The sequence below is a fragment of the Colossoma macropomum genome, unplaced genomic scaffold (genome assembly GCF_904425465.1).
Source record: "Colossoma macropomum unplaced genomic scaffold, Colossoma_macropomum, whole genome shotgun sequence".
Classification (NCBI taxonomy): domain Eukaryota; kingdom Metazoa; phylum Chordata; class Actinopteri; order Characiformes; family Serrasalmidae; genus Colossoma; species Colossoma macropomum.
Genome location: NW_023494796.1, coordinates 19,998,777 through 20,116,668, shown reverse-complemented (window position 1 = coordinate 20,116,668; position 117,892 = coordinate 19,998,777). Strand labels below are relative to the sequence as shown.

Genomic DNA, 117,892 nt, shown 5'->3' with positions numbered 1-117,892 from the left:
ATACAATGTCAGTTCGGTGTTTGCAAACCTCTGACTAATAGTGTAATTAGTGGGTGAAGAGCAAAATCAAGTTTTTTTTTATGTTACAGAAATATAGTATATTGTATAATGAGCAAAATTATAAGATTGAACAAGGTTTTAGGGTGAGCAGCTACTTCAATGCTAAATACTCATAGAACCATGCAATATTTTTATCAGATGCTTAATACAGTATAAAAGCATTTTGCACAGCCCTGCATACATTTAAAGCTGCCTCCATGCACTGATTAGAAATCACAGCATTCTCAGCAAAACTAGTCATCAAAGACTCTCTGCTGCAGTCTTGTGGCCATTTGAGTTTACTGCTACAAAAGATCATGAAGAAACTGCTTGAGCTGTCAATGTGTGAATCTCAAAGGACCTGACTGATCTGCTGCGTCTGAGAGTCAGATGTTTAAAGGCTTCTACTCCTCTGGCTTCTCCTCTTCCTCTGGTTTCTTTTCCTCTTCTGGTTTTTCCTCCCCCTCTGGCGTCTCCTCTTCCTCTGGTTTCTTCTCCTCTTCTGGTTTCTCCTCCTCCTCTGGCTTCTCCTCTTCATCTTTCTTCTCATCTTTGGCCTCTTCCTCCTTCTTTTCCTGCTCTGGTCCTGCCTTCTCCTCCTTCTGCTCCTCCTCCTCATCCTCTTCTACCTCCTCACCAGCATAGCGTTCTATTTGAGCGAGGCGCTGTTTGAGGTCTTTCTCGGTTTTGTCATAGTCCTCATGCAGCTTCTTCAGTTTGGTCTGCATCAGCATCATGGTGGAATAAATGCGGTTCACTCTGTCCTCCAGGTCCTTCTGGTCTGGCTTTAGGTTGGCTGGGTCCAGGTCTAGCAAACCGTCCTTCATGAGGATCTGCCTGCCCTTGTCCTCCAGCATGGTTTTGGCTTCCGGGTACTCGGTCAGAGCCTCCATTAGGTCATCCTTCGTCAAGCAGAAGAGGTCTGAGTATCCGATGCTGCGGATGTTGGCCGTCCTGCGGTTTCCGGCTTTGCTGCCCTTGATGTTCAGGATGCTGATCTCACCAAAGTAGCTACCATCTCCCAGGACGCAAAACTGTGTAACTCCATCGTCAGCTACCACAGCCAACTTTCCTTCCTTGATGATGTACATCTCCCGACCAATGTCACCCTTACGGCAAATGTAGTCACCGGGACTGAAGACTTGAGGGCGCAACAAGAGCACCAACTGAATCAGCAAGCCAGCCTCACAGTCTGCAAAGATCCTCACCTTCTTCAAAGTGTCCAGATGCACATTCATGCCGATTTCTGCCCGCAGCTTGTCTGGAAGGTACCGCAGCACCTCCCTCTCATCCTGCGCCTTCTTGTTGGTCCACAGGTAGTCAAACCACTTGATGACACGCTTCTCCAAGTCCTTGCTGACATGGCGCACTTGCATGTACTGCTTGATGTTGTCGATGCGGGCCTGGAACTGGGCTTGCGCTGCATTCATGTTGGAGATCATGGTGGCGATGTTACCCACGATGGTAGCGAAGATCAGCACGCCCACCAGGAAGTCGACCACATGAAAGAAAAACTCAGAGTCCAGCTCAGGGGAGGGTGTCTCACCAATGGTAGTGAGAGTGAGAGTGGACCAATAGAGGCTGAAGGAGTACTTCCGCAAGAGATCTCCAAACTCAGGCTCATCGAGTGAAGGGTACACCCAGGGATCCGATCCAAAACCGATGGATTTCGAAAAAGAGAAGTAGAGGCATGCATTCCAGTGAATGATGATGATGATGTACATGACCAGTGTGCAGATACGGAAGATGTTGGGATAGTTGGTCATGGTCTGTGAGCAGTCAAAAAACTCAAACATGCGGTTGAGGCGAAGCAGCTTGTTGATGCGGATCTCAGGGTAGTCCAGCCCCAGGGCAAAGTACAACACGTCGGTGGGTATCATGGAGATGACGTCAATTCGAAACTGAAAGCTGTCCGTGTAGTGCTTGAGTAGAAGCTTCTCGTCCTTGACGAGCAAGCCCTGCTCCAGGTACCCTGTTTTAAAAGATAGCAAAAATAGAAATCTGTTGCAGGGAAAACCACTAACAAATCAGTCCTACTTCTGTCCATTAAGGAGGTGTTTGGCCTTCTAGCGTAAAGCAGAAGCCATTTAGAACTCCATCCCAACATCTCGGTGCTGTCTCGCCTTTAGTCATACAATCTCTTCTTATACTAAAACCATATGTTGGAGATATGGTCTGAACTCATACAGTAATTACTATGAAAGTAATATATCAGTTATGTAGCTATGAAAGTTTAAGGCCTAGGCTTTAAGCCTAACAACAAAAGTATGGAGAAATTTAAATTTGTTGTTTCTCACTCGTAGCTCATTGCAAAAGACTGAGAAATGCAGTTCAACATTTTTAAACCATACCACATTTGTGTTTGTAAGTAGGAGATTTTTTATTATGATTTTTGTTCAGTGTGCAGCCTCGTTTTGCAGTACGAGAATCCACATAATTCATTTTTTCACAGTTTTTTTAAATCTTCTGACATTTAAACAAAAGGAAAGTGCAAACTCACGTGTAATTCATTATATAACTATGTAATTATTATAAAGTATAGCACAATGACAGTAGTAATTCTAACATTAGTCCTTACCTGTTCTTGTCCTGAAGGCCATGTCAGCCACGTAAAGCAAATCGCAGAGGTAGTCAAGGATGAACCATGTTATCAGATAGTTATGCTGCAGTTCTTCAAAACAGGCTCTGCATGAAAAAGATTGATTATTGACAGATTTTTATTCCATATTGCTCCATATTAAACAGTAATTGAAGGAGAATTCAAAATTTCTGCATAATTAAATGACTAAGATATAACAATTCAGAGTGGTGGATCTGAAATGGTGCATTGTAGAAAAACTTATATATGATATTGATAATGGTAAAATAGTGGTAAATCTGAAAAAGTAGGTTTTCTTAAGGGACTATTTTCCCTTACAATGACTTGCATGTACCTCTCTGCAATGAGTGGATTAAAGAATTATGTTTGAGGCCGAAATCGTACCTGATGATCATAAACCAATGTCTCACACATCAAGCACTGTACTCATAATGGTTTCATGTGATAACTTTCTGTGAGAGAACTTTCAGATGCATTAAACTCTTCAGACTTCTGCTTCGTACCACCACCACTGTGAACAACTCTGACTTTCTGTAGAATGGAGCATTTCATAAAAAACCAGTCTGAATTTTCTTTACATCTTAATGATTGTAATCCGTGAATTTGGTGGAGCTTTGCTGTCTATTAAGGTGCATGGTTGTGCCAAATGTAATCATTGTGAAACATATTCTGTGGAACCACAATAGCCAATGATGATACAGCATTTTTCCCTGATTCTGTGTCATTCTGTTAGAACCCATGAAAATCCTACCTTGCAATGATCATCGTCCAATTGTACATGACAGGAAGAGTGATGAGAAGCAGCCACTGGTAATAAAGGTTGCTATCTGGGTTAATCACGAACACCTCTTTTGGCCTTGAGTAAAAAAAAAACGAACTGGAGGTAATGATGCTTCATTCAGATGTGAGAAAACCATTAATTGAAATCTGCATGGCTAGAACCTACCCCTCCTTTTTGTCCTTATCCTTCTCTTTTTCTTTCTCCTTTTGCTTTTCCTTCTCTTTCTCTTTCTCCTTTTCCTTCTCCTTCTCCTCCTTTTCCTTTTCTTTCTCCTTCTCCTTTTCATTCTCCTGTTCCTTCTCCTCCTTTTTCTTCTTCTCTTTCTTTTCCCTTTTTCTGATGGACAGCAAAAAGAAGTCATTAAAAATGAACGCAATCTGGCCAAATGTCAGGTAAATATGCAGTAAACATAATTCTCACTCTTTCTTTTCCCTTTTCTCCGTTTTCGCTTTTTTCTTCTCCTCCTCCCTGAAAAGTACAAGACATCATACTAAAGTAAATGACATCATATGCAGTGCACAGTAGACGCATGTACAGCAGTCATAGTCATGACTATTGATAATCTGTATAGTTCTTCCAAAGTGCAATGTAAAGTATGTCTGCTTACTCTTCATTGTTGTTGCTGTTGTTTACATTGAAGAGGCGTCTCGGACTTGGAGGAGGACGAGGGCTCCCGCTGTCTTCCCCTGAGTCTTCTTCCAAGACTGGATCCATTCGTGGAGGCACGGTAAGAGTCGCCGAACCAGTAACAATCCTCATGATTCTTTAGCTCCTTATTCTGTGTGTAAAAACTTAATAACTTCTAATCAACTTGCTTTGTGAAACAAACACTGAAGATAAGACAGACAGACAATTAGTTAAGCTTACTAAATTTTCCAAATGTGTCCTCTTGGCACAGTACTCTTCAAATCTTCACCCAGCTGATATTCCGAAGAAGCATCAGATTCATTGTAGTCCACACTGATTGAAGACAGTCCTGGGGGAAAGGAGTATTAAGGTGTTGGAGAAAGCCGACAATCTTAACTTTCCCTCGTGGCGTTGCTCGGTTCCAGTGCTTCAGGTCGCTGACCCTGAAAAGGATTGGGTGGCTAATAAGAGGATGAAATGGCAGTGGCAAAGTCAGACATCCCTTCTCGAACTCTGCTAAACATTAGCATATGCTCTTCACTAATGAATGTAAACAGATTATTTGAGTTTGAGAAAAGCCTAAATTTCATCAATTTACTGATTCCTTGGCAATTTTGTATCATATATTCATTTCTATATCCAATTTATCGATTAATCAACTCTGTTTAGAGCATAGGTGTCCCAAAATCTCAACATTTTAGTGCTAACTGTCTAGCAGCATTAGTTTCCCTAACTGTCTTTTTCACGGTCTGCCAGTAGTGCGTTATTAAATGTGTTCTCTTTCTACGTCTGAATCAGGGAGAGTAGCGGATTTACTCCTAGCAGAGAGACACTTGTCGAGTCAGCATTCTGGCCTAGATCTCTCTGATCCTATTATAGCGAGCCGTCTCACTTGCTAGCCACACATCTATCTATTCTACAGCTTCACTGAAAGTCAGTTAGAAGGTTAATGTAGATGTGAGGCCTGCACTGTTGTGGTGATTCTGTTCTAATTGGAAGGTCTTTGTGGACATTATGTCTTGCTTCTTTTTTATGCTAGAAAATGCTGCACAAATTGCAAAAATACCATCTTGGCAATGAACACATATTTAATACCTCTAAAAGCAACCTCACAGAAACTTCTTACATGAAATGGTTATAGATACGCTGCCTGATGCTTTGTTTTATGGATCAGAGTCAGTATGTTTCTCTACAATGAACCATTTCACATTAAACTACTCTGAATGGCTTGGTTGACCTCTTAACAACTGCACTATGCAGTAATTTTGAACATTTGTCTGAATTGCTCTTTCAGTTTTGGCTGTACATTTAATATTCTCCTTTTATGAGATTAATGAAGACTATTAAAAAATTATGCAACCTACCTCTAACTATTACACCATGTTTTAAATGAAATTACTGGTAGGTATTTGGCTTGAAGGACATAAAATGTGGCCGTGCAGTAAGATCAGTTCATTTCATTGAATAACTTTATACAAGAACTTACATTTCAATACATCATTTCCTGCACTGGTTATAATTAAAGAGGCCACAAATTGCAAGATAAAGATGGACATTTTTATTCAAAGAAAAAGGACAAAAATACAGAGAAAGGACTGAACTATCACACATGAGGCTACCACACAATCACAAACCTTCAGTTCTCACAATGAGGTTCACACAAAGCAGCCTCCAGCCAAAAAATAGATTTTCTTTACCTCCCTATACCAGCATACTCTTGTTCTAGCCAGTCACATGGCATCGTTCCATAAACTAACCCCACCCTTGTGCCAAAATGCTGCAGTGATCAGTTGGATGCGCAGGGGCATTGCCTCCTAATGAAAATGAGTGTCCGGCCCCACAACTGTGGTGTCAATCTCCACAGCCACTGGTGCCCCCTGGGGGACCAGAGCGGGATCAACAGCAGCAGCTGCTTCGGCAGCAGCATTAAGGATGTCTGTGGCAGGGACGGTTGCAGCAATAGGAACCTCAATGCCAACCTCAACCTCCACTGGGGTGTCAACTACGATGGGGTCAACAGCAGTAGCAGCAGGGGCTAGGTCCGTGACTGGGGCCTCAGAGACGGGTTCGGCTTCGGCTTCTGCTGCCTCAGCACCTTCGGCTTCTTCTGCACCCTCGGCTTCATCTGAGTTCAGCGGGGCTGCGGGGGCTGCAGGTACAGCTGGGTAGCCATAGGGTGGGTAGAATGCACCAACATGTTGGGGCTGGATACATAACAAGAAACAAAAAATATTGACTGAATGGAATAATTGTTCCTGAAGACAACATGCAGAGAGAGATGAGTGACACTTTATTTGAGGGCTGCCTTCATAGGGACTTTATAAGAAATGCATAAGCATTTTATAGCATATATTTGAGCATCAAAATATTTCTTAGCATTGATTGTCTCCATTACTTGGGAATGATGCTTCATATCAAGGTTGTAAGTGCAACAAGTGTCCATCACTTTCATTTAAAAGCCGATGTCACTTACATAATAAACCTTATGTGATCTTGCAAATACTGACATAAACTGTTCATAGATACTCAAGTGATGTTTTTTAAATGCATTACTCGGTGCTTATGCATGTGTTATGAAGTCCCAATGCAGGTAACCTTCAAATAATCCCTATCGTGGTCTTGGAGGTCTGTTCTTCTGTATGATTCATCTCCAAATTTCACACCTCCAGTCCAGCTGAGTTACTGAAGAGAATCATGAATGGGATCAGATGTGGTAGATATGGGTCGAAGCTAAGCTCTGCGGGAAGGTAGATCTCCAGGATTAGAGCTGATGACCACTGGTCTAGTTGAATAGCTCACCTGTGCTTCTTCATCCGAGTCATCTTCTCTAGGGGGCAACGCACGGTAGTTGACCAAGTATCCCTGAAAGGAATCCATATAAGGATTAGTATTAATTACAGTATTGAATGAGAGTGAAGAACAACTTCAACGACTCAGAGAAGTGTCCTAACTCAGGACAGCGCTAAAAGGGGAATTCCACAGATTTTTTTAAGATGTCTGCATGAATAAATGGTTAAGATGTAAACAGTCCTCAAGAGTGCTTTAATGCAAAATGCTTCACTCTAAAGAAACTTAGTAAGGTGATAGGAGGCACTTCTGAAGAGATAAGCTCCCTCACAGAAAGCTGTCACAGGAAATGGTTATGAATACACTTTATGATACCATTTTTTGATGAGGTCTTGGCTTAAAATGCATTGTTAATAATCCTTTCATGGCAGGGAGTTACATTAAGGACGTTTTAGGGCAAAATCGTCCCCAAAGAAAACTTTCAGATCTATCCCTATTTTATCATAATCAGCATTACATATGAAAACTCAGAAGACTCGTATAGATTTACTGGTTGTTTTGGGTAGTAAATAAAATGGCTATATTTGTGTTGTAGACATTGTGACCCCTGGACCCCATCACCACCACTGTAAAGAAATCTGAGTTTTCTCTTCTTAGTTTCTCTACAATGAACCATTTCACATCAAACCACTCTGAATGGCTTTGTTCAAATATCAATGATTTGATTATGCAGAAATATGCAAATGTTTAGGCACCCCTGACCAAAGTACCTGTTTTGTTTATTTGTTTTAACTTAAAATAAGGAAAAACATCCTCTACATGGAACATATTTCTGCAATTTTGATGCACAATTTCCATTTATTTAGCAGATGTAGCATATTGTAAAGAAGTATGTGCAAAATTTGTTAAACATGTATGAGATGAGGCTTCCCATAGTGTGGCCCACAGGTCACAGTTTGACTTGGCCTGCCAGAAATTTACCCTAAGTACACTGTTAGAAATAAAGGTGCTGTGCAGGTACATTTTTCGTTCATCAAGTTACAAACAATGTAAATGTACCCTCAAATGTACTACAGCGGTTAAAGGTCTAATTGTGTACCTTAAATAAGTTTTTTCCAGGTAAAAATACGTATTTGTGTCTTTTCATAACCTAAAGTTTTACAACAGAACAATAAAATAAAAAGCCTGGAGATGAGACAGGGTGTGTGGAGTCAGTACAACTTAGAAAATATAATTTCACTGGATTATAGCACAATTATGTTCCCTGACTAAAAGTACTGAGATGTACCTTTGAGGTTATCACCCCAGTGACAAGAGGGGTACTGCCCCAGGGACAGTTTACTACCTTTATTTCTGAAAGTGCAGAGCCTCTCAACGTAGGACGGCAAACATATTTTTAGAATATATCGATTCTGTCAGAACAGAAGCTTGTATCCCCAAAATGGTGACTTTATTAACTTTTAATGAAAGTTAATGTAACAGGATTTTATTCATTTTGATTGGTCTGTTCATCATGACATTTTAACACAAAGTAAAGGGTAACTAGAGTTTTCAAATTATGCAAAAAGTAAAAACAGCAAAAGTAGAGATACAAGGTTATAGAACAATGATAATTAACTTAAGTTCTATAAGTTTTATAATTATTGCATTTTTGTAACAAATTATAGTGCAATATTACAATATCTCAATTGTAAGCCTGCCCACCTTCTTAATTTTGCATATTGCTTTGTCTTTTTGGCCTTCAGCCCACCATAAACACTGCATGTAATTTGACCAGGCCTAAACTTTTGAATAGAGTGTATCTATAAACCTCATTCTGTGTCATTGTGAACTGTAAGTTCATTATAATCATTGTTTTTTTCTTCTTTTCTTACAAATTACTTGTGTTGATTCATAAAAAACACAGTACATCTTGCTGATTAGCTACAGGAACTCACCGGCTGTGGTGCTTGAGCAGGCTGAGCTTGTACCTGGAAGAAGAAAGAGATTTTTCACTTTTTCATCATTCATCTCACAATGCAAGCATCCCCTATAAGAAATATGTTAAAAGTGTAGTGTGTTTGTGTTAGGAATGAATTTCTCTGTGACTTTGAGCTCACCGGCTGTCAGACATCAAACAGCCATGATGGCATCTTTGATCTCTTTGGATCCCTGTTTTTTGTTTGTTTTTTTTTAAGATTATTTTGGATGGGCTGCACATTTTCTTTTCATGGTAGACCCATTCAACAATAATGTCTACCTTGGGTAGATCAATGCTGGTCAGGTTACATTTGTCATTCATCTCTACAACATAAAACAGTGTATTTTATCAATGCAATGGAGCATTACACCTTGCTTTGGAATCACTTTACACCTTAATAGTTGAACTATGCAAAAAAAAAAAAGAATTCTCCTGTAAAACAATATGCTAAACTAAGTGTGTGGGTGTAAACTACTCTGAAGAAGTTTGGGCACCTGAAGTGGAGCAGAAGCTGCAATGCCCTGTGAATAAAAGGAAAGAAAAAAAACGTCAATGTGTTGGTGAGATTGCTTTGGGATTTGGTGGACTACAATCAATAATCAAGCCATTCTATCAGCACTGACCTGATGCTGCAGGTGGCCGTACAGTCGGTAGAGTTCCATCAGCTGCAGGGCTGTGTGAGCGTGGGCCGCTATCTGCTGCTGCACCAGTGTAACCCAAGACATGAGTCATTTCCACAAAGCAATTTTAATGCTAATATACAGAATATGTCTAAATTTGACAGCTGAATGGCTTACAGACTTACCTCTTGGCTGCCACTTTCAGGTGCCTATAAAACAGAAAGCAGTGTAATTACAATGTGTGGATAAGGCTGTCAAGATGAATAGCAAGGGCAAGACGTATATGCTTGTTGAAAAAAAGGACCATTTTGATGATTTTGTTAGCATGAAAAGTCCTTAGGTGCAGTTTCAACAGAGTTTTGTAAAGTTGGAGAATTACTCACTGGGGCGGCTACTGTGTAGCCCACAAAACACATCAACAACACCAGAGCTTTCATCTTGTTCCTTGAAAAAGAGACAGAAATACATGGTCACCCTAGTTCTTTGAGGTTTTTTCGTAACATTTTGCTGTATGGCAGTGATCAAAAGGCTACACAACCTCTAAATAAGCTCATCATGACTATTGACTTAAACATACATAAGTGCAAACTTATTCCAGTAGGCATATTCTGTCATAGACTTTGATGTGAAGTTGACATAATACCTACACTTATATGTGGACAACCCCCCCCCCCAAATTACTGAGTTCTGGTGTTTCAGCTACACCCACTGCTAACAAGTGTACTAAATCCAGCACTTAGCCATGCAATCTCCATAAACAAACAGAGCTCAGAGACTTTAAATGTGGCACTGCCATAGGATGCCACCTTTACCACAAGTCCTGAAATTTCTGCCCCGTTAGATCTGCCTTGGTCAATCACAAGCGCTATTATTGTAAAATGGAAGCATCTAGGAGCAACAACAGCTCAGCCATGAAGACATCTGCTTATTCTTTGCTGCGTCTCTCACTACAGAGTTGTAAACTGCCTTTGGAAGCAACATCAGCTCAAGAACTGTGTGTCAGGAGCTTCTTGAGATGGGTTTCCATAGCCTAGCAGGTACAGGTAAAACTATAGGCTTATAAGATCACTATGCACAATGCCAAGCGTCAGCTGGAGTGGTGTAAAACACGCCACCACTGGACTCTGAAGCAGAGGAAAGATGTTCTCTGGACAGATGAAATACGCCTCACTACCTGTCAGCAAGACTTCACAAGGGTCCATTTACTGATACTAGTCACCTCAACTTCTAAACTTCTAAAGTTTAGCTTAGTAGATCAGAAAAAAACAAATTATACGAACATGTACTTACTTTTTCTTGCAAAGTGAATGTGTAGAGTCTCTTGGAGAAGTAGAGTGATTACTCAGCACAGATGCAATATATAGTCTAGAACTTCTGGAACGAGCCAATCGCATGATGGTGTTCTTCAAAAAGGAGTCAGAATTGATAATGGCTCATCATGTATAATTATACACTTTAAAATTGTGTGTGGTGTGCAGTTCTTAAAAAAGACGAGGGTAAAAAGAAAGGCAATCACCAACCACTTGAGATGATTCTGCAGACTGTGGTGGGGGGGATGTTGTCTGTGTCTGACAGTTCTGTTGGAAAAACATAGTCTGTTTGCTCAAAGGTGGTTTTGGGGGCTGCGTTTTATATATCAAGGGGAAAGTACATGTGCCAAGTGAAAACTGTTTGATAAAGCAAAGCCTTTAATAGAGGCATCAGCGTTCGAATCTCATGAGCCAGTTAATTAGTGACTTGACAGAGTTTTGACCTGCAGTTTTGTCTGGAGATAAGCAGAATGATAAATCTTCTCTGATCGTCCCATTGTTGTGACTACACTGACAGGCTGAATGGTTTTGATTCTTGTCTTGTGCCCCCCCCCTCCACTCATGTTTGGGTTGAGGTCTGTTGGGGATTGATAAGTCTGAAGCTTCAGGCCCTATCTCATATTTGAAATACAGTCATGACAGACGAATAAATTATATTTTGTATTCAAAAGTGTGTCATTATTAATGGTCGAACTGTAATTATCTGTTTATAGTCATTTTAAATCATAGAATTACTATGAATAGCTATATGATCAGATTGTGAAGAATTCTAGACATTCATATTATTTTATCCTTATATTTAAATTAGTTCTTAATATTATCTACAGGCCAGTTCATCAGCAAACATTTCTTAATTTAAAAAAAAAAAAACTTTGTACAAACTGTTTGGAAGCTATAAAATACAAGCATGAAATTAATTCTATTCTATATTTATATATTTATTCATCTGCAGCAAAATTAGGTACATATTATTGAATTCCAACCTTTTAAATGGTGGTTTAGGTGTTCGACATCTCTACTTTGCTATATAAGTAGAAACTGCTAATAATTGCCAATAACTCACTATAAATGATTAACTACATATAAGTTGCCCAGAGGCTTTTTGTGGAGAGATGCCATCCCAGAACCCCTTTTGGTTCCTGAAAGAACCTTTTAATACAACCATTTTGGTAAATAAGAGTCTGAACCTTTTTAAAATGTAAATAATCTCCAAGTAATATAAAGGTTCTATAGCAATTAGAGGTTTTTCTTGGAACTCTGTCATGAGCGAGATCCCCGCTAATGCCACAGTCATCCATGGCTGGGAGTCCAAGAAAGCATAACTGGCTTCACATTCTCTGGTGGTTCTCCCCCTAAGTACAGCTTTTTTTTTAGTTGAAGCCCGATGTTAAATATAGAGTTTAACTAATTACACCACTTGGTCCAGAACCCAGAAGAGGCTGGGCCAACAAATTGTTGAAGCTGAGAGGACTTAAACGTGTGAGCTTGGGACAATAGTAAACTTAATTTTGATCAAATAGGCCAAGCAATCAGCGCCTAAGCAGTACACTGCAGAACACACGTGTCAAGCTCCGGCCCTAATAGGCCAAAACACTGCAAACTTCATCACACTGCCTCATTAAACACACCTTATTCAGCTCATCAGCTAATTAGTAAGGCTTTCATGAACTGAATTCAGAGTGTTAGATGAGGGTAAATGCTAACCTCCGCAGCACTTTGGCATGTCAAAAGGTCCCCTGTTTGACATGCCTATCTTAGAAGGAAATTCAGTTTTTACTGTTTTATCACTGTTCTGTAAAATAGTTGTTTTAAATAGAAGGATGGAGGAAATATAACTTTTTTCTCAGTGATTTTAGTTCAGTCTGAACCCATGCAGAACTTTTTTTCCGGAGTGTGTGCTACCACATCTGTAAAGATTTTGCTGCCTTTTACTTTCTATAGAACAAATCACAGAAAAAAAAAAACACAGATTATATAATCTTGTTCAGTTTTCCATGTGAGTAAATGTTGCATTATACGCTGTGGTGCTGTGGAAAAATGTTTTCACAGTTTTTCGTAAGGAGCATGGAGGCACTCAGGAAGCACTGTGCTGCTGTCGGAAACAACCTCAAAATGATAACTTTACAGAGAAGAAAAAAAACGTATGTTACTTGTATTTTAAGTAAATGTAACCAGAGACTTTTCCAATTAATTGGGCCATTTCATTTGGTCCATTCATCATGAAATGTACATACAATGTAAAAGGCAACAGGTACTTTCAAATTATGTCAAAAGCTGAAAAGTGACAAAAATGAAGATACGAGCTTTTGCTCCCAAAAGCAGCGATTTACTTGTATTCTGTGGCCCAAATCAAGCTGATATGTAGTCCCACAACTACGACTAGTACACGACCCTCAACATTAAAACACGTAAAATGACAGTTTGAGTTTATGCCGCAATGATGACAGTTGGCTGTGAATTCCCAACCTAATGACAATACTAATGACACATTGAAATTACATTTAAAGTAAATGGTTTTCCCTCTTGTGAGCAGCCAAACGTATTGCAATCACATAGCCACTCCCATCTCCATAATTTATGCCAAGATTTCTTATATCACGTTGGTCATAAACATTACATACGTTCTGTGGTAAAATTACATCACCCCAGCACCACATGTGAAGCTAATCCTGTCCAAATAGCAGTCGTTCCATTTTTTTTTTAAAGATTTTTAAGACTTTCAAGTTAGGAGATACAACAACTCCATACAACAGTGACAGTGTGAGTTCAAATGTATTAACTATAACAGACAGATTTTAGCTCTTTGCAGCGTCAGTAAGTCTTTTTACAGCACTAGTATGACTTTTTGTACCGCTGTATGTGCTTCAGCCTACAATTCACTGAACAGTATGTGTATATAGAACCGTTTAAAGTTAACTGATTTAATTAATGTTGTCAGTGCTGCTGCTGACAGATGATATAATGAAGCTCATGCATCATTGACACTAAACACGTCATTAGCTCTAAAACCAATAGTTCACGATGCACTTTCTAATATATTGTAATTCAGTGTAATTAGGCTTGACGCTAATTAGGCCTGGTGACGATAATAGTCAGTTGAAGGGCGGTGAGAAACAAAATCCTGTTTTATGGCTTCCTCTGTCTGAAAGCTCATTAAATCTTCTGTCTACTGGCCATACAATTCCAAGCGAATGCATATAAGCCTTGTTATGCTTTGAACACAGTGCAAACCAAAGAGCTCAAATCCAATTTCTGTGACCACTGAAAGGCAGGCATTTCATTCATATTCATATTATAATAGTCTGTAGCATATCAAAGGTTCGTCAATTTGTGTCAGGTTTGACTTATATTGAGCAGCGTGTGGTTTTTGAAAGTTATTTCCCCATCTGCAGAACCCTTTGACACTGAAATATCAATGTGTTACTCTACACTACTTATAATTAAAGAGTAATTCACTGAATTTTCAAAAATTCTGCACAATCCAATTTTTTACATGTAAACAAAGTCATTCAGAGTGGCTCAGGATGAAATGCTCAATGCTAGAGAAAGTTACTGATAACCATAGCTGTGATAAGAACTAGACATCTGAAGCATTTAATGTCTAAATGCTACTTCACAGAAAACTATAATTTTGGCTTAAAGCGCAGATCACGCAGGGTGGAGAAGTACATGCATTTTCAAGAAATTACTCTGCAAAAACAGCTTGTTTTTCAGATTTACCACTATTTTATCATAATTAACATTACATATCAAAATGCAGAAGACATGTATAGGTTCACTTGTCACTTTGAATAGTAAATAAAATGGTTATATTAGCATTATAGACATTGTGACGCCTGGTTCCCATCACTGAATTTCCAAAATGTATTTCCAAAATGGAAAAATGTTCTTAACTTTTAATGGACGTTAATGTTACAAGATTTTATTTGAAGTAATTTTAGACTATTTAGACTATTACTACAGACTATCCATGGTAATCATACTGTGGATGTCTCGTACAGTGTATAGAGATTGAAACCAGGGGTAGGCCTGTTTCAGCCTTGGCCTACCCAGACTAATCACAGGCCTACACAGTCAAATGGGAAAGGAATATTTATTAAGCTGAATTGAGCTGAATAATTCCATTTAATTTGTTTTCTGTGAGTGATGTTAATGTAGTGTGGCCAGTGAAATCATTATGTTCTCTGCCAAGCTCAACTTTCCTTTCTTCAATCCTGTAATCCCGGCTCATTAACCATTACTATCTGCAGTTGTCTTCAGTTCAACCCTTCAGTTCGTTATCAGCATGCCAGGGTTTGAATTTGAAAGTTAAAAGGTTAAAAGACATTTTAAAAGTGAGATTTGTCATAACACAATATGTTTTTTTCTAATTGTTTAAATTCAAAAATAAATTTAAAACCCATCATCCTCATCAGTTTTTTGTGAATTTGGCGCTTACAATGCTCTTTTACTAAAAAGGCTGAAATGAGTCATGTATAATGTCCAAACAAATGTCTAACGTTAGTTCATTGCATCGAGTCATCACAGGCAGGACATAAATGACCCATAAACATTTTTGATGCCCTCTGTAACCTATACAGGTGCTAGTGTGTAACTGCTGCACTATTTAAGGTGGAACAGAAAATCAATAAACGTAACATGAGAGATTGGCATATCAATTTCAGTCAGTGTGAATCTGGAACTAGCTGACACAACAGGCAGAGCTCTGGTTTTTCTTTTTAAACAATATGGCCAGTGCCAAACCGTTCTACCGCAGCTGGGCTTGGCTGGCCCTGTAGGAAAGCCTCTGGCCTGACTCTGGCTGGACAGCTGTGTTCTTGCACCCACATTCAGAGCCAGTACCACATACTGAAAACAGTAACATCACCATACCCACAGAGCGAAGAAAGTGTGTGAAAGAAATGCAACTTAGAATAACTCTGTTCAATTAAAAAAAACCCTGGTAAGATTGCTGTTAGTGCAGTTCATTAGAACAAGCGAGACTGGTGCCGTTCAATCTCTGGTGCGCATAAAATAAGTGGGCAAAGTGTCCCTGAGCAGTTAGGTTCAAAACAAATTCTGGTGTGCTTCGTTTGAAGTATGATTGCAATACAGACCGTCATCTCCGCTCTGCAGCACCTCTTTTGTGAGATGAGTTTCTGATGCAATTTTTATCTGTGCATGCATTTTTTATAATCTGTTCATAAGCTTTGACTTGCTAATTACAGGATGCATAATTAGAGTTTTAAAACAAGGCTGAGGCATGTTTGAAGTCATTATAAAATACTCAGTATACACATTCAACCACAAATTATATTGTTTATTAAGGCACCAAGTTTTCTCCGTTTTGTAAAAGCGATAAGCCACTTGAGGCTGTTACAGGCATTTCTCTCTGTTTTTCATCATGCAAAGCCGTAGTAATGCAGGCATTCTTGTGGCTCAGTGCTCTAACATCACAAGACAGATAAAACAACACACTGCTACGCTGCCATAGGAGCACGGGAGGCATGGCTATTCAATGAGGTCCTCAGGAAGCTTCGCACTGTGCGTAGAAGAGACATTTATTGTTGATAAGTTGTTGTTGACAGCTTAACATGTGCAGCGGTTTTGGTTGTGCTATTCTGTGTTGGGCTTAGGGTGTGTTGGGTTGGTGTCTACCATGGGTTACAGTTGTGACCTGCTCGCTATCGCAGATGCTTGGTTAGCCCAGTGGCGGTTCTTGCAGCTTCTATTCAGTAAAATAGCATTCACGTTTCCTTCGTCTTCTTCTTTGCTGACACTACAATATAATAAAAGACAATTCATTAAAGAGGTGTTTAATGCATTTTGGAATGAAAGCTTTCAAGTGTAAACTGGCATTGTGCACCTATATGGTATGTGTTTCTGATAAAGTGGTCAATGAGTGCAGCTAGGCACATGAAAAATGAAAATTTGCAGTGTTTCTGGCTCAGTTATGGCCGAGTCTGTACATGTCAGGCACCTTTGGGTCAGTGTATTTGGCCAGATTCATTCAAAGAGACAGAGCTGACATGGGCTGCCAGTGTTGGACCAGTTGTGGCACATTTAGCTGGCAGGAACTGGGCCAGAACTAGGCCAGCATTTCATGGCTAGTTTGGAGAAGATAAGAATGAAAAAGCTACTCAAGGAGGATGAGGACATATCTGAGCACATGGGCAGTGATAAGAGCTGACCTTAGTTTGTAGCATATTGACTGTCATAATTATGTCACATTTTAGACAAAAGCTTTCACCAGTTTTTGTTGTATCACTAACCAGTTACCACGGTGTATCAGTTTAGCAGGTAAATGATAAATAAGAGTAAGAAATAAAGAAGATGAAATTCACTGATTTTATAAAAGGTTATTTTGCACAAAGACAATGTTGTATGTATAGCACAAGTGACGTTTGTTAGATAACCCTCAGAGGGCGAGGGGCCAAGTAAACACAAATGTCGACTTTAGTAGCAGAACCTGCCCAGAAATCAATGTTAACTGATGCATATGCCTTTACAGTACCAAATAAGTTCTAGGTACAAATCTTATCTACTCCAAAGAAGCAAGATTAAGTATCCAAGACTCAGCCTTGACCAGGCTTTTCTTTCTCTCTGCAGCTAATTCTTGTGGGAAGACAGAAAAACACAGCTCCTCTGTGTGTGAAAATGTGTCTTTACTTGCACTTTACACATGTACACAGACTTCAAAGCAAGAGTAACATCAAGAGTACTTTCCTCTCTTTGCTCAACATAAGGGCCCCACCATGTTACCCCAGCCACACCTCGGACCAGATCTGCAAGCAGAACTGAATAAGACTGGATGATGCTTGATTCAAATGATTCTTCTTTTGGGATCTTGAGCAGAATCATCATTACTGTCCAGTGGGGACAGCTGGCGGTGGGGGTCAGGTCAATTTATTACTGGGATTAAGTCTACATAAACATTATTATAACCAAGGTTCTTAGGTATAACATGATTTGATAAGCTAAGCAGAAGTTAACTGTCTTCAGTTTGTTTTAGTTGTCTGTCTGTTTTAATGTTTGCCAGCCAGCTAAGCTTCTATTTGGTGATGTCTTCTTATACAGGGGCAGTTCGATGACCTTATTTCCATCCAGCTCAGCCATGTCAGTGTTTTTCTCTCTCCTCCTCTGAGAAAATTACAGGCTGAATTACCTACTGCTTTTTACTGAACGCAACAGTGGTCTGATAATTTTAGTCCTGTCTGGATACACATCTCTGTGATTTTCCAGGCAGATGTTGCGCTGTGTTGAAAAAAAGGTTTTGAGCACTGCCACTCACCGTATTTAGTCTCCTAGCACACATATGCGTATTAAATAATTCTCAATTTGCAAAAAGATCGCTGCTTTACAAGAGTCTCCCAACAATTTACAGAAAGTCAGCGTCTCTGCTCTAGTCCAATGTTTGTTCTTCGAATGGATGGACTTTGTATATAGCCTATCAATCACATGTTTATTCTAAACTATTAATCCAAATGATTTGTGTCAATATTTTACTGCAAGTCCAATTAAACAGGACATTGTACTCTCTGGATTATCAAACATGCAGTTGGGAAGTGTTTTCAAACACTAACAATATCCACACAATGCTCAAAAACGCACACTGTGTAATTATTAATCGCAATAACGATAAATATTGTAGTATATACTGTTCTTAGGTAAGAACAGAAGCTACACACACTCAAGAGCACAAAGGTACAAACAGCTTTGTGCTTTAAGAACATGCCATGAATCTGATGTAGACTTTTCTTAGGTCCTTTCTCAAGAACAAATTTAAGAAGAAACTTAGGAAGATATTGAAAAATTAGGCCCCATTTTTTTTTCTCGTTCTTTGCTGGGTGCTTAATTTGGGAGCTTTAGTCTTACCCAAGTATAATGAACTGTAAGCTCATTGCCATTTTATTGAGTGGTATTAAAGAAATGTTGGCAGTTAAATACTTAAAGTTCATTTCAACTCACTTAAGTTCACTTGTGGTGATCAGGGAGGTGAAGTTGCTCTTTGTTGCAGAGCTAGTGGCATTAATGAGGAGCTGTCGAGATATGGATGAGAAGCTGCTAAGAGACTACTGGGAAATGTGTCTTTACAGATCTGTTTAGCAAAGGCAGATGATGAAGAATGTGATGACTAGATTCGATGCGTATACCATTTAAAAGTATAAAAGGCTTCTTTGCAGCATTGCTGTAGAAGCACCAAGGAATCTTTATCTGTGCACTTCTATTCTTTATTTCGCTGGAACTTCAACCGCGTACCTAGTGCTTTAACATCCTGACACAGATATCATGTAGCTTGTGTATTTAGAGGCTAGCTATGAAATTTACTCTGCATGCCTTCTACTGTAAGTCATTACAGTAGTTGAAAAAGGCATATCACTGCTGTTGGAACTAAACCTCGTATCTCGAAAATAACGACTTTACAGGAGAAGGAAAAGACATACTTTACTTTTAATGTTAGATAATGGAACCAGACTTTTTTCCAAGTCAATTTGGGCCATTTCTGTTGGTCCGTTCATCATGAAATTTACACACAATGTAAAGGCCAATGGGTACTTTCAGATTATGACAAAAACTCAAAATCACCAAAAATGGAGATACAACGTTTTGCTCTGACAGCAGTGATATTTAGGTTGTTTTGTAGCTTAGTGTGCAAATACTCACTGCTTCTTGACTATTATGTTACAGTACTGAACAAAAGTGAGAGACCACCCTTCATTTATTTTAATGCCAGGCCACTGAGTACAAATTACTCATTTTTCAGGAGATAATTCTGAGAAGATTAGATTATAATAATCCGAGAACCCACAATAATCCGTAAGAGTTCCAAAAATTCTTAAAAAACAGAGAGAAAATAGGATTCCTAAGAACCTTGCAAGAAGTAAGAGACCAGGTTGGGTTGGGATTATGTGGATTGTGAATATCCTTCTGTGTAAAAATAGCCCTGCAGATATAAAAAGTACGTCTTACAAAAATAATCTTTTTTTTTTTTCTCATGATGAAAAATGAAATTAAACCTCTCCCATGGCCAATTTGACTGGAAATTAAATAGATGACTTTTGTAAAGTACTGTAGACTCATATAAGATAGTAAGTGATGTAAGAAACTGCAATTAGATACTTTCTTTTCCATAATCAGTAGCTGCTCAGCTTTGCTTTGATCCAAACCCATCTATTTGCCAGAAATGTACTGCTGTGGTCTAACAGCTGTAATCTCAACAATAAAATCTTCCACTGAAACCGTTTCATTGCACGCTGCGGTAATTATAAGTGACAGACAAAACCAACAAAGTAAGCATCTAGTAAAATTTATTTTAGTCAAACATTATTCACATAGAACTTCTGTCGAGCAATGCCATTCATATTCAGTATTCATATTCAACAATAACGGACGCTTAATTCACTTTACATATGCCTCTCTTTGAGCAGAATATGAGAGTGTGGCCAATTTGAGTTCCATTCAGGCCCTTACAAACACAGGCTGCTCTACAGAACTAATATTATTTGAACAGCCTCCTTCATTCAAGGCAGCTCACTAAGTCTAACTGTCATTAGTTATTAAGGAAAACAGCTCCATGTACTGGTTGTGTGAGAGGAACTTGACATCAGGGACTTTGGGACCTTCAGGGTGAAGAGAGGAACATTTCTGCCCAAAAAAAAACAAAACAAACATTTATTATTAGTTATTGTTAGGTTTTGTGAAATATTGGAGCTTCATATTTACTCTTTGCAACCCAACCATTCACCAATACGGACAGTGCTCCTCAGAAAACAGAAGCTCACCTTCAGTCTTTATGGGTGGGTGGGGGTCTGAGTGGAGAGAAGAAGAGTTATAGATGCTGTATTTGGATGACATGCATTTCAAAATACATTATAAAAGGGCCCAACTTGTGTCAAAGTAGTTATCAGGTATAAACAAGTATGTGGACCAGCAAAAAGTTTGTTAATTAATAAAACAATTCTCCCTCCAAAAGTGGAGACTTGTGGTTATTGACAATAACATTTTATAATACATTTTATTAAGCTGTTTTGCATTTGATTGTAAAACAAAATGATATGAACATTCCTAATGATCAATCTGCAATCTCCAAAGTACATAACCTAGTCTTACGAATCAAAATACAAAGAAATTTGTAGCCAAAATATCAAAACCTTTGTATAATATAAAAAAAAAAAACTTACGAAATATGATTTCTATGTCCAATCAAAATAGCAGCCCACTTCTTTCAGAGACACATATACATACCTGGCCTGTCTGAGCTGGCTGGTCGTTCAGAACATCGGCCTCACTGGGCTGTGGAGCAGCCTAGCATGGAGGAATTTGTGAACGAGAGAGAGAGAGAGAGAGAGAGAGAGAGAGAGAGAAAGTGAGAGAGACATCTACTGAATCCATTTCTTATGTTGCAAAACATATAATCTTCTCTTAATATTTAAATATGGTGTTCTCACTCTAGGGGGCTGCTGCTGGCCAGTCTGCTGTGGGTTGTCGAAGGTGACGAGCTGTGGAGTGAATTTCGAAATGTCAGAAATTCAACAGCCAGATTAAAGGCTTAAAACCAGTCAAAGGCAAGATAAGATCAAGTGACTTACACCGGGGAGTGGAGGCAGCACGGGAATGTTTCCCATCCCCTGGAAACAGAAAATCACGCAGTGAAGTTATTCTTGCAGAACTTTGCTCTATATGTGTGTGTATATATATATATATATATATATATATATATATATATATATATATGTATGTGTGTGTGTGTGTGTGTGTGTGTGTGTGTGTGTCTGACTAGCTGGGTCAAATAAAGCCAACTAACAAACCATAAAAGTAGAGAAAAGTGTTACCTGTTGTGTGAAGTCATAGGGGTAGTACTTGAAAAAATAAAGAAAATAAACAGTTAGAGAGGCATTTACTGTATGCCAGTTTTAGAAAGTCGTGACAAGCTCTCATCCCTCTAATTAACTATAATAAGACACTAGCCTGAGACATATTGAAGTTTCTCTGGCTGTAATTCATGGTATACAATTAAAATATCCTCTGTCACTGCTGACTTATGGTGCAGTAAAACAGCAGTGACGTTCAAAGCAGTAATAACATCCATGGGAGTTCCTTCTGCTATGTTACCTAGCCGCTAGCCATTAAAGGGTTCATATCATGGAAATCTGAATCGTCCTCCAAAAGGTTTCAAAATGTACCGTTCATGACCTCAGTCCATATGGTAGATATATGGAAACAATTTGAATTAGCTGTTTTTGTGATGTCACAGAAGCCAGGACATTTACATATATCTGCATATTCACCCTACAGCTATTTAGCTCCACACATTCACTCAGAGGTGCCTCAGCCCTGACTGCTTTTTGATAGGCAATCAGAACAGAGCTCATGTACATATATCAGTCTTAAAGATACAGTAATGAAAACAGCCTGATTAATTCTAAGAGATAAAGAGAGGTCATGTAAAAATAAGCTATGGCTGTTTTTGTTAAATAAAATCCAAACTTAATGTCATAAGCAGACCCCAAAAAAAAAAAGTTCAACAATGTAGGATATGGGCCCGTAAGTGGCTTTTTCCAGTACAGCAAAAATATACATAGTTGAGTTTAAAATCTAAAATAGTTCTAACCTCAAATAACTACATTCATTCTTAGCACTGTCACCATAGCAGGCCATACAGAGAACGTGGATATATGTTTTTACTTACAACTTCCACGCTCTGTGCACCTGGAGCCTTGGGGAGAGAGTATTTGATATAGCCCTGGGATGGGAAAGACTACAAATGGGAAAAAAATAACCAGTCAATCACTGATGGTCCATTTACATGAACTCAATGATAGATGAAACCAAGTAAGGTGAGGTAAAATGAAGGTTTTTTTTTTATAATTTTGTCACTGTTAAAACAAAATTTTATACTACAGAAATGTTGACATGTTAATATAAGAAAGAACATGTTCTTAACTATAATGTATATTAGTAAGAATAATAGGATTTTCATTTTTGGACAAACTCCATTGATCTGTTTTATCATTAAATGTAAAGAGCAGCTACCACTTTCAAATAGTGTTTGAAAAAACAAAGGAATGGTGCTAAAAAGAGACTTGCTCTCACTGGTGCCCTCAAGGTGGCAGACTAGAGTTCAATTCCCTGCCTGGGCTAGTACACCACACTATACCCATAAGAGTCCTTGGGCTAGACTCCTAACACTAGATTCATCTGTAATGTGACTCTAGATAAGAGCATCTGTCAAATGCATAAATGTAAATGCAACATATAGACAGCAAACTCACTGCTCCAGCTCCAGCACCCCCTGCGGTGTGTGGGAACTGTGGAGGAAACACCTGAAAATGCATACAGAAAATCATACAGGAAAATGAGTCTCAAGGGAGAAAACAAAATGTGATTGACACAATGGTTAATGATAAAAAATAGGACGTACAATCTCCATACTGATGGGTGCGTTGTAAGCAGGCTGAAAGTTTGGTGGCACAGGAGGGAAGAAGTCATTAGTGGCTTTCGAATCAAACTGAACAGTTTTGTACAGATACACATTTTTTCCACATATTTTTACATATTTTTCACACCCAAAAGAACTAAAGGAATGGTTTGACTTACCTAAACTAAAACTAAAAATGTTGATATAAAAGAAATGTTGTGGTAACAACTATAAAAGCAGTATACATGTCTAAAGACTACTTATTTTCTGAATGCACTCTACTGTTTGGACTGCAGTATGTATGTTTTACCTGTGCGGAGGGGCCTGCTGGCTTTCCATAATGTGGCAAATAGTTGAAGAATGGTGACATCTGCAAATACATTATTTATGTCAAAAAAAGCAACCACTTAAACTATAACTTTCATTCCTTCCATAGACTTCCACTCCTTACTCTCATAACTACATGCCTTACACCAAAGTATGGCCAGTTTCCTTTGGCCTGTTAAAAGGTTACTTTAACCCCACTCCATATTTGTACACTATATAAATTCTGGTTTTTCCTTTTAACTTGTGTCTTAAGTAATTTAGTAACAAAATCTGAGGTAATGTTAGAAAATACATTTGTAAAATGTCGCAATTTTTTCAATTTTAGGCCTACTTACCTTCTTTACTGGTATACTGTTTTGCCTTTTTTGGGCTTCTAGTAACCAAAAGCATTGCACTTTGGCCCCCAAGACGGAAGGTTTGCACAGCTATGCCTTACATATTAGTTTTCCTAGTTACTAGATTAACCTTAAACTTAACACCTGAATAATAAGACTTGAATTTTAGGAATTAAACTCTGTCTTATTTGACATCCCACCAGTTATACATTCAAGAATTTGAAAGAATAAAATGGAATCAGAGCTTTCTGTGTGCTCCTGCAGTATTCCTATGCAGTTTCTAAATAGAACTCTATGAACTTTCTATATCTAAAACTAAATAAATGCGACAACAGCACTGAGAAATCACATTACTAAAGGATATGAATAGCTTAAAAAGCAGAAATAGAAGCTTTTTGGCCTCCATGTTAAATGGTTAAAGCTATCAATAGTCACAAAAGCATTTTTACACAAATGGCTTAACTATCTAAAAGCTTGAAGTAGATGGATTTATGTACCGGTGCGGCGGACACCACTGTGACGAAAGAAAGGCAGAGAATGGAGCCCAACATGGTTGTAGAAGTCAACTGCCAACTGCAGAGAAGAGAACTGATCCTGCAAAAATGAATGGGACTCAGTCAACCAGTCAAGATACATCTTATCATGCATGTGTTATTGCAGAAGTTAATGCAGAAGTTGTCGACAGTCTTCACTGTGTTGCTCACCTTAGATTCAGCTGGAGGCGAAGGCCGTTGCTGGGTGGATGAGCGGCGGTGGGTGAAAGGCAGTGAGAGTGGCCGCGTTTTTATTCTGTCTCGGCCTGAGCTGTTAGCCAATGCCCTCCTACGTTCAGACATGGTGATGACCTCACGCACAGGTGAGCATGGTAATTTAGCAAATGACCTGTAGCCAGACACAGTGTGTGTAATATCAGGGCAGTTATGATTATGATGATAATACAGCAGGGAACTGCAGACATGGCTGTATCCTGTCAATGTCGAGAGCACATTCAGACCACATTCTGCAACATCTCTACAGCTTGACTTGTATTTCTTTTAAAATTAGTAAATTATAGTAAGTTATAGCAAAATGGGGAGATTATATTAGAGGAAGACAGACAGACAGATAGATAGACAGAAAGATAGATAGAGGTATAATAATTCAAAAAAGTTAGAATTCTGTTCGATTTGATGCAATGGTGTCTTCATTTCAAACATTTTTTGAAACAGGCAAAATACGTTGTTTTTAGTCTATCAGAGTATTCAACAATATAAAAGTACAATATCCAAAACAAAAGCTGTTATAATGCAGATCATATGCTTTATCCACAAGTTAACATATTAGCCCCGAACTAACATGCTGGTCATAATAGAATGCTGTATACCAGTAAAGTATACCAGTAAAGAAGGTAAGTAGGCCTAAAATTGAGAAATATGATACAATTCAGGACAATATGATATGGGATATACTGCTATACAACTCGATACGCTGCAATTCAATAAGATTCTCAGCAATACATATATGTAGTATTGTTGCATCCCTGATAGACAGTCAGGTAGACTGTAAAAAGTGAAAGGGTGGAAGTTGATTTCAGATGTATGTAAATTACTTGTAAACAAGCTTGTTTGCCGTATCATTTTTACTTTGCTTTGCTCCAAGTAAAGTATTAATTTGACTTTAATAAAAGTAGTTCAAAAGACTGTTAACACAGTTTTTTTTAGGCTGACTAAACATTTTTACAGTGTAGTAGATGGCATGAAGCTTGGAAACAAACAGGGATGGATGGCCAGGCCTCTGGTGCCACTGCCCAGCGGCCTCTGACAACCAGGGGCTTCTGACTTGCAGTGGCCTTGTGTAGCCCTTAAATATGTACACATGTCTAAATAAATCCAAGTAATGAGAAAAGGTTATCTTTTTCAGGGTTTATTGTTATTCTTATTGTTATTACTATTATTATTAATATTAATATGTACTCAGAGGATATTGTTGTTGCCATTCAAATGGAATGTTTCCTTGCTATATGTGTAAAGCTGCTTCTGCTTTTGCATTATGACTCAGTTTGGCTTGAAAGAAAAATCTTTTCAAATGAAAAGGACCCTTGATTTTTGTGTCTGTATGTATCTTCGCACTGCAATCAACAGCACAATGCCAAGCCCAAAGTATACACCACTCACTGATTTGACAGCTTATTTTTAATTAAACTCACATCAATAATGCGGCACAACACATCATTGCAACAACCTGAAATGGCTCTCATGCATCAAGCCAAAGGGCTATACGCCAATCTGGGTACGCCTTAATGCCTCCATTCACTAAAACACTATAAGCAGCTTTTTTTTGTCTTTTACGTTATGAATCCAGTAGCCAGCTCATCAGTCCATCTGAAAATGAGGAAAACAAGAAAATAAAAATGTAAAAAACATTTAAAACCAGGATTAACATGGAGAAAGACTATGATACCTCAGTTGCTGTTAAGAAATACATTTATTTCTAGCATTTTAAATAGACTTTTAGTGTGAATATAACATTTAGCCAGAGTATCACAGATGCAGGATGTTGGTATACATAGTAAAAAAATACAAATTTTCTGTTACAATACTTTGAATGTCAGATAATATAATAGACAATCTACTGCCAAATGAGAATCTGTAACTGAAATCACCAAATGCACGTGATTTAATGAATGTTATAGATTTATGAATTGTATAAGAGCTACCTTTATGCTTTTTTTTAGTAAAAGACCTCCATACAGTATGGATACTTCTGGTCAATGTACATGGTTAACCCTTTACTTTAAAGTTAATCCTTTACAGAACACACTTAAATACAATGTTGTCTGCTATTTATTTCTGTTAGAATACATAAATGTCCGATAACATTGAATGCACTATTAAAAAAAAGTCTATAACTGAAAATACCAAATGTGCATATGATTTAATAAATGCTATAGATGTATAAAGTGCTTTATAAACAGTTCATAAACAACTTTCTGCAATTTTTAGTGCACACTTTCTACGTAGTTGAACATACTGGGAAACATAAGATATACAATGTGCCATAACTTTTGCACAGGCCACGGTTTTATGTTTTTCCCCCATGTGTGCCCAAACTTTTGCATACATCTGTATTTGTAGTACAGTATTTATCAGAAAATATTTCATTTGTCTAACATATTAAATGCTAGATACATTTAATATTACCTGACATTACATTATCTGATAAGAGTCTGTAATCAGAACTGACCAAATATACATGCACATGTATATCGATGTATAACAATTACCTATATGTTTTTTTCTATCAAAAAACCAATTGAAATGTATATTCAGAGTCAGTTTGACATGTATTCCCATTTTGTTTATTTGGTCTGCAGTGGTCTATATATAGTAGCAACTACGTTTCTGTCAGAATGTATTAAATTTCAGACAATGTGGAATGAAGTGCTAGATAATAAGGATCTGTCCAAAATGTTCTTGTAATTACGTAAGTAATCATAATGCACTACTACGCCTACTTTTGCTATGGCTTCATTAAATATTGGTTAGATAAGTGAAGTTTACGGTCATAGTGGTTGAGGTGATTCACCTGTTTTAGTCATCGTGGTCATCATCATCATCATCGCTCCTGGGAGGAGAAGCCTGAAACAACACATACAAACATTAAATCACCATGTATAATCAGGGCTGGGAAAAATACTTTGAAAAAAGTAGTGGTGGCTAAATACTGAATACTTTGTATTTAGTAATGTATCCCATGACAATACGTAAAAAGTAACACATTCAGGATACATTTAGAAAACACTTTCAATACATCTTGGTAAGGCAGAAGGGAAAAACCTTTTTAAAACTCATTTCATACTGTTCCTCGTTGTTATTGGTTGGCAGTTTTCTTCATGGTATAATTCTGTTAATACGTTCCATAAAAAATCCTTATTACTTAAAAAAAAATCATAACTTGTTCTTTTCTCTCTCATCGCCTGCTTTAGTCCACTGCTGCTCCCGCAATCCCCAGAGCAGTAGTCCAGTATAACACCGATGCTAAACTTTCATGTTCATCACAGTGATTTATCAGTCTACTCAGGCTTTAGCAGAGCTTAGTAACACTGAAATTAATAACTGGCTCATCACAGTGATTTATCAGTCTACTCAGGCTTTAGCAGAGCTCAGTAACACTGAGATTAATAACTGATCATCACAGTGATTTATCAGTCTACTCAGGCTTTAGCAGAGCTCAATAATACAGAGAATAATAACTGATCACATTAATTCATCAGTCTACTCAGGCTTTAGCAGGGACTTCTGTGTTTGTAAAGAAGCTGTTAACTAAGGTCCTCCTTAGAGTTTGTCTAATAAACATGTTTGCCTCATGCCATAGTTAATAGCTGAACATGCATTGATGGTGTTTCTTTTAAATGTTGTTTTTTATTTAGTGGGTAAGTATTCTAAAAGTATTCTCCTAAAAATATAAAAAGTAACTGTATTCTGAAGATGTATACCCGGACAACAGGAGCTACAGGAACAGCTGGTGCTACAGGAACAGCTGGAGCAACAGGAACGGCTGGGGCAGCCGGGGCAAAGCCGAATGGGTAGAGCTAAAAAACAACAGAAGAAAATGTCTGAATACAGGTGGATAAGTGCATTATGCAAGTGAGTCCAAACAGTCCCTAAGAAAATGGAATATATTTTTATCTGTAGTCAGTATATCCAAAGTATAATTCAAATATATTGCAATAACATACTTTAGTAATATACTTCAGCAACAGAGCACAAGAGGGAGTGTTTTCACACCTTCTGCTTGTGCCTGAAACCAAATCACTGCCATGATGTTATTAGCAAAACACATGAGCTCAAGTGCTTTATTATATTCATACAACAATTTGAAAAATTAAAGCAAAGTAGCACCATACACTATATGTAGAGTATACAATAAGGACAGTTATTGGAACCTGGTCAAATGACGTTTAGTTGATTTTTTATTTTTTTAATGGAAAATAAGTTGACACATCCTTTACCAGGACCCAACTTAAATATGACAAAATATAATATATATATATATGGCGCTTATGTTATATATATATATATATATATATATTATATATATATATATTGCATATGACTGTAGCATCAGCAGCATGTCTTGGCCACTGTTCTCATTTAAACAAATGTGTAACATTTGTGGCCTTTGAACAAAAAGATAATGTTCTTTATTTAGTCTTAATAAAACTCATGTTCAGACGACTCTCAGGTGGATTTGATCCAGCTGGTGCCAGCTCACGTGCACGCTGTTATTAAAGAATTGTAATGCTGATAGTGGAATTCATAACGAAAAAAGGTTGTATTAAATTAGAAAGGAATACTAAATAAAAGACTTGTGGACCCCACTGTATTTGTCAAAAGTTTGCACACTCACAACTTCAACGCTCTCTCGGCCTGCAGGCTGGGGAATCTCGTGTTTGATGAAGCCACGAGCAGGGAGGGCCTGGACACACATACACAGGGTGAGAACTCATTCTTTTCTGTCAAACTGTCAAACTCAAGGCACATACTATAAGTTGTCAGTGAAAAAACTCACAGGAGCTCCAGCACGATTCTGAGCTGCCAGAAGCTGTAAAACAGAAATCATATCTGCGGCTTACATAATCAATACCTACAGGAATACGCTGCACTCTAACAACAGCCTTTAGAGCTCTTGAAGCTGCAATTAAATTAGATGGCTGGCATTATGAAGGCTGCAACGTGCAATAGGTCTACTTACTATCTCCAGCTCAGCAGGAGCAGCAGCAGCGACAGGGGCAGCCGGGGCAGCAGCACCCTTAAATGCAAGATTTGAAGCTTTTTAAAGATGCTTTTACAGTACATTTAGCTTGATATGGTGTTGTTTTACAGTGCAACACTGGACAGTTAGACTGTTCATATAAACTGTACAGAAAATGGTCATACTACTTCATTACTGTTTCATACTACTTTTCACTAAATATTTTACAGTACTGTTTGAACAATAAAAGACTGTAGCTAATGAACCTTTACTAGCTTTTCATTTATTATTATCAAGTATTATTGATTTGAAGGGAAAAACTTGTGTAAGCACACTGACATTACTAAATAGTTTACAATACTGAATAATAGGTTATAAAGCTGTTTAAAGGACTATTTTAGCAAAAATGCTAACACTGCTAATGATCACTGAAAGTTACTTGTGTATCAGGTAACAAGAACTTGGTTCCATATAGCTAATGAGCTTTTACAAGTTTTCCCTAATTATAGGTGAAGTTAATACTGATTTGAAAGGAAAACCCTGTGTAAGAACTCTAAAGTTATAGATTAATTTTAACAGTTACTAAATAATAAGTCATATAACTGTTCAAAAATGCTTTAGCCAAAGAAGTTGCTAAGGTTGCTAACAGAGAAACGTACACACTATGGGTATCAGTTGCTAATAATCAGTGAAAGGTAACTGAGTACCAGTTAACATGATCTTGTTTCCATAAAGCTAATGAAATCATGCTAGCTTTCATTCACTATTAGCAAAACTAGCATGATTCCATTAGCTTTATGGAACTAAGTTCCTCAGGTAACAAGAACTTGTTTGCATATAGCTAATGAGCTTTTACTAGTTTATCTGGCTATCAATTGCTAATGATAACTTGAGTACCAGTTAAACTTGAACTTGTTTCCAGAAAGCTAAAGAAATCATGCTAACTTTAAAGCTAGCATTAATGCGGGGGGAAAAATACTCGGGTACTGACCTGTGGAACCACGTGGACAGGCTTGTACTCTAACTCGTAGTACAGAGCTTGCTGTGAGAGAAATGAAGTCATATAGTCAGATATAGCCATTTAGTTCAACAACTGTGAGCCAAATTAACTGGTTTTATGCTAGCTGATCATCGTAAAATTATACCCCTGTGAGAAAAAACAGCAGCAAAACCAGCAAATGTTGTGTTTTGCATGATGGTTTACAGGGCGAGCATCTAAACCAGCACCAGAAAAGCTGGGGTTTTTTTTCCAGGACAGAAATGATCACTTAAAGTCACTTACCGGAGCGCAGAGGGCCACTCCAACGATGCATGCCAAAAAAATGAGGGATTTCATGTTGAATCTTAAGTGTCTGCATAAAGGAAAGGAAGCGACATTGCTCACCATAATGTAACAGTATAAAAATTATTCCATTACTAAAGTATTCAGCTAATAATACAAGATAATGCAGTTATTTTAAGCTAAAAGCTGATATCCTACCTGAGGTGTTGCTGAAGTAGTGCTCTGACTATGGAAGACCATGCGCTTTATATTGCCTTGAAACACAAGGGACTGCCATGGTCTGACAGGATTTGGTGGGGGCCCAAGTTTCTTTTTAGAAAGCTAAAAAAAAAACATTCTTTGGCTGCTGTTGCATATGTTTGCATGATCTTTAAAGACCAATCTGGCAGGGAATATAATTACAGCCTGTTTGACACATTATGTAAAGAAATGTCTGCTGATACGTAAATCAATTAAATATGATCAGAGTAATAAATCTAAAGAAAAGGTTGCTGGGTTCATAATGGCTCTCGACCAGACGTGACCACACATGCCTGGTGCACAGACTCAAAAGTCTGCATTTGAACCAGAGGAAATGTTTCTAGAGGCAGAAGCCACAGTGGTTTCTTGCAGTGCTAGCACCTCAGTTATGGAGACTGAAGTTGGTGGCAATTTAGACAATTAAGGGTGTTTTGGAGAAAAGATGGCAGGTTTTGTGGAACAATTCTAACACGTACACTCATGCACACCCACTGAGAGAGAAAAAGACTGAAAATGATCTCTTTAAAGATGACAATTCCACCTCATTCTTGCTTTTTAGAAGAGGAGAAGAGATTGAAACTTTGGAATCAAAGGAGGACAACAGTTTGCAATGTTGTTAGCGACTTTCATATAATATCCATAACTTAAAAATGAAGTCACTTGCATGGCTTTTTATTTCGAGGTTGAAAATGGATTTAAATCCACAACAAGTTGGTTTACAACTGGAACTGGTCCATAGAAAGCATATGATTTCTCATGCTAAGGAATCTGTATGATAATTATGATTCCAAATGATGCAGCCACAGAGGCTTGTGGGTGTTCCTTCCTGCCACGAAGAGCGCTGACTATAATTATGTTTAGTTTGGCTTGTTGATCTCTGCAAAAGCTAGAAAATACAGGCATAGTTTATAGACAAAGACAGGAAATGGAGGTAAATGTGGGGAAGGAGATAATAGCCCAAAACAGAAGATTAGAATGACTCAAAATACCTTTATCCTCAGTAAAAGCTGAGGTAACTGATACAACAGCTGAGGGCAAACCGGCCATACTGCACACTCATGCATTTTAAATGAATCTACAAAGTGACATACAGGCACATCAACACCATTCTCGTAATACTATGTTTATTAGCATTGTGGTAGAACATCTAGAAGTTAGTAGGCCCTCTCATGAGTAAGCATTAAATTTGCTAGTTGTAGGTTCTGGTGGAATTTCCGGCTGATAGTTGGATTTGTAGGAAAGACCTGCTTAAAGTCAACAGAACCAAGTCGGGTAGCGGTTTATACAGAAGTCTCAGGACGAGTAGGCAAATATCCAAATGTGGGCATGGTTTCTTCTGTTGACTGGCCAGCATTAAACACTGCTATATTAGGCAATTGTATGTTAGGTATAATTGCAGGCATCAGTCCATTGGTTAGCATGGCTGGAACACTAGGAAAGAGTAGCGTTTCAGCAGCTAAGGGGATAGTGGGGAGTCCTGGGTTGAGGGGCTGTCTTAGCACCTGCTCTAGGAATGCAGATGCCCAGCTGAGGCAACATCCCGAGATGACCCATTCGCCCTGCAGACTGACTGAGAGAGAAACTTTTCATATGGAAAAAAATAGCCGGATAGCTAGTTAACTTCATAACACATAACTCTGTTACAGGGGCAATCTGACCAAAATCAAAAATGCAACCATTGCTTCATTTGTTGTAAGCACGCCTACTCCTGTCCTATAGTGGTGCCACACTAGTCTCGAGAGTAATATTTTTCAGTTTAAAGTTTCTAATGATGTAGGTAAGGGGAATTGTACAATACCATTTCCAAAAAAGTTGGGACGCTGTGCAGAATGTAAATAAAAATAGGATGCAATGATATGGAAATCATATAAACCATATTCTTGAGGGAAAGTACTTCAAAGACAACATATCAAATGTTGAAACTGAGATATTTTATTGTTTTTTGAAAAATATTTGCCCATTTTGAATTTGATGTCAGCAACACGATCCAAAAAAGTTGGGACAGGGTCATGTTTACCACTGTGTTTCATTATCTCTTCTTTTAACAACACTCTGTAAATGTTTGAAATTCAGGTGCCTCAGGCCACTGAGGCGTTCAGGAAACCATTTAAGGTGGAACTGCTTGTCTGAAAAAAAATATCACCAGCATTAGAATAATAATAATGTTACTGAGAGCTGAAATTCACGGCTCATTACTTTGTTTACATATTTATTGATAGAACATCTTTTTAATTTTAATGAATCTTTGGCTATTTTCTGCTGTATTTTCAGCTATTTTCATAATTTTATGTGTCCATGTCACTAATGTCTTTCTACAACAGCCATATTCACAGAATACTAATATTACAATGTTTTCATTTAATAATAAAAATGGATGTAGTTTATGTTCATTTGACTTTAGATGATGATTATAAATAAATATTTGAGGAGAAAGGAGCTAAGGAGAACCTCATCACTTCGTTTAGTTACAATGCAAACTTTGACTAAGACTATAATATGATATTAATTAATAATATTTTATGAATGTTATATTTGACAAAATATAAAATGTAATATTATGTATTAGTATATGTAAAGCATAAATCATCATAAAAAATAGCAATTAACAAAAATATATATATATTTATTTAATTTTTTTTTAAAAAACAAAAAAAAACCATCTTATTCTGGTCTCTGTCCTGACTCAGACCCAACTACTAAAAGTCTTGATCTTGACTCGGATGTGTTCCGGTCTTGGTCTTGGCTCGGCTCTGGCTGTCTGGATTACAGCACTATCATCAGTGTTGCAGGATATAATACTGGCATTGCAAAGGAAAGCTAACCGAGAACATGGGGTGAAAGAGTTTCTGTTAAACCCAGCAACCTCTGTGAGTGCGTATCCATATCTGGGAGTATCAGTATCCGTCAAGGTTAATTATACCTGCCACATACCTTCCTCTTACAAGTCAAAAACATTTAATGAGTTTTGCTGAAAAGATTTAAGAATTTTTTTGCCTGTGACATTTTTGTCAACACTTCTGAGAGAAACGTCACCTAAAGCTACGATATGATAAGAAGGACAATCGCTGGAGGGTTCCATATATCGTGGTAATTAAGTCTGAGCTGGAGGAAGACTTGGCTTAAACAAGTTTTCAGAAAAACTCTGTCAACTCTATAAATGCATGCAGCACTGTATACAATCAAGACCACACATGCAGGCTGTAACTCATGAGGAATTGGCAGAAAAACTCCCTACCATAGGATTCTGGAAGGTGCTCTTATCCTGGGGGACATCCAACCAGCTAGTTTCACAAATATGTTAAAATAAGTTTTTCTTTGTTTCTTACTTTCTGTATTTTACCTCATTTCAGCTGTTTCCTCAGTTTAGTTGACACATATTTTCTGTTTTGTTTTTATTTACATGTTATAAAAATCAGATATTAAAAAACAGCGCTTTATTCTGATAGCTCACTGTACATGCCTTGGAGATACTAACTTTAGCTTCCCTTCAACTGAATATCTAGTAAATTGAACTTTACTTTTCCCTAAACGTCACCTTCCAACAACTAAACCTAAACCTACATTACTGTACATTACAGTGCAAAAATAAGAAACCACATTTCATTTATTTAATTTTAGTCAAAACAGCTAATAAGTTCAAGTTATTCATTTTTCAGGAGATATTTCTGAGGAGATTAGATATAAGACAATCGACTTGTATGAGGAAGGGGAAAGTCAAAGGAAAATAAGTGAAAAAATACAGCCCCAATTCCAAAAATAGTTGGGACGCTGTGCAGAATGTACATAAAAATAGAATGCAATGATATGTAAATCATGTACACCATATTTTTAAAGGAAAATACTACAAAGACAACATATCAAACGTTGAAACTGAGACATTTTTTTGTTTTTCGAAAAATATATGCCCATTTTGAATTTGATGCCAACAACACGTTCCAAAAAAGTGAAATGTTTTCCCATTCTGGTTTGATATAGGATTTCAGCCGGTCAACAGTTCAGGGTCTCCTTTGTTGTATTTTTCATGTCATAATGCACCAAATGTCTTCAGTGGTGACAGGTCTGGACAGGTCAGTTTTGCACCCGGACTCTTTCAATATGGAGCCATGTTGTTGTAATACATGCAGAATGTGGTTTGGCATCATCTTGCTGAAATAAGCAAGGCGTTCCCTGAAAATGACGTCGTCTGGATGGCAGCATATGTTGCCAAAACATGTAAATATCATTCAGCATTAATGGTGCCTTCACAGATGTGCCAGTCACCCATGCCATGTGCACTAATGCACCCCTATACCATCATGAATACTGGCTTTTGAACTGTGCACTGATAACAAACTGAGTGGTCTTTAGCCCTGGAGGACACACCTTAAATGTGCTCGGGCCCAGAGAAGGTGGCAGCACTCATGGATCCTGTTTATGTACAGTTTCTTCTTTGTGTTTTACAGTTTTAACTGATGAACAGTGATGAACTGTTTTCACAGACAGTGGTTTTCAGAAGTGTTTCTGAGCCACTGCTGTGATTTCCACTACAGAATCCTATCTGTTTTTAATGCAGTGCTGCCTGAGGGCCCAAAAATCATGGCCAGGAAATACTGGTTTTTGGCCTTGTCACTTGCATACAGAGATTTCTCCAGATTCTCTGAATCTCTTAATGTCATAATGTACAGTACTTTATGAAAAGTAAAAGTTCTTTGCTATTTTATGTTGAGAAACGTTATTCTTGAATTGTTACACTATTTGATCATGCAGTGTGTGGTGGTGAGTGAGTGGTGAACCCCTCCACATCTTTACTTCTGAAAGTCTCAGACTCTCTGAGATGCTTTTTATACCCAATCATGTTACTGACCTGTTGTCAATCAACCACCAGGTGTTTTTTTTAACATTACACAATTTTGCCAGCATTTTGTTGCCCCTTCCTAACTTTCTTGGAACATTTTGTTGGCATTAAATTCAAATAAAAAAAAAAAACAATAAAATTTCTCAGTTTCAACATTTAATATGTTGTCTTTGTACTATTTTCAATTAAGTATAGGGTTTAAATGATTTGCAGATTTGTTTTTATTCACATTTTGCACAGCGTCCTAACTTCTTTGGAAATGGGGTTGTAGATGTTTCCAAAACAGGAATCAAAAAGTTATTTAAAAATATAGAGGAAATGAGACACTTAATAACCATACAAGACCTAGTAGACCACCAAAACTGTCCCCAGCAGATGAACTATGAACAGATCAGATTAGATAAGCTATGGACGTTTGAGCCTGAGGAAACAGTCATGATGAAAAATCCCATGCTAGAACAAAACCTGAGAACAGTAACGCTTTTAGCTAACATTGCCACATTGTTAGCATAAATCAGATAAATAAAACCTTGCATAAGAAATTGCTTTGCAACGCCGTGAATGTTGCAGATGTAGCAACATCAACATATTGTGATATTACTTGGTGGGTCTCAGTGTTAGCTGTGGTCTATAAATGCTTTTCCAAATTCGCAGTAGAAACAAATGAAAGTTTCTCTGAAAATGCTGTGAAGGCCGTCTCTGACATTAGCAAAACTAGCTGACACACACGCAACCTTGTCAGTTGCATATCTGTATGTCGGCACATTACACACAAGGAGTGGTTCATAAACTTCTACTGTATTTGTCCCACCTTCCCAAGAAATTAACACTGAAAGTAAAAGATTGCTTATTTGAAAAGTAACTGATAACCAGAGTGTGGATTACAGAGTGTCATTTGAGTGATCAGATTTTTTCCTATACAGTGACTGTACAGAGATCCTAGCTACATAACATTACACCAATATATGCTTCAGTGAACTGTGTCAAAACTAGCTAGAAAGCCACTCAGCTAGCAAATCATGATGCACATTAAACTTTTAGTTTTATTATTGTCATTGATTGAAATTCTAGGATATTTAGGAATTTTGAGCCTGTTTAAATAGCATATATGTAATAAAAACATGTTACTGACAAATGTGGAAAATTATCATCAAAGTGACAAAATAGTAGCTTAGCAACATAGTGGCTAGCTAGCTAGTAGGATAAAGCTCTGTAGCTAATGTTAGCATACAACCAGCACTGTATTCGAGGAACATAAGGTAAATAACGATAGCAAGACAATTGGTGGGATAAATTAAAGCTGAAATTCTACACTTAAATCATGTTAACTGTTCATATAATATATATATATATATATATATATATATATATATATATATATATATATATATATATATATATTAGGGGTGGGAATCTCTAGGCACCTCACGATTCGATTACGATTCAGATGGCTGTGATGCGATTATAAAACGATTATTGATGCATCTTTTTTTTTTATACAAGATTTCTATTTTCCTACTGTGTGAGGACTTGGTACTTTTAAAGCAGAGTATTTGTAATGATCCATAATGAATTTACTTCCAATATCTTTTATTAATAAATCAAATGGACGTGATGTGGCAAGTGAACTAGAAGGTTCTCATTCACCGCTCTTGTTTGGAGCATGTGAGACGCTGCTGCCACTCATCTGTGATAAAATGCTGTTACAGTGAAATAAGATCCAGTGGTAATGGATGACCACGCAGCACGTTACAGCTGTCCTACCCGTTTTCTTTAGTGATGTCAGTAAAATATCTTCGAAACCGGACATGTGTATCATAGCGCGAAAGCCCTGTTTCGCAACGACTGAAAACTGGCTGCAGGTCACATAGCAACGATGCGTTATTCGCATTTATAAGCAGCGCAGTTAATTCCTGGCAAGTTAAATCTGCAACGAGAGACTGTCAAACACTAAAAAGTTGCGAAGATTAAGTCGCTTCTCTTTCGAATTGTCCCGTTCCACCTTAAATGGTGCCGCATTTACATTCAAAAATTCGAACAAGAAGCTGGAGAATGAGAAGCGACTTCAGCCTCGGAGAACAGTTGAACGTTGAAAGACATTTTACAAGAAACTGATCTACTTCTGAAGAAATGTTTTCTGCCGGAGATGGGAGGAAAGCGGCTATAGCTAAAGCTTAAAGCAGAGCGAAGTAAGTCTGCATTTTCGTTTATATTTTTTAGCCTATACTAGGACATCAGCGCACACCGAGACACATGTTGTGGCTGCCAAGGTGGTTTGATTTTTTGTTGAAAGGACAAAATGGCTCTTCTTAACATTTGGGTTGTGACTCCTGACCGAACCTGGCTTTTAATGCAGAGAGTGTAGGTATATATATACATATATATATATATATATATATATATATATATATATATATATATACACATATATATATATATATAAAACTGTATTACTGTCGAACTGACCTGACTGTATGTAGCGAGGTAGTCAAGCTTGAACAAGGTTAACAGTTAAGAAATAGTCTGGCTTAATGTTGGGGTGTTCAAACCTGCATTGCATGTGTTTCTCTGTTAGTTATAGAAAATACATACATACATACATACATACAACATCTAAATCACTCGTCCTTCTGGGTCGCGGTGGGGTGCTGGAGCCTATCCCAGCTGTCATTGGGCGGAAGGCAGGATACACCCTGGACAGGTCGCCAGTCCATCACAGGGCAGACAGACAGACATACACATTCACACACTCACTCACACCTAGGGGCAATTTTAGCATGTCCATTTGGCCTGACTGCATGTTTTTGGCCGGGGTTATAGAAAATATTCAATGTTTAATATATTTTAGCGTTTAAAATAAAGTTTATTTCATATGTACAGTTCTAAAGCACCCAGCCCCTCATCCCAAGTTTTTTTATTAACTTCTTTTGGGAGGGTTGAAGTCTTCTTTACAAGTTTAAGTTAACACAAAAAAGTAACCTGAGTACTCCAGCACATTTCTCTGAACTCAGTTTAGATGTAGCTTTGTCTTTTAGTATATTTCAGACATTTCACTACTTTGGGACCCTTCACAGATTCACTCTAGGGGGTCTCTTTTATTGTTTCCTGTGAGAATCCAAGTACTGGTTTTAGCATTTTAGCATTGCTGCATGTGTACAACTTGTTCCACAGCTGCGGCTTTTATATACGTTTCTGGGCTTGGTTTGGCTTTTTATGTGAAGTCGGGCTCACTAGCCTGCAGCTCTCACCCAATAGGAATATTACACAGCTCAGACTACATCTCAGCCTTGGGAGGGGTGGATTTAGCCACTAAAGATTACTCAAGAGTGTCTGTCCCACCCAGAGCAGTCTCGAAATCTCTAAATTACATACCCACACCCTGCTGCTGCCATACACACTAAAACTACGTCTTGCAAAGCAGTACCGCATGTAGACCTTTAAACCAAGAAACACACACAACACAAGCAGTTACTGTTATTTCAATGGAACATGAACTACTACTGTGAAGAATACATTAAAATACATCCAAAATACATTGTTTTATTGCTCAGAAAAAGGTTATTTATTTTGGCAAAACAAATATGCAATACTATCACTTTCCAGGGACTTTTTGTGATTGTATGGTTATTATTATTAATCATATTACTTGCAACAGTATTAATCGAAGCTTATGCTTAATGCAGTTTAGGGCCATTCAGAAAAACAATATGCAATACTGTCACTTTGCAGAGACTTTTTGAGACTTTGTGTGAAGTAGGGATTTTTCCATCTTGGTATTCCATTAAACCTGGAAACAATCCCATCCTTAGTGCTAAGTATTATTCATTGTGCTAATTGGAATAGTGTCAATGGAAGTTTACACTCAGTGCAGTTCAGGGCCATTAAATTTAAATTCTTTCTGTAATAACTAAGAACAGTGCTTGAATTAGTGCAGTAGCTATCTAGATCCTTGGTATCTCCATGTAGAACTGTTTCACAACAGTTGTGTTCTAGCCAGAATCTCCACGATTGGTGACGGGTGGAGGTCCAGGTGTAGGGGCTGGCGCAGGAGCAGGAGCAGGAGCTGGAGCTGGAGCAGGTGCAGGAATAAAAGGCCAAAGGACAGTAATCCAAGGATACCAATCTGGCCAATTCCGGTAATTAATGAACTCAGGATAGGTAGGTATGTAGACTCTCTGGAGTAAAGGCAAGAGCAAAACTATATTACAGTACATCACCTCAGATATTTACCAAGTGTATCACGTTTAAGTTAATAGACATTAAGGATGTGATATGCCACTTTCCTAAAGATGCTTGCAATCACATTTACCTCATCGCTTCCAGATGACTTCCATGGGTGATGGGGAGAAGCCTAGGACAATGTAAAAAGGCTCTTTAGAATGTCTGGTCACTTTTAATTTGTGGAAAAATTTCAAACATTTTATACTTACAGTTCCAAATAGTGTCAGACAAAGGATGGACAGCAGGAGGAAGGAGGTCATTCCGGGATAATGCATCATCGACCTAAATCTTGATAGGAGCAATAATAGAATATAACATTTTAACATTACAGAAGTCTGTGTTTATATATAAATGTATGCATATTTCAGGGGCCTTTTTAGCTTTACGAGAGTGGTTTGTTTTATGTCCTATAAAATGCTAGCTTGTACATGACAAGCAAACAAAGCTTTCAGCAGTTGTACACACATAAAATCATGTAATTTTTCATCAAAACATAAAAAAGTCTACTCGATTGCAGGAAATATGTGTCTCAGTAGTGGCAGTTCTTAACTTAACACTGATTTTCAGACTTGGGGACACATTTACTTCAAAACAATGGGATCTAACTGCTCACCATGTGGCCATGAGGGACAGAGATGTAGTCTCACTTCCTGCTCTAAAATGCAGGGGTGTGGTTTAAATAAGGCTCCGCCTCTGGGCTAAAACTCTGTGTTTCAGTAGGAACAAGCAAATGTGTTTTTTTTTTTTTGTATTTAAATATTAATCTCCTGATAAATCTAAATCTGTCAACCTCAGTTTAAAAGAAAACAACTTTTTAAAAACATTAAAAAAACAAAATCCAAAAAAACAAACAAAAAAAAATGCATGTATTATTAAGTGTAAATTTAGGTGATAGGGTTTGGGTCAGACACCTCCCAATAGAAAGTATGCTAAAATGATGATTTTGTAAATATTTAGCTCACTACTATCTCAATTAATTTATTAGATATGTAAAAAAAAACTATGTAACATTACAATATATACAGATAAATATAAGCACAGTATAAAGTGGCCAGACTTTCATGTTTTATGAAAAATAGTCGATATCTTAAGGAACAAAGTCCTGATTTTTCCTTGATGCCCTCAGACATTTGTTGAATTCCATCATTTGTTGAATTTCATCAGCAGCACATAACTGAACTTAATGAAGGGTTGATTGAGCCAGTTCAGGTACTGTATGTACTAATGACTACAAATAACACTGGACTTTTACATGGAGAGGGTTTGAAATACATAATTTGAGATTCATCTATAAAAAAACCCATTTAAATAGCATTTTAAATCAATTTTATCAGGTGCCTAAAACATTTGCATAGTATAACAGGACAGTAATATTTCTATATCTGGACAAATATTTATAATGTTAAACACAACTTCTGTACAAGTTATGACTGTAGTAGCCTTAGTATGTAATAAGTATATATATATATATATATATATATATATATATATATATTATATATATATATATATATATAAATATATATTTAAGGGGTTGATTTTCCTTTTTTCCTTTTTATTTTCATATATCAATTTTATACCAGGTTTTATGTTTTGTTGTATGTTTTTTTTTTTCACATGGCCCAATAAGAAATCAGTCATTTCCAGTCATTTCATGTGATCTCTCTTGATGACCCATCTACAACTCATTCTATTCTAAAAACAGTCCTGATGTTAGAAACAGAGATATGAATAACTGTTCAGAATTCAGGAATAGTAAACATGAAGCCTGTATCATTATAAATTAATAGTATATAAATAATAAAAGTCTATTATATATGCAATAACCAAATTTAGCCACACAGTGTCACCAAAGAGCAAGAAAAGGCAAAATATGACACTAACTCTTTACAGGTTCTGAAAGCAATAGAAACAGTTAACCAGTCAGTCTTACAGCATGTCCTACAGTAATATTAGCCCTATAAAAAGCTCTCAATGTTGAATAAAATGGCTTGGAAAAAATTATGACCAAGTCTAACTTGGTGTCTGCAATAGTAAAGTAGAATGAAAATACAATGAGTCTCAGGACTTACATGAATCTCTTCAGCTGCTCTAAGAAAAGTGGAGAAGCTCTATCTTTGTTGGAAATGAAACGAATCTAAAGGCACCTGTGGTTTTTCTCTCTGTTTTGCATGTGCACCACCCTCAAAAAGTATAATCTACACGACATTGCACTGTGATGTGTCACAACAGGGGATTAGGCTCTTAATCCCAATTACCTGTGAAACAATTGCTTAACATGTTTTGTCATTAGTGGTCATTTCGCAAGGTGGGAGAGGATGCTTGCGGATTAGTCTTCATTGCTTCACTGCTAAACACACCTGGGCCGTCATAAAGGTGTTTTCCATACATTCTAACTTAATTTCTATTTTTATAGCACAGAGTCAAGAGGGAGTGAAACCAGCACCAGAGATTACTGTTGTTACCAAAGGGCAAATTTTGCCTCCTGGATTTCATCTTATAAACTCCTAGGGATTATATATAGAGAGAGATGGACAAATGTATTGGGACACCTACCCACATTACACCCACAGAAACTTTTATGACATCCCATTCTAAAACCATAGGCATTAATATGGAGTTGCCCCCCTTTGCAGCTATAACAGCTTCCACTTTTCTGGGAAGCTTTTTACAAGATTTTTCAGTGTGTCTATTTTTGCTTATTCATCCAGAGGAGCATTTGTGAGGGCAGATGTTGGACAAGAGGGCCTGACTCATAATCTCCATTCTAGTTTATCCCAAAGGTGTTCGATGGGGTTGAGGTCAGTGCTCTGTGTGGACCAGTCCAATTCTTCCACACCAAACTAACCCAACCATGCCTTTTTGGACCTTGCTTTGTGCGCTGGGGCTCAGTCATGCTGGAACAGAAAAGGGCCTTCCGCAAACTGTTCCCACAAAGTTGGAAGCATAAAATTGTCCAAAATGTCTTGGTCTGCTGAAGCATTAAGATTTCCCTTCACTGGAACTAAGGGGCCTAGACCAAACTCTGAAACACAACCCCATAGCATTATCCCTCAGCACTCGGCGACCCCACTCTGTCACTTCACAAACACATCAAATGACTAAATGCATTGGAATGTATTGTGCAAGCAAGGCCATTATCTATAAAATACTTGCGAATTATAACAATGCCTTGAACATCGACACTGTAAGTACTGTTGTGTTTGCAGTTTCAGGTGTTGAAGCATTCTCGGTGCAGTGGTGTAGGCGGCCTACTAGAAAAGGTGGGTCATTTCCCTAAAAACTGGACCTTTACATTTCAAACACAGGGTATGTTATGTAGGTCAGCCTTTGACCTAATAATACTATTACATTATCAGACAAAGTGAACAGTCAGGCCTGCCTTTCCCTCTAATATCATCCAGTGCTTATTTGCTACATAAAAATGAATAAACTACAGAAACTTTCACTGTTTCATTTATTTAGATTATACTGACTGAATTTTAGTGACTTCCACAGTAAAATATTTGCACAGGTCTGTCTCATTAAACACTATATGGCCAAAAGTATGTGGACACCATTCCTCATTATTGAGCTCAGGCATATGCTACAAAAGAAAAAACCCTGCAACCTCCACAAATGGTGGCAGTAGACTGATCATACAAATACATTTTACATCGTCTTCTGTACTGGTGTTTTTTAATGATGAATGGAGCCCTGCATGGACACAGTGACAGTATATCAGACCTTAGCTCTGAGTTTAGCTTGGCTTGGTGCTAACACAATAAATGTTAGAATATAGATAATAAAGAATAAACCTGTTTATTTCCTTTTGGGAGCACATGGACTTCTGCAACAACGAGATGGAAAATATCAGCCTTTCAGCTTTTATTATGCAATCAAAGTCCAAGCTTTGGTCCAGGCTTCCATTCTTCACTCCTGTAACTGTAATAAGCTTTAGGATGTAATAAGCTTGGGAATTTATTCCCTTTTCACCATGGCCACAAAAATGCTATTTCCACTTGTTTGGAGGAACCTCAGTTGATGCGTTTTTTTAATTTGATGGATTTACAAAACTAGAAACAAACTGGATTGTTGCCTTTGTAGGTGAGTGAGCACGTTAGTGTTTTATAGTGTTTAAATGCTACTTTTTTATTGTCCCCCCTTCCCTTTCACCCGTGATTGCTCACTAGCAGCTCAACACAGAGTTACAACATTTCACTCACAGAGAGCTAAAAGTGTCTTTATTTGAGACATATAATCTCTTGATCCCTTGAACTTTGGGCTTAGTCATTAATCTTAAGACTTACTGAGAACCTACCAAGTTAATTGTTAACTATTATAAACCAAGATGTAATTCTGTAGTTAATAGAATTAAGAACTGAAGTGTGGGTCCCAATGCACACTGAGAAACTGTTTCATGATTCAAATGTTTCAGGTGATTGCATGCAACTGTTACACCAGCAGTTGCTGTCTTAAAGTTTTTGCTTTTGGCCTGAATTCTGTTGATGTAACATACTGTATTCTTGTGCAACCTTTTGACAGAAAGCCATCTGTGACCAGGAGTCAAAAGATAGAAGCATACCTGGCTTCGCTCTTTCTGGGTGAGTACAATGGCCCTCCCACCATCCCCCTCCCCGCAATTACTCAGTGCGATACTAGCCAACGTCTGTGATGGACTGGCGACCTGTCCAGGGTGTATCCTGCCTTCCGCCCAATGACAGCTGGGATAGGCTCCAGCACCCCACCGCGACCCAGAAGGATAAGCGGTTTAGATGATGGATGGATGGATGGATACTAGCCAACGTGGGCAGCTATTAGCTGACACAGCAGAATTTAGAGCTCTCTTCCAAGCACACTGAGCTGTCCAATGATGTTGCTTAAGCAGCAGTTTGAAAAGATGTGGTGGAGCTTTACATGTCTGGGAGGGAGCATGTGCTTGACCTTCCTAGTTTCACAATGAATGTTTTAGGATTGTAACATCAGTATTGTTGGATAGAACAGCTAAAGAAATAGGACAACACATCTACTGTCCACTACTACCCTTCAATGCCGGAGTGGCTAACTGGGAGAGTCAGGAGAATTCCTGGTGGGCTGGTAGCGCTTTGGGCGTTAGACGTCACCTGCAAATGTGTATATGTAGTAATTTATTCTTACGTCCTGTTCCTACTTAAGTGATGTAGCACTTATGTTAAGATGCCTGTTCAGGTGCTAGCATGTAACTGCTGCACTATTTAAGGTGAAACGGAAATTCCAATAGGAAGCTAACATCAGCCTTGGGAGATTAGTAAATTAACAGTGACAATGTGGTGCTGGCTAATACAATAGACAGAGCTCCACAGAGTTTATTACTGTTTTAGCAATTTTTATAAATGAATCATATGAAGATGGACAGCAATGGCAAGAACTGAAGGTATGACAAAGCTGGTCAAGGAGGATGAGGAGATATCCGAGCGATTTTAATCACCTAGCTAATGTTAGCATTGTAGCATATTGACTGTCATAATTATTATGTCACATTTAAGACAAAAACTTCCATCAGGTTTCATTTTATCACTATCTAGCCTCCTTGTTTATCTCATTGTAGCATCTAAATAAGAGATAAGAGTAAAAAAGAAAATGCACAGATTTTAGACAAAAGCTGTGTTGCATGAAAGCAATGCTGTGTTTGTGTAGCAGGAGAAATACAGTTAGAGTTTAAAGTGGGCTGGTCTGCATCCCATAATTCCCAGTCTGAAAACTCCGGCCCTGCTATCCTTCATGTTTTGTATCAGAGCTCTGTAAAGCCACTGGTCTGTTATGGCTTTTGCACTGGACTGGACTGGCAAACTCAGTGTCTTTAGACAGCAGCAACTCAGCTAATCTTCATTTTATTCTGTCTCCTGCATGTGGACTTCATGCCACATCCAAATGGCTCCAAGCAAATTCACAAGGCTCTACATTGTTTACATTTTACAGAATTCAATAATTTATTTTTTTTTAACCCAGTCATGCTAAAAACTAAAGTATTGATGATAGATGATCAGGAAAAACGCCAAACAACTTAATATATTCTTTCTGTTTTAAAGATTTTAGTTAGTTTTTAGACCTTTAAACAGTTTTAAGGAGTTTACTAATCCTTCTACAACATGAGACACATGATGAGCATAAACTTGTGATTCCGTCATATGTTTATTTCAAGGAATCTCAAAGAATGACTTAGAATATGACAGTTATATATTTTGCAGGGTGGCACTGCATTGGTTGAGCTTATTTTCCGTTGGCTGGGGCTGGGGCTGGGGCTGGAGCAGCAGCAGCAGGAGCAGGTAGCAGTCGGGCAATAATGAAGGGCAGCAGAGCGTTCAGAAAGTTGTTGTTGTTGTTATTCATGTAGTAGGGGTAGTAGGAAGGCCCTCCATATCCTCCTCGGTAGTACTGAAAATACATGAAAGATGAAGATATTCAGTTACGTTACCAATGAAAAGATGGTGGATGTTTTCAATAATAGGCAATTCTGTTGGATATGTGTGTAAAACAAATCTAATAAGCTGATACTGTGCATGTTTTAAGTAATCATAGGACACTAAAGCTGTTAAGTAAATATTCTAGAATGATGAACTGAGCTGCATATGATCCTAAACATTCCTGGGAAAACTGTATAACACTGAGACATTAGAATAAAATTATCCAGAATGCACTGTATTTTAAAAGTGGTCAGCAAATCTTGAGGCATGCAATAAATGATTGTAAATGGATAATTACAGTACATTAAACAAATAAACCATGTTGTTTCAAATATTCTTAAAAAGTAGACTAAAGCATCTAAAACTGATGTCTTATTATATGGTTCCTTATGTACCATATTGATCCTACAAGGGAAATTTGTCATTTTAACTACACCTAGTCTGGGAGAAGCACAGCGTTGCCAGTGGAGCAGCACTGCTTTGGGTAGCGGAAGGTTAAGTACTTGCCCAAGGGAACAACCGAGTAATAGTCAGTCATGGGATTTGAACCTGTACAGACGAAGCAGTGCTACTAACCTCGCCACTTGATGAGCGCTTCTCTCTTTCCTGCTCGTCATCAACCTGTGAACACAGCACTCATGAGTTTTTGTGCACTGACAGTAAAATATCAACAGGAGGGATATAATATTTTCAAGACATCCTATTAAACACTACCAGATATGTTGCACAGCATCCAAAAGTTTGAAACCACTGTTTTTAATGAACATGCATGTTTTACATTTATTTTACGTTGCAGTCGATTTAAAGTAAACAGCCTAGATATTTTTTTACCTTGTATCTTTGTAAAAGTTTGTAAAGAGTTAATTAGCTGATAGCAAATGTAATAAATTCACTAAATAATGTAGAAAAGTTAGTTCCAATCTATAAATCTAAACTATATATTTAAAAATCTATGCATCTACACAAGTAGAGTGTATGTTCATTGCCACTCTCACTGTGATGCATACAAGGTGTTATAGCTGTGCTTTGTCCTATATGTTGCGCAGTGCTATGTGAGACTACCCTAGGTGATGTACGATTGTACAGTGTGTCTGGGGTGCGATGGTCTTTGTTCAGTAGTTATTATCACCGACAGGTCCAGAATTCTACTACACACTATAACTTAAGAACAACCCAACCAGTTGGGTACAGTAGTTAAATAACACGTGCCTGTGATTTTCAGGGTCTGAGCAACAGAACAAAAGAGGGAATATGTTATACACATGACCTAGAGGGTTTTATTGCAGGGGACCCCAACCTTTTAAACAACACAGGCCGAACAGCCTACAACAGTTTTGATACTGATGCCACAATAATAGTAAACCTATATTTTACCATTTTCTCTCCAAATGGCAAAGTAATTGGGCATTTTCATAGTTAGCTTCTCCCCACATTCCACACAGAACAGTTTTGGAGCATTAGCACCTTCAGTGATAACGCCAGAGTTTTTTGCAGCCCCAAAACAAGTTAGTTAATGTTGTCAGCATCTTTTTTTTTGATGTCCTTACTTACACTAGCCATCACCTGAAAGCAGCTATTTGCAATCTACAAACATGCACAAGGCCAGAGATGAAATGTAGGCATATATGTTTAAAATGGGATATAAGTATTTGAAGAACGTTTTGATAGCAATAATTAAGCCTCACTTAAACATACAAGAACAATATTAATTGCATGACAAAAATATATATTAAGAAAAACAGTCACACCACAGTAAAACTGTGCCAAACAATAAAACTGAGTATCAAACAATCCACGGCCTGGTACTAGACTAAGGCTCATTGGTCGGGAACTTCTGTTTTATTGGTCCTCCATAAGTGGTGTGTTGTGACCTTTGTGCTCAGCAGAACGACACCGTTATAGTGAAAAAGGTATAACAATACAGGCAGAACACTTTTTAAGCCAATCATATTGTGTGGTCAGAGCTAATCACATAATACTACTCAGTAACTACAGCAAAACTAATACATAGCCTGCAACCGTCCTGACATTTAAGGGTACATTTGTAAGTAAACCTGTATGCAGAATCAACTGTTTCAGTACTTACAGCGAGAGCGCAGCACAGTGCAATAACGCACAGTCCAAGGAACAACACAGCCTTCATGGTTTTCCTGTAATTCCTACATGATAGAAAAAAGTGGAACGTCAGCATGAAAATCACATTCATACGTTTGCATTACTTTTCAAAATATCATATGATTTGCAGCCAGACTTTTCAAACTGACTGTGCATCATCATACCTTCAGAAGCAAAATAGGCTCAAAAGACACAGGATTCTCAGGAGTGAAACAGCTACTGTAGTGCCATGAAACATGCCTTTTAAAGACCTTCTGAACCTACAACCAACCAATCAGCATGAACTATGACACAGTGACACATTAGATGGATGTTTTGGGCAGCTTTCTGCAATAGTGCAAATGACTTTAGCAGAACAGTTAGGAAATGAGGAGTGATTCAGATTCTCTACTTATCAACAGAGAGGTTTAAGCTTCAGAGATAAGCATTTGTTTCATACCAAGGCAAAACAAGTGATTGTGAAACATCTTTTGAAATCACATCTGACCTGCAGATGAGCGACATGAGCATATGCATTTTGCAACATAGTGACTGTAGCCTATAGAATGTTTGCACGCAGCAGAATGTTGAGACAACCTTTAGGTCCACTCCCAAAACAATGTATGTACAACAAGTTTGGAATCGCCAGAGCTTTTGTTACAGATACATAAAAAATACTAATGTGATGCTAGTACTCAACAACTTCAACTGAATCATTTTTTGAATTCAATTTTTTTAAAAACTCTTGTTTTTCACACTTATTTTTCTTTGACTTTCTCCTTCCTTAGTGGATTATTTTTACATCTAATCTCCTCCGAAATATTTCCTGAAAAAAATGAATAACTTGTACAAAATGGATGTTTTGCACACAGTACTGTAAAGTTAGAGTATCATGAATTGCCAAAAGGCCTCATTTTTGGAAAGTGATCAGATCTCATCAGATACAACTAGACTACTATAGATAGCAGGGTTGGGGGGGTTACATTAAAAATGTATTCCACTAAAGAATCCTGATTATGTGTTGTAATATCTAACGCAATCTGATTACTTTTCATTACTTTTGGATTACTCGTCTTCTTTATGTTATATTAAATAAATGTACATATTTAATAAGCATGTTTACATTTACTTTTATTATGTTCTTTTAGCTATATGTACTGTAAGTATATCCCTCGGTACTTCAGTATTCAGTGCTTGATTGTGTCTATACTTATCTCCCATTGCACATTGCCTTTTACTTGCAAACTGTTTTTGTATTGTCCTTATATATCTTTTTCTACATGTATTTTATTGGATTTAATTTTATGTTGACACCTGAAATGAGAGAAATTGCTTGTACACCTGGTTCTTGGTGAATAAAGACTCTGTTTCTATTCTAAAGATGTGTTGAAACAAATTGGTACTTACAAACAAATGGGTACTTGGTAAATTTGGTACTTCTAATGCTCGTTTAATACAAAAGCTGAAATGAGCTTTGTGAAAATCTTACTTCATTGTATCAAAGGTAAGACATAAATGGACCATAGGGGTGGAAGTGATGGAATAGGTAGGGTGATGACTGCACTGCTGTCAGGAATAAGATATAATCTGATGTTATGACATTGAGGAACATCAGCATGTTTAAAAAATGTACTATCAAGTTGGCAGTACTATATCAAGCTGGCCTACCTACTTTTTAAAAGGCCCACCCAATAATGTGTTTCTCCATTTGCCACTCTGCAGTACCCCATGGCAAGTAAAGGTAAAAAGGGGAATTCCACAGTAAAACAATGTCTCAGACATCAGGCCATGTATTCATAACCGTTTAATGTCTGGTTCCTTTCATCAGCTCTGTGAAGTTTCCCTAGAATGAAGCACTTCACACCAAAGCGCTCTCAATGACGGTTTACATCATAGCCAATTAAATATGCTGAAATTTAGAAAATCGGTGGACCTTGTACAGCAGTAGCCATAGATGTTCAGGGCAAATGGTTGAAGTGATGTGATTTCTCTTCAGTTTTAACTGTTTTCTTCACCACAGTTAACTTTACTATATAGCTATGTAGCTCATTATAGCTATATAAATAGAAGCCTATGCTAACTAGCACAGCTTAATATGTTCCTACAGTCTGGAGAGATAGTGAAGCAGTGTAATACTGTGTTTACATGTTGCTGTTGAAAGAATGTGTCAGAGACAGTGTCTGCTTTGGCAGTCAGTTTCATTTGTCTAAAGTGGAAAAAGGTACAAAGATGCAAAACTATACATTTTAGTGTATTTTTCACACTGTAAACAATACCAAATGGCAGAATTGCTTCAAGAATTGCTCTTTACAAATAAAGGCAAAATATGCCACTGAGTCAAGTGCTTTACATGGCAAAAATATATTGCGATACTTCAAGAAATGATTTTTATTTGATATCTGGCATACTGTACACATAATCCCATTAAACAGGACTAATTCTGCTCTCATAATGAAACAGTTGGTCAGTGTTCTACAAGTACTGTTGATACATACGTTATGTTCAGAAAAACATTGTATTGTGACATAGTTTATCACAATAATGATATATATTTTCCAGCCCTAAGTATTATATATGTTATATAAAGGCAAATAAAAAATAAAACAGTAGAAGCAACAGAAAAACAAAAAAAAAGCATCGTGTTCACAGAGCTCAGATGTCTGTAGCCCAGTTTGAGCTGATTTTGGAGTTGCAGCACCAGACACGATGAAGCAGAAGACAAACTAACCCTGTTGATGTTTGTTAAAATATGTATGGATGTTGCTATGCCAACCACAGAGACAACAGAGATTGGTGGAGTTCATGTAGCACACGACAGTTTGCAAAAATTGAACAGAGGATGAAAAACAAAGTTCTGGCTTCTTAAAAAAAGGTGTTTGGTGTGCAAGTGATAACGTAATCCTGCTAGTAATCATCCTATTTTATAATAGACCACTGGCTTTTTTCTCTAACTGTAACAAATTACAGTTACCTTTGTTGTATCCTGATGCTGTTATATGTATTCCATTCTTAAAACAGGCAATTAAAACACTGATAATGCATCATGTGATCGTGTCAAACAACATACTTTCAAACCAGATCAGTGGACAAGAAAATAAAACAGAGAACGGTTTCTTCAGCCATTAAAACAAACGTGAGGGTATCAAAGCTAATGTTTCTGTAACGAGCTGTGTTTACTAGCCTGGTAATGCTAACAGCTGTTTAAAAGATTCAATTAATCTCAAACCTGAGATTCATTTGGGACCTAAACAATAAATATTATTACAGAAGGAGAGACTGAGACGTGGTCCTTGAAGCACAGCGGATTCATCATGGACAGGATTAGTCAGGCATCAAGTAGGTTAGAACTGTAACGGCTATTTCAACATTCCTTTTTAAAAACTTAACCTACACACATCAGTTTAAAACTCAAGTACATAGTAAGGAATCCTAGATTAGATGGATATCTGGGATATTATCAGTATGTATGATGACATACAAGATAAAAGATGATAAAAATGCTGCAAAAAGCTAAATTGCACCTCACAGATCACTACAGAGTGAACGATACTGTGAATTAAAAAGTATGAGCTGCTAATTTGGCTAACTGTTACGACCTGTCTAGGGGTTTGAGATGATCATAACATAAAAAAAAGACAAAAGAGAGCCAGTTGACGTTTAAACAGGTCAAATCGTGTTATTTTCTTTTTATGCGGCTCTTTTGTGTATACGACACAGGAGAACGTCAGAGTGGGCATGCGCCAAAACAATAAACATAACCAGCCTAGCTAGAGATGCTAGAGGACTAACTTACCTATGCAAACATAAAGAAACAAAAGTACAGTCAGTCTTTCCTAACTGCCTAACTATACCAAAAACAGGAGAAAACAAGATCAAAAGAAATGGCACCCACTCCTACAACCTGGTCGGCATAAGAGTGAACATTTACAGAGACAGATGATGAGCTTACAGTTTAACTGCAGAGATAACTGGGTAGAGAACAAGAGGTAAAGCTAAGCTATGTCATTTGAGAGGATAGTAGACAATCGCTAGCAATAAAACAAACAAGCTGCGCTGCGGTTCGGATCTAAAAACAATCGCCCCAAGCCGCCATGGCGGAAAGCCTCGATGACATCCGGCGCAGCCGTCGAAGATATACGCCATGCAATTTCAGCCAGCCAATCAGATGAAATTTCGTTACGGGACTCCAGCCAATCACACGCACAAGTGGGAGGGTTCCTAATAAGCGAGAGTATGAGAGTATAAGAGAGAGAAAGAAAGGGAAGCAAGCAAAACAAACGTCCTATGGACGTAACGCTAACTAGAGGAGTAATCAAATGTGTTACGTGCAAGAAGTTATATTTAAGGCAACTCACAACATGCAAGTAGTTGCATGAAAGTTTTATGGTGTAGAGACTTTATTTTGACTTTACTGCAAGAGGGTGGTCACCCAGCATGAGATTGGAACCCAGGCAAACACTACTTTTAGAACCACTAATTGTTAGTTTCTTTAAAAAAATCATAATTAGTCCTTCTTAATTGGAGTTTTGGGTAGTACAGTTGGTGAAATGTTGGAACAAAAAAATTGCACTCATAATATTGTGACATTGTGTATTGTGAAAGTATGATATGATAAGCTTGCCATTTTACCCACCTCTAAACCCAAATGCAAAGAGCTACAGGGCTCAAAACAATCCATTACAACCAGCAGAATCTGGCTAAACCTTGCAAACAACTAAACTGAAATTACAATCTTTTGGTTTCTGTGTTTTCCCCAAAGCTACCTAGTGCAAGGCAAGTTAAACTCTCAAGCCTAAGAAACTGGCAAACTGCAAGCTCTCTTTAAATAGAGCTTCACACAGGTGATGCTGGTTGTCGATGATTACTAATAGGCTGTTGTCCTCCCCCTCTAAAGACAAGTGTAGAGTAGCAGACAGGCTGGCCACAGTCTACTTGATGGCTCTCTGCCCTGTAGATGTCTCTGGACATCTACCACCCTGGAGATTTCAGACCCTACACACCTGACTCTAATGTTAAGATGTTTCTGGAAGCCTTTATTACCTGGATCAGCAGTGTTGGATTGGCTGCCCTATACTGTGCCTCATTCAAATTGCCTTCTGGGCTGAAACATGTCTTATAACTTCACTCTGAAGTTATAAGAAGTAATTTAGTAATTTTTTGTAACATCACAAAATACAAAGAAGCTTATTTTACATAAATGAACTGTATGTACTGGGGAGTGAACACACAAGAGACATTAAATCATGGAGGGTCTCTGAGCTAGCTGTTTTCTGTCGATGATAGGAGGTGCTGGTGGTGTGAGAGGGAGGAGAAACACAGTGTTAATGGTCAATATTATTTTTCTGCTGCTTCACTGTGATGTAAACAACAATCAGAAGATGTCTTTGAGGTGAATAAAAATCATTAAACCTTGATACAAGGTCATGGGAAAACAATTATTTTGTCTTTTAAATGATACAGCATGATGAATCGTGTGTAATGTGGCCAAGAACATGAACTAACAAGGTAAACTTACATTCAGCCACGTACCTATTAAATTCACCTTTCCTTGAAACACGCATTCTAACCCTATCCAGCTAATCCTCAAATCCTAAAAACCCAAACCTAATCCTAACATAATACTAGCGCAACATCAACCCTAGTTGAAAACCAGCTGAGTTGCACCAGAGAGTTCAGGATATGTTGATGTGCTATAAGCTGCCATCAAAACAAAGTGTGACCAGCATAACAAATCAAAACAGGCCCTCATTTGGCTCTGATGGTAACTGCTTATGTCCTGAAAAGCACTTTCTCAGTGTGAAATGCCTGATACTGATATATTCTGTGAAAACAGCAAATAGTGATTTAATCAAAAGCTGAGTCACCAGAGAAGGTGAGATCATTTCCTAACCTGTGTGACAGCAACATAGGATATAATAATCCTGTACATTTGGCACCAGAGCTCTGGCAGCAATGGAAATACATTTACAGTTGGGTGTACTTACATGTAGGTAAGCTCCCCTCATTAAATCTTCCTCATTATTGAAATATGTGGACATATCAGAATTGAATATTCAGTTAAACAGTATGTACAAATAAATGTAATAGAACAAAAAAAAAATCAAAGGAAATTTGACATTGTAGTAGTTAATAGTTAAAAAAAAGGAACACCCCTGAACTCAGTAACTGGCACTGCCCCCTATGGCAGAAACAACTTTATGAAGTCATTTCTTATAACTATCTACCAGTATCTACAACGACTGGGAGAATGTTTGCCCATATCTCCATGCAGAATTCTTTTAACTGTGCAATGTTTGTGAGGGGTTTCTCACATGATCTTTGATTAGGCCTTTCCATAACCCTCCACTTCTTCCTTTTCAGCATTCATTGGTATATTTACTTGTATGTTTGGGATCATTATCCTGTTGGAAGGTCCACTTCAACTTTTTTACAGATGGTCTCACATTCTCCTCAAGCTCTCTCTGGTATGAAAGAGAGTTCATAGTCGAGTCTATAATGGCAAATTGGCCAGGTCCTGAAGCAGCAAAGCAGCTCCAAATCAAACTAAGGCACCACGCTTTGCAGTTGGTATGAGGTTCTTCTGATCAAATGCTCCTTTGGCCTTTGCCAAAATGGCATCTAGTACAGGGAGATTCACTTGAAAGACGCCTTGAATATTCTGTAATAACTCTCACTAGGACGAAGCAATCTGAAAGAAACAATGTCTAATGAGCTCCTCAGTATATGGAGCTTCGAACAAGCTGGGATGCCCCTGTGCAGTGGTTTTAAATCTTCTCCACTTGTAGATGTTTTTTCGGACAGTGGAATGATTGATTTTCAATATTTTAGATATCTTCCTAAACCTCTTCCCAGACTCATAGGCACCTACAGCTTTCTTTCTGAAGGCCTCAGAGAGCTCTTTGATCTAGGCATTGTGATTCCACATACTTCAGTAACAAATAGCAAACCAGACCAGATATCAGGGGCTTAAAAAAGACAAGTTTCTTCCAGATATTCTCTACTGGTGCTCCAAAAATTAGCACCCAATCGGGAGCACCTGATTTCAATTTGACAAATTTGAAGTAGTGATATATGTAGGGGTGTACTTTCATTTTCCGCATAAATAAATTGCATTACTGTTTATTTCAATTATATAAAAGACGACAAAAAGGTTCATTCAAAATGTCACTTGTTAAATTACATCACCTTCATCTATCATCACTGTTTAAATGAAGACTTGACATTTGTGCTTCCAAATATATTGAAAAAGCTTCTTTTACATGGGGTGTACTTACTTCTTCACATGATTGTGTATATATAAGTATATATAAGTGTAAGTCTGATTTCCTCATGAATTAAAATGCATCAATTTAGTTGTCTTTCAAATTCTGTTCTACCAAATTAGTACAAACTGCAACCCCACAGTAAAAAAAAATATTTTAAAGAAAATCAACTAAATATTCAGACCTTCGATATTAACAAGGATTATATATTGATTTATTTAAAGACAAGGCTTTAACTGAGATGGTAATAAATAAAACATATACAATACATAAAAATTCATCATTTTTAGAGTACTTCTATTAGAGCATACATAAGTACTTCTATTTTTGGGGGGGTTAATTTTTTTTTAAATGATTTTAAAGTGAAGTTTAACAATTTAGATTGATCATGAGTTTATTTTTTATTATTAAAAAACTAAATAAAAAAAATGCTTTCATGTGTTTTCATTGTCACTACTGAAACACAGTTCTAGTTTAGGCGGAGCTTTTTCTTTCAGAGCAGGAAGTGAGACTACATCCCTGTCCCTCATGGCCACATGATGAACAGTTAGATCACATTGTTTTGAAGTGAATGTGTCCCAATCATTTATAATAATTAAGGTGGAGGGTCATACCAAAGCAAAAGGATTTTAATGTAAAATCTAAGACAGTTAAAAGTCCAAAGTTTGCTTTTTGTTTGTTTGTTTGTTTATGTTTTGAACTCTGACTTTGAACCAGTTCGGTAGAATGATCGCTCTTTTATTCCAATGCCGTCCCAATAAAAAATGCTGAGAAACACTCATGCACCGATGCAGTCATATTTTTATTTCAAGAAAACACAAAGAATCACTGAGAACAGATCAACTGAATGCATTTTGAGATCTCATTACATTTGCTTATTTTCCATTAGGAGCTGGAGCCGGTGCAGGGGCAGCCGCCAGCTGTGTGAGTAGGAATGGCAGCAGAACGTTAAGAATGTAGTCGTTGTTGTTGTTGTTGTTGGGGAAGTATGTGGGGTAGTACTGTGGAGGGTAATATCCTCCTCGGTAGTTCTGGAAGTATACAAATTACCGACAGTTAGGGCTGTAATAAAGATAAAATGAAACAATATACAAGAATATGACTCTAGAGGGGGTTGAATAGACCAAGCAGTGCTACTGACCTCGCCGCTTGATGAGCGCTTCTCTCTTTCCTGCTCATTATCAACCTGTGAAAACAAGTGAAGTTCAGTGCAATGACTATTACATACCACCAGAAAAAGAAAATAGTCTTTAGAGCTTCAGGGCTAATCAGTACTTACAGGGGCAGCACAGCACAGCGCAACAAGACACACTGCAACGAGCACGACCTTCATGGTTGTCCTGTTAGTTGTGCCTGATAAAAAAAGTGAAGGACATCAGCATATTAGCTTCAATCGTTGGCAAAGATGCAACCAACATTCGGCTAAAGCAGACACAGTCTTACCTTCAGAGCAGGTAGAAAAGACTTTCGCAGTCTTGAGTCATGGATGCTTTTTAAAGAGCTGTTCTGTCTACAGCTGTCCAATCAGTGACACCTGATGGATCCTAGAGTGTTAGTGTGTAATCACTGTCCTAATTTTGCATGCAATGTAATCACACCCAGTTTGGCAATATGCACTAAGCACAACAGTTAGGAAATGAGGCGTGGCTTTCTATTTTGAGAGTTTTGTGGCAGACCTGGACAAAATCATTGTGAAACATCTTTAAAGATCATATCTGATGCCACAACATAGTAAATGTTCTGCAGTTTTCCAATATAATGCAGCACTGATAAGAAAAAAAAGTATGACGAGATATGGAAACAGGCTTATCGATTAAAGGACTGTAGAACTTTAGAGTTCAGTCTTGGAAGTTAATTGCATTGTCTGCTTCGTACAATCCTAAACACATTTACTGATGTTAAGATGTGTGCTCTGGTTTGGCCAGTCCATGTAATCATAGTTATAGATACTTACAGTACTGTGGTGAGAACGCCAAGTTATTCATTTTTTGGAAAAATAAAGGAGTTTCCAAAACTGGAGTGCAAAACAGTTATCAAACGGTGCAGAGAAACTGGTAAATCACCAAAACGGTCCCCCTCTGATAAACAGCACTTAAAGCTTTCATCTTTGAGAGAGAGGAGAAAATCAAGCTCCACTCTTATTTCAGAGCTGAAAAAATCCACAGGCGTTTCTGCCCATCCTTCCACTGTGGGAAGGCAGTCTTGAAAGATGCTTTTAAACCATTTTTACATTGAAATATGCCTTGAATGAATGCATTAATTTAGTTTTAGTTTTTTTTATAGAAGCTTCAGGGTCTCTCACCTTTTTTTGCTAAAGCTGAAAGAAACAAAAACATTCTCCATGTTTCTCCATGTTGCCAACAGCAGTACTTTTGATTGATTGATTGATTGATTGATTTTACACCTTATATAGAGGCAGGCCTCGATCATTAAATTATAGGCCCCTGGACACAAATGTCTGGTGGGCCCCTGTCCTTCCTTCCTTCCTTCCTTCCTTCATTCATTCATGTGTTCATGTATGCATTTATTTATTTATTTCCCTTTAAAGTTCAATTGTTCATCATTTGTTATTGTTTCGCAGGAGAGTTGGTGTTGAGCTATGCTGGTTGCATAAAGACAACAGCAAGTTGTCAAATTCGAAGTGCATCGACAGGAACGCCAGCTCCCTAAAAGCTTGACCGAAGCAATGGCAGATAGAAAAAACAGTTGCTATAGTGATTGGAGTAGAAAATGCAGCTGACGTTTAGGAAAGATGAGGCAAGCGACATTTTTCTCAGCATGAGCAAAAACACCTGTTTAAATTTTGTCATAACTGCTTGTGGGGACCCCCTAGTGGCTAAGACCCCTGGGCACATACCCATGAAACCCATCAGACAACTCAGGCCTTCAAAGAGGAGGAAGAGCGGGAAAGTTTAAGAACAGTCTGAAAAGAGAACAAAAACTGGCTCTTGAATAGTTTGACAAAACATGACTGAACTGGTTTTTGAACTAAGAGATCTTGGCATTTTTTAAAGTTACACAAACAGCAGCATGTAAAACATCTATAACTTACTTAAACTTTCATTCCAACCACCAAGCAAGACTTTCATCAAGGCAGAGTACAAGGAGCCAGGCAAAACTTCAATCGCTTGTTGAAGAACGATCATATGATGATGGAAATACTAAACTAACTTGTTCATGTATTTACAAATTTAATACACAGTGAATGGGTGGCATAACAAGGCAGCAAGCTGAGTTGGTCAGTTGGGTACCTTACATTTTGCTCTCATTGGTTAAAGGGCTAATATATTGTGAACATACAAGTTCACTGACTGACGTTTTCATCAAACACATGAATCAAAAAAACATTGCACAGAGTATGCTAGACATTCAAATGATGCTACTAAGGATATGAGAAAGAGAGCGACCTCTTTTATTAGGCATGATGCATTACCATGGAGACCCTGCAGAACCTCAACTTTTGAGCTGTAACCTGGACTCTGGGGGCATTCACACTTAAAAACACCAAAAAAAATCTGTTGCATTTGTATTGCATTAATATTTTACAGCTGTGTATGTATGTGTGTATGTATGTCTTTATTTAAATATTGCAGTTCTATAGAAAACTGCAAAATTTTCTGTTTCTTGCAGAAAGTGTAAGGCCAGAGGACCCCAACCAAACCTTCTAAGACAAGCACCCTACATCCTTAAGTTGGCAGCTGTTTTAGAATGTTCTGATAAATAACTGGCAGTGCCCCCCTTTCAAATGAAACTGAACATAACAGTGAATCCCCATTACCAGAAAAATGGGAAATGATGAAGACTTGTATGTTGTGTTAGACACCCAGTCTTGCTCTTTTGGACTGCTGGCCATGGAAGCAATTGAATCTTTGAGTTTGTAAACCTTATGATAGTCAGAACTGGAGGAAGTGTGAACTCCAGTTTCAGCCTGCAAGTTTTCAAATAAGTAAGTAAATGTAACATGCATTTACATGAAACTGCAATCTAAAGCCTTATTTGGACATCCAAAGTCAAGCCGAGAAGGCGAATCAAACATGCTACAGTCATCATATTTGTGGAATTTGTCATTAGTCTTGAAGCAAAGCCAATAATAGCTCCAGACGACCAATTATGTAAGTAAACTGCAAATACTGCAAGCATTTTGCAATAAACAGGCCTTATCCAAATGAAACCTAATTACCTTTCTGAAGGGCTACTGCTTCTCTGATCTCTGTGACTCAGCCGGACAGTCTATGCATGAGGATTTAAATACAGCTTGGATGGATGATGGCATCACATCCTTGCGTGGGCTGTGTGGGCATTATTGTTACAACAGCTTGCCACATAAGTAGATTGCTGAAATATAGTGATAATATCAGTGATCAAAGAATCAGCACACCTAGAATATTCATTTATATCAACACTGGTTTGTTCATCAGGCATGAAAAGGGCAAAATTACTCTTACGCCCAGAATGTAATGCCCCGCCGTTATTAGAGATGCCTGCTCTTCAATGTGTTTAGCACTTGCTAAACACATTAAAGACTGGAGATGCCTAATTATGATATCAAGAGGGATTACGGCCTACGCGGACTTTACTCACCATCCATAGAGATTATGGACTTTAAGGCATGGCTAAAAATGCCTGTGCAATGATTCTCTGTCATCACACTTATTTAGTGAGATATACAGAGTACAATATTGTTTTTTTCATTGTTCTCAAACACTGCAAAAACCTTCACAAGCAATGCATGATTGCAATCACAAGCAAATAACAGGATGCAGTACTCTTCAAACGTTTGGGATCACCTCACAAAAGTTTGAAATCAGGGTCTTTAATGAGATTAGACCAGTTTTGTTGCAGATACATACATAAAATGCTTATGCTAGTCCTGTGCAGTGCTACATGTTAAATAATATGAAAAACAATAATCAGTGAATAAATAAATAAGATGTATCCAGAAAAATAAACGTAAAAGATTGATGCAGATAAATATACAATACATGATGATAAATCATCAAAAACTACTAACTGTAAATACTTGAGTTTGTAATTATAAATAGATACAAAGTAATGGAAACATAAACTACTCATACTTGCTGGCCATTTTAATCAGAAAGGCATAAAGGTGCACCTTGTAGGTTTATGATTACTGACTGTAGTCCATCTGTTGTTGGACAGTTTATCAGCCCCTCTCTACCCTGTCCATCAATTAAAAGGAACTACCATAGCAGGGTTTCCATTTGTGGAAAACTCCTGGAAAATAAGGTAACTCGTGAATGGTCCTGACAACTGAAGAGTTTTATAAAGTTGTGCCATTAAACCGCAGCGGTCGCACATTTTAGCGCATTATGTTTGCATTTAGCATATTTCTATCTGCAAATACTCAGTTTGAATGACCATTCATACCTATTGTGGTTTGGAATGCTTTAGTGTTGCATCTATATGAATGCTGTGTTGAAGTGCCTGGATGTAAGGAGTTGTTAGGGGTTGTGTTGTTGACTTTAAAGTTATGGATGTTGGCTTTGAAGATGACTTTTGTGGGCAACGGCTGTCACATTCGTATGTGTAAGTCATGGAAATTATTTTGGAATTTTTCCTGAGAAAGTCCTGGAAATTGAGTTTTTAAACACTTCAGTGTCACTGCTGGACTGACAATAGTCCACCAACCAAAATATCCAGCCAAAAGCATCCTGTGACCCCTGACAAAGTATTAGAGCTGGGGACCTTCTGGATAAAATGTGCAGCAACAGGCTACAGTCAGTAATTGTAAACTTATAAAGTATACTTATGTTAGGTGTTTCTGATAAAATGGCCAATGAGTGCAAGTATTTAATGTGGTGTTTTGATTATTTTATACATTCTCTGTATATGGAATATATAATTACATAAGTTAATTTCATCATTATTAAGTAAATGACTGTTTCATTAACCACATAGACCCCAAAAACAAAAAAGCTGTTCATTTAAATCTGTGCATATTAGGAAGAACCCTTAAACTGATATACAACCTTTACAGTGTGTGAAAGTTCTTTAAACATTTAAAAGGTTTTTCACAACCACAAATCTCTTTTTCAAACATGGTTTGTAAGGGACTGAAGTTCTTCCATGACATCATTCAAAGAACCTGTGGAATCATGTACCACATGGTTTTATATATAGTACCAAAAAAGGTTCTTCGACTTGCAAACTAGTAATAATAGCAGAACACTTCAGTGCTACATGAAACCATGACTTTAATTAATAAAGACACATACAACAGGTTTTCCAAACAGTTTTTAGAGTGTTAATTGTTCTATAAAGATCCATTGCCTTTACTAAAGAACCATTTTAAGGGTGTAGCCTTCTCAGTTTACATGGCAAGCCTACGCCATCTGATGCAAGACCAAGTTAAGGTCAATGCGAAGATCTTTTTTCATAATCAGCACAGGTTGGGTCATAAAAAATGTGCTTGAGCAACATTGCAGTTACTCAACTATCAGCATGTTCATTATAAATAGAGAGGCAAGAGCTGGAGACCAGCACTGAGCGGAGGCAAGAGGAGGTAAGCATCACTCTTGTTATCATTCTTTAGTGTGAAGCCTGGATTCAGCAAAAGAACATTATTCATTTTACAGTGAAATGTTGTCCTACTTGTTGTATTAGTTAATAGACTTATCCAGTAACTTATTACACGTGTTTAAGTTGTAACATTAATATGTAACATATTTCTGCAGTGCAGCAATGGCCATCTTGTTCGTTGTGGCGTTATTATTTCTTGGGGCGAATGCACGTGTGAGTACCAGTTTCTTTCGGTCAAATTGTTTACAATGTAATTCATTAGTAGTTGGGTCAATTGCAAAACAATTCATAATGATTTGCTAAGTAAGATGCTAAGTTCACAATTACCATTTTTTGGAGCACTGGGTATCTACATTTGGCCATATACTAAGTATAGGACTCTTGAGGCTACAGGCTACTGGAGGGCTACCAGAGCCAGTGATGCCAGTTTAGATCATATTCTTACTGTACTACATTAAACCCAGACCCAGACCAAAAAACCCCAATAGCAGATCAATTTACTCACAGCACTCTAGTCTTTAAGATAATCAGACTAATGCTAATCTTCTGCTTTAACCTTAGCTAACATTACTTGCTTAATTACAGCATATTTCAGTTATGAAATCTGTAAGAGTAGAGTGTAAAATGAACCTGAACCTTTTGTTTATCTCTGATTTTCTGCAATGCATCCTTTGTGCTATAGCTGCAGTTTGGACTACGTGTCCGGTCTGCAGTAGCCTTTAGCTGGCTGCAGTAGTCTTTCTAAGCTTTACTGTTTGGATTAAACAGATAAGAGCTTAATTAAGCATAACTTGCATTGCCTTAAGGTACAGGGGTGAAAGTATAGAGTTGCATCAGACTTCTCAAATATAAAAACACTTCTTTAAACCAAAAATGCCTTGAATATTTGAAAATTCCGACTCATCCCTGGGCCATATATACCTGGTGATGTGACGTTTTTTGACAAAACTTAGACGTTCTGAAATGGTTCCTGGCATGAACATACAGTTCTCGAAAATACCTTTAATCAGTATAGATGAGGAGATTCCTTAAACTTGCAAAGTATTCTTCACAATCAAACATTTCATTTACAAAGTTGACCTTCCACTGAGAGAATCATCCACTGACTACCTCTTTAGGGAGCTTATGTTTGGCACCTCCGTGTTTGTGTGAAACACAAAAACATCTGCTGTTATAACTGATTTCTTACTTACCTACATCTTCAGCCCAATGGTGGCTGGCAGCAAGGTCCGCCAATGGGAGGACCCATGCCAGGGCCAAGTGGAGGACGTTGGCCACCAGGAGGAGGAAGGTTTCCCTCTGGACCAATGGGAGGAGGAAACTTCCCCCCTGGACCAATGGGGCCAAGCTGGAACGATGGTCAATTCCCACCAATGGTGAGTTTCACAGAAGATGACAATCCATATCACTGCAACATATACAACTACACTGCCCAGCAAATGTTTTGGGGCACCTAGCTTTCTAAAATGTTTTTAATACAAATGAACATAATACAAATGAAGCCCACTCATTTGATCCCCTTTGTTTTAATGTCAATACACATCAGCGCTTTACCATTTAAACCACCTTTGGGCCAAAAGAGGTTCAATATGTTTTTAACAATAATTTGGGAAAGAAAACCATCAAATCTACTCTTCATACCAAGGAAGACAAGAGTGTTGAGGGTCAATATATACAGTATCAGCAAATAGCTGTTGTACGCAAACTTACTTGAAAGTCAAAATCAAACCTATGAAGAAAATGTGAAAAAAAAAAATGGTGTCCCCAAACCTTTGATGAGCAGTGGACATGGTTCAGTTTGTTCACTATCACTCACCTGCACCTGTTTACAGCCTGGTCAGATGGAAGCATGGCGCCCTGACAGCCCACCTATGGGTCCAGGGGGTGAATGGGATGTTCCGGGCGCTCCTGACTCAGATGAAACAGAACCTTTCTATGGACAAGATCTGAACATGCCTTGGAGGGATGACGAACCATTCGCAAACGTGAGAGAATTCCATTCCATCATTATCTCCATTCGGACCATTTGAAGGGTGGGGGTGGTGTGTGTGTGTGTGTGTGGGGGGGGGTTCACACCTCTTTTCTTAACTCTCATAATCACATATGTTTATTAGATTCATGTCTGTTGTCATACTGTTGCCTGTTCCATATGTATGTAGTTCTTCTGACTTATTGATTACTTCTTAGTAATTTACTTATATATTTGTTTTTATGAATTCTATATGCTTCATATGTTTCAATAAGTAGTTGTTGAATAATGTATTGTAGTTAGTGATTAGAAACCTCAAAATAACATTTATAACTGGATAATAAGCCTAGGGTTTGGGTTAAAAACTGCCCAGGCTATGAAGCACTCAGTACCGCTCTATGTATTCCGTATAGGGAGAGGGCTTCGGGCCTGCGGATTTCCCCAGACGGTTTCCACGTCATGGAGGATCACATGGTGGTAGAAGACCACCTCCCAGAGTAAGTTTACTGCCAAACATGCACTACATAAAGACTAAAATCAATACCCTGATTTATAAAGGGGTTGGATTTTAAAAAGAAGTCTGGGTTTAAATTGTATTTTGGCCCAAGTGTAACTGGCCCAAGGCTAAGCTTTACATAACATAAAATTAAATTAAAAACTCATCTGTTGGAATCAGATTCAAGTGGTTATTAAATCTCTTTAGCCCAGTGGGCCTCGTCACCCTCCTCACCCTCCTCGCCCTCGCCCAGATGGCGTAAGACCCAACATCACGGTATGTTTTTAGCAGTGACATTTAAAGATGAATATGTGAATTTCTTATAAACAAATGAATGTATGCCCAGTTCTACAATGAAATATGATAATAATTATGTCAATTATGTTGCAGTTCGTCCCACTGTTCCGGGTAAGATGTTTTTTTACGACTTTACAAATATGATTTTATGATATATGTGATAGCGTAAAGATGTAAATGGCTTTTCAATTTCAATGTTTCAATCCATTTTCTTTTAATGGATTCACATACAGGCTGCCAATGTGACAGTGCAGGTACTTATTATTTATAACTATTATTACCACATTTTTTGCAATATAATTTTTTTATTTTGTTAGTCTTCTGCTACAGAGATTTGACATAACCTTTTTCTTTTTCCTAGAATCTCAATGCTTCTATGTTCCTGAAAGCGGTAATGTGTTTCCTTCTAAACATCCATTTAGGTTTAATTCTACAATTAATTGCATATTTGATAAAGAAAACACCTTTTTGCAATAGTAACATGTTATCTATCTTTTCTTTCCAGGGAGAGAACGTTTTCATGTTACCACCAGTAAGTTAGAGCATATAGGTCATTTATCTTGATCTGCTTTATTACTGTTTTACTATTTACTATTATGTTTGTTCTAATAAGGTATAGATATAGGTAAATATAGTGTGATGTGATACTAAGACCATATGTTATTCCTTTGTAGACTGGAGGAAGACCACCGCAGTTTGGGGTATTCACAAGCACCCTCACACATTATATTAAGATATAAGAGATTAAAAATATTACACACACAATATTAAGATATGAGATATTAATAAGATAATTATTTTACAAATGAGCAAATGACTTGGATTCCCACTCAAATGACTAAAATAAGTAATGTTTTTGTTTCTCTTTATTATGATCAGCATGGACCCCCTGTATTTGGCCCTCAGGTAACAGTCACTGTGAAATGATAAAAATAAGCTTTTTTTCTTCAATATTGTACTACAGTATTCATTTGAATGTACCATTTATCATTCTAATTTGCTTTCTTTTCTCCTATATTTAGTATTACTTCAAGATCTTCTACAACCCCAATGCTACGGTAATTAAAATTCTTAGTAACTTTATGTATTTTTGGGGGAAATTTTCAATTTTAGGGCATTTTAAAAGAATATTCTACTGTTTTCTTTCCGACAGCAAACGGTCTCGTTTGAATTTGGGGTTGCACAAATTGTAAGTGATTTCTTAAATACAGTTATAATACAGAAATAATTCTCATAATTCTCATAGCCATTCTCATTCTCCATTTTATCTTTTTTATCATCAATATCGCAGCAATACCCATCCTCCTTGTGGGTAAGTGTCTCTATTTTGAAATGCTTTTAAAATCCTCCAGTGTGGACTTTGCTCATGCTTTCTGCTGGCGAGTTTGCTACTTACTTTATTGGAAAAACTTTATTTTAAGGCTGTCCACTTAGAGACACCTTAACACGTAAACATTGAGTAATGAATGTAAAAAGCAATACTTGAGCTTTTATGAACAGCTTATGTCAGCATTTGCAAGATGACGCTAAGCTGTTTTATAAGCCTCGGCCTTTTAAGCAGCCTCACTTGTGAATGCCGCTTCATAACAGCGGCTGTCAAAGTGTAAAGGCCTTTATTTCAATACGATTTTATTTATTTCAGAAAATATTTTGCGTCATATTTTTAATACTTTTCATGAATACTTATATCACTTTATAAATGCACTATTCAATGCTTATGAAGTCCCTGTGTAGGGATGAAATGAAATGTTTCCGTTATTTAGTTTCAGTGTTTGAAACACTAATGTTATGCATTTCAATCCTTAAGGCCGGCTCAGATAGTGACGAATATCCACCATACTGGAGATACTGAAGAGACATCTCCATCTGCAATAACAGGTACAACTGTCCTGCCATTGTAACTGACCTCAAATATTCATTTCAAATACCACATTCCCCAAGCTAATATTCTGTTTCCTATTCTCAGGTCAAAGAACAGCTGAAGATCATGGACCATTAAAAGAATTCAACAGCTTTAGCCCACTATAGGATTATATACCCCTACTTATTTTAATGTTACAGTTTAATGTTTACTGGATCTAAAACAATGGAGTGAACCATTGAACCAGTGGCATATTGGAGCAAGGAATGCATTTGACTGTGTCTTCTAGGACTGGTGGTTAAGATTTAATCTTAGTGATTAGGTTAGTAGCAGATGTGTAGATGGTGGTGGAGGGTCAGTGCATTAATTACAGATTATTCTGGACTGTCTGTAATTCATTCAATAAACTTGTCAGCATCCACATTTTTTGCTGTGTTCTGTATTTATTGTTTCTGAGTTGCGAAAGTTGCAAAATCAACACTCCATCTCCAACACTGATTACACAAAAGCATTTATTGTCAGTTGGTACAAACGTAATGTGGACTAACAAGAGCATTGTTGTATTGCCAGCTACATGAAAAGTGCTTCTCCAAACCAAAGAAAATGCTAATGCCTACACTTCTGATAGCTGTAAGTCTTTTGTGCTGTTGCTTGAGAACATGCTGCCTACAAAAAAAGAGAAAAAATACATTTACATGATCAACACATGACTGAGCATTAATAGGAAGCCAAGGAAAATCAATAAGAGAAAATAGCTCACCTCTTTTCCATTAAAGTCTATGGTTCAAAAAAGGAGAAAGCAGGATCCTGTAAATGACAGAAATGGTTTTAGTCACATTTACACTACCAGTCAAAAGTTTGGACACACCTCCTGTAACGTTTCTTTCTATTTGTTTTCTAAATTTAATATTAATGATGTGGATCTCAAAACCATGAAATCATTCATATCATTACTCCAATCAGATATACTCCTCTTCTACCAAATAGGGCTATTTACTCATGCCTGGTCTTGTCACAACACAACTGACTGGCTGAAATGCATTATCGAGCACAGACATTCCACTAATATTCGAGAAGCACATTCCAATTATACATTTTCCCACTCAGAATTCTGCTAAACTCCTAAATGTTTCTAAACTGTTTTTGACATACATTTAACATAGACAATAATTTGAATATTTATATTTGCTTCAGACACAACTTTCATCATAAGCCTTCAAATCAACATGTGTTTAAGAAAACTGAAAAACACACAATTTAACTGTGCCCAAACTTTTAACTGGCACCATATACAGGTCAAAAAAGGTGTCAAAATTTCATGATGAATGGACCAATAGAAATGGTCCAAAATGACTTAAAAAACAATATTTCTCCATTTACTTCCATTAAAAGTTAAGGATGACATCAGTGATGTGCAGTATTAATATGCTCATCACGTTACACTGAATTATGATATGATATGATAGAGCGTTACCCCATCAACACCAGGACGGTCGCCGCGGTTAACAGGGGGTGGAGTCAAACGCCATGGATCTGACACCTTGACATTATTCTGTCAAATTGGATAATACGCAGGGAAAGTCGATGTAGTTTCAGTCACTATGTCACTAATCATATGCCAACGGTATTTGTACATTGAAATGCTTGTGGAAAATCACTATTAAAAATACCAACAAAAGAAAAAAAGCAGAAAACCCCAAAAAACTACGCAGAGTTGCTAAGTATATCTATAATAATACAAATTATATTACAAGGAATACGAATAAAATAAATCAGTAATTAAAAACATTAAAAACTACTCTGTTTTTTTTTCTAAAATGAATGATATGCAATATCCTACCTGGACAGGCTGTGGGGGTGCTGGAGTTGGCCTCACTGAGTTCTGTGAGGCTGTTCTTTGGTTGGGTGGAAGTAGTGGGTTCCTTGGAGGTGGAACTAGTGGGTTCCTTGGAGGGAAACCGTAGGTCAGATAATACGGAAAGGCCTGCATTGAAAAATAAGAACCACTTTAGATGTCATACTTCTGAAACTACTGTGAAAACTAAACTGAGAGTAAGAAATTAGGGTAAGACCTGTCCGCCTGATCCTTGAGCGAAGGGGTAGAACTGAGGAAGCACCTTGAACAAAATATGCAATTCCATTTAGTACTGTTGCTTATGTGTAACATTCCTGGTGCTATAACATGTAGAGATATCAGTTTTACTTGTGTTATACAATAATGCTGTCAAAAATACAGATCCAAATATTCAGAGGAAAACCATGACTATTACAGCAATGCAGTCACTTGATCACTGATAATGCTAATTTGTGTCCCTATGGGCTTCTAGTAGTATGTTAGCACCAAGCATGGACATGTAAAACTTGCCAAAAACATATGTTTTATGTGAAGGTAGTAACAGATATATTAACCTGTATTTTACTGTGTAGCACTGCTCTGCTCAGTCCATTTCTATCAGCTGACTGAAACCTAGTCTCCTATTTAATGTCAGAACGTTTGCCTTACAAACTTGGTCTCACTGACTGGAAATCAAAACCTGACTGGTTAGTTCCTTCATCAGTTCTTAATTATAGTTAGTGGTTAATCTGATAGTTTAAGCCTTCAGTTCAGCTCCTGAAGGCCTAACCAATGGGAGAGATAGTACTGTTTAAATGTAGTAAGCATGATAATTATATAAAATAAAAATAAACAAACAATTACAGACATGTTCTATATTTATTTCACAGAATTTTTTAGTCCTTCTCTGAAAGTCTAGAAGGCCTTAAAGCCTCTGCTTTTATTGTAGTACTAGTCTTCATGCAATAGTTTGGTAAAAACTGAATTTACAGTGTACTTGAACAGCCAAGATATGCTTGGTTTCCAAGGTTTCCTTCTGTGGTTTTGTGCTGGAGCTACAAGGCTAATGTAGCTAATGAGTGAAGAATTACCCTACACCAGTTTTACATTGCTTAGCTGGCACGCCTATATCATCCTAAATATGCCTGAGTTGGTAAGTAAACTCAAATGGACTAGCTCATGTGGTATGACAAACTGTCGTAGAAATGATCTACTAAGTATATCGCATAGTGGAAAAGACAATAATTGCAACCAACCTGTCTGTAATTTTCTCCATGTTTCTAAATAATAGTATGTCATAGTGTCAGAAACCACATAAGCAAGTCTATTTGAGATTACTTAACAACCCAGTGCAGTTTGTACAGTGCTAATTGGTGAGGTATAAGCTTCCGTTACTTGCTAGCTGTATCATCCTTGCACCTCCTACAAAACTAAAGAAGCTAAATTTAAACACAGAACAATTTAGTTGATCGACTACATATGAGGTAAGGGGACAATTCTCTTGTGTCAGATAGCACAGTGCTGTGTGGTTACATAGCAAAGAGTACCTGGACAGGCTTTTGGTTCAGTGGGGGGCTGTTGGGGTTAAGAGCTATCTGCTGTTCCTGCTGATTGGGAGGCAGCAATACTGGGGGCACTTGGTTCTGCTGTGGTGGTAGGAAGGGTCCAGGCAGCTGAGGGCCAAAGTTCAGAAACTGGGGAGGCAGCAGGATTTCGGGCTGCGTCTGGAACAGGAATGGCGATAGAAAAGGTGTTCCCTGCAGAAAAAAGACAATGACCGGCTAAATGCTAAGAGTAAATTTGCCATAAAGGCCCTACCAATTCCAACTCCTAGTATCCATTACCTGCAGTCATAGTGCCACACTGGTGGCTTTAATTCCATTTTTGCTGCACTCCATTACATATCTAACATCTGAACTCAAGACATCCACTTCAGGTCAGGTATAAAAGAGCAATTCCACTGATTTTTCAAACTTTCTTCATCATTACATTGTTAAGATGTAAACAAAGTCATTCAGAGTGGTTTGATGTGAAATGCTCAATTCTAGAATAACTTAACAAGTGTGAAGTGTGAAAAGTTTTTACATGGAAATAGTTTCAAATATGTTGCCTGATGCCTGAAACACTGTTTCATAATAGTTTTGAGATAAGATTTTGGCCTAAAACACTTGTTTGATATGTAGAAGTACTTGCAAGGTTCTAGGGCAAAAACAGTACCTAAACAAAACTAAAAAAAAAGATTTCTTACTATTTTTCTAATAACGTTACATATAAACAATTTGTACATGTGTAGGTTCACTGGTGCTTTTGGATAGCAAATAAAACGGCTATATTTGTGTTGTAGACTCGGTGACACTTGGCTGCCACCACATCAAGTTCTATACAGTGAACATCATTTAAAGTCAAAGCACCCTGAATGACTGTGTTTACGTCTGAATGAATGAATTATGTATTTGGAAAAGTCTATGGAATTCTCTATCAAGATGGCACACAGTGCAGAGATTTACTGATTTACTACATTTTTAAACAGTACCTGTGCTTGGCCCATGCCAAGGCCAGCAAGGGTGATTCCATTCACACGCAAGACCTAAAAACAAGACCAAACTATGAGCTGTAAAAGACAACAGCTACACCAATGAAGCTGTGAAAATGTACAAAAGCATGTAAGGTAAATACCTCATTGCTGTTACTTGCGATTATTCCGAGTCGTGGCTGTAAGATCTAGAAAAGGCAAATGGTTTTATCACTGCTGTTCGAAATAAATGAGTGTCTCATTATAGCAATAAGCTGTTCAAGGCTGAAATTACACGCATGTCAAAAGTTTACATACTTCTGTTTCTTAATAGTGTATGGACATGGTCAACATTGGTCATTAAACAACTGCTCTGAACATGGCTGAGCCAATTAGATTTCAGAACTGGACCTATCTAACTGATTAAGCTTTGAGTTGATAAAGGAAATGCACACTTACAGGAGCGCTAGTACACACGCTGAGAAGAACAGCCAATGGAACGGTGACTTGGAGCTTCATCATTTCCAGCTGCGGCACTGAGTGAGATGGAGAAGAGTCCACATAAGCATATTATGGATTAGAATAATATTTTATCAAAAAGCAGGAATGTTAAAAATGGTTGTACTGCCAACACTGGAATGTACTGTACCTTTACTGAGGAGTGAGCTGTGAGCCTCTCCTCACCTCTGCCTTTTAAACAGTCTGTACCTTTTATCCTCACAGTCTGAGACAGTGTGTGGCCATGATGTAACACCCTTGCAGGTGACCTCAGCTGACCAAAGACTTTGACATCATCTCTTCCACAAGCATTGTGATTTTAGGCTTTAAATAAGCTTGGACATGTAGTCAAACATTACAACAGTGTCCAATGTCACAGTGGTACTTCCTTCAGTCTTATTATAAATGAGCATTCTAACTTTAATATACATACATGCATTGTACATATAGTTATACTGTGGCAGTAGACAGTTCCTTCTGGGGATCAATAAGGTTGATCTTTTCTTATACTCACTCTTAAAGGGCCCATACCATGCAAAAATGAATTCACTTTGAATTTGAAATAAAAGAATTTGATGTAGTACGTAAACATTGATAAAGTTTCAAAAGTCCATATATGGAGGCTGAGCTGTAAAAGCAGTCATCATTTTTATGATGTCACAAAAACCAATGTGTTTGCATATGTCTGCCTACTCAGTCTACAGTTCATTAATCACGCCCATTCACAAGGAAGTTATAAGGAGTGTTTCAGCCTGGACTGCTTTTGAATTAGACACAATACAGGGCAGCCAATCGGAACAGAGATCATTTAAATATTTCAGTCTTAAATGGACAGTAACAGATGTAAACCTCACTGGTGGACCTCAGGAAAAAAAATAAAATACAAGAAAAATGCAGCGCATGGGCTCCACAAAAAGAAGGAACGATGCCATAGAAGAACTGGCCCTGCTGAAAAAAAATCATCAGAAATTATTAAAGGTTTCTGTTGGGTTCTTCCCAGCCAGCCAGCATATATGGGTCTGCTGGCTTAAATAGAAGATAAAAGCACCCTATTGACTGTTTGCCACTGCTGGACCCTCAGACCACCCAGATTATTGTCCTGCATACAAGGCCTAGCTAGTTTTAATCTCTTCAAACAGATTTCAAAATAAAAGTCTGGAAAATTGGAAAAATGTTACTAACTACTAAAAAGTTAACTACTAGGCCTGATATAAAATGTGTTAAAATGTTGTTGCTAACACTGTGCTACATTGGTTACAGCTGTATAACCGGCTTTATTTATGATATTGCTATTAAATTATTTACTAAACTAAAAAATAAGTCAAATGGACTGTTTGCTGAAAATGCAAGATTAAAAGCATTTTGTCTAACACTGTGCTTAATCATCAGTGGGCCACCCTGAAAACGCTGAGGAGAAAGCAGCATCCAGCGGGTCATCAGTTAGCTTCTCAATAGATGTTTCTGGGTTTTTTTTTGTTTTTTTTTGTTTTTTTTGGTCCCTGACACTACAAATCAGACGTTTTGGCTACTTTATTTCAAATAAAATGCAGTTATGTCAAGTACAGTGAGATGAACATCTTTTCCACTTACTCATGTTTCCATTTCATGAGTCGAATTTTCTCTAGAAGCTTCTAGTTTTTGTCATGTGACGTCACGCGCGCGAACCCACGTTAGCGTCATGGACTTGTTTTAACCGTGTTGAGTTATTTGTCGTGGTTTGACCTTAAACCATCAGACTCGGTGGCTCATCCGAGGCCAGACTGCGGCTCAGCCTGGCTTTAGACTAATGAGCACGTCCACCAGAGACTTTCGGCTCAGAGGCTTTCATTAGCTCGGGATTCTGCTTAATCCGGACTAAAAGCGCAGTCTGAACTCTTAGCAATGATGGCTTGTCTGGCTGAGCAACGCCAGTAAAACAAAGAGAAACTTTCATGGCCTGGACTTTGTGTCCGTCTCCTTTTAAGCCTAACGGTGTGACGTCGTCGCTTTCTAGTTATTCTCATTCTTTTGTGTCTCTTTTGTCTCTGAAGTATCTGGATTCTTTAACCTGGATGATCATTTTGATGGATAATCTGTCGCAGCTGAAACTAGTGAACTGTATTATTTGAAAACTGTTTACTATGTTCGTACTGCCACCACTAGGGGGCAGTGCAAACTAAAATGAACGGTTATTAAAGTTATTAGCTTTACAAACTGTGTCAGAGACCACCCCTTCATTTAATTCCCTGTCAAAATGGCCATTAAATACGTTTTTAGTTTTCAGGAGATATTTCAGATTAGATATAGATATAATCCACGTGCATAAGGATGAGGAAAGTCAAAGGAAACTAGTTTCCCTAACTAAAGTTTAAAATGATTGTAGGATACAGAAGAAATGGGACTCCTAACAACCATTCAAGACCTTGTAGACTAGCAAAACCCCAACCCCATCAGATAACCAGTGGTCACAAACCCTGGCCCTGGAGATCTACCTTGCTGTGGAGCAGAGGTGCCCAATCGGCCAGGACCAGGAGCTGTAGAGTCTAGTTCCAATCACAATCTGCCACACCTGCTGCAGCTACTTAACATCGTAAGAAGCCCTTGATTGGCTGGATTAGATGTATTAGTGAAATTAATTATATATAAATGAAAGAGGTAGTCTGACTTTCACATGGTTCTGTGTGAGCAGCCACAAAAGAAACAGACGAAAAACCAGAATATAACTTTTATCATGCATGAAAATTTATTAGAAATTGTAAGGTTAATCTACAAAGAAAGTAACAGCTTTCTCTAACTAATCAAAAAGGAATCCAGCTTTGCTGTCGTTATCTTATTTCCCTGATTTCTGTATTTTTCACAAAGAAAGACAACATTGCCACCAGTTTCCGAAAAGACAGCCTTCTCTGAGCAATGCCTGTAAACAAACAAATAATATAGTCAGTATAAAATACAGTTAATCAAAACTAGTCATTATTTTGTGCACAGGAGCTGTGAAGCTAACATAGCTAACAAATAATGGAAGCTTATACTGATTAGCACTGTGCAAACTGCACACTTAAATCATCACACTCGCCTCAAACTGTGCCATGTTGTTGAGTAATCTCAAATAGACCTGCTAATGTGGTTTGTGACACTGTGTAACACTGTTTTCTATAATAAAAATGCCAAGAGTACAGCGCAGCTGAAATTGTGGCTATCTTGAGGCCTTGGTCATCTTTGCCCATTTTCAGAGATGTATGTCACAGTATGTCATACAGTGTCCGAAACCACATAAGCAAGTCTATTAGAGATTACTCAACAATTTGACACACTTTGGGGTGATTGTGTGTGATGATTTAGCCAGCCAGTTTAAGCTTCCATCGACTGACTTTATTTGTGGGAAGAGAAATTCTCTGCACTTTAGCTTTGCATTCAATCTGCTTAACACTGGTAGAAACATACCTTGGATGCACAGATATGCAGTCAGAACCTACTCATCAGGGTGCTCGGTTATAGAAGGGGTTGGCGTGGCCTGAAATGATTCATAAAATACATTAGATGATTTGTACCCATCTCACACATTTCAAAAAAGAAGGTTAGCTGATCATTCATTACCTGGGTGTTTCGCATTAGCTGCTTGCATTCTCCTGAGCAGTGTTCGCTATGAGAGAAGAATCAGTATGTTTAATAAAAAAATTCATTTAATACTGAGTTTAATGTTTAATAATGACCATTTAATACTGAGTTTAATGTTTAATAATGACCATTTAATACTGAGTTCAATGTTTAATAATGATGATATTAGCGTGATTAGCTCACGACTTCAAAGTAGGCTGAAGTTATCGAACTGTGTAATGCATTCATTTATCATTTCTGCATGAATAAAATCCATTACATTAATACAATCTTGCTTTTTACTTTCAGAAATAACTGTCATGTATTTTATTTATGTGTAAATTATCTACGTATTTGAACCAAGTCAATTCAATGTATCACTTTTTTCACTTCTCTGTGTGAATGAAATCTATACCATAAGTATGTCAAAACGTGTTCCTTGTAAATTGCATAATTATATATCTAGTGAGGGGAAATTACCCTGAATCTTGGCACCGGGCCAGCCGGCATGTCCCCCTGTGGCTGCTGGCCATTTCCCATCGGGTTCAGTCCGCCCTGTCGAGACAAAAGCACAACACAAGTCATCAGCTGAGTCACACAAGCCTAAACACAGGCTTTCATATGAAGTGTTCTGTGCTTTTTTCAGAAACGCTGAAAGGAGGAGGATGAGCTGTACCGCTGCTTGCTGCTGAGGAGGGAGGACCTGGCGGTTTGGGTTCGCAAGATAAGGCAGGCCCTGATAGAAACAACATAATAATTATAATATTTTTATTACAGTAATATTTTCCTATATAATAATGATCTTGCACTGTGCTGCATTGTACATGTGGTTAGATAAGCTCAAAACAAGTTTAATATAGTTTACAAGTAAAGCAAGGTCACAGTAATAATTATACCACTACTACTACTGATAATAATGATAATGAAAATAATACTAGTAGCACTTGATTAGTCAGCATGGTAAGTGAATGTTTGGTAGGTAAATCTGTAGTAATTATATGGAATGTCAGGTACCTAGTTTGCAAGTATGTAGTAACTTATGTGAAAACTATCAGGTATATATGGTTGTATGGAAGACGCTATGATGCAAGTATGATATAGAATTTAATTGGTAATTATGTAATACTTAATTGCTTGGTGCATTGGTCAATGTAAATATGTAAAATGTATAAATGTGAGAAATAACAAATACATTTGAGCAACTAGCACCAAGCACTGCTGTACAATACCACAGTATGTTTCTATATTCTCATAACTCACATATCAAAGACGCAAGACACAACTGCAAACACAAGCATTGTATAGAATGTTAACTGGCTTGCATGTAATTTACCATCATTGGTGGGTAAGCCATAGCTGGCTGTGGAGGCAGTGGGGCCTGAGGGTTCGGCAGCATGAAAGGAGCAGCAGCAAAAGGAGGCTGGAACATGTACGGGGGCAGCACCTGTAAGGAGAAAACCATTATCTGAGGAATAGTTTGTCAAAACCCTCATCCCCAATGTAGTCAATCAGCCAAGACTAGAGGTCGGAAACCCAAATGTTAAGAAGACAAAAAAACAAACCACCTTGGAAGCCACAACATTTTATGTCCATTTTAAAAAAAAATATTAAAAATGTATAAATGATTATAATTTATAATTTTATTAATTTAATTATAAATGAAAACACAAACTTGCTTCTCTCTGCTCTAAGCTTTAGCTCAGCTATAGCTGCATTTCTCGCATCTCCAGCAGGAAACTTTTCCGTAAAAGTAGAACAGTTTCTTCTAAAATGTCTCCCAACATTCGACTTTTTACAAGGGTGAAGTCAGCTTCTCATTCTCCAGCTCCTTGTTTGAATTTACCCGTTCCACTTTAAATGGTGCCTGACGCATCAGAATGTTAACTGCTGTACCATTTAAGGTGGAACGGGAGAATTCGAACAAGAAGCTGGAGAACGACAAGCTGACTTAAGCCTTGTGACTTTTTAGTGTCTGCCAGTTTCTCATTGCAGATTAAATGTATCAAGAATCCAGCTGGAGTGATTATTAATGCAAATAAGTCCATTTGTCTCCAAATGATCGATGTCTGTCTTAAATCTTACTCTTTGCTGTTTTGTTAGCTACTACTAGATTTAACTGCAAAGAAGAGTCGTTTATTTTTACCCTAAAAATCCAAATTTGCTGTAGAGCCACAACAGGGCAGTAAAAGAGCCACATGCGTCTCTTTCAGGACCTGCGTCACACATTCAGGAGGTATAAGGCTAATGTATCTAACAAGTAATGTAGGCCAGATTAGCACTATGCAAACTGTATGCCTGAATGAATACACTTGCCTCAACCATGCCAAGTTGTTAGGCAATCTTTAACAGATTTTATTTCATTTCATCAGTGGTTTCTGACACTGTATGACATGCTTTTATCTGCAGAAAATGGACAAATACAATGCAATGGCTTTTTTGTCAAGATGGCTTGTACTTTATAAGGACAAAAACCCATTGTATCGTACTGTCTGTACTTTTGTTCATTTTATGGACATTAAGGGGGAAAACTGCATGAAATAGATTCTCACTGAACTGCTCTTATAGCTATGAGGCTAATATAGCTAACAAGTAATGGGAGTTTATCTACAGTTCTTACTTGTTAGCCTCAATTGCCTAGCAAAAATCTAAAGAGTTTCTACCTGAGCGATTGGTGGCTGTCCTATTACAGCTCCACCAGCAGGAAGCAGCGCTGGGTTCAGGCCTCCAACCACTACCCCTGGGCCCAGCAAGCCGCCATTCAGTCCAGTGACCAGTCCACCACCGTTCAAACCACCAACCACAAGCAGTTTCTGGATGACAAAAACAAGTTTCAGGCACAGATTCTGACAAAAATGTATAAGAGATCCTGACTGAGCATAGCAACACTATCTTAACTGGACGCTACACGAAGTGGATGCTACGTCTTGCTGGTTCTTTATTCTGCAAATGCGAATTGCTATGAAAGCTATTATGTGTGAAAACTTATTATAGAACCAAATTCCTATTTAACTTTGGTTAAACAAATAGCTGAAAGATCTGTTTAAATCTGTTAAATTATTTGCCTTCATTTTGTATTAATGATCTGAAGAGCGGACATGTATTTTTTTTTCCGTAACACTTTGAGGCTTCTGGTGACTTATATCCTGCACTTTATCTTTACATAGAAATGTATTGTAATGTTATTCAGCTTTCTTACCTTTGCTGAGGTCATCTATAAAGGTAAAAATCAGGTGGGTCATTATTACAACAATTACATCCATAATACATAATACATACATCCATTGATAAAGGTATAAAATATTAAGCTGCCATGAAAAAAATTGTACCAACTTACGTAGGCAGCAGAGGCCAAGAAGGTTACGAAAAGAATAAACTTCATTTTGAAGGCTGAGAAAGCAGTAATAAGAGCAGGTTGAAAAATCAAATGGACGAAATGCATCACTACAACTGTATTTTGCAGCGTGACGTAACATCAGTATGGTCAATTACCCTGGTCAAACATGATGACACATTTTTCTGTAAAAAAGTAAAAAAGCCACTGGCTTCTATTGTAAGTAATTTTCTGTGGATCTCTAAATACAGGAAAATTATTATCCATGCTAATAGATAATATGCTACAGATACAGCAGATGGAGATTAGGTTAAAAAATGTTGGAGTATCCCTTTAATATTTTCTCACCAAAGCGGAAGCAGTACTCACCTCTCAGTGTGTAGATTCTCAGGAGGTTTCAGTTCTTCTGTGCTGGTCTTGGTTCCCCAGTGGCCTTTTATTGGGCCTGCTCCGCCTAATAGCTTCCACACACAAATCCAGGTGTATTAGTTTGCGGTTTGTTTGTCCTGATTACCTTTGAGGCCTGAATGAATGGACCCTTGTGTTCTGGACTGTTGTTTTGCCCAGTCAGAATCCCTTTCCCCAGGAATAGCCGATGACCGAAACCCCGACTCATGTTCAACCTGAATGCTGAGGTTTATGGCCCCTTTTTTCGAGGGATTTAAAGGCCACTTGAAGCAATGACATCACCATAAACGCTGTCATCTGCTCGGTCACAAACAAAGACTTAAAGGATTAGAAATATCCGTAAGGTTTATGAGAAAAAGCCATAGAGAGTAAGAATATGATGTGAGTGTCCCACCAAAATGCAAGAGTGAATGAAGGGTTATGGTTATGGTAATGGTATAGTGTCTGATGTGGGGGGTTCGTTTGTGAGATGTAGGCTGTATGTTAGTAGTGTACTTTATTGTTGATATCAACTGTGAAAGCCTGTAAAGTTGACCCATTGAATAAACATGTGGCCTGAGGTTCTCAGTCTCCTCTACCCAGTTTAATATACAGAGCACAATATGGACAAAATTCTACATTGTTTTAATTGGTGCGTATTGCAGTTGTGGCATGCCTTGCAGTACATTAAAGTCCATTGCAACATGGTTAAAGAATGGCCTGGATTAGTCTGACCAAAGTAATTACATCTGTTGGATCACGTAAATGCCTTTAGTCATCAAAACGCCTCAAGAAAATCATATGTAACATCTGAGATGAGCCATCATGCTTATAGTACACAATAAAACAAAATCTGTAATTTGCTGTAGGTCTCATTTGCTATTTCCCATCAATATCATAAGGACCAATAACATGGTAATATTGATTAAAGAAGCATTCTAACATAAAACTTGCATTTAATAAGTTATGTTATGTTATGCAGTGTAGTGTAGTATTATATTCCTAACCCTCAGTGCTGTGACAGAATTCATGATTTTGTATTCGCTTTTTTGTCTATCAGTGTTCTCTCACTGCACTACTCAGCATGCATTACACAAATACATTACACAGCCATTAGGAATCCCTACAGTGCTCAACAAATTCTGCTTGATAGTCACTCATCTAGAGGCTAATACATACATCAGTGGTGCTAGCTAGCATTAGTGGTACAGCTTTATCCTCAGTTCTTAAACCTTTGTCTATATTTATATAATTTTTGAAGAATTAGCCAGCTAGTGAAAAAAATGAGTAAATACAAAAACAGGTATCTAATTTAAAGCATGTGTAGTATTTCAAAATTGACTACTGCCTTCAAAATACATCATTAAAGGAGTGTTTTCCTAGTCTTTAAACCAGGAAATCTCACTTTAGAGAATACTGCAGCAGCTGTTAGGGGTGAATAAGCATATTTAGAACATATACAGCAATGATTACATTTTTCGTTTTGGCCAGAGTGCCCTGCTGCATCGCAGTCTAACGTTATGGGAATGATGTTCATGTAATGCATAAAATTAGTGATGTGTAACCGCAGAACCATAGTTTGGATTGACCATCCACCCAAACCTCCATTTCTGACTTAAGGACAACACAAAGAAATGCTTAAATATGAATTTTATTAAGTTTTATTAATCATAAAAACAAAATGATAATATATAAACATAAACATTTGTAGTGCTTCTAAAAAAAGAACATTGACATACCCTTTTCATGGATGGTACTGCTTTCCATGAACTTTTGAGCTTCAAAATGAATTTCATACATTCTTAAAATGCACTTACATTTTTCACATTCGCTAAGACAAAACAATACACAGTGAATATAAACATCAAGCTAAAACGTTCTGTATAACAAACTCTGGAGATTACTTCCTTTGCTGTTGCCTTTACATAATAGGCCTACTCAGGACACTGTGGGCAACCTGCTAATGTACTCTTACGGGGTTTTCAGAATAGCAACAGCAGGTGCCCACTGCCTTCTATCATAAGTGTTTTTTTTTTTCAGGTCAACAGGTGTTCTGCTCATTTACCATATACAGAGAAACACTTTTTCTCTGTTATACTCTATTATTCTCTATGCTAATCGACCGTATGCTACAGATGTGGCCCACAGAGATTAGGATGAAAAACACTATTCAGTTAATAGGGTTAAAGACAGTGTTAAAGACGGTTTTTCACAGTTCACTATACAGTTACTTTAGTTTCACACATCCAAAAACATGTACTTAAGGCTCTTTCACTGCAAAAATGTCTACTTTTTCATTTGTTTCATCTACCTGGCTCAACAGTTGAGCCTAAAATGATCAAAATTCAATTTTGGGGTGAGCATTTGGATAGCTACTATGAAAAAAGGTTGACAGAAACTAAAATCTTTCTTCCCTCACTTGGCATGAACTTGCCAACAGAGCTTCCACATGGTTATGTAAAATATGTACACGATAAAGAAATATGTAAACTAAATATGTAAACTCAGTGCAGAATAACTGCAAATAAGTTAGCTTATTGCAAGCTAGCAAGCAAGCTAGCTTGCAACCTTTCAAAGAAATCCCTCACCGATTCAACCGAAACAGTATATTAAAGATGCTGATGCTACAAAATGGAAAAAGCTTTATGGGAAAACCAACATTTTAACTTAAAGTTTTAACTCAAAAAACAAAAACATTCTCTAAATGTTTCACTTGCCAGAGCTACTATGCTAAGCTGTAGTGCTGCTTGCTAACAAATTTAGGCTAAGATAGCTGCTGCTGCCGTCTTTAGCCATACAGCATCATTTTGTCCATTTTTTATGCATAACCATGTACCATACTGTACAAAACAAGACTATTTTACATTACTGAGCTAATGGATAATTGTCTAATTGGATATCTTGTTGTATGTCCTGGGAAAGAGAGGAGTCGTCGTATTCTAGTTCAGGTGCTGAAAAGCTGTTTAGTTTCATCTCAGGCCATATGGGTATTGGAAATCTAACCTCACGTTCACTTTGCTGAATGGAGAGCTGTACATATTTGTCTACAAGTTCAGTCAGGTCTTTCTCCTTTTCTGTCTTTCGCTGCTTTTGATGGCAGGGCCACAGAAGTGCTCCGAGAAGTACCACAAAAACACATGCTATTGAGGCAGTAATCACTGGAATCTTGTGTGATGGTAAACCTGAATGAGAAAGCAAAGAGATGATTGTTGTTGAGTTCTAAGTGAAAAAATGAACACATCCTCTACAGAACACACTGCACATTTTAATGCACAATGATACTGTTTATTTGTTGAATTTAACATATTGGAAAAAATTAAATGTGACCTGTGCACAAGTTCTGGTACATGATCTTGTTTATCTTTTTCCATAGTAGAAACCTGGAATCTTTAAATCTTTTGTATATATTCTTCTTTTTATATTGTATCACCTTTATTATTATAACTGTCCTGTGTTGTGTGACTGCTACTGGCTGCTGAATTTCCCTTGGGATCAATGAAGTATCTATCTATCTATCTATCTATCTATCTATCTAAATCTGGTGTAACTTTACTGTTTGCCCTCTTTAAATTACTCAATTGTCCTAAAATCGCTAATTTAAACTTACCAGCGACTGCAAGCTTGTGAATGGCCACGACTTCACCAGATTTGACATCCGTCACAATGTATGTTCCACTGTCAGCCACTGTCAGTTTACTTAGCATGAGAGAGTTATTCACGATAGAGACTCTCTGCTCGTAGTCTGGCTTACAATGAACAGCGTCTTTCATCCTGGTGCACATCCAGGAGTCTGCAGTGGCGTCACTTTCCTTAGAATACACCATCACCGGTGGTAGGACCACTAGATCCAGCAAGACAGATTGACCCACCTTTTTATGATGAACATATTGACGAGCTGTGAGCAAAAACAGAGACATTTGTTAACTTGTTAACTTATTTTTAATTCAGTAATGCTAACAGACAAATGAATGAGGAACAAAATCTATTGCAGATGGGGCTACTTTGGCTACAACTGTTACAGGCATGGATGGTACACAAACAGTGATGAATATTACATTCACATGAATTACCCTGGTTTCCATATTGCAAGATGTAATGGCAGCAAACTAAAGTCAGTACCATAAATGGGTGCAAATGGGTGTGTAAATCATCATGTCCAGTTATGACAATCAGCTACCTCTTCATATTTGTCTAAACTTTTTGGAGAACATGTTGATTTCTGTTGATCTTTAATCACTGTTAGAGCTAAGTGACCGGATCACAAGTGGCAAGCTTTGGGGACCAAGCACTACACCTTATAGAACCAGTATAAGCCTTTTAGTGTAAAGACAAGAAACGAAAAGCAGAGTTTTTTTAGAATGTTCTCTGTTTGTAACTGTTGGGGAGGGGTCTCATAAGCAGATTGAGACACACTGGCCTTTTGACTTTGGTAAGTTAAAAGGTTTATTAACAAGGTAAATTAACAAATGTTTTTTTTTTTTTCCATTGACTTGTATTTAAAAAGCTGCTAAACACAATGAAGTGAATTACCAATTGTTTGTCTAGCTGTATTTTACTCTCTATGTGCACCAGAATGCTTAATTTTCATGTTCAAATCACTAAATGTTCTGTCCCTGGCCCCTTGTTAACATGTCGGACAGCTAGAGTTATGGGCTACAGTAACACCTCATGCCTTACTTGGTCAGAGCTGAAATTTACAAATGAAACTATGAAAGTCTCATTAGATATGTTTAAGTTTGTCATTCTCTTAAACATGACTCAGTACAAAAGACAAATATATAATAACCTTCAACAGCCAGAGAGATTGTGTTTGGGTATCCGTGTCCTCCGTCCTTAAGGGAGCAACTGTATAAGCCAGAATCAGAGAATCTTACACGATCGATGATCAGAGAGAGGTCACCCTTTCTGTAGCTTTCTGGTGACACTGTGGCCCTCTGCTCAAATCCAGAACCATACGACATCTTTCCATTCTCGAGCTTCAACACCTGCTGTTCGTCCTTTTCCCACAGCACGTAGGCAGAGGAGTCCACTGTCCGTTTGTCCGTTTCAGCGTAGCAAGGGAGTGTAGCCTTACCTCCAAAAGAGATACTTAAGGTGGTAGGAACTGGAAAAAAAACAAATGAGCAATGTTACTGTTCAAAAGATGGAAATCAATGTTCTCAATAACATTAAACCAGTACTGTTTTTTTATTCCTTAATGACTGGGAAAGCTGTGAATGCTACATAATAATTCAAACTAATGAGAATTAAACATCACAACAATAATAAGAGTAACAATAATAATAACCTTGTTGGTTAAAAAATAATAGAAAATCCTGCAATAAGTGACTACTTAAAGGGGGATCCCACTGTTTTTTCAAAATCTAACGTAACAGGGATATGTAAACAAAGTCATTCAGAGGGGTCTGATGTCTGAAATGGTTCAATGTATAGAAACTTACTGACTTATTTCTTTACAATGGTGGTAATAGGAACCAGGGGTCAACATGTCGACAGCACAAATGTAGGCATTTTATTTACAATCCAGAACCACCATTGTACCTACACATGTCTTCTGACTTATATCATATATTCTGACTATATAATATTAATAATGGTAAAATTGTGGGAAATCTAGAAAAAATAACTTGTCTTTGGGTACGCTGCATGTACTTCACTGCCATTTTATCTAAATGCATTTTATGCCCAACCCTCACAACTTGGAACTATCATAAAACAATGAATCAGACATCAGGGAGTGTATTCGTAAATGTTTTGTGTAATAACCTTCTGTGAGGGAGCTTTTAAAGACATTAAACAACATTAAATGTCGGACATCTGGTTCCTATCAGCACCACTGTGAACGATTATGAGTGAGTGAGTTTCTCTAGAATGGAGCATTTCACATTAAACCACTCTGAATGACTGTGTTTACATCTTAATGACTATATCATACAGAATTTTTGAAAAATCAGAGGAATTCACCTTTAACTCCTGGCTAGCAATGCTTAATTTTAATGCATAAGAACTAAGCTTCTGCTAAGCCAAATGAAATTGCAGTCTTTTATAAAGATTACAGCACAAACTGGAAACTTGCTTTGATTGTCATATAATTGTGCAGCTTTAACGTTTTGAGAAATTTACCCATTATTATCTTCTTATATATTGTTAAGCTTCTTGGCTTGGACATTTGGTGGTTGGAAAGCCTTTGGTTGACTTGTAACTAACATCTCATTTACAAAAACTACTCTTTAAAGAACCATCCAATGAAAGGTTCCAGGGAGCCAAAAGTGGCTCACCTGTGGCATAGTTTAATTTTTGGCACCTCTGGTTTTAAGAGTATAAGTACCAATCTGAATAAGGAATGTTTTTTCAAGATGTTTCTGCATCCTTATTACCCCATACAGTATCTGTATGGATAAATCATGAAATTTCAAAGCGTTGTGTCAGCAGAAAGTGCCCACTGAATGTAGTCAGAGCCTACCTAGAACGTCAATCCTCCTATCACACCGGTCCTTTCCGTCACAAGAGCAGTAGTACCAGCCTTGGTCATTGTACACAGCAGAAGTTATAGTGAGGGAAACGTCTCCTCCTCTGATCTTCTCTTCAGAACATTCAATCCTGTCCTTAAATTCTGGAGCTACAGTGCATTTCCCTTCAGAAAACTCAAAAATCTTAAAAATCTGAAAAACCTCTATGCCTTTAGTCCACCATGTGACTGTAGAACAGTTCAGATGACAAGAAACGGTGGCGCTGTGTCCAAGCTTCACCATCACAGCATCAGTCACTGTGGGGATGGTAAACAGGGCTGGAAGACAGAATCCATTTACTCATTAAAACAAATTCCTACATCAGTCTTGAAATATGACTACAATCTAACGGAGTTCCACTAATCAGCAAAACACATTCTTATAAATAAACATTCAAATAAACAGCATTGAATTACTAACATTTTCTATCCATCGTTGCTTTTGGAACAAACAGCAACGGATCTCCATTTTTGTCATTCTTTTTTATTTTTTGATATAATAATATTTGAAAAAAGCAGTTTCCCTTCATGTTGCATCAAAATTTCATGATGAACGGACAAACAGAAATGGTCCAAAATTAGTTGGAAAAAAATATTTCTCCATTCACTTCCATTAAAGATTTTTCCCTGTCCTGTACAGTTACCTTTTTTGGAGATATGAGGTTTTGTTCTGAGAGCAGCAAAATTATGGTGAAACCACAAAATAGCACTCATCCCTTAAGTCAGGCATGTCAAACTGGGAACCTTCCAGGCCAAAGTGCTGCAGCGATTAGGGTTCACTCTCATCTAACGCTCTGAATTCAGTTCATGAAGGCCTTGCTAATTAGCTGATGAGCTGAATCAGGTGTGTTTAATGAGGTAGCATGCTGAATATTGCAGTGTTTTGGCCAGTGAAGACTGGAGCTTGACAAATGTGCCTTAAAGAAACCTCACAAGACATAAAATACATTTAAAAAGTGAATAAAATATAAATTAGTGCTTTGGTTTTCCTATTTATTTTGGTGTTCTGGTTAAAACTATGCTTAAAATGCAATAAATAAATAAATAAATAAAAAAGTGTACGCACTAATCAAGGACTTCCCTTGGCTGTATCTGTCGAGATACAGAAGGGAAAAAATCTTGATTGGGTAGCTTTCCAATGGCTGTTTCAAGATTGTAACCCCCTAACCAAAATTAAAAAAATGAAATAAGAAAATTACTAAAGTGCTTGCAGAGCTTAACACAGCAAATATGCTGATTATATTAAATAAATGAAGTAAAATAACAGACATTTTTTTATTACACAGAAATCATTTGGTCTTCTCTAAGGGTCCAGAAGGCCCTGAGAGTTCCCCTGTGTTAAAGAGATGTTTGGTTCATTTAGAGTTGCTGTTGTTTTTTGAGATCAGGCAGTGTTAGGAGGAAGGACTGAGACAGATACCTATGATATGTGACGCAGGACTGAAAGATAATGATCAGGAATTCAAAACTGGTGGGAAGAAACATAAATAATCTTTGGTATGCAGACGACACGACACGACACTTAGAGTGCAAAATTTTGCTCTCTTCATGATGGTACTTTTAATTGACATGGACTTTGAGTGACCCTATTCCTTAATTATGTTTATTTTAATTAAATGAATAATTGAACATTCCATTTTTTCAATACTAAACTAATCATAACACTATAGAAACGTTACCAAAAGTTTCAGTATTGGCTGTTTCAGTAGTGACAGTCTTGGGTAATGTTGATCAAAAATCACTAGCCAGTACATAACTAGCAAACACAGCTTTGAACAGCTGTACACACACAAAATCATAATTGTAGTTATTATTTATTTATTTATTACTTATTATTTTTATTAAAGCTGCCGTTGGTGGCACACTGATTTTTAGCCTTTTTTAAGTTTTAGTAAGTTTTTTTTTTTTTGTGGGACCTCAATTTGAATGAATTCTGTGTAGGTGGGTCCACATACTCGATCAATTGACACAGTAATGCGTAGACAGCGCGGTGTTGAGCACAGATTGGCCACTAGATGTCGCCGTGATTCGAACTTGTAAATGGAGAGGACTCGAGCTCATGGGACACAGCAGGTCTTCACTCTGAGAGTTTGCGGGGAAGAAACATAAACCCTGTCCGGTATTCAGCGGGGGAACCCACTGAAAGCCCAATGACAGTGCTTCTCACGTGACTTCCCGAAAGCCACAGTCATCTCCTGAATGCCAACATGAAGCTGCAGCTAGTCCTCCTAACAGGCTGAGCAGGTGTGACCGGTTACAGGGAGTTATGCTAAAAATGTTCACAATTTTCGAGCTCAGCCTACATGAGACGAATAGATCTTGGTCTCCTTTAAAAGCGTTAAAACAGCTACAACAACAAAAACATCTATTTTATTTACTCCGAGGTGTTGTGGGGTGAATGGTGACGTCATCTGAATGCGTTGATCAGCAGTGATGGACACATCATCACCTGTAGGTGTGAGTTATTAAAGACTGAATCTCTCCCTGAAATCACACACAGCCCATTATAAAGAAAAAGACCCGGCTCTTCGTATTAAACCTGTGTCAGATACCCATGAGCCTAAATAAAGCTGTTTAGGTCACGCTTATTCAGTCGGTTCTGTTAAAAGGTGAAGACTCACCGAGGAAGCCCAGTGAAGTCCAGCTTGTGTGCTGCATCGTGTCTCTGAGTCAGCAGGAGAGTCTGATCTGTTTGCCCGGTGTGTCTAAACGTCTCCATTAAGTGTCGCCTTTGCTTTCACTTTTAAAGCGCTGCCTGTTTTCAGTGGCTCTCACGGAAGAGGGTGTGATAAGATCTGAAACGTAACGCTTTACGATCTTGTTTACATGCCTTACTACGCTGTGGCCACGCATTAGGATCTTGTTTATACACGTTAATAAGTCGTGGCCTACTTACTTTAATTCGCCTCTCTCTTGCTCTCTCTCGCTCTCTGTCTCTCTGTCTCTGTCTCTCTCTCTCTCTCTCTCTCTCTCTCTCTCTAACACACACACCACACACGCACACGTCCTGTAATTCAGTGTATTCGGTACTACATATATACTCTAATTCGCCTCTCTCTCTCTCTCTCTCTCTCTCTCTAACACACACACCACACACGCACACGTCCTGTAATTCAGTGTATTCGGTACTACATATATCCTCTAATTCACCTCTCTCTCTCTCTCTCTCTCTCTCTCTCTCTCTCTCTCTAACACACGTTCTGTAATTCAGTGTATTCAGTACTACATATATCCTCTAATTCGCCTCTCCCTCTCTCTCTTTCTCTCTCTCTCTCTCTCTCTCTTGCTCTCTCTCTCTCCCTAAAACACACACATGTTCTGTAATTCAGTGAATTCAGTACTACATATATCCTCTAATTCGCCTCTCTCTCTCTCTCTCTCTCTCTCTCTCAAACACACACGTTCTGTAATTCAGTGAATTCAGTACTACATATATCCTCTAATTCACCTCTCTCTCCCTCTCTCTCTCTCTCTCTCTCTCTCTCTCTCTCTCTCTCTCTCTCTCTCTTGCTCTCTCTCTCTAACACACATGTTCTGTAATTCAGTGTATTCAGTACTACATATACCCTCTAATTTGGTTCCACCACCACTGTAAAGAAACTTGAGTCTGTAACTTTTTGTACAACACACTATTTCACATCAAACCCCTCTGAGTTACTTTGTTTATATCTCAGCAACTGAATTCTGCAGAATTTCTGAAAAATCTATTAAATTAACCATAAAAAAGCAGAACTGTGAACACATTTCTCCAAGGTCACTACAGTTTTAACTCTTTGAACCCTAAGGAAGCTGCATGTGGGTCCAGGCTTTAACTTCTCTCTCTCATAACTCCATATTTAACAGTGGTTTCATAGTACACAGCTGCAGTTTTGAAATTCAATGCCTTTTCAATACATTTACATCACACAACACCACATACAAAGGCAGACTAGTTGTTGACTAGTTGACAATGAAACATGGATGTATGCTTTGAGATTGTACACAGCCCTTTCAGTGTGCTATCACTTCTGCTGTCCTTTATTGGTGGTCAGTTTCTGATCACAGGACTGCTGTCGGCTGGAGTTTTAGTCAGTGAACTATTCCAAACCAGTTTACAGTAAATAGAATGGATGTTTTCAGCCAGGTTTCCAAGCATCATCTTAGAGTTGAACACCTACAATAATAAAACTAAAGACATCTTCAGATATTTAATGACCTTTAATGTATGAAATTTATATAAAGATGTATTTTATACAGTTTAGAGTTTGCACTGCTATATACGTAATAAGAGGAATCTCTGTACAGAGATTCCATGTAAACCTTATGGAAATGTCACTTAGTACTAGATTTTTGCACAATTAATACACAGTCACCATTTATTTGCTGAATTTGAAAAACTGGAAAACATTTAAACATAAAATATTGACTGTGCAAAAATTATGGCACAGGTTATATCTTATGTTTTAATCTTATATGTTAAACTCAGCAAGTAACTATAAATTATGCAGAAAACTTTTTTATAGAGGATGTTAACTTATTTTGACTAAGAAAATCAACAAACTATTTCACCAGGAGTGTTGCGTGCGACTTTTGTATACGTCTATATTTCCATGTACAGCTCTGTTAACTCAAAGAAGTAGGTAAATATAAACGTGTTTATTTTTTTAAACTTTTATTTTAGCATAAAAAAGACAAAATAATGCAAAAAAAATAATGCTTCTCTTCTGAAAATTTTTATTATATATAAATATATATATATATATACATACATAGACATATGTAGATACAGATTAAATTAAACATGACAAACACTGCATACCAATACTAACAGTCTGTGAAGGTCACTTTTGTGTAGTTGCCTTTAGCCAATACTAATAAGAAAGACTGCACACTCAGTGATTCCAGGAGATTTCAGAACAACAGGATGGGGAATTTTCTAGAAAATAGTATAAATAGTATAAAATAGGAAATAGTCAGTAGGATAAGGGCAGCTCAACTTCATAAACAGACCTTTAAGTGCAAAAACCATCAGTCAATAAATAAAAATAAATAAAATGCAGAACATTTCTCTATTACTTTAGCTTTGCTTTGGGTAAAACGATTACATTTGTTAAATTAATTATTATTAAGTGGTAATTATTATTAGAAATGTAAAATGAGCTTGATGTAAACACTGAGCGCTAGCAGCACACATTTTGTGTTTGAGGTTTTGCTCAGTTTAGATGTTGCTGGTTTGTAGAAAAGAGTTCCACTAGCAGCAGAGGTTCTCCATCAAGTGTGACTGAAGAAAGTTTTCAGTCAGTTTTTCCTCCTCCCTATTGCCAAGTGCTGTAAACAGGTATTTCTTGCATTCCCTCTGTTTACATTGTAAAACATCTATACGGACTATACAAGCTACAGTAGTTAAGCAAGAAAACATCTTAAAGGAATAATCCATATTTTTCCGTCTAATCTCAATCTGCAGCACACGGTCAGTTACCACAGGCAGTAATTGTGGTGCATTTCTTTGTACAGACTCCAAACATAATGGAGTGATACTAAAGCAAGTGAACTGTTGTTCTTAGTGAAATAAATTATAAATGTTTGTCTGTGCTAATCAACCAGATGCTACAGATGTAGACTGGACTGAAAAACACAACAATATTCCTTTAATGCCCTGATGATGAGAGAACAGGAGTTAAGGCAGGAGGCTCTCCATATTCTGATTGGTTTCATAGTATGTTCCAGTTTATGGCTCCTTTAGTTTCAATACACTATAAAAACTTGTTCTTGAGGTACTTTCATAGTAAACCTTATACTTTTCGTTTATTTTAGCTGCCAGGTGTTCAAATTAGCCCTGTAATGCTTAAGGCCTAATAGTTGAGTTTGTTTGGTTGAAATGCTTTAATTAAATGCTGTAACTAAACAAAAAATTAAAAAAATAAAAATAATTAATAATTAAAGTAAAGCTTCTGAAATGGCTGGTCACCAATACTAATTTGGGACCTGTGTGTTATTTCGTAGTGTTAATAGAGGATGGACTACAACATAACAGTTTTACAGTTTTGTGCTTCCATTAACTACATATGCAAAACTGACACTGATTAAAAAATAAGAGTTTGATAAGATACTGAAATCATCTCTTAATGACGATATTTGAGCTATACTGCACTATATTGTAAATAACTGGTCCAATTCACAGTGTTTTTTTACTTGGTCTGGTTCACGTTGTCTGACTTATAGTAATGTAAATGCAACAGAGTATCCTACTAATGCAGTATATTGGCATGAGGCGGTTTGAGCTTATTATTTTGTCTGCATGAAAATATAGCACAAGTTCTTCTAATATCTGGTCCAAGGCTTCATTTATGTTGGAAGTATTTTGGTTCCAATATTTCTGTGCTAGCTCAATCACTTCAAGTCACTGTTAGCTTAGCTTAGCATTTTGGACTGTCATTAGCTTAGCATTCTAGCGTAGCATTTTGGACTGGTGTATACACTAGCTTGTGTTTTGATATTTATTGCACACTGTGCATTGTTCACTTGCGTTATTGACGCCATCTTGGGGTGGAAACTTGGATATACAGGTTTGCAACTACACTCAGTATTAAAATACGTTGACAGCAATTACTAGCAATTGCTAGCAAAGACTGCCATTACATAAAGTAGGCTCAAAATAAGACTAAGTAAAGTGGATGTATAAAATAGGTGTCATCTAAAGTACAGATTGTACTGACAGACTTATCGCAGAAGTACAGTGCGTTACTGAAATGTGGACAAAATTAGTCTAACTCAAGCTAGCAAGCTAACAGATTAATGCTATTTAAAACACCCAAACCAAAAAAAAAAAAACCAGTAGATTAAAGATATTAATGCATATGAAATTAAAATACAAACTGGAAAATAAACATTTTTGAAACAAAAAGTGCTGTTGTGGGGCTAAACTAATGCTTTCTGAATGTTAGCCGTTAGCAAGTACCAACTCGTCATTCTCACTGCATGGTTACGACTCCCTCAAGATGGCTGCCTTGTCTACTTTTGCCGCTTTGGAAACCACACAAACATGCCTATTTGGAATTTTTCATACAAGTAGATGTGTTTTGATGCAAGTGTATTATAATTTAGGCTTGCAGATTCCATTTGTGGGCATTTTAGCTTCATTACTTGTTAGCTACAGCAGCCTTGTAGCCTTCCAGTGCAAAACTAGAAGCAAACTTTGGGCATCAAACATGTCTGATCAACTACAGCTGAGGAGTAAAAGGATTTTTTTGCCTAACTGTCACCTTAATCTATGTGTGAAAGGGAGTAAATAAGGACGGCTGTAGCTTTAGCAATGTGTATCTCCATCAAGGTCAAAAACCTGGTTAGGACAGGAGTCTTCATCTCGACTATCCTCTAATGCTGGCAGGCTGTTGACTGGTTTACTCTGAGCCCATGGATGTGGGGATCTAATACTGCTCTCAGTTTGTTGAATGGAGAGCTGTACAAGTTCTTCTTGTTCGGTCACATCTTTCGCTTTTCCTGCCTCCAGCTGCTTTTGCTCCTTTCTTTGCTCTGTCTGCCGTTGCCGCTTTTGCCGACAAAGAAAGAAGATTACTGCTCCGAGAAGTGACACGATTATGGCACAAAATATGGAGGCAGAAACCCATGGAAACTTCTGGGATGGCAAACCTGAATGAGACCAGGAAATTAGGAAATTAGCGTGAATAAATACTTGCAAAACAAGGTAACACATGAATAAGTACATACTTGACACTTCAATCACCTTTATTGTTTAGTCTGATGAAAGAAATCAATAATAAACCCATTGTGATGTGAATTCTGCGAAGAAACTATCACAGCGCATCGAACTACAAAGACAGCATGGAGCTTTTTCAATATAGAGATTCTTTTTTTCTCTTTAAATGCTTTCCTGTTCATCTTTTTTCCAATTAGGTATTTTGTGATGGTCAAAATGTTTACACGGTTATTAAAAACTTACCAATAACTGCAAGTTTGTGAATGGCAACGACTTCACCAGACCTGACGTCCTTCACTGTGTAAGTTCCACTGTCAGCCTCTGACAGTTTACTCAGCATGATAGAGTTATTCACGATAGCGGCCCTCTGCTCATAGCCTGGCTTACAGTGAAAGGCGTCTTTCAGCCTGGCACACATCCAGGAGTCTGCTGTGGCGTCACTTTCCTTAAAATATACCATCACTGGTGGTAGAACCACTAGATCCAGCAGGACAGAGTCACCCACCTTTTTATGATGAACATACTGATGAGCTGTGAGCAAAAACAGAGACATTTGTTAACTTCTTAATAACTCATCAAATAATACTAACATACATAATAGCTTTGTAGGTCAAAGTATGTCACAGAAAATAAGAAAAGTTGCTTTTTTTCTGTTTAAAATTGTAGAATGGTGCGATTATGGGATTATATGTGAAAAATAATTTGATTTACAGACAATAATCAGCCACTGGTTATACTGCTGTTTTACTGCTTTATCACTTTCTTCCAATTTAGCTGGTAAACCCATTAATATCTTCATCTAATCTAAGTTAAAAATATGTTAATAACATTTGTGTTTGTTCATAGCAGTAGTTGTATGAGGATCTGCATGTAAACAATACCCACAACACAAAACACAGTCTCCACCTATAGTAGCAGGTCTTCAGTAGCATTTATTTAGGCTAATATTTTGTAGTTCTTTTAAGTAAGTCAATACAAAAGACAATGAAAATGTAAAAACCTTCAACAATCAGAGAGATGGGATCAGGGTATCCGTGTTCTCCATCCTTAAGGGAGCATCTGTATAAGCCAGAGTCAGAGAATGTGACACAATCGATGGTCAGAGAGAGGTCACCCTTCTTATAACGTTCTGTTGACACTGTGGCCCTCTGCTCAAATCCAGAACCATATGACATCTTTCCATTCTCGAGCTTCAACACCTGCTGTTCGTCCTTTTCCCACAGCACATAGGCAGAGGAGTCCACCGTCCGTTTGTCTGTTTCAGCGTAGCAAGGGAGTGTAGCCTCACCTCCAAAAGAGATACTTAAGGTGGTAGGAACTGGGATAAAATATAAAAACAATAATTAATGAGCAATTTCACTGGTCAGTTTCCAATAATTAACCCCTTAAAATGCCAGGCTTATTACATATTAAGTTGTTGTTATTATTATTATTATTATTATTCAGTAACTAAAGACTTTAATGCAAAGTTGTTGAACTATTCTTAGGTTATAGATGTGTGTAATTAATGTGTATATCAGAAAATGGAATACTTTGGACTAGTTGCTGGCTAGTGAGGTATAAAGCCCCTCAGCAGGGGGCTGTGGGGAAGTGCAGCTGCATTCTCTGGAGTGATGGAGCTCCATCTAATAGCTTTGGGATGAGTTGGAGTGATCCATAACTAATCATCCAACATCTCACTAACACTCTAGTGGCTGAATGCAATCAAACCCTCACAGCAATGTTCCAACATCTAGTGTAAAGCCTTCCCAGAAGAGTAGAGGCTGGATAAAATGCTGGATAAAGAGGTGTCTACAGACTTATAGATATATAGTGTATAAATGCAGTTTTAAAACAACCATTTTGTTCAGGGCTCACAGCACACTGGCTTATTACAAAAGCTTACTGAATAAGATCAGAACCTACCTAGTACCTCAATCCTCCTATCACACTGGTCCTTTCCGTCACAAGAGCAGTAGTACCAGCCTCGGTCATTGTACACAACAGACGTCATAGTGAGGGAAACGTCTCCTCCTCTGATCTTCTCTTCAGAACATTCAATTCTGTCCTTAAATTCTGGAGCTACAGTGCATTTCCCTTCAGAAAACTCAAAAATCTTAAAACTCTGAAAAACCTCTATGCCTTTACTCCACCATGTGACTGTAGAACAGTTCACATGACAAGAAACGGTGGCACTGTGTCCAAGCTGCACCGTCACAGCATCGGTCACTGTGGGGATGGTAAGCAGGGCTGGAAGACAGAATCCAATTATTTTATTAAAACAAGTGGAAATTCCATTTAAAGTCCTGCCACTAATAGAATATGACTACAGTTCAGCTCCAGTGAGCGGCAAGATACATCAATATAACTAAACATTTAAATGTATTGTGCTTGATTAACACTTTTCTACATGTCCGAACACCATAATAACAAATTACTTTTAAATGACCAATAAAAAAAACAATCATTTGTTTTGGTGTTCAGGCTAAAACTGTGCTTAAACTCAGCCAAACAGAGCAGATCATGCTGCAGGTCCATAAAACACTTACAATAGAGATCATATGACACATTTACACAACAGGCCTTCCTGTCTTCCAGTCTCGTGACTCCTGTTTGTTTGTTTTTTTCTTCGTGAAAATCAGATTGTTTTTTTTTTCATAAACTACTTTGAGGTCACATTTTGAATGAATATTTTCACTCAATGCCAAATCAGCAATAAGTAAACAGTGATTTGAGTCCACAGTCTCCAAATGTTTCTGCATAAATAAATCAGAAAAGCAAATATACACAAACACACGGGGGGATGTTTACATGTAAACGGATATTTGGATTAGTTGTTGTTGGGGTGGTTCTGGTGAGTGAGAGCAGTGTTTGGAGGAATTCAGCAGGCCTGATCTAACAGTGGCAACTAATACTAGAAAGTAAACTAGCCAAAGGAGCGAAATATTGCTTATCATCGGTCTCTTTCTTGGTTTGTCCAGCATAGAGGGCTTTTAAAAAGAAAACAGACCTCAGTAGCCTCGTTAAGACTGTCAGATATGCCTCCCGAGGTCACACCAGGCTATTTAAGTGAACAAAGTTTGATTAATAATGTCGAATTGCTGCTGCAGATTTAGTGAAGACTTACCGAGGAAGACCGTTAAAATCCAGCGCAGCATCGCGTCTCTGAGTGTCTGAGTCAGCAGGAGAGTCTGATATGCAGTTATTTACCTTAGTTTACATGAACGCTAAGTTGTTATGAACAGCATATATAACAGGTCGTATATAAACCGCTTCTTAAGCGCTTCCTTTACTTTCACTTCTAACCGGTATGAAGTGCTTTAAAGAGCGCGTGACCTGCAGGTGAGCGAGCTGTGAAATTCGATCCAACGAAGAAAAAATCAAGATCTAAATTGTCATCTTGAAATTTCCACCTCACGTCGACGCGTCCTGACTTATATTCCTGTTTTCAGGCCTCTGCGTTGTTGCACTGAGAACAGGCTGATCATATTTATTCTGTTGTTTGGTTGTTGAGACTCGGTTTGCTACCCAGAGCAAAAATGTAGCATACCTACGTTTCTCTACTCTGCCAATTCGTAATAATGTTACATAAGCCAAGTCTCCACCCACTTGGGCAGCCAACCCCGTCTCAACAACCAAGCAACATCATAAATATGATGAAAAGTCTGTCTTTGATGTATATGCATATATATATATATATATATATATATATATATATATATATATATATATACTTATATATGTTTATTCATTGGTGGTGATAGGAACCATGTGTCACCATGTCTACAACACAAATATAGCCATTTTATTTACTATCTAAAACAACCAGCTTCTTCTGAGTTTTTATATGTAACGTTGGTGATGGTACAATAGTGATAACTTTAAAAAAAAAAAAAGTTTGCATTGGGGACTGTTTCACCTTACAGTGCCCTGAATTTACCTCTCCGCCATGAATGGATTGAAATAAATTGATTAAAATACATTTTAACCCAAAATCATATTACAAAGCTATCAAATAACAAAGTGTCAGACATCAGGCAGCAAATATCTAACCATGTTATGTAATTACTTTCTGTGAGGGAGCTTTAAAAGTAAAAGTAACAGTAAACTTAACATAAACTTTAACAGTAAACTCTGCAGATGTCTGGTTCCTGTCACCACCACTGTGAACAATTGTGACTCAACCGGTTTCTCTAGAACAGAGTATTTTACATCAAACCACTATGAATGACTTTGTTTACATCTCAACCATTTGATTATGTAGAATTTTTGAGAAATTGGTGGAGTTCCCCTTTAAGTCAGCTATACTGGGGGGCTTTCGAGCATGAACTGCCTGTTTCTGTTTGTGCACAGAATCTCAGTGGGATTCAATTTTTTTTTTTGAGCCATTCAGAGATGGACTTGCTTGTGTACTTTGACTCATTTGCTGCTGCATAACCCGACTGCTTTGAGCTTTAGTTCACAAACTGACTGGTGGACATTCTCCTTCAGGATTTTCTGATAGAGAGCAGAATTCATGGTTCCATCAATTATGACAAGTCGTCCAGGTCCTGCAGAAGCAAAGCAGCTCCAGACCATCACACTACCACCACCATGTTTGACTGTTGGTGTGATGTTGTTATGGTGGAATGTGATGCTAGCTTTACACAGATGTAACAGGATCCATGTCCTCCAAAAGGTTCCACCTTTGACTCATCAGTCCACAGAATGTTATCCCAAACATATTGGGGGTCATCTAGATGTTTTTTAGCAAATGTGAAATGAGCCTTTGTGTCCTTTTTGGTCAGCAGTGGCTTGCAACTCTCCCATGGATGCTGTTTTTTGCCCAGCGTCTTTCTTATTGTGGAAACTTCTTTTTCTTTTCTTGTTTTTGGCAAAAAGCAAACATCCACAGAGCCTCTGTATCCCCCCTGCCCAACCCCCCTATTTACAAGAAAAGTTCGGTCCTGCCCTTCAAACAGGTGTGAATGATATGTGATAGCAGTGAATTATCTCAGCTTCCTTAAGAAAAATCTGGCTTCCAAAAACAAAAAAGAACAGGAAAACAGGAGAGAGATGAGAAAGGGTGGTGTTACATTGTTTTTCACAAAAACAGGTGGGTGTAGTCTGTGAGTGGTGGAAATGAACCGGTCAGGTTAGTCCACAGAGAAATACACTACTATTTCAGTGTTTACATTGTTGTACACAGGGTCCACTTTTCTCTCCTCTTTTAGCTGACATTTAATCAATACAAGCTGTTCATACTAAACCAATTGTAATAAAGATACACACATGGTATCATATCTGTGGTTTCAGAAGGCCTTTATCACCATTCTTATAGGGGGTACCAGTTTCACATCAATAGTATGTTCTACTGAATGCAGAATGTTGCATGCATGTGTGTGGTGGTATATTTTCAGGGTTGTTAGATGTCCAAAGTTTAATGCCTCCAAAAGCTCCCTTACAGAAAGTTATTACATAAAATGATTACAAATTTGCTGCCAGATGAGACAATAAGACACTGTTTATGAAGATTTTGAAATAGTTTTGGCCTTAAAGATAGAAAACAAACAAACAAAGACCAAAGAAAACTTTGTTTCCTACTATACTATTTTACTAGTATTAAAATTACATTTAAAGACATGTGTAAATCAGTTATTACCAGGGGCAAGTAGGTCCTGGCTATTAAACTACAGCCCAGAACATATTTTTCAGTAGATTGAAATTAGAATCATACATAACATATGTAACAAAAGAGTCATTGACAGTAGACCCCTGAGTCCAGACGTGTCAGTTGAAGAATCGACTCTTGGAATTGACTTTCCATCTAGTGATGGGTATTCCATCTCTTTTCAATGAGTCAGAGAAACTGGCTCAGTTAACATAGAACAGTTTGTTCTTTCGGCTCCCAAACATCTTTTCATTCAGTAGTAGACCCTCCCTGCACCCCCCTCCACCTTTGCACTATTAGCCAAGTTATATCGCTTCAATTTCAATAAAATCCTTAATCTACCTTCGTATTAATTAATGAACAAAAATTCATATGCTTGTTATTAAACTTGGCCACACTAATACATCATTTCAAAGGGATGAATTTTGAGAGGTGGGGGTTCACAGGATAGATCACGTGTCAAGCTCCAGTCCTAACAGGCCAAAACACTGCAGACTTCAGCACACTGCCTCATTAAACACACCTGATTCAGCTCATCTGTTAATTAAGTTGAACTAAGTTAGAAACACATACACAGTACTGAATAAACAGAAGTTGGCTACTGGCTACTGGCTACTGAGAAGTTGGCTACTATGCTCCCCCCTTGTCTCTGGGGTGCAAAGTCTGATTCCTAGTAAACTCATTCTGGTACCTTATCTTTATCTTCAAAGTTCAGCATGGGAACTCCAATGCAGTTTTGACACCTGCCAAAATTATACTCCCCCAGTGATTTTAGGACTGCAGTGTCTGACCATCTACCCATCTGTTTTGTTTTAATTTACAAGTAAAAAAAAACAGCTCTTCAGTGCGAGTCTGCTGTTCACTCGAGAGAGCCGATTCAAAGAATCGACTCGGTCGTGAACGACACATCAGTAGAGCTCAGGAGGCGACCGTGTGAACATTGAGTGGACTGCTGCGATTAAAGTTTGAAAAGAAATGAGAAAAGTAAGCTGAATGTTCTTGTGTGTTTTACAGTTCAACAATATCTCAGACAAGTTAAAGATACAGACGAACATTGATTTGAGACTGTGCTGTAACGTTAACGTCAGATAGCGTTAGCTAGTCATGTCTGGTTAGCAGCACTAACAGTAGACGCGCTCATTTTTTAGCTTACCTGATTAGGTTCAATGTTATGCTAGTTAACGTTTACACTCAAAAAGCCCAAACGAAATTAACGTCACCCCTTAAAATCCCAGTCTAATAGTACCAGTAAGGGATGTTAATCATAAGCTAGCTACAAAAACCACATTGTAAACATAATGAAAGTGTATGAAACCGTCGGTGGGTTCCGGGCATTTCACCCATAACGTTGCTACACACTAACGTAACACGAGCTCAGTAACTGTTGACCATAATGGTGCTTATACTAGTTACTTAGGTTAGCTAGGTTATGTTAGCTTGCTAGCAAACTTTTTTGTCGAGGCTAATTTCGGCTCCTTAGTCAAATTTTCCGTTCCACCTTAAACGGTGCAGCAGAATGCGGGAGTCTGAATGAAACTGTTGCACCATTTAAGGTGGAACAGAAAAATTTGAACTGGGAGCTTTTCAGCTTCATCTCATTTTGGCAACAGTAAAGCCAGACTAGCTAAGCATCATTCTACTACTGTACTCATGCATTTGCAGACGTTGGACTGTTCAAGGCACAGTGAGCGCCAGCAGCACAGAAAGGTGAGTATAGGGAATAACCTCTTGTTGGCACACTATAGGATCCCTGGTCATCTCCACTGTACTGTAGGTTTTGAAGAACTAAATCAGGACAGAAAAATATTTGGTCATTTGAGCTTTTATGAGATTCCAGGTAGCAGTTCATACAGATATATTTATGTGTGACCAGGCTGTAATTATACATTTCAGTTCATTTTTGGCAAATGGTACTTTTATTGTAAAGTAATGAATTAAATGTTGCTGTAACAGAGGATAGAATGGAGAGGAGCTTAACACAAAAGCAGCTGAGAGAGGACAGGAACTGACCATACAAGCAACAGAGAAGGTGAGAGCTGGCAGAAACTCAGGGAGACACTAAGGAATAATTTAATATGTATATTACATATAAAGGTATTATGTGGGTACATGAGGTTCATTCTTTTTTACATTACCGTTTTTACAATCTATAGTGGAATCACTCTGGAATAAAGAGGACGGGCTGTGACCACGTGAAATGGGCAATGGGCTCTGCGCCTGCTGGTGGTGCAGTCTACTCACGCTCCTGTATGTATGCATTGTATCTGGTTTCACTCTTGGAACAAAACACTTACCTCCATCTTTTTTGACCATTTTACCATTTTTCCTACATGTAGTTGATATGAGCTAGTTAGAGGACATAGGTTTGGTTCTGGTGTACAAAAAAAGGTTCCTTTCATTTAGATCAAGGGTGTCCAGTCTTATCCGCAGAGGGCCGCTGTGACTGCTGGTCACCTGATGAAATGTGGTGATGAAATGAAGACTAAGACCGACTGATTAAACAAGAGAATTTTCCCATTGTGGGACTAATAAAGAATTATATTATCTTAAGTGGAATCAGGTGAGCTTCCGCTTGTTTGGAGTGAAAACCTGCAGTCACATCGGCCATTTATAGATAAGATCGGACACCCCTGATTTAGATGGTTAGAAAATTGATAAAACAAGCTCTAATTCACATATGCAGAATTTAGCACAAATTAGTGATGGCCGTTATGAAGATTTTCGAAACATCAACATAGTTGAACCAATTCTATCAGAAACTGGTTGAGTGTTTTGAAGCGTTAGACACCTGACTCCATGCTGACATCTACTGTCAGTTCAATTTCCTACAATGACATATTTTCATATTTTCATTGAAGCTTATTCGCACAAATAAACCTTTATTACAACACAAATGTGTTAATTTGATCATTTGAACATTAAATAAAAATACCACTGACATGATTTTTGAATTTAGAAAGAAAATTGTATTAAAAATAACTTTATTTGTCTTCTTATCATGTGTACATTATAAACTTCCCAAGTAATGAGGAGTCGTATTGTAATATTTGTAGTAATGGAAATAATTATAATGATGTCAAAAAGCATTGAAAAGGTGTTGTTTGAGATAGTGTCACATATCACATCTCACTTTATTTTGTCTGGCTAAATGAAAGTGATTCCATACTTGAGGCCTGGGTCTCTTTCTTGAGCCTTTCATGATAAATCTGTTTAATTAATGGAACACTCTGTGATGTTTTCTGTCCCTGTATGTATCACTCAGTCTTTCTCGAGGAAGCCATTGAGTTTGGGTTTTTTCCACACACTTTTGAACTTCCTCTGAGTAAGTGGGCATGAATGGGTTCAAACACAAGAATAGGCCAATTATAGATGTTTTTTATTTATGGATCAGTGCACAAACAATGCAGGAATAAGATATAAAATACTTGAATTGACTACTGAAAACAACAGAAACCTTTTGGAGTTCGCCGGTTTAAAGCCATAGAAGAAGCACAAGAACAATGAATTGAAACAGGATTCTGTCATTGAAAAAAATTGCTTTGGTCATTCAGAAGTCAAATCTTTTAGCCACTGTGAGCTCACAGTGTAATTTTGGAGACATCTAGTCCGTCGTCATCTTCTAGAAGTGGTTTTGTAGTCTTAGATGTCTAGGCATCATCTCAAAATAGTGAAAACTAAGACATTTTAAGATATTTGTTAAATTTATGAAATCTATTTGTAGCTTTTATAATGTTCAGAGTTTGTCTTGCTGTATGATATCTGATGGATGTAAATTCAGATGTACTAAAGGGAATCCTTGTCCTCCATGTAAATGTCATGGGATCATCACTTAGTATCCAGCCATGTCTCCATATGCAGTTCTGTTAGCTCAAAGAAGCAGATAAAAATCATGTTTGTTGTTTTATTTTAGCATAAAAATAAGACAATTGCAACAGTAATAATGTTATACCAAAAAATGGAAAAACTGAAAGATTATTTTTTTTTCATATTGTTACAAAGAACCTGTTGATTTTCTAAGTGAAAATAAGTTAATGTGTCCTCTAAGGAGAACAAATTTGGCATTTTCTGCTAATTGTAGTGCACAATTTCTGAATGATTTGCTGTGTTTAAACTATGAAATGTGCTATTACATTTGCATGGGCCACAATTTTTGTTTTAGAGTTTTTCCCCAATATGTTGAATTCAGTGTGTTGGGTAATTTACCACAGCATGACTGAGAAAAAATTAGAATTTTTTCTCCCAACAATTGTTTACATAATCAAATACTGAAATGTTACACACTTAAATGTTTGTCTTTATGTTCATCTACCAAAACACTTGACCTGGTTCATCATGTGAGATGTTTTTCTTAAACTCCCAGTCAGTAAGTGAACAGTGATTTGGGGTCATACAAAGGTTTAAGTATAAACTAAAGCATATATGCATAACTGCAGCAGAAATGCAAATATGCATGCTGAGATGTTTATGTATTAAACAGATATTTGGATTAGTTTGGAGTTGCTCTTGTTCTTGTGAGATGTTCTGGTGAGCATCCTCACCAGTCAGAACTAGATTGTGACAGCAGATTTCTCCCTTTCATTTCTCCCTTTTTCACTTCTCTAGAGTTTTCATGACTGTACTGTCCTCCTAATGGTTTGGCTTAACCAAAATTAGACAGCCAGCCAAACTCCCAGAATAACAACACGAGAGTCAGGACTTAGCATTCTAGCTCCAATTTTAGTGTAGACTCTTGAAGAGCATGTTGGTACAACAAAGGAGTAAACTCAAAATGATAAAACATATTTCGAATTACTAACATACAAATGATGGAGGTTTGAACATGTTAGCTAAGCATGACTATATAAAAGATAGAGTGCTAACGCATGTACATTATGCTAGCCTAACAGCCTAACCTACAGCCAGCTTCATTAAGCTAATACAAGCAAAGACAGTCTCATCAATCATAAATACTCTTGGATATTGCAAGATAAACTTGTAAACAGTAAGAAATGACTTACAGGCAATGCTCACTTACAGGCAACACTCGAAAGCCTAGAGGCAGAACAATGACTAATATATCTGCTTCCATGGTGGATCCCCATCTTATACAACTAAAGTTCCCCTCCCACCCATCACATTGCAGCTACAGGAGCCTTTTCACCAGGAGTGAACAAAGTACAAAACTACTGAACTTGAGTAAAAGTAGAAATTCTCTTTATAAAATATGACTTGAGTTTAAGTAAAAGTACTCTATTTCTAATTTTACCTACAAAAATATAATGTCAGTTTTAATGTCAGTGTTAATCAGATATCGTACTGCGCTGAAATAATTGTTGGTTATATATATATATATATATATATATATATATATATATATATATATATATTTATATATGGAAAAGTCATTGCAGTTGAAGATGTTGAAGATGGAATAGCATGGAATAAAGGAATTTAGTGTTTTATGTATAATGAATTGTGTTTAATAAGTTCATGGACATTAACAGTTGCATTTATATTATTTTGATGAATACTTTCGAAGTTAATTTTTCAAGTCTTCTGAACAGAAAGTATTCATCAAAATTAACATTTTTTATAATAACTTTTACTTCTGATAGTTATATCATTTAAAAGCAAGTACTCAAACACAAATGTTGACTGAATACCTTTTGTACAAGTAATATTTAACCAAAAGTATTTCTGCTTTTACTCAAGACTGTAACACTTGTCTTACACAACAATTAAGAAGTTGTGTATTTTGTCCACCCTGTTCCTCACTGACCATCTAAGCCCAGAAAAGGACAGGAACAAAAAAGTAAGTCTGTATTTTTCAGGTATGCAAGCAACATCTTTACTGGATTTGAGAGGGTTGAATGCTTGTACAAGTTTAGTTAGTCAACAGAAATATGCCTGTATTTGTTTCTGTTGTTGAAGTTAGGATTTTAAACCTTTACCACATGTTCTCTCTTCCTACAGATATCCATCTGGTTCTGATCAGGACTTACAGTTGTGCCAGGTGCTTTCACTTATAGTATTGATTATAGTACTGCTCTTAATATTATTAGTAAATATGTCATTATATATTTTACTACATCTTATAGCACTAAATGTTGCCAATATTATGAATTTTAAGATGCATTTAGAACTGTGGCTCACATGGTTTGCTTTTCTCTTTACTTTGCAAAGCTGTTGCATGAAAGCAAGAGCTTTCAAGATTGATAAGAGTCTGATGAGCAGCTATTTACATACATTTAGCATCAGGCAGAGATATATTATGAAATGTAGAGTTCAGTGAACTGTTCTTATTATCTAGAGCTGAAAATAATCATTTTTCAAATGTTAAACCATCTCTCTCTCTCTCTCTCTCTCTCTCTCTCACACACACACACACACACACACACACTCTCACACTTTCTCTCTCTCTCTCTCTCCATCTATCTCCAAATTAGAAGACATTTAAGACTGCACTATTTCTAGTTTGCTATTCAAATTACAACCCTTTTATTTTTGTTGTTCAGGTGGTTTGAGTTACTCAAAGCTCCACCGACGTGTGAAATACTCCAAAACCACTTCCTCTTATTGCCATATGGATGCAAGGGTAAGAAACCTCTTTCTGTAGCAGAGTGTAGTTTTCAGTCCAAACAAACTATAGGCGTGTAACTCTACAGCCTTTGGTCCAGTTTGGCCTTGTCTAGACTTTCACAATTACTAAGTACCTGCTAATCTTCACATGATAAAACCTAACAATTTATTCCCATTTCTACTGACTTTCTTAATTTTTTTATTATAAGTCAATTTTTCTTATGTTTCTTGTACCTTTTTAACACACCCTTTTTGCTTTATGAATATTCCTTCATGTCAGTCTTACCTTGTAAAGCACTCTAAACTGCCTCCTTACATGGAGGATGGTATAAAAAAAAAGACAATTGCTATTACTGGTGTTACTGTTAGCTACTGTTACTGGTCCTGTTAAACACTACAAGATCACATGTAATCAGTGTAGTGCTGTTGTATTCAAGTCTGGTTTGAGATCAGACATTTTTTCTGTCGTTGTCTTTGACTCAGAAGTGGTTTGTACTTGGACTTATCTTGGTGTTAGCCATCAGATTCTTCAGATTTAGTTTTTTTTTTTGACTGAAATCAAATACTGTGTAAAACAGTTATTAGTATTTTCTTTCTCTTAACTGTCACCAGTGCATTTAGCCAGTTAGCATTGAAATATGATTATGATTTGAATTTGGTGAAGAGTTATATTGTTGTGTGTGAAGTTTGAGAGAAAGTAAAACCTACCTCACTTCATTTAGTCAATACAGAATGTATATTGAATATGAATTAAATTATTACATAACTAAATAAAAACATTAATTTGATTTAAACAGTCTATCAAAATAAACACCTAGCATTCTAAGCATACATTCTTCAAACAATCTATAGGGGCATTGCTCACTTTTAAACTCTACCAAACAATTAAAAAAAAAGACCAAGAAATTTGGACTGGAGGCAGTGAAAGATTGGTTAAAAGGCACTTCCATCCATTTTTTTAATTTGTCCAGAATTATATTGTTAAAATGTAAACTAAGCCATTCAGAGTGGTTTGTTGAGAAGTGCTCCATTCTAGAGAAGCTTACTGTCAGAATCTGTCTGTCTGTTCACAAGAGTGGAGATAGGAACCAGACAACTGAAACATTATTATCTCTAAAAGATATGTGTACTGTGGCTTTCTAGCTTTCTAGAGTATGTGTATGTTTACTAGAATATATATTAGTGTACTCAGTTCCCTCACAGAGGTCAAGAGGTGACTTTTAATCTTTAACGTTCTAATGGTCTGCTTGTCTGACCACATTTCAGTTCCCCAAGAGCACTCTCGAAACTATTATGAAACTAGTGTGTAAGTTGTGAGAGTGCCCATGGGAAATTGTGGTCAGACGAATGGACCATTAGAGCTTTAAAGGTGTAAAAACTCCTTGTTTACCGCCCAGCCAAAAAAGCATTTAGACATTTGTACAATACTTAAAAAGGCATTAAGTTCATTATGTTAGGAAACAAAACGTCAAACTAAGTGGCTTTTATTTTATATGTTAAACAGACCATCTCAAGACTGTCAGTTACATTCACAATATCTTTGCACACGTCTGAGTTCATGATCATATCAGTCAACACAAATTCACCGAAAACACTGTAAGAAAATCAGCCCAGACTTTGACGTTTCCAGCTCTGTGCTGTGTCTGGTTGGAATTCTGCTCTGCACTAAGAGTCTCCCTGCAATTTCAGTCTGATGTTGTGCTAAAAGTGGTTTTCTCTGACAGGAATATCATTTTGTTCAACATTTTATGAAGTAGCCTGAAGAACTTCATTAAAGTTTACCAGTTGTTACGTCCCAGCTGTAGGCTCAGGTTTAAGAGGAGCAAGGAATGTTAACAAGAGCATGGAGGAGCTAAAGTTTATTATAAAGCAGAATAAGTCACACATACAAACAAGTTAAGCTGTAAATAAAGAGCAATTTAATATAATATAGCAGAGTTGAACTGGTTGGCTGGGCAGTCTACCTAAGAGGGAGACAATAGACAGTACCAAAGAAAACAAATAAACAGAACACAGTATTCTAGACTCACAAACAGCTACCTTACCCAGCCAAAAACATGGAAGAAAACCCTAACTGCTCCCTTGTTCCAAGCTGACAAAACATACAGAGGGTTGTAACTGCTTCTAATCTAGTGTGTTTAGACAGTGACATGCCTACAGATGTAAATGTAGCTGCTTTGATAGTTCCAGTGTTCAGATACTTTTTTAGTAACTGTAGAGTCAGAGGTAAGTAGAGTAGCGTAAAGCCATCCTCAGGATGAGTGTTGTTACTTTCGTGTAATGGTGTTCCCCCCCCACTGAGTATACTTAGTTTTTTTTCCTTAAAAAGAAAGAAAGAAACAAACAAACAAGGTATGGGAGCCCAAGGCTGACTGTCATGTGTTTCACTTTTTTATGTGTGTGCGATTTTAAGAAGCCACTCAGCAAATGTTTATTCTTCATCATACTACACTCCTGCCACGCTAAATATAGGTACAGTCAACTACTTATCAAGTTTTTTCAATTTTCTTTTGGTGAAAGTCTTTTAACACATAACATTTTCCAGATCTGGACTCCCATAACATATAAAGTAACGCTGATGATGTCCACTTTCCTTTCATGTCTACACAATTTCACTTGGCTCACATGGCTGAGTATCATTTTGTTGAGATACTGCAGTATATGGTATTCACTTATATATTTCAGCTGCAGACGAACCTGCAAAGATAAGCAGGGGAACATTAGTAGGATCAGAGAGAGCAACAGAACACGTACACCATATTTACATTACTGTGATTGTGAGCATTCTGTGTTTGCCTGCTGCTACTGTTTATGTGAGTTCATGCATTACATTACATGATGTAATTAAAGGTATAAGATGATTAAGCTATAATAAAGTTAAATGATGGAAAGCAATAGGAGAGGTGAATGAAGCAGTCATAATGAGAAAATACAATGGATTAGGTTTACAGTCCCATTTACTACTGAGGCATCAATAGTTTATCTCTGAGTAAATGCATATGAGAGCAGCTGGGAGAGTGGGCTGCCACACTCACCATTTCTCATGACAAGCAAATTAAAACAGACAATCATTGGGTATTTTAGTGTATTAACACTGTTTGGTCCTGTTTTGCAGCATGGTTTATGTTCATGTCAGATGGAGATATTTGACATCTTTAGTGAAGCTGACAACCACAAGGCGGCATTTCAATTGAACAGAGAATCCAGAGAATTCAGAGGCAGCTAGAGGACTGGCTGTCATACAGTTACATGTGAGTCAGATCATTCAGTGGTTCTTTTTTAATAAGTGTTGATTATAACAGCTCGTTAGTTTATTAAGTCTGACAGTAGGAGATCATATATGATAGTTACATGCTATCACAGCCTGCTTATTTAGAGCTTCTGTATTGTTTGTTGCAACTGTAATAACTCACCACCTCACAACGATAGATAAATGAATAGACAGACAGACAGACAGATAGATCGTCCATCTTGTCCCTCTGTTGTACAAAGGGTATACAAGGCATAAGTTAAAGCTATTCAGTGATGGTTTTAAAGAATCCATCCTGCACGAAGAGACATAGCCTTACATCTACACTACATTGTATTAAAACTAATTTTTTTATTCTTAATATTTAATATACTTGGATACATCACTGACATCTACTCTGTTGTTTTTCCTCTTGTAGTCAGTGAGGGTCACATCACTGCTTATGAAATAACTCTGTATTTGGAAAGTTTTGAAAAGATTTAGCTTCCTTTATGCCTGTTTAATTGAAATGCAGCATTGCATGCTCTCAGCAGAAGTAAGACATTTAAGCTAAACCAAGCACTGATGACCATGCAGTAAAACATTACTTTTAAGATCAAATAATAACATTTATCTGTACATGCTAATGCTCTGAGTTCACATACAATCTTACAATTAACATGATTTCAAAAAGAACTGCATATGTTTGTTCAGGGTAAGGATGCTAGTGTTTATATTTTGCAAAGGAAACAATGGAATATTGATGTTTCTATATTGACAGAGTGTATGCACTAGCAGCTCAATAACAGCAATATAAAGATTAACTACACAATTTGTAGACCTAAAAAATTCCCTCCTGAACTCCCTTTGAATTCTGTTTTCATTGTAGAATAATTCAGCTCAGCATTTTTAGCAATTAGACACATAAAAACAAATTGCTATGGTAGAAAAACTAAATATAAACTAAAATAACAAAAGATTCCTTGCCTCAGCCTTGTCTTCTTAATCCAGTAACATGTAACAGCAAATGCAGCAACAGCAGTCAGTCCTACAGGTGCTAGGACAGTAATCGGCACCTTAGATTTTAAATCTGTAAAATAATTACAACGTCAAAGAAACTTGAGCACTCTGATATATAGTTTGTTTGGCTGCTTCTTTCTGTGACCAAATGTGTTTAGAATTTTGGCCAATCCAATACAAATGAACAATACACAAGAGTCATAATGATTTTAACCTACCTATGTTTATATAACAGAGTTCTGTAATGTTGAGCTGGGTTGTTTGATTGCTAACTGGATTAGCAGCTACACAGGTGTAAGTAGAATAGTTTGGGTTGGTTACATTCAGAGGAAGATAAAGACGTTCACTGCAATCTGAACTACTGATGCTGGAGATTCTCTCTTTCTCTTCATACCAGGACAAACTCACATCCTTTCCATTCTCCACAGAGCACACAAGGACACACGGCTCTCTTGGAAGCATTGTGTGGTTTTCTTTCAGACTTAAGGTTGGTGTTGGAGCTGGAGCTGTAAAATACCAAAAGACAAGCCAAATGTGTTTTATTCCAGTTAAATACAAAAGACACATAATTCAGATAACCATTAAAAGACAACAAACTAGGTTCTGTAAATAAGACAGATGCTGCTGGGCTACAGTCTGAATCTAGTTCTGTTTACGTCTTATATGCGTCTCCTACCTGAACTTATAGGACATAAGGTAACTTTAAATGAAAAAATACAAATAATCTTTTATTTGCTCACCATACACATCCATCTTGTAAATCCAGTTAGAATTACTTTCAGTGATTATCTGTAATTTATAAAGTCCAGAATCGTCTCTGCTGATGTTTGTGATGGTTAAAGATCCACTGTGTCTGTTCAGCTGCAGTCTGTCTCTGAATCTCTCTCTGTAATAATCTCTCCTCTAATGATCTGACTGTTCACTATCTTTATTTTCTCAGGTCCATAAAACCACATTATCTGAGCATCACTCTGAACTCCAGTTATTCCAGAATGGATGGTTACAGTGTTTCCCTCCAGCTCCTGCCCTCTGACAGTCTCTACTCCACCTGTGAACAGCACACCTGAAACAATATAAACAGAAAATGTTTTTCATTTAAAACAATGTATTTATATCAGTGTCTGACTGCTCTGTACAGTCCCATAATCAGAATTAGCATCTGCTGTGTACAGTATAGGTAATAATCAAGTATTAATACATAAAAAAAAGCAAAAGTGACTAAACGGGGCCCCCAGTGTAAAAGATTAAAGGATTGGTTAGTTTGGAAAGGTCTGTAGGTCAGTTTTAATTTTTGAAGGATTCTACGTCACTCGCAAGTGTGTTGGAAAGGTGTATTAAATGAATTTTGGCTAACTGCTAAGAGGGTTAGCCGCAGCTAGCTGTAGGCTTGACGTAAACTAGACTATGTACGATCATGAAAAGCCATAGCCTGCCACTGAATCAGTCGAAGAACACAGAAGCAGAGCCATCTGAAAGCCACCAGCAGCTGCCACGGCCTCCAAAACCCCAACTGCAGCAGAGCTAACCTAACAGACGATGCAGAAGAGGCTGACAGCGACAGCAGCTCCCCCCGGCATAGTAGACTACAATGGATGAACAGATGTGGGCAGTGTTTCGTTTTGCTCTTTGACTGCTTATGACTTTGCCGGTGATGCTAAAGGTGGGCGTTTTTCCCTGTGTATTAAGAGATTTTGTGTATCTGTCATAATTGGTTGCAGTTTGACTGTTTGTGATATTCTTGAGTAATGTTCTCACCCACGGAGCTGGATCTCAACTCAGCTGTGCCTTTATCTTGTGTTCTAAGGAGGGTCTCAAAACTTCTTGTTTAATCAGTTCGCAGATTTGCTGTGTACTGATTTAGCAGCTGCATTACTGCACTTGGTTACTTTCCAAGCATTAGTGCAGGGCTGTGCTATCTTATCCGCAAAGGGCCGGTGTGGCTGCAGGTTTTCGCTCTAAACAAGCTGGAGCTCACCTGATTCTACTTGTTTCATCAGTCGGTCTTAGTCTTCAAACATTTCATCAGGTGACCTCCTGCTTTGTTGGAGTGAAAACCTGCAGCCACATCGGCCCTCTCTGGATAAGACTGGACACCCCTGCTTTAGTGTGTGAGTGTGTGCACTCGTACGCGTGACTTTCATCATTGTCTTTTTCCGCTCAGCTGGTAGTATTACTTGTATGTTCTTTTTCTGGCAGTGGATAGATATGATGATGGGAGGGGGCTGTGTAGGAGGGTTGGGGGGTCCATTCAAAGTGTAGCCTAGGGGCCTCTGATCACCTTAAACCACCACCTCCGTGTTCTGATTGGTAGCCTGACAAAACCAATCGTATGTAATACTGGCCTCAGGAGATATTTCAATAAACAAACTCCCTAAATGGTAGTGCAAGGGGTGTGCTGAGTTCCGACTCCCTTTCGCATGCATGCGCGTCACGCAGACATACGGAGACAGATTATTCTTGTGATTTTGGCTGTTGCTGTGTGAGTAATGGTCAATGTTTTAATTTTTCTTCACAGTAAACGCCAGAACAGGACAAAACAACCAAACACAGAATCTCAACGGTAATAGTTTAGTTTATGCCTATCAGTCATAACTGTATTACAAGAACAATTTAAACACAGACCTTTTCAGACCCTGCGTCCATTGCAATAGACATCATGTGCTTTCTTCTTTTTTGTGTTTTATTGCACATGTCTGTCAGAATAGGCATTTACCAGCCAATCATGGAAAAAGAAATCAGCACACTGAAGTAAGGCATGGCAGCTCTCCAGCCAGCCAAGGATGCAGAGTAAGGGCTCATTTTAACTAAAGTTGATTTAGAACACTTTTGCATCGTGTTATGAGTTTATTTTGCTGTTTAGGGATGGATTGTGGAATAAAATGTTAAGTATCAATTATAAAAATAACAAAGTTAAACACAGGATTTTTTGAAATCTTATTGTCCATTACCCCGGAGAGTGGATCTATTGTTCAGCCTAGTTTTTTAGTGCTGCTGCTAAAGTTTTACTTTGTAACCACAGTTTACACAGACAAATACTGGATTAAATGCAGTGTATAGTAAGATATAAAATATTTATTCTAAGAGTAACAGCACTTCAGTTGCTTCAGTTAAGTGACAGTGGAAACTAGGGGTGGGAATCTCTAGGCACCTCACGATTCGATTCGAATACGATTCAGATGGCTGCGATGCGATTATAAAACAATTATTGATGTATCTCAGTGCATCTTTTTTTTCTATATAGCATTTATATTTTCTCACTGTGAGCTCAAGTTTCGAGTTAAAGTTTCAAGTTTATTTGTCATTTGCACAACATGTCAGGACATTTATGCACTGAAATCCTTGTGGTGAGGCTCAGCTAATCACTCTACAGAAAGCAAGTAAGTAAAAATAATATAACTTTTGGTCTCGTTGTAGAGACGGGGGGGATCGCTGTGTCAGTAAAGTATCTTTGAGACGGGACATGTGAAACATAGCGCGAAAGCCCTGTTTCGCAATGACTGAGAACCGCTGTGCAGACTGCAGGTCACATAGCAGCGATGCGTTATTCGCATTTATAAGCAGCGCAGTTTCCTCATCCGTTAAATCTGCAACGAGAGACTGTCACACTAAAAAGTGGCGAAGATGAAGTCGCTTCCACCTTAAATGGTGCCGCATTTACACTCGGCGCCTCAGTTAGAATTTAAGGTGGAACGGGTAAATTCGAACAAGAAGCTGGAGAATAAGAAGCGACTTCAGCCTCGTAAAACAGTCGAACGTTGAGAGACATTTAACTGATCGACTTCTGAAGAAAAGTTTTCTGGTGGAGATGGGAGGAAAGCGGCTGTAGGTGAAGCTTAAAGCAGAGCGGAGTAAATCTGCGTTTTCCTTTATATTGTTTAGTCTATACTAGGACATTATCACATACTGAGACATAGTGGACATTAAATGTTGGGGCTCCGAAGGTGGTTTGATTTTTGTTGAAAGGACAAAATGTTAACATCTGGGTTGTGACTCCTGACCTAACCTGGTTTTTAATGCAGAGGGAGCTGGTCGGATTTCTCACTCATCCAGTGGTGTTTTTGTTATGTGCTGCCACAGACTATCCGGGCGCTGCACTTCTGCACTTCCAAGTTCGGCCTTTTGCGTTCCGTCAACATTACGTTATAAATTAAATATTTAGAAAATCAATTTTTGACATTTGTGAATCGATTCAGAATCGTTCATGTCCGCATCGCGATGCATCTAAGAATCGATTTTTTCCCGCACCCCTAGTGGAAACATGAAATTGAAAGCTTGGCTAGTGATGATGAGAATGAAGATGTAGACAGTGCAAGAACCTGAAGAGTAGGTGAATGTAACTATCTGTTCTAGTATGTTTATTACTGTATAGTAAAGTCTGTTCTCCAAAAAAATAAAAAAAAATAAATATATAGAGATAGAGCTACTTTTGTGATTGATTCCAGGAGATGTCAGGGGTGAGGAGGTACCACTTATAAGGTAAGAAGGTGTTTTTGAGACAGTACATGATGAGGAAGGACCAGGGCATATTTCTTATTGACGTCTGTCTTATTTTGTGAAGATGATCCTTATGCTAACCTGACAAAGAAAAACACATCCAGGGGCATCGTACTCCTTTAACTCCTGTGCTGAGTTTATCTGAGAATAATGTAAGCATGCTTTATCAAATACTTATTTTTCTTGCTTAACTGTTAAACTTGTATTTTTTTTCTTGATGAAAGATGATCACATAAACAAAACTTGGACATCATGCATAGAACTTTTGGTTTATGGTCCAGGTTTATGTTTCAAAAAGGAAAAACAAACAAACAAAAAGCCAATTCAGATATTGTAGCTTCGCTTTACAACTGTTAAGACCGACCACCCACTGCAATGGACATTAAAAAAAAAACAATAAACATTATATTGGAGTCTTGTTTTGAGTGCATTACAGGCAGAAAACAGCATTCTTATATTTTTTCATCACTGGAACAAAATTGGGGTCTTAAAATATTTAATGCTCAAGTCTGGAACAACAACATACTGGCTGTAAGTTCTGACACTTCTGACAATGTGATGCTGCTATTTTACTTTCTTACTCGTATCTTGTGGGTAGCCTGACTTTCAGTTCCCTTTTAATAAGACTTTAGAGAGGTCATATTGAACAGTTCACTTACATGTGTCCAAATAGCTGAGTAACTGAGTATCTAGCTAGACTCAAATCTAGAGTGCTTACTGAAACTAACACGCGTACACTGTACTGCATAAACAGAAGTTTGCTATTGTGCTTTAAAATGGCAGTCATTTTTAAGATTCATTTGGTTGAAATGCACAATTTACACAGTCGGGAGCATTTACCGCCAAAATTACGCTCCCCCCTTATCTCTGAGGTGCAAGATTCAGATCAAATTTATTTTGGTGACCTATCTTGTGTATGTTATACTAAATAAAGCAAGTTCAACAGGGAGGCTTTTATGAGGAGGACTAAACCAGGTGATGAGAGTTTGTTTATTTTTACATCTCTCCTGCTTTTTTACATACATTAACTACAGAATGAGTCAAACAAAAACACACCGTACATCAATGACTGAGGAAAGCAGACTTACAGCAGGACAGGTAGAGGAGAGCGTGAACAATCCAGCGGGCAGTAGGAATCTTCACCATCTTTACGCATGCAAGAAGGGTCGCTCATATCCCGCTTTAAAGATCTCAGAAGCTGAATGAAGCTGTTAGGCTGCGTTGAGTTGGCGAAGCGCCTTATGCCCAAAACGTCAACAGTGCATGAGGGCAGGTCTTTAAGAGAATAGATGGAGAGTAAAAACGGAAGTAATGGAAAGTCATGCATGCTCTTTGCAACTCTGATGCCTGAAACCATGTTTTTTTGCACTGCAGTAGGTGTGAAATACCCCTATTGTCACTGTTCTTCTTCAGAGCCTGTTTTGACTTTGAAGTGAAACTCCTGTTCCTCCCGACCCGGTATTGAGGCCTGGCCAAGGCCAGTTTTAAGCACAGTTTTTTTTTGTTTTTTTTTTTCATTTGGCACAGCCAAGAACTTTGCAGTGACCCATGATCTTATACGATCCTATGGGTACAAGTTCAAAAAATGAATGGGCATATGAAAATTACGCTCAAATAATTCAAAAATGACAACATGCATGTTTATTCTATTATCTCTCAAAGGAGTGTTTGAAGATATGCCACTCCACCCACTAACTAGTTTGTCAGAGTACCTATTTGGATTGTTGTACAGTGTTTGTATATTGTTTGTACGTGAAGTTTGTTGTTGTGTAGGTGAGGTGAATACAGTTCGATCAGCTGCACGACTGTGTTAAATTAATGAAGGCATGATTAGATAAAATAGGTACTTTCTACTTTCTAAAGACACTTAATGGTTGTAGCAATGTGTGTTGTAGCTGTTATGAAATATTGCATCAGAGAAAAATAAAATAGAAATTAAATAAAATAGAAAATAGTATGGAGAGAAAGAGTCAGGCCAGTAAGGCTCTCTTGGACATTTTATTATTTTTTTTGTTTTGTTTTTGCACATTTTATATTTTATTTTTAATATACTATGTTAAACTTGGGAAATGAAAAGAAATAGTGCCATATTTACATATGTTTATTGTAGAGGATGTATTAGTTTATTTTCACTTAGAAGACCAACAAAAAACTAATTTCAGTGGGAGTGTTTTGCATGCAACTTTGCATAAAACTGTTTCCATGCACAGCTCTGTTAAGACAGAGAAGTTGGTAAATATGAAAGTTTTTATTTTTTATGCTTATTTTGTCTTAAAAAAGACAAAGAGTAATGCAAAAAATGCTGCTCTTCTAAAAAGTGTAAAAACTGAAAACCTTTTTGCATTTATGTATATATACATATATGCAACGTTAGATAATAACATAATTTAAATACAACACCACAAATATTTAAATTATGTCACTCTATGAGTTTTCAGAACAGCAGAGTGGTGGAGAGTAGAATATTTCTGGAATGCTTGCTTTTGCTTTAGTGCCCTGAAGATGAGAGCTTTCCACATTTTCATAACATTCTCCAGTTAGTTATGGCTCATTACTTTCACACACTAAACTTGTACTTGAGGTACTGTTACTGTAAATTTCTACTTTTTCTTTTATTTCAGCTACTAAGTGCTGGAATTAACCCTGAGTCTGTATTGTGTTAGGCCTAACAGTTGACTGTGCTAGTGTAGAAGACAGAAGAGTTTGTTCAGTGGAAATGTCTTGAATTAGAACTTTAACTTAACAACATGATTTACTTAAAGCCTCTGAAATGTCTTGTCACCAACACTGATCTTGGAACTGTATTTTATTATATAGTGTTAACAGAGGATGGACTACTAGCATTAATTGTTTTGCCATTTTGTCCTTCCATTAACTGCATGTGCAAAACTGACACTGAACTTAAATATAAGAATTAGATAATATATACTGAAATCATCTCCATACTTTTAAATCAAATTCAAAATGGGCATATATTTTTCAAAAACAATAAAATCCCTTAGTTTTAATATTTGATATGTTGTCTTTGTACTATTTTCAATTAAATATAGGGTTCAAATGATTTGCACATCATTGCATTCTGTTTTTACGTACATTTTGCACAACTTTTTTGGAAATGGGGCCATATGTGGAGGTACATGATTGATGAAATTAATAAAACACATCTATATTTTTGTATCTTCATCAATAAATACAGTCACATTAAATGTAAATTACTAAACCTGCATTTTACAATAAAATAAATTAAAGTACACTCTTTGCATTTATGATAACAGAATATGTTAAGGAACATATGCTTGGTTAGTTTTGAGACGAAAGAAATTTATTTTATAAAAAATGTATCCACCTAAATTCCCCCCACCCTCTGCTGGAGAGACTCCGCTTGGACTACTCTCATACTCATTCTTACTCACACACCTGTAGCTCATTGCAAGGACTTTAAGGCCCAATCCCATTTCTTATTTTTGTCCTAGCCCTTGTTTTGGAGTGTCACCATGCCCCTTGGAAAAGAGTTACAAGGGGTAGTGGTTGAAATGGTAACTTACGAGATGGGATAACACTCAAATAAAAAACATTACTTCATTAACAGG

At 37.5% G+C, this 117,892-nt stretch overlaps 10 protein-coding genes, 1 long non-coding RNA gene and 1 pseudogene across 12 annotated transcripts; 2 read left to right on the top strand and 10 right to left on the bottom strand.

Annotated features, from left to right (window-relative positions):
• Positions 1 to 305: 305 nt before the first annotated feature.
• Positions 306 to 4,178, bottom strand: cnga1a (cyclic nucleotide gated channel subunit alpha 1a). Its single transcript, XM_036583102.1, has 6 exons — positions 4,027 to 4,178; positions 3,840 to 3,887; positions 3,585 to 3,755; positions 3,390 to 3,494; positions 2,618 to 2,724; positions 306 to 2,011 (listed from the first exon to the last, which is right to left on the bottom strand). The coding sequence occupies exons 1-6, from the start codon at positions 4,176 to 4,178 to the stop codon at positions 444 to 446; spliced, it is 2,151 nt and encodes a 716-aa protein (XP_036438995.1). The 3' UTR covers positions 306 to 443.
• A 1,411-nt stretch (positions 4,179 to 5,589) lies between these two features.
• Positions 5,590 to 10,822, bottom strand: enam (enamelin). 2 transcript variants are annotated; one of them, XM_036583103.1, is made up of 8 exons: positions 10,704 to 10,822; positions 9,797 to 9,857; positions 9,599 to 9,622; positions 9,417 to 9,494; positions 9,288 to 9,314; positions 8,771 to 8,803; positions 6,846 to 6,908; positions 5,590 to 6,250 (listed from the first exon to the last, which is right to left on the bottom strand). In XM_036583103.1, the coding sequence occupies exons 1-8, from the start codon at positions 10,805 to 10,807 to the stop codon at positions 5,861 to 5,863; spliced, it is 780 nt and encodes a 259-aa protein (XP_036438996.1). In that variant the 5' UTR covers positions 10,808 to 10,822; the 3' UTR covers positions 5,590 to 5,860. The 2 variants fall into 2 exon arrangements, with proteins under 2 accessions (XP_036438996.1, XP_036438997.1); XM_036583104.1 differs by having other exon boundaries at positions 9,417 to 9,491; positions 10,704 to 10,816.
• Positions 10,823 to 20,036: 9,214 nt separating this feature from the next.
• On the bottom strand, positions 20,037 to 24,539 carry scpp5 (secretory calcium-binding phosphoprotein 5). The gene is made up of 12 exons (XM_036583530.1): positions 24,487 to 24,539; positions 24,280 to 24,376; positions 23,431 to 23,490; positions 23,124 to 23,156; positions 22,975 to 23,025; positions 22,392 to 22,460; positions 21,535 to 21,561; positions 21,292 to 21,330; positions 21,151 to 21,201; positions 20,948 to 21,007; positions 20,485 to 20,511; positions 20,037 to 20,347 (listed from the first exon to the last, which is right to left on the bottom strand). The coding sequence occupies exons 2-11, from the start codon at positions 24,331 to 24,333 to the stop codon at positions 20,494 to 20,496; spliced, it is 462 nt and encodes a 153-aa protein (XP_036439423.1). The 5' UTR covers positions 24,334 to 24,376; positions 24,487 to 24,539; the 3' UTR covers positions 20,037 to 20,347; positions 20,485 to 20,493.
• A 1,396-nt stretch (positions 24,540 to 25,935) lies between these two features.
• On the bottom strand, positions 25,936 to 31,107 carry scpp7 (secretory calcium-binding phosphoprotein 7). The gene is made up of 9 exons (XM_036583478.1): positions 30,996 to 31,107; positions 30,798 to 30,867; positions 30,507 to 30,557; positions 29,516 to 29,572; positions 29,333 to 29,365; positions 29,171 to 29,239; positions 28,257 to 28,352; positions 27,347 to 27,399; positions 25,936 to 26,142 (listed from the first exon to the last, which is right to left on the bottom strand). Exons 2-8 carry the CDS (start codon positions 30,849 to 30,851, stop codon positions 27,352 to 27,354), a joined length of 408 nt encoding a protein of 135 aa, XP_036439371.1. The 5' UTR covers positions 30,852 to 30,867; positions 30,996 to 31,107; the 3' UTR covers positions 25,936 to 26,142; positions 27,347 to 27,351.
• An 8,689-nt stretch (positions 31,108 to 39,796) lies between these two features.
• LOC118816622 (E3 ubiquitin-protein ligase RGLG1-like) lies at positions 39,797 to 42,219 on the bottom strand. Its single transcript, XM_036583106.1, has 4 exons — positions 42,165 to 42,219; positions 40,302 to 40,380; positions 40,181 to 40,222; positions 39,797 to 40,046 (listed from the first exon to the last, which is right to left on the bottom strand). Exons 2-4 carry the CDS (start codon positions 40,368 to 40,370, stop codon positions 39,861 to 39,863), a joined length of 297 nt encoding a protein of 98 aa, XP_036438999.1. The 5' UTR covers positions 40,371 to 40,380; positions 42,165 to 42,219; the 3' UTR covers positions 39,797 to 39,860.
• Positions 42,220 to 62,387: 20,168 nt separating this feature from the next.
• Positions 62,388 to 67,456, top strand: LOC118816914 (proline-rich protein 2-like). The gene is made up of 17 exons (XM_036583518.1): positions 62,388 to 62,393; positions 62,566 to 62,623; positions 63,616 to 63,786; positions 64,243 to 64,395; positions 64,793 to 64,876; positions 65,083 to 65,151; positions 65,266 to 65,283; positions 65,406 to 65,426; positions 65,534 to 65,563; positions 65,678 to 65,704; positions 65,847 to 65,873; positions 66,052 to 66,078; positions 66,195 to 66,230; positions 66,326 to 66,361; positions 66,464 to 66,484; positions 66,980 to 67,050; positions 67,139 to 67,456. The coding sequence occupies exons 2-16, from the start codon at positions 62,573 to 62,575 to the stop codon at positions 67,022 to 67,024; spliced, it is 816 nt and encodes a 271-aa protein (XP_036439411.1). The 5' UTR covers positions 62,388 to 62,393; positions 62,566 to 62,572; the 3' UTR covers positions 67,025 to 67,050; positions 67,139 to 67,456.
• A 340-nt stretch (positions 67,457 to 67,796) lies between these two features.
• Positions 67,797 to 71,911, bottom strand: odam (odontogenic, ameloblast associated). Its single transcript, XM_036583532.1, has 7 exons — positions 71,839 to 71,911; positions 71,544 to 71,588; positions 71,401 to 71,454; positions 70,415 to 70,624; positions 69,106 to 69,150; positions 68,874 to 69,017; positions 67,797 to 67,840 (listed from the first exon to the last, which is right to left on the bottom strand). The coding sequence occupies exons 1-7, from the start codon at positions 71,899 to 71,901 to the stop codon at positions 67,811 to 67,813; spliced, it is 591 nt and encodes a 196-aa protein (XP_036439425.1). The 5' UTR covers positions 71,902 to 71,911; the 3' UTR covers positions 67,797 to 67,810.
• A 3,421-nt stretch (positions 71,912 to 75,332) lies between these two features.
• On the bottom strand, positions 75,333 to 79,176 carry scpp9 (secretory calcium-binding phosphoprotein 9). The gene is made up of 9 exons (XM_036583424.1): positions 79,151 to 79,176; positions 78,785 to 78,837; positions 78,647 to 78,661; positions 78,111 to 78,260; positions 76,784 to 76,894; positions 76,127 to 76,186; positions 75,931 to 76,005; positions 75,451 to 75,496; positions 75,333 to 75,367 (listed from the first exon to the last, which is right to left on the bottom strand). Exons 2-9 carry the CDS (start codon positions 78,827 to 78,829, stop codon positions 75,333 to 75,335), a joined length of 537 nt encoding a protein of 178 aa, XP_036439317.1. The 5' UTR covers positions 78,830 to 78,837; positions 79,151 to 79,176.
• A 1,393-nt stretch (positions 79,177 to 80,569) lies between these two features.
• Positions 80,570 to 88,481, bottom strand: LOC118816829. The gene is made up of 6 exons (XM_036583423.1): positions 88,298 to 88,481; positions 85,632 to 85,955; positions 83,955 to 84,272; positions 82,776 to 83,063; positions 82,172 to 82,350; positions 80,570 to 80,593 (listed from the first exon to the last, which is right to left on the bottom strand). Exons 1-6 carry the CDS (start codon positions 88,332 to 88,334, stop codon positions 80,570 to 80,572), a joined length of 1,170 nt encoding a protein of 389 aa, XP_036439316.1. The 5' UTR covers positions 88,335 to 88,481.
• A 1,972-nt stretch (positions 88,482 to 90,453) lies between these two features.
• Positions 90,454 to 96,914, bottom strand: LOC118816616. The gene is made up of 5 exons (XM_036583101.1): positions 96,479 to 96,914; positions 95,278 to 95,601; positions 94,373 to 94,690; positions 93,616 to 93,903; positions 90,454 to 93,305 (listed from the first exon to the last, which is right to left on the bottom strand). The coding sequence occupies exons 1-5, from the start codon at positions 96,507 to 96,509 to the stop codon at positions 92,962 to 92,964; spliced, it is 1,305 nt and encodes a 434-aa protein (XP_036438994.1). The 5' UTR covers positions 96,510 to 96,914; the 3' UTR covers positions 90,454 to 92,961.
• A 3,752-nt stretch (positions 96,915 to 100,666) lies between these two features.
• On the top strand, positions 100,667 to 101,231 carry LOC118816619. The gene is made up of 3 exons (XR_005007891.1): positions 100,667 to 100,708; positions 100,955 to 101,030; positions 101,155 to 101,231. It is a non-coding gene; the product is annotated as an uncharacterized LOC118816619 (long non-coding RNA).
• Positions 101,232 to 108,227: 6,996 nt separating this feature from the next.
• LOC118816828 lies at positions 108,228 to 115,448 on the bottom strand (annotated as a pseudogene).
• Positions 115,449 to 117,892: the final 2,444 nt, after the last annotated feature.

Excerpts from the sequence above, each read along its gene's own strand:
- LOC118816622 (XM_036583106.1), bottom strand. The coding sequence starts at position 40,370 with ATGATGCATTATCCCGGAATGACCTCCTTCCTCCTGCTGTCCATCCTT. Across the intron at positions 40,223-40,301 it reads GTCTGACACTATTTGGAACT|GCTTCTCCCCATCACCCATG; the intron begins GTAAGTATAAAA and ends ACATTGTCCTAG. Across the intron at positions 40,047-40,180 it reads AGTCATCTGGAAGCGATGAG|AGAGTCTACATACCTACCTA; the intron begins GTAAATGTGATT and ends CCTTTACTCCAG.
- LOC118816616 (XM_036583101.1), bottom strand. The coding sequence starts at position 96,509 with ATGCTGCGCTGGATTTTAACGGTCTTCCTCG. Across the intron at positions 95,602-96,478 it reads GATTTTAACGGTCTTCCTCG|CCCTGCTTACCATCCCCACA; the intron begins GTAAGTCTTCAC and ends TCTGTCTTCCAG. Across the intron at positions 93,306-93,615 it reads TCACAAACTTGCAGTTATTG|GTTTGCCATCCCAGAAGTTT; the intron begins GTAAGTTTTTAA and ends GGTCTCATTCAG.
- odam (XM_036583532.1), bottom strand. The coding sequence starts at position 71,901 with ATGATGAAGCTCCAAGTCACCGTTCCATTGGCTGTTCTTCTCAGCGTG. Across the intron at positions 71,589-71,838 it reads GCGTGTGTACTAGCGCTCCT|ATCTTACAGCCACGACTCGG; the intron begins GTAAGTGTGCAT and ends TGCCTTTTCTAG. Across the intron at positions 69,018-69,105 it reads CTCAAGGATCAGGCGGACAG|GCCTTTCCGTATTATCTGAC; the intron begins GTCTTACCCTAA and ends TTTTCAATGCAG.
- LOC118816829 (XM_036583423.1), bottom strand. The coding sequence starts at position 88,334 with ATGCAGCACACAAGCTGGACTTCACTGGGCTTCCTCG. Across the intron at positions 82,351-82,775 it reads TCACAAGCTTGCAGTCGCTG|GTTTACCATCACACAAGATT; the intron begins GTAAGTTTAAAT and ends TTTCTCATTCAG. Across the intron at positions 80,594-82,171 it reads TTCAGCAAAGTGAACGTGAG|CTGCTGCAGTATTCTCTAAA; the intron begins GTTAGATTTCCA and ends CACCCCTAACAG.
- cnga1a (XM_036583102.1), bottom strand. The coding sequence starts at position 4,178 with ATGAGGATTGTTACTGGTTCGGCGACTCTTACCGTGCCTCCACGAATG. Across the intron at positions 3,888-4,026 it reads AACAGCAACAACAATGAAGA|GGAGGAGGAGAAGAAAAAAG; the intron begins GTAAGCAGACAT and ends TGTACTTTTCAG. Across the intron at positions 3,495-3,584 it reads GATAAGGACAAAAAGGAGGG|GCCAAAAGAGGTGTTCGTGA; the intron begins GTAGGTTCTAGC and ends TTTTTACTCAAG.
- enam (XM_036583103.1), bottom strand. The coding sequence starts at position 10,807 with ATGCGATTGGCTCGTTCCAGAAGTTCTAGACTATATATTGCATCTGTG. Across the intron at positions 9,858-10,703 it reads CATTCACTTTGCAAGAAAAA|GAACAAGATGAAAGCTCTGG; the intron begins GTAAGTACATGT and ends CTCTTTTTCAAG. Across the intron at positions 9,495-9,598 it reads CTGAAAGTGGCAGCCAAGAG|CAGCAGATAGCGGCCCACGC; the intron begins GTAAGTCTGTAA and ends ACACTGGTGCAG.
- scpp9 (XM_036583424.1), bottom strand. The coding sequence starts at position 78,829 with ATGAAGTTTATTCTTTTCGTAACCTTCTTGGCCTCTGCTGCCTAC. Across the intron at positions 76,006-76,126 it reads CTCCTCAGCAGCAAGCAGCG|GGCGGACTGAACCCGATGGG; the intron begins GTACAGCTCATC and ends TTGTCTCGACAG. Across the intron at positions 75,368-75,450 it reads AGCTAATGCGAAACACCCAG|GCCACGCCAACCCCTTCTAT; the intron begins GTAATGAATGAT and ends GAATCATTTCAG.
- scpp7 (XM_036583478.1), bottom strand. The coding sequence starts at position 30,851 with ATGAAATCCCTCATTTTTTTGGCATGCATCGTTGGAGTGGCCCTCTGC. Across the intron at positions 29,573-30,506 it reads CTGTCCACGTGGTTCCACAG|GGTGCTGCTGCCCCGGCTGC; the intron begins GTCAGTACCCGA and ends CTTGCATTTAAG. Across the intron at positions 28,353-29,170 it reads GCCGAGAGAGCGTTGAAGTT|CTCTACCCATTCGGCTTTGC; the intron begins GTGAGTGTGCAA and ends GTTGTTTTTTAG.
- LOC118816914 (XM_036583518.1), top strand. The coding sequence starts at position 62,573 with ATGGCCATCTTGTTCGTTGTGGCGTTATTATTTCTTGGGGCGAATGCA. Across the intron at positions 64,877-65,082 it reads GTAGAAGACCACCTCCCAGA|CCCAGTGGGCCTCGTCACCC; the intron begins GTAAGTTTACTG and ends AAATCTCTTTAG. Across the intron at positions 66,362-66,463 it reads AATTTGGGGTTGCACAAATT|CAATACCCATCCTCCTTGTG; the intron begins GTAAGTGATTTC and ends TCAATATCGCAG.
- scpp5 (XM_036583530.1), bottom strand. The coding sequence starts at position 24,333 with ATGTTGGGCTCCATTCTCTGCCTTTCTTTCGTCACAGTGGTGTCCGCC. Across the intron at positions 23,491-24,279 it reads CAGTGGTGTCCGCCGCACCG|ATGTCACCATTCTTCAACTA; the intron begins GTACATAAATCC and ends ATGTATTTGCAG. Across the intron at positions 21,331-21,534 it reads CCTATGACTTCACACAACAG|GGGATGGGAAACATTCCCGT; the intron begins GTAACACTTTTC and ends TTCTGTTTCCAG.